The sequence below is a fragment of the Dipteris shenzhenensis genome, chromosome 10 (assembly GCF_047967505.1).
Source record: "Dipteris shenzhenensis isolate YYH24624 ecotype China chromosome 10, Dip_SZ_1.0, whole genome shotgun sequence".
Lineage (NCBI taxonomy): Eukaryota > Viridiplantae > Streptophyta > Polypodiopsida > Gleicheniales > Dipteridaceae > Dipteris > Dipteris shenzhenensis.
In genome coordinates, this window is record NC_141605.1 from 26,204,169 (window position 1) to 26,338,105 (window position 133,937).

The 133,937-nt window shown below is 44.6% G+C and overlaps 1 protein-coding gene and 2 pseudogenes across 3 annotated transcripts; 2 read left to right on the forward strand and 1 right to left on the reverse strand.

The window, feature by feature from the left end:
• Positions 1 to 6,583: 6,583 nt before the first annotated feature.
• On the forward strand, positions 6,584 to 117,070 carry LOC147897615 (uncharacterized). 3 transcript variants are annotated; one of them, XM_087380237.1, is made up of 15 exons: positions 6,584 to 6,761; positions 31,090 to 31,280; positions 31,358 to 31,424; positions 31,515 to 33,042; positions 33,183 to 33,214; positions 50,252 to 50,384; positions 50,627 to 50,724; positions 56,672 to 56,716; positions 56,861 to 56,966; positions 81,581 to 81,707; positions 81,914 to 82,029; positions 82,210 to 82,286; positions 98,423 to 98,557; positions 116,222 to 116,290; positions 116,404 to 117,070. In XM_087380237.1, exons 1-15 carry the CDS (start codon positions 6,759 to 6,761, stop codon positions 116,674 to 116,676), a joined length of 3,000 nt encoding a protein of 999 aa, XP_087236363.1. In that variant the 5' UTR covers positions 6,584 to 6,758; the 3' UTR covers positions 116,677 to 117,070. The 3 variants fall into 3 exon arrangements, with proteins under 3 accessions (XP_087236363.1, XP_087236365.1, XP_087236364.1); XM_087380239.1 differs by lacking the exons at positions 116,222 to 116,290; positions 116,404 to 117,070 and adding an exon at positions 111,843 to 112,111; XM_087380238.1 differs by lacking the exons at positions 116,222 to 116,290; positions 116,404 to 117,070 and adding an exon at positions 111,319 to 111,518.
• Positions 71,241 to 81,367, reverse strand: LOC147897616 (uncharacterized; annotated as a pseudogene).
• Positions 78,020 to 80,680, forward strand: LOC147897617 (uncharacterized; annotated as a pseudogene).
• Positions 117,071 to 133,937: the final 16,867 nt, after the last annotated feature.

Below are 133,937 nucleotides of genomic sequence, written 5' to 3' on the forward strand. Positions count from 1 at the left end.
GCAATAGGACATTAATCTAAGAATAAGTGCAACAGCTAGTAAAAGCAACAAGGTAGAAGGAGAGTGTGAGGACCCATGCATCACCTTGAACACAAACCAATGTCCTACAAGTTGTGGAGGCCAAAGTTAGCTTGCAACTTACATTATGAGCTAGGAAAGGCAAGTGAAGATGATGTTACTTTGAGAGTCAAGGGGAGTTCCATGATTTTCAAGAACTTGAGGTCGATTGGGTATCAATGCATGCAACGTCAAGGAGGACTAACTTGCCTTGTACTTTGGTGGTTCAACTAGTTCTAGATTAGAGCATAGGAACAGATACAGGGAGCCTTTTTGAGATGAAGAGGATGTTTCTATAATTTGAAACAAAAAAAGAACGAGTTAGTCCAAAATTTTGTGCACCAAATGAGAGCACTTATCAATTAGTTGGGCATTACAAACACGGTTGTTAAGTTGCTCCCTAATGGATGTATGGTCAAAGGAGATCCTCAACCAAATCCAAACGTACAATGAACTACTGAATTGAGTTGTAGAGGCTGAAGCTTCCTTGAAGTTAGAAAAGAACTTATTGACATATCATATTGGAAAAGGTCTTAAATTAGGGGTAATCCAAATGCAACAAAAAGTAGTGCAACAAATGCAATAGGCCTAGTCATATGGCAACTAAAAGTCACACAAGATATTGTGTTCTCTATGTGAAAGTAAAGCAGGCTAGTATAATATGGAGAGAACAAGTGAAGCTAATCAAGAGACTTTAACCTAACATATAATGATTGGATATACCAAGGCTGAGATCATAGTTATGATCAGTCTTATGATTGAGCACCATGATGCAATTATCTAGACCAAGGTAAAGGAAAGGTAAAGTGCCTCTTTTATGAAGAGGAGGTCCATATTGAAATTGAATGCAAATTATGGAAAGATCATGTCAAGAACAACAATGAAAAACCAGAGGTGGATCTTGATATAGAGTGTAGAACCCCATCTTGGATCTTGTAGCTCACCTAATATGAACAGAAAACTAGGAATGGAATGGCTATGAAAGCCTAGAAAGAGATCAAATGTTTAAGTAGCCTAAGTATCGAATAGCTAAAGGAAGAGCTTAATGGCTCAAAGGCTAGCCTACGTATCGAACAAGCATTGTAGCTAGCCTTGTACACTTCTTTGAATAATTTAAGGAGCTAGTGTAGCCAATGCCAACCAATAACATGGATAGTTTGGCAGCCATGCCTATCACTCAAACTCGGTTAATAGATGAGGCTATACAATTTTTCTTGGTAAATATTAAGAATACTACTATCTAAGGAGTTATCATAGATGGAGCTTTAGGAGTGAACATGTCTCCAAAGACATAACGAAGAAACTACAAGTAAAGAAGCTTAAGTATTTTGTGTTCCAAGTGAGGATTGAAGATTAACAGCCAATTGATATGAAGTAATGCCAAATCAATGTTGAAGGGTAGTATTACACACTTAATCTTATTGTCATGAAAAGAGTAGAAGTGCTGAGCCTACAACCTCCCCTCCATTAATATAGAGGGTAGCAAATGCATTCTCGAATAAGCTGGCCACCTTTTTGGAGAAACGTAGGCTAAACCTCAATTTGTCAAGCATGGCAAGGAGAAAATACCAGTGGACCATGTCCTAGGCTTTGTCAAGATTAAAGCTTAAAAGCATTATTTTTTAACCTATAACACATGCTAAATCCAGGGTAGAGGAGACATTGAGAATATTCTTGAAGATGTCCCGACCTTTCACAAATCCATCCTATTTACAATTGACTACCAACTCACAAATCCATCATGTTTGCAGCTATTTCACAAATCCACCTTGTTTGCAACTGTTTCACAAATCCATCCTATTTGCAACTGACTACCACCGAGCACACCTCCTTGATTTGCATGGCTAGTGCTTTGGGTATGGCTTTGTATGAGGTATTGAGCATGGAGATGGTCTCTATTCCCCTTCTCTCATTTGATTCCGGTGTTCGGGAAACAACTTTACTAATCATGTGTTTACGTATTTAGATAAGAACCCTCTGTCGAATGCCACATTGGCCATGTCTGTGAGGTCCTACCCCAGGGTTGACCAAAAGGGTCTATAAAACTCTGCAATGAAGCTGTATGGGCTTGGGGCCTTATTATCCTCCATCTCGTTAATGGCGTCTTCCAACTCATCAGTTGTAAAGGGCCTGCTGGCCAAGATCCTCCTTTGGAAATCTAACACCTGTGGCTCTAAACTTGCCAGTCAATCCTCATTTCTCCAAAAATATTGCTGAAATAAATGCAATGATTGCACTTTGGAATGATGTCAAAAAATTGTACTTGTGTTTTGAAAATGTTCTAAAATGTTATGTTTTTAATGATTGGAATGTGGTTTCATTATGGGTTTAATTTGGGCTTAAAATGGATAGATATGCTTCTTTAAGTTTTCGGAACAATTTTAGGTCTTTTTGGGCATTAAGGACATAGATATTGAGTGTAAATAAACTTAAGGATTTGAAGTCATGGTGTAAATAAGCTATGATTTTAGGGATGTCTTAGAACTAGGTAGGGCCTAGTTTGAATGGAGGCTAATTGATGTGTTGAGCCCAATCTGGTTAGAGTTGTTGACCACTCTTTTGGAACTATTGCAAATGCATTGTTGGGAGGATTAGTTTGGAGCTTGCTTGGTTTCATTAACATGAAAGGATCACTAAATGCAAAGCTTGCATGGCCTCCTCATGAAGTTTAACTAGATTGAATCTTGATGAGCACTGAATATATTTTCTCATATCATGCTTTGCTTCCTTCTTTGTTGACAAATAATTACCTTCATGGGTTTGCAATATCAATACAAGAAAAACTCTGACAAAGAGATCTAATTTGAAAGAAAAAAACATGAATAATGAGAAACACATAGTTTTAAGCATAGAAGGCAACGGAAATACTATAATATTGCCAAACCGAATGGCACCAAAACAATGAAATCTCCTTCATAATATGTCAATTACAAGAAACATTTACAACAACTACAACCATAAATGTGATCTTTTGGGGTTGGATTAGGATACACCATGCACACAAAATTAATCTTCGAGATACGGATTTGCATGTAGTTGCATGCTGATCTAATCTCTCGCTTCTTTTTTTCTTTTTTGATTTGGGTTGCTTTTCCCTTCAACATTTTCATCATCATGTAATGACCATAAATATGAAATTGATTAAGAGGCATTTGTTAAGACAATAAGGGCCTTCACTATGGACGGACTACATGTTTATCAATAGTGAAAGGTATAATGACCTTGTAAATAGCTGATAATAGTTGAAAGGTATAATGATCTTGTATACAGCTGATATTAAATTGAAAGGAAAGTTGTCTTTCAAACTTCTTCATGAAACCTTGGAAAGATTTATTGAAAATTTTAAAATGGGAGCGATGATGTAAATGGGAAACAAGGAATGCTAGATCTGCTATTAGCAACTTGGAATTGTTTCATATGTGCACTTCTTTCTTTTCCCTCATAAGTCTTTCCTTTTTCCCCCACCACTCATTTGCATGGTTACTCCTACCCACAGAAACCCCTTTGCGTATATCACCTCCAAGATGGCACAAGGCAATCTTGCTTGAAAGCTTGAGAGGGTATATTCCCCCCGTCCTTCCCAATGCAGGCTGTAAAGGTAAGTAAAAGAATCATGACTTTAAGGTGCCCTTGGGAATCTAACATTGTGATATTTGCAAGATTTTTACATATGTTCATATCACTATACAATCAAACTTAGTTTTATTTTAGAACGAGGACCATGCACGATGGTTGATTTGAAGAAAGACATGCCTTTAGTCGACAATGTCTCTACTAAACTTGTTTTTCATATCCAACATATTCCTTGGATGCCAATGCTTGATTTTGAGGCTCTGTGACAAGAAGATATTGACAATGTACACCTATTTGGAACGTTCATGAAAGAAAGCACTAACACATAAATTATGGGCTACAAGAAAAGGGTATGCATTGATTTATGACCACAGAAATGAGTTGGGTGCCATCTCAACCTTTCTTTCTCTCACAATTGAATGGATATAAAAATTATGTACAAGCATGCAGACATGCACGTTGGTGTAGATGATTGGCTATATGCATGCAATGTAGGGGTGTTGACATGTACAAAAGAGGCCAGAATACACACACATGCAAGAGGATGATGCAAGTATCACAATGAATATCTATGGGAAAAAATATCGATGGGCTTTTTCAACAATGAATATCTATGGGAAAAAATATCTATTAAAAAAGACCCAACCTTTATTCATATTAGCCCTCATAAAGGTATCCCTAGGCACCTTTCATTTTTGAACATAGTTTTGTTACTTCATTGGCTTCGACGAATTTTCACCATAGTAATTTAACATGTTAAATTTTTTTTTAACATTGGTTTTGACAATTTCACCATAGTTGATATATTTTTTGAACTTTTTTGACTTCATTGGTTTCCACAATTTCACCATACTTATTTAACATGGAGAATAAAATATAAAACAAACCAACATCCATCATGTTTGAGACTACATGTTCAAACTAGGTGAAGGGCTTCCACTTGTAGGTGATTCTATGATGCATTCTTCAATTGAATTCCCCACAATGGTTGAGAAGGTACATATTAGGCTTCAAACTACAAGTTATAGTTTAGACTAGAGCTTTATATGTGGATTGTGCGATTAAATTTGTATTATCATTTGATGATGGAAGTGTATGAATAAGCTTCCAATTTAAGCTCTTACTGATGTGACATTAATGAAAGTATTGAATCTATCACACATAGAAGATGACATTCTTGAGGACGAGCCGTGGACACATTATTTTGAATCAAAGATTAATTTCCCACAATAAATATACATTCGTTTGCTTGTTCACATTACACTCGGTGTCCAACTAGAGTATCAGTATCTGACACACACTTGAATATTGTTGATAGAGTGGAACACCTCACCAAGGCCACACCATTCACATGCATTATAGAAAGCTAATTGAACATTAATGTACTTTATATGGAGTCTTTTTTCCCCCTTTCTTCAAACACAATCCCCACATACACATGGGCAACTACAAGGGGCCAACCGCCGGTGGCCTATGTTGACAGGCAGTAGGTGATCTTCTTGAGGGAACTAAAAGTGGGGCAAAACTCGCTCATGTGGGCAAAACCCCAAACTGCCTACTAATTTGCTGCTTCTCTGCAACCCAAAGTCGATAACTTCCAACCATGCCTCACTATATAGTTGAATTGTGTGGAGTACTAAGCTATAGTGTGGTGGTAATGCTTGCTCTGGTGGAAGGGCAACCCCATGATGTTGGAGGTGCCTCATGGGAGCCCCATTGTGCTAGCATGCACGTGATGGCGATGAAGTCATATTGTATCGAGCCAGAAATGGAGGAGAGAGCATTTGTGTTGAGGGCTCAATAGGGTGATGAGAGTTGTTGCTCACGCTTGTTGCATGTAACGTGTAGCTCAAGCCACACCTTGGAGTGAAACACTACCACATGAGAACTATGATAAGATCAAGCTTATGAAATCCTTTAAAAAAAAAGTGAAATCCATGTATGCTTATATGACAAGAAGCAGTCCCCAAAGAGGGGAAAAGAGGGGACATGCAATTACAATGTTAGAAGATTTCAGTATAAGACAAGCAAACAGAGTTATCTATTTGATGAACATAAATGCAATCATAGAAAGATTGCATGAGTGACTAGTGAAACTTGGAAAAAGTAGAATCTCCAAAGACTCTGTGAATTCTGTCTTTCCAGAGAGAACCCAAGTGAAAAAAAGATCAAACTTTTGCCTTTGGTGTCGGTAAATCCCGAAGAGGGAAAAAACGCTTGCCAGAGCACGTAGCAGGGAAACCGGGCTTGGAGACATTGGTGAATTTCCAAGACATGAAAGTCAGCACCAGGTGGTGAGATCAAGATCAAAAAGAGGAGCAGATCTCTTTTATTAGCACTGTCTCCTTAGAGGTGGAGGATTGAAACTTTTTTTTTGAGAATTTCACCAAGTTATTAGGAGTGCCTCCTTAGACGAAACTCTTTTGTGTCAATTTCCACATGTAATTTTAAAAGATTCTGCTAAGAAAACTGTCTATTAATAACTAGAAAACAATTTGCTTTCATTTTTACATCCAAAAGCGCTTGTTGTACCACTATACGGGAGGCAGTGTGCAAGTGCGGGTGTGCACTCATTATTAGCACTGCCATGCAGGCAGTGCTATCGTTACACTTTTCTTAAAAAAGTGTCCCACACCATTTTTCGCCACGTGGCCCCTTCTATTTTGGTTATTTCTCTCTCACTCACACACACTTTCTTTTTCGAAGAACTCTCTCTCTCTCTCTCTCTCTCTCTCTCTCTCTCACGGAGTTTGGAAATCATTCGAACTTTCCTACACGTGGGCTTCCTGCAAATTTATCATTCATTCATCTTGACAATTGTTTTTCTTTGACAGAACCAATTGAAGGCAGGAAGGCAGTGCTCACGAGTACAGCTTGTACTCACTTGTATGATTATAAAATTTTCGTGAATTTTTTGTTGGGTTTATGTTTTTTATGAAATTGATTGGTTTTTGTGGACGGCCTGTTTTTTCACTTTGATCATCTTCTTCATGTTGCATTTCATGGGCAAGAAGAAGAAGAAGCTCAAAAGAGAGGCAGCTATGGCGGGGCTCAAGCTCCCCTGCTCTCCCCTGCCCTAGCACCTCTCCTTTCTCTGCAATCTCATCTCTTCCGCTTCCTCCTCCGCAATGGTGAGTCCCTTCCTCCCTGCATTGCTTCGCTCGCTCTTCCTTTCGATGCATTGCTTGCTCTTTTTCCGCTCCGTTTCTTCCCTCCCATTGATCTTTCCCTGGAGAGACTTGCATATGGAGACCAACCTCCATTTGCACGCCTCCATATGCAAGTCTCTCCAGGAATTTCGCCTTTCTTCGCTCGATTGTACTTTGATTGGGGTCGCACCTTTGTAAACTTAGCTGAATCAATGCAAATTTCCGCTTTGACCTTGTCTATGATATTCGATTTTCACCAACCGTGATATTTATCCCACCGTGCCCAATTTAAAGCATGCCATGAATTCAAGACTCTACTTTTCCGAAAACTTGATGTCCAAAACATGTGATTGTTCTCTGTGGTCGATCCGCAAGCTTTTACATTTGCGACGCAATGCGCTACTTTCGATCTCAATCGGAACGTATAAATTCCGACACGATCAAAGCCTTCAGTATCCTATTGAAATAAGTTGTAGAAGCAGTTTCCGAGGCTTTTGAACTGGGAACGGCAAGTGGCGACTTAATTGGAGACTTTAGCGCAGTTTGACGATCATTGGCACGGATCCACCATTTCCCTTGGGCCTACTGGTCCATGCTGTCTGACTGGAAAACTCAGTGATCATGCATCAAGTGGAGTCTGGCTGTACACCATGATCTTGCCTATGTGTCCTGAGCAAATGCTCTTCTATGTTGGGTGGCCTCATATTTCTGATATGGGGAGGACAAACTAGATAGGCATCCGAAACCATCCCTGAAGAGACAGTGATAGTGACCTCAGATTTCATAGTATATCGAGCATCTGAAACAAAGTGCTTCTCTCACTCAAATCTCCTACTGATATCGAGCATCTGAAACATAGTAAATCGAGCATCTCAAACAAAGTGCTTCTCTCACTCAATCTCCTACTAATCACTTTAGTGCGGATGCGACTTGTCTGGGTATGCCGTCAGCCTGTCCACTCTGTGTGATGAGGCATGAAACTTTGAACGATCGATATCCTCAAGGAGTGGGGGAGATGGATCTGTGTATATCCTTGTGGATCACATGAATCCCTTCTAGGTGCAAGTAGGAGTCTCTAGAGAAATTGAGCTTCACAGGAAGCTCACTAGGTGCCAACAAGGTCCTGAATTGATGTAGCTCTAAGAGATCCTCTCGGATAACCTGATTCACCTCAGCGGGACGGAGGGGGCCTCAATACGATATTGAAAGGGGGTAATCTGTCTATGTGGAGCCCCAAAATCTCAAACCATCTACATGTATGGGGATACCAACACCTCCGAATGCCTCAGCTGCCAAAGGCATGGATGAAGATAGGGCCAGCCATTGTAGCCTACGTCGGCCTATAATGCAAGAGCCATAATCCAGAGGGAGAGAAAAAGAAAGAAAGACGAAAGAAAGTCTATTAATGTCCATGGGAGACCAACAGGTCTATGGGACAGCAAAAAACCATCTAGTACAACTGCTTTAGAGAGGGCACATGGCAGCTCCCAGGGAGTGCAAAAGCAACCCCAATTATTTGGAGTACCTACATAATAGTCTGAAAGAGTAATCAGCCGTACATCAGTTTGAGACTGAGAGTCTTTTGGTTTGGATATAAACTCTTTGATTAGTGCTATGCCTTCACGATAAACTGTCCAGTTTCAATTCTTTAGCTAATTCCGTTGCCTTATTCTTCAATTGAGCTTGTGCAAGTTCCTCAGCTATCCATATCTTGGTCCCTTTCAACTTGTAAGATCGTCGAAGAAGCTTGATCCGTAAATCTCGCGACTTACGTGTAAGAATAGCATGTCCTTTGGAGTGCCGGATATTAGTTGCTCTGTCGTCATCATCATCATCATCATCATCATCATCAACCTTCCATCCAATATTAGGCATGGCTGCTTTGACATGTCCTAAAGTCTCATTGAAAGAGTCATCATCTTTGAACTATCCTTCAGGGAGGTCCCCCCACTCTAATCTTCAATGCATGATCATGTCTGGCTTCGTGTTCTTTTATCTCTTCTTAGATATCAGTCTTAGATATCACTTCTTTCTTGATTGATTGTACTTCAGTATGAACCATATCTTTGATTGTAGAGACTAGTTGAGAAGGAGGCTTCTGCCAGCTCAAGCCTTAACTCTCTTACTGCTTGCTGCAAATAATAAATCTGTTCATGTTGTCCAATGGTAGGTCGTTTGGACCCTTCTTGTTGGTAATTGCGTGCATATGGAGAGGGTGTCGTGGCTGCAACTCTAGAGTACCGAGTCCTGATAGTTGAGGTTGATGAAGTTGAGGGGGATTTGGAGGAGAGGGTAGGCCATTCTATATTGGCTATTTCTTTAGAACTCCCTAGCTGAACCTAACCCCCGAGTTGGGCTGGGGGTTTAGCCCAACTTGGGGTTGGAGACCCTAGGAGCTTGCTGAGGGAAAGTATGGGGCTGTACGGAGAATGTACGACGGGCTGTATGAAGCTGTACAACGGGCTGTACGGTGAATGTACAGCGTGGTGCTGCGGGTGAGAGAGACTCGAGAGAGCTGTACGGGCGATGGGTGGCGGGCTGTGATATGGAGGTACATATGACGCTTGTGTTGTGGTTGTGGTATGGATGACGGAGGTACGGAGAGAGAGAGAGAGAGAGAGAGAGAGAGAGAGAGAGGTGTATTAATGTCTTCAGGAGACCTCGCGGGTCTATGAGACAAGATACAAGATATATGTAACCCATACAAGCCACTTTGGGCTGAAGCAAAGGGCTCACTAAGGCCCTTGCTGAGTACTAAGTGCTAAAAAAGCAAAAAGCTAGTACAAAATATAGTAGGGGAAAAAAAGGAGCAATCAATTGCTAAGAACCAGAGCTCAAGTACATGTGGAGGCTCTATATAACCCGGCTCCCTGATGGTCCTCTGATGTAATGCAAAGAGCTCATGTATTCGTGTCCGTCGGGCTGTCTCCCGTGGTGGCAAGGGGCGCGCCCAAAGAGAGAGAGAGAGAGAGAAAGAAAGAAAGAAAGAAATTTTATTAAAGGTCCACGGAAGGCCATACATGGCCTATGGGACACAAAATCATCCGAAAGGAAAATACATCATCAACGATGCGCCAACTAGGTGGCCTCATCGTAATACAGCTAAGATGCCAAAAATGGCTACAAAAATCCTAGATACAAAATGAAATGAAATAGAGTACCAAAAATGCCTAGATACAAAATGTAAAATATGAAATATGAGGAATATCGTCTTTCCTAAGGGGTCTGTGATCCAAAGAAATGATGGAAGTCATGGCCATCGACCATGCCTCCTGCCATGAGTGTGAAGATCTAGGCAAGTGTCAAGTGGGCTGCTGGCGGTGCCAAGTCTCCATGGAGCAATCTCCTCCGAAAATTTGCCATCATTCTCCGTCGTCTAGAAATAAAGCGACGGGTACGGCCTCTGTGTAAGATCATCCTGCGGTGCTGCCGGATCATGTCATATGTACATCCTCGGGGTGGAACCATCGGTGCTCTCTGGCAAGATGGGCTATCTCTGTGCTCATGGTCCTGCGCCTCGTCCTGCTCCTCATGAATAACCAGGTCTCTGGCAGGGATGCGACAGTGCTCTTTGAGGAATCTCTCTCTGTATCTTGTGATCTCCCTGATGAACAACGCTAAGCAATACTGATCCTCATACTCCATAATCCGAGAGAGAGGTCCAAATCCGTGCCCAAATAAACAATGAAATCTGCCACGGAGAGAGAGAGAGAGAGTTAAAAGTTCTCAAAAGACCGAAGGGTCTATGGGACTGAAAGTGTGGAGCCTCAAAGCGGGCATCAACATCCAAGACGAATACAACTTGGCCATAATCATAGAAACACTAACATAGAAGAAGAAATCTCTGAGCCAATGTAGAGGATGAAAGTTGCAATGTGGCAGTGCTGATTATCATCCAAAAGTTGGGAGAGGGGTCAAGCTTAAGAGGAGCCCGGTTGTGTATGGGAATAAAGTGCTAGCAACGCTTGGTATGTGTGGTCCACTGTGGTCTCCTAGCTTCGACCCATTAGGAAAGAAGGGAACTCATTTTGGGGCCCTCTAAGAAATTCACTATTTACCTAATTTTGTTGCACTCAAAATATGAAAAATGCCATAAAATACAGATACTTACTGCAAAAATGTCAGTCTAGTACTCAGGCTTCACATCTTGATTTTCTGTGCAGTATTTGATGATTCTGACATCGCCAGCGCGTTCGGAGCGGGCCAAAACCCCCAAATTGACCCTAGAGACACCGAAAACCGACGTCCGGAGGCCCTAAAAATGGCAGAAATGCCTGGAATGGGTGATTTGCACAAAAACGCGATTTGGCCAGCTAGACGATTTGCACAAAAACGCGATTTGGCCAGCTAGACGATTTGCACAAAAACGCGATTTGGCCAGCTAGACAATTCTAGTTGGCCAAATCGCGTTTTTGTACAAGTCACCCATTCCGGGCATTTCTGCCATTTTTAGGGCCTTCGGACGTCGGTTTTCGGTGTCTCTAGGGTCGATTTGAGGGTTTTGGCCCGCTCCGGACGCGCTGGCGATGTCAGAATCATCAAATACTGCACAAAACATCATCTTTTGAAGTTACGTTGGCCCTCTTCTGATTGGTCGAGAGCCTATTTTTCTAAACCCTAAAAGGCCCCAAAATGAGCTCCCTTTTTTCCTAATGCTACATCGGATAAGTGTCACTGTCACCCCTATCGGGTGTGCCTCCGATTTGGTGAGCATGGAGGAAAGGTTCTGAAGTTTGATCTGTGCCTCAACTCACTGGTGAGTTTGCCGTGTCTCTTGCTCTGGTCCCTGGATCTGCCGTCTCCCTTGGTCCTACCGGTCCATGCTGTCTGACATGAAGAAACTCAGTGATCATGCATTGAGTGGAATCTGGCTGTGCACTTTGATCTCGCCTATGTGTCCTGAGCAAATGCTCCTTGTGTTGGGATGGCCTCATGAATGAAATTCGCCAAACATGTCTAATTTGGGTAGGACAAACTAGATAGGGTTTTGAAACCATTGCTAAAGAGACAGTGATAGCAACCTCAGATCTCATAGTATACCAGGTATCCGAAAGCAAAGTGCTCCTCCAACTCAATCTCCTGTTGATCACTTAAAGTGCAGATGTGATCCTCTCCGGGTATGCCCTCAGCGCATCCACCCTCAATGCAAAGTCGGTGTGAAAGAGACATAGAACTGTGCCCGATCTATATCCTCAAGGAGTTGGGGAGATGGAACCGTGTATATCCTGGTGGATCAATGAAGCCCTTCTTTGAAATCCGCAAGCAGTGGTCCCTATAGAAACTGAGCTTCACAGGTAGCTCATTGGTTGCCAACTATGTCCTGAATGTGTACCTGTAAGAGATCCTCTCTGTCTATGAGAGCCCGAAACTCTCAAACCACCTGCATTTACGTGGAACCAAACTCTCAAACCATTTGCATGTATGCCCTCACCTACCCAAGCCATGAATGAAGATATGGCCAGCCATGGTAGCCTACGTCGGCCTATAATGCAATAGCCATAATCCAGAGAGAGAGAGAGAGAGAGAGAGAGAGAGAGAGTCTATTAACGTTCATGGGAGACCAAAAGGTCTATGTGACAATAAAAACTCCATCTAATACAACAGCTTATGGAGCGCGTAGTTCAGCTCAGAAGGAGTGCATAGACCAACTCTAGTTATTTAGATTACCTAAATTAGGAGAGAGAGAAGAAAGAAAGAATGAAAGTTTATTGATGGGTCTATGAGATTGTGAGAAACTAGATACAAACAAGCTGAAAGGGTGGAGCTACTAGTGAGCATCAACACCCATACCACATGCTACATAGGCATAAGAACCTCAACACAAAGCCAAAGCATAACGTCCATGTGAGTGTGGCCCTCATCATCGCCACTATCATCATAGATCATCAAAATACATAGGAGAATCCAATGCAAGATCATGAGGGACTTAGTGTCTGATGGGATAGTGGTAGCATAAAGTAAGAGATAGACTGCTGTCGGCTATCTACGGGCACCACACACGTGGTCTCCTTGCATAAGCTCTACGTCGGACCAGGGCTACGGTGACCCCAATAGGTTGTACCCTTACCCTGAACATGGAAGGAATGTCTCCAAGTGTAATTTGCATGTCCATCTTCTATCGGGTACGATGTGTCTCTGGATTCGAGGCCCGTCCGTGTTGAGGTCCATGGGATGATAACTTCTGCGGTCTGGCTGAAAAAACTCTGTGATCAAGCTCTGAGAGGAGTTCGCCAGTGCATCTCATCCCAGTCTTTGTGATTTGAGTAGGCGCTCTCGATGTCTAGCTGCCTCATGGATGAAGATGCTAAAAAATCTCTAGTCTAAGAAGGCGAGAAATTGGGAAACATAGTTGCAATGAAACACATTTTTGATTTTTTGAAATGTTTTCAAACGTTGCCAAACGTTTGGAAATAAAAAGCGCGTTTTTTTAGCAATGGTTTTTGGGGCAAAAGGCCCTAAGGTTAAAATTTTGCCCTATTTTTTATCAAAACAGTCGAAGGAGCTGTTGCCATCACGCTTTGTTGGAAAATGCCTTCCTGGGCTCAATTCTGAGTGTATGAACATATTACATTGCTGAAATGTTTTCCTCTATGTTCCTTAGTGTTCTGGGTACCATTACTGCATGAAATCATGCATTTTAGGTCCCAAGAATGTGTACCTATATAGTAGGCATATAATTTTTGGTAAAACAGGCACTTGGGGAAATTTGTGAATCGAAACATGTTTGTGAACATTTGGCAACTATGGCAGGAAAGTAACTCGCAACTGTCTCTGAAGAGGCAATAAAAGTGACCCTGGATCTCGTAGTATACTGGACACTTGAAGATGAAATGCTCCTCTGACTCAATCTCCAGTAGCTCACATAGAGTGCATATGCGTCGTTCCCTAGGTACTCCCTAGGCTCGCCCACTCTCAATGTGAAGCCGGTGTGAAGAAACCTGACACTGTCCAATAGAGATCCTCAATGAATGGGGGAGGTGGACCCGGGTATATCCAGGAGGATCAATTAAACCCTTGTCAGAGATACATAGGCAGTGATCTTAGAAGCTAAGCTTCACCAGGAGTTCCTGCGGTTCGAACCAGGTTCTGAATGTGTGTAGTTACAGGAGGTCCTCGCATATGGCTTGGCTAACCTCGTGGTGCCTGAGTGGGAGGAACGGTGCATCACTGTTGTACTGGAAGGGGGGAAGTCTATCCATGTGGAGCCCAAATCTCTTGAACCACTTGCATGTGTGTGCATCCAGCATCTCTGGTCACCCTCAGCAGCTAAAGAAATAGAGGAGGACAATGCCAGCCATGGAAATTTGTGTCGTTTTAAGGTGCAGTCTCCATACCCCCTGACTCGATGATAGATACGCGATGACCTGGAATGCTGCATCAAGTTGTAGCGAGGGTGATCCAAAGTCGGCCTGAATAATTTGATGAGGAACCAGCGGCTTATGGCGAATCATGCGTGACAACATGAGGACTTGGAGACGCTCCACCCGAGCCCACTCTGCATCTGAAAGATTTGGCACCCAACTAGGGCTGCCATTCATCCCAGCTAGTCGGACCAAGAAGTCAAACAAGAGAGCCTTGGTCCTAGGATCCTGAAAGTGTGAGTGAAAGCACTATCTCTTCAATCTGGCTAGAGAAGCGTATCCTCTGCTAAGATGGGCCTGCATAGCTGGTCTCATCGTGAAAATAGGACCAGAGAAGAGAACCCCTAGGTATGTGTAAGACCAGACAATCTCAACCGGGTATCCATCAAATGTGAACTGTGTGAGAAGTGCAGCGGAAATGCCCGGAAGAGAGATAGAGATAGCACGCCTCACACACACTGAGAAGGAGAGAAAGGAGAGAGGCACAGGAGAACTGCAAGTGATCTCTGGAGAAAACCCCGCTACAACTGGGGGAAAACCTCAGAAACAATGGGCTGCTCGAGAGCTCGGAACACACAGCTTAACAACTAATTGAAGGGAGCACTAGGGAGTGGATGAACTGCTCGACTACCTTGCTCCTCAGGTGCACAACAGGGCTGGCTCTACTCCTCTGCCAGGCCCTCCAAGAGATGATGATCTGTTGCTCTAGAAGATGAGAAATGAGGGGAGGGGGGAGGCACATATAAAGCGCCCGGGCCCCCCCAATCGGTCAGCCTGCTAGGGCACTGACCTGCTGCACATAGGGGGCCGACCCCACTGCTGTAAGTGGGCTGACCAGGTCTGATGGGCTGACCCACCTCTAGGACTGCCCACAGGCCTATAAGAGGGCCTGGCAGCAGCCCTACTGCTCCTTGACACAGGGCCGACCAGGCTGCCTCTGCCCCCATATAAGGGGCTCACCCCTACTTGCATATGATGGCTGGGCAACAGCCCTCTTGACACGTCCCTAGCACTCCTAAAACCTCTGATCTACAAGCAAACACAAGAACACACCAAACGTGAGGAAACTGAGCAGGCTGCTCAGCACCCAACCATGACATCTATGGGATGTGATCCTGAATTAGGAGATGTAACCTCTAAGCCATGAGCTGAGCTACTGGCACGAACTCCCAACCAGATCCTAACCAGCCTGGTGTCCCATACCACCAGGTGGCACCGTGAAGCCTGGGTTCTCCTGCTGGGCCTTGGGCTACGCTATGATGCAGGCGCACATCCGTGACTCAATCTAGGATTAGACCTAGCACCTGGGAACGAGACTTGCTCCCATCGGCTTCCTGAGAATTGAACCTCTAGGCCCCTTATATAGACTCGGGCCCAATGCGCCAAAAATAGCGAAGACCTCTAACTGGTTCGTACCCTTGCCACTCAACCCGAGAATCAAGCCTGCCTAGCCCTAAGCCTCCCAGGCTACCTGAGCTAGTCTTGTGTACCCAACACACGTCAGATACCAATCCGTGCACATGACATACTTCCCCTCCTCTAAGAACTCACTCCTGAGTTCGCTAAAAAACCCGGGAATGTCCTCTGGAGGTTCTGTAATGTCTCCCATGTTGCATCCTCCTCAACACGATCCTTCCACTTGATCTTGTATTCCATGATAGTTCGATTACGAATCTGTCTTTCACGAAATTCAAGAATACTCTCAGGTTCGTGTGGAATAAAAGTCAAATCTGTAACTTCTATTATTTCTTGAGGAGAGACAAGTTGATCATCCACACCCAGTAACTCTTTCAGTCTTCTGACATGAAACATTGGATGTACTTTAACATCAGGAGGCAATTGTAGTTTATATGCAACTGGCCCAATTCTTTTAATAATCTTGAAAGGACCACAGTATCTGGGGGAAAACTTTGGAACCAAACCTGTACTTAGGCTCTTGGATTCCTTGGGAATACACAAATATACCATCGCTCCTTCCGAGAACTCTCTAGGTGAACGATGTCTATTAGCATAAAATCTGTCCCGATCTTGGGCACTTCTAATAGACTCCTTGGCAAACTGCAACATTTCTTGCATGTCTTGAAAGAATGTCTTTGCAGCATCACAAACTTGGGCACTTCTAATAGACTCCTTGGCAAACTGCAACATTTCTTGCCTGTCTTGAAAGAATGTCTTTGCAGCATCATTTGTGATTCCCTTTAACCCAACCATAACTGGTGACTTAGGTTGAAACCCGTACATAAGCATAAACGGACTGTAACCAGTACTCGAATGCTTTGCACTGTTATAAGCAAATTCTATCATAGGGAGATAATCTTCCCATGAAGATTGTCTTTAGAAACATATGCCCGAAGCATATCTTCAACTAATTAGTTGACCTTCTCTGTACTGCCATCAGATTGTGCATGATTTAATGAACTCATACTTAGAGCAGTTTCTAACTTCTCAAAAACAAGTGTCCAGAAGTTACTTGTAAACTTCGAGTCCTTGTCACTGACTATGTTAGACAACAAACCATTCAACTTAATCAATTGGTCCACAAACTCGTGAGCCAGCTGAACAATTTCGAGTAGGTAAGAATCTAGCCGTTTTTGTCAGACGGTGCACTATGACCCAAATGGAGTCATGACCCTTGCGCGTTCTAGGCAAAACGGTAATAAAATCCATGGAAATACTTTCCCATTTATTACCCGGGATTTGCACCGGCTGTAATAACCCCACGCTTCTAAGGCGTTCTGCCTTAGTAACTTGACAAACCCGGCAACCTACCTCATAGTTTTCAATAAATGCACGCATCTTAGGCCAATAAAAGGTATGTTTCACAAGAGACAGAGTCCGATGTATACGTGGATGTCCAGCACTAGGAGCATGACGACACTCCGAGAGAATCTTGGATCGAAGATTGAAACATTTGGCACACATATCTTTCCATTCCGGAATAGCAAGCCGTTCCTAATCACCCATTGACCTCCTGCGGCCTGTACCGCAGGCGGCACAATCCCTGAGTCCTGGTCAACCATGGAGCTCCCATCCTGGACTTTCTGCCAATTAGAACTGAAATGACTATTAGTTGCGCAAAGCCCTCCCAAGGGTTGAAATAGGTTTGAGGAGATTTTCGTAAATGACATAGCATTTACAAACTTGACTCGACTGAAGGCATCCGCCACACTATTCATCGAACCCTTTCGATAACATATTTCAAAATCAAAATCTTGCATTAGCTCTGTCTAGCCGTCCTTCCCCTCAATTCAGACCCGTCACACATACTTGATTGACTAATGATCTTCAATACAAGAAACTTCGAACCATATGAGTAGTGTCTCCAAACCTTTAGAGCATACACAACTGCATAGAGTTCTTTTTCTAGTGTGGGCCAACGATATTGGGTGTCGTCTAGCTTCTTACTCTCAAAAGTTACAGGTCTGCCCTCTTGGAATAAAGCTGCCCCAATCGCAAAATCACTCGCACCGGCCTCTAAAACATAAGGCTGGGTAGGATCGGGTAATGCAAGAATGGGTACTTCCTTGATAGTGAACTTCAAGGTTTCAAAAGCCTTATTCAATGCATCATTTCAAGAGATCGGCTACGTAGACCTGCGTCCGCGACCTTTCAATATGTTCGTCAGGGGTGTCGTGATATTCGAACAATCACGCACAGACTTCCGTAGAAAAACCGTGAACCCTAGGAAAGAATGAAGTTGTTTCACAGTTTGAGGGATAGGCCATTCCAAAACCTTGTGGATACGATCCAGATCAATGCTAATAGCTTCAGAAGAAATCTTGTGTCCTAAGTAAATGATCTCCTTTATAAAGAAGTCACATTTACTCATCTTGGCATAGTGATGGGATATCTCAAGGTGTATGCCCCAGGCACACCTTGGGTTCTATGTGTGTGTGCTAGAGGCACAATTAGGTGCCCATAAGCACTGTTAGGTGGTGGTAGATGCCACATAGGATGATTGAGAGATTCTAGGAGCTGATTGAGGAGATGATTGTGGAGCTTGCTGGCTCTTGTAGAGGTGCCTACATATGGACCTCACCCTTCTTCTTTAAGAGCATTCTCTTGTTTTGTGTTCAGCTTTATGCCTTCCTTTCACTTCTTCAACATGGTATCAAAGCACTGTGATCCTCCTTGAGCCCATTTATGCCATGTCATCATCATCATCACCATCTTCTTCTTATGCCATTTTCCTCTTTCCTTCCAAAATTTTGTGTGAGCTTGTTCTCTACCTACAAGCAACCATTCCCAGAGGAGTCCTGGCTGGAGAGACCCTTCGTATGGGCGACCTTCCACGTCAGAGGAATTAGGGAATGGTGCCCACAGACCCGCGCAACAGCCGCCTTCTTCCTGATGCCATTTCGTGCAATACAACTCGCTGGAGCAACCATTTCGAAATTCCTCTGAGCCACGCTTGCACAACATCATGAGCTAGTCCCTGTCCAGATTTGGAGTGAAATGGTCCACCAGGGAGGGAGAAACGCGAAAAAACCAGTCGACAATCAAGCTCCTGGCTATGGCGACGTGACGTGGCATTTCACCTTTCCTCTTCAGTGGCTCTTCTCTGGTATACCAGCTTTATTTCTACCTATAAAGCCCTCTTTTCTTTGCCTTGAAGAGTGAGATACAAGCCCTCCAAGATTAGGCCTCTGTTTTGGACAGTTTTGACAATGTTGTGAATTTGGTGCTACATTAGATGCTACTTTGGCATTTCTGATACTTTAAAGTGTTGAATAGCATCAGTACAATTGTGGCTACAACTTTCCTTTAGGTTGCTATACCTGGATTTGCTTGGAATACTTTCATTTAGCCACCTCTATGAAGCATGCAAGTTGAAGCATTATTTCCATTATAATTTTTATTATGGAATTTGGTTACAAGTCTTTGCTACACCAAATGCTTGTATTTTGAAGCCTTTCAGCTTTTTCTAGCCTTGTAAGAGAGTAGACACTGCCCATTTTGGGTTAGACCCTCTCATGGCTACCTTCTTGAATATTGATAAGTTTAATGGTAAAGGCTTTTACATGGCAGATGAAAGTTAAGTTTGCATTGATGAGGGAAAACCTCTGGGGGCTTGTCAAACCTACTTCAACTTCTTCTTCAACAGCCTCTAATGCTGGAGAATCCTCAGCTCCTACACGCCCGGCACGAGATCTTGCTAGAGAGGAGAAAGCCTATATTGCTCTTGGCTTAAAAGATGACTATATTCATCACATTTCTGATTTGGAGTCTCCTTCTGAAGCTTGGCAAAAGCTTGATATTCTTTTTGGTGCTAGCTCTCACATCTCAAAATTGTCACTTAAGATTGCCTTCTTTGAATTGAAGATGGCTAGTGGCACTCCCTTGGCTGCCCATGTCAATCACATGCGGAGTCTCATGACTCAACTTGCTTCTATCAACTCTCCAATCACTACAGATGATGCAATGGCAGTATTGCTTAAAAGTATGCCTGAAGATTATGATCATGTTGTTACCACATTGAAAAATCTTTCTAATCCTACTCTTGAAGGTCTTATTACTGCCCTTCAAGAAGAAGAAAGGCACAAGGAACTCTGGAGAGGCAATGACACAGCCTATGCCATAAAAACTCAAATGGGCAAGTTTCAATCTTGCAAACATTGTGGGAAGACTAATCACCTCTCAAAAGATTGCTTCAAGATCAATCCTTACAAATATTGTGGCAAAAACAGTCACCATGAAAAGTTTTTTAAAGTAAAAAAGGAAGCAACTACAAAATCAGAAACTGCCAATTTACTTTCAGTTGATGTGCCTCCACAAGATGAGGCCTCCTATGATGATTATGCTTTTTGAACCAACTCCACATATGCTCTAGATCTCTCTTTTATGTTGAGTCAAGGTACTCTGCCTGGATAGTCCTCCAAAATGAATGGAATAAACTATTGTGTTCTTTGTAAACACCTCTGGTCACCATATGATGTAGGCCATGTGTATGTGTTTTGCTTCATGGTACCTCCTGCAGACATTGTGTGCATGTACATGCAGGGGAGATAACCATTGGAGGGTCTTATGTATCCCTTTGTTTGACTTCACACCCTTGGGAACCCTTGCAAGCATGAGATCCTAGCCATAGATTTATCCTTGACCACCATGAGATGGCTTGAGACAATATGTGACTAGATGTATCCTTGACATAGCCTGAGGCATTCCCTTGAGGGGGAGTTTGATGGGATATCTCAAGGTGTATGCCCCAGGCACACCTTGGGTTCTATGTGTGTGTGCTAGAGGCACAGTTAGGTGCCTATAAGCATTGTTAGGTGGTGGTAGATGCCACATAGGATGATTGAGAGATTCTAGGAGCTGATTGAGGAGATGATTGTGGAGCTTGGTGGCTCTTGTAGAGGTGCCTACATATGGACCTCACCCTTCTTCATTCTAAGAGCATTCGCTTGTTTTGTGTTCAGCTTCATGCTTTTCTTTCACTTCTTCAACACATAGAGCTTATGCTGTCTTAGTATAACTAAGACAATCCGGAGGTGTCCAATGTGATCCTCTAGTATTCGGCTATATACCAAGATGTCATCTAAGAACACGACAACGAATTTTGCCCAAAAAATCTTGGAACAAATCATTCATCATTTGCTGGAAGGTAGCAGGAGCATTGGTCAAACCAGAAGGTGATACGAGAAACTCGTAGTGGCCATACCTAGTTCGGAATGCGGTTCTATCTATGTGTTTAGCATAGATATGGATTTGGTGATAACTCGTACACAAATCAATCTTAGTGAAATACTTTGCTCCGGCCAAACGGTATATCAAATAATCGGAACGAGGAAGAGGGTATCAATTCTTAATTGTCACTTTATTCAATCGTTTAAAATCTATACACATTCTCCATGAATTATCTTTCTTCTTTCTTAAGAGGACAGGTGCTCCCCAAGGTGATTTACTTGGGTGTATATAGCCCATATTGAGATAATCTTGTAGATGTGAAGCTAACTCATCCTCCTCAAGCTGGCTCATCCTATAAGTTGGAATACTAATAGGTTGAGCCCTAGGTACTAAATCTATGTGATGATTGACTGCCCATTTTGGAGGTAAACTTTCTGGCAATTGAGCAGGGAATATATCCATGAAATCATCCAATAACTTTCTGAATTCACGGTGATCAAACACGCTTAAATTATTTTTATTATTAACAGAGACAACAAATGAAGAAAGCAAAACACACTGATACACATCATAATGAGAAGTGTTTATTATATTCCGAAGGTGATCGCAGTTACAACAGGTTCTTGAGAAGAGGGAATATTATGACACTGAATACAAAATTGGGTGTTCTTATAAAAGAAAGTGTATGCTCTTTTCATCCAATCCGAATATCGTGGGTTTTAAACCACTCTATTCCGATTAACAAGTCCACATGTTCCAAGTGCATGACATAGCATGTAAGAGCAGCTGTGTAGTCTTGAATCCGGATAGAAAGTGCTTCAATCTTGCGATCCCAAAACTGCTTCCCAACTGGAAGCTGCACCTCGCAGGTGTGATCGCTAGGTATCGTGGACAGCCCCATCCTCTACTCAAGTTTGTAATTAACAAAATCGTGAAAGCTGTCCGGGTCAAAGAGAATGTGAACTCTTTGGTCCCTTACTTCTCCATAAACTCGAAAAAGATCATGGGAACCCAATAACAAATTATTAAAAGTGCAACTACAAAAAGTGGGCAGGTAATGACATTTACAGAAATACATGTCATTGAAACTTGATTAGCTCCCTTAGCTTTGGTACCTTGACCTGCATGGAGCTTCAGTCCCGGCGCTTGCATTTGGTTCTTGCGCTTAGGACAATCATTCCTAGTGTCGCCCCGCTCCTCGCATATGAAGCAACGTCCTTCTTTCTTTAACTTCAATGTGCAGAGGAAACGGGCACCACCATTCTTTGTCTGAGTCGAGTTCTTCTTGGAGGCATTGTCCATAGACTTCGACTCCTCGATACTAGTGGTAGACTGGAAGAACTTCCATGTCTCCTCCAAGCCACGAGCTGAGCTACTAGCACGAACTCCTAACCAGATCCTAACCAACCTAGTGCCCCATACCACCAAGTGGTGCCGTGAAGCTTGGGTTTTGTTGTTGGGCCTTGGGCTACGCTATGATGCAGGCGCGCGTCCGCGGCTCAATCCAGGATCAGACCTAGCACCTGGGAACGAGACTGGCTCCCATCGGCTCCCTGAGAACTGAACTTGTGGGCCCCTTATATAGACTCGGGCCCAATGCGCCAAAAATAGCAAAGACCTCTAACTGGTTCGTACCCTTGCCACTCAACCCGAGAATCAAGCCTGCCTACCCCTAAGCCTCCCAAGGCTACGTGAGCTAGTCTTGTGTACCCAATATACGTCAGATACCAATTCGTGCACATGATATTTCTAGGGCCGACCTGTCCCTCCTCTACATAGAGGCTGCTACGCAGCTCTATAAGGGGGCTGCCCCCCCCGCCTAATGGCCGACCAGGCCAGGTGATAGGGCCGACCCAACACCCTATACGAGGGGCTGTTGGGGCCTAATCGCCTGCCCCAAAGGCACCTGCCAACACAAGTAGATCTACCCTCACGGGGGCGGGCGTACCCACAACAAAAGCCATCTCTTTGCCTATACTAGCCTCACTCACTGGGCGGGCACACCACAAGCAAGTCCCTCTCTCTCTACGGTGACATTAGGAGATGTTGCCTCCAACAAACTACTATCTATGCATGGCTGCTCGGGAGGTACTAAAGATCATAACCTTAGTTTTGCCAAGGTTGACCTTCAAATCGTTTTACTCACAAAAGGACTGTAATGTTTCTGAAGGCCGCTATTCACAAGGGAGGAGATCGCATGGGCGTGAGGAATTACAAGACTATCATGATTGGACATGTCATGTCCAAGATCTATGCATCAATACTTGATACCGAGGTCAACCGCTTTGCAGGGATGTAGGAGCTCAGAGCAGAGGCAGGCTGGATTTTGCCCTGACCACGGGACCATGGACAACATACTCACACAGATGTATCATCGAGGAGGCCAGGGCACGGAAGCAAAAGGTTTATTGTTGCTTTGTGAATTTTGGCAAAGCCTTTGATACGGTATTGAGGGCTTGCCTTAATCTGGGCTATGATAGGTGGATCATTTGGGCTGTCGTGGCACATTACGTACGAGTCTCCAGAAGAGTTAAGACAGAGTCTGGTTACTATTGGGGTCAAACAAGGGTGTCCTCATTCACCCACCCTGTTTGGCCTCTATATAGATGAGCTCGAGACCTTTATGCAAACGCTCAGTGGTGCTCTCTCGTTGGTACTCTGATTCAAATCTTGATGTATGCAGACGATGTAGTGCTTTTATCTGAGTTAAGGGTCCAGGTGCGCAGGAAGCCAAGGCAAACAGCTTCATTAAATTGCTTTGCTAGGATTGAGGCTAGGATGTTAATTCCATATGCAATGAATTTAGTGCATAAACTCTCATAATTCCATTGTCAAAGGAGATCAACATAACCCTGCCTTCATCACCGATTGGGGTACCTACTCATCTTGTGTCAGTTTTCTCTCTTTGTAGAAGTTATTTTCGTGTGTAATTAAAGACCAAACATTCGTTTCAATGTTATATACCATAGAGCCCTTGGTCTCTACCAGATGTCAAGTCAATGTTCTGTTTCTTCAATGCTCCCACTATGCTGCCCAATTCCCCCCCACTGCATGCTCCCAATTTTCTCAAACCCGCTCCCACCACTATCTACATGCAAACACGCAAGCAGGGCTACTTAACAGGACCTACAAAATTGCCATACTGTTTGGTCTATGCCACTATTAGCTCTCGGGTCAGGCTAACATGGAGGTTTGCCATATGAAGGTTTTGACGAGGCTTAGATTCCCTCCTACCATTCTTAATGTGCTAGCGATTTCTTGCCCTCAGATCAAGCTAACACCACGGGGTTGAAGTGTAGTCACCGGTGCCGACTTACTCGGAAGCAGTGGAGCGCACTGGACCGAGCACTGTTTTGCAACAGAGGTGCAGAAGATTGTGGTAGATTCACCAATCAACAGTAGCGGCATTACGCACCGAGCGCTACTACTATTAGAAGGCGGTTTTGCTTAGCTAGGTGTGATGCAGTTGTAACAGGGAGTAGAGAAGAAAACAAGAGAGCAGTGTGCCGAGTTCTCTTTCTCTCACCTGAGCTTGCTAGTATAGGAAGCTCTTGAGTGTTCATTGCCGAGGCGGATTGGTTGTAAGTAGATCTGATATTTGGCTGAGGCGTCCCAGAAGATTGGTAGGTAAAGGTTTGTTAGGGCAAGTGGAGTATGAGCATTTATCCACGGAGAGCTTGGATTTCGAGCAGATGGCCATTTTTTCTGTGGAACATCAAAATGAATGTGAAGACCAACATCGTGAACGAAGAGAATGATGTCGACAATGTCATGACAAGAGACAATCCGGTTCTTCACATTTGGTTTTGGAAACTCAGTAGAAAAATAGTCTAACGACTATTCTTTGACTTTTTGAGGTCCGACAAGACCCTGTCCCGCACCATTTCAACTGGGAAAACTTTTGTCTGTACGGACCTGTACGGACCTGTACGGAGAGGTGCGCAATGCTGCCAGGAATTCGTATGACTTGTTTGAAGTTGATTTCGAGCATTTTTGAATAGTTTTTGGAGGTTTTTTGCTTAGAATTGGACTCCTTTCAATCATTCAGGCCTTCCTCCTCCAACCTGCTCTAGCACCAGTGGTACAGTTGGATTTGAAACTTTTCACCCTCATTTATGTCACGTTTGCACACATTGCAGAGACATTGAGGTGATTTTGCTCTAGAGATTGGGGCCTTTGTGTCACATTTGCAGATTTTGCAGTGACATTTGCTCCTTTTGGTCACATTTTGGGGCTTTTGCAGTATTTGCCCTATTTTGACTTCATTTCCACTCCGACACTGGGGATTTTGGATCTACTGCTGACAGATTGTGGGATATTTTTAGATTGGCACGTTATTTTGTCACATTTGCTTTATTTCCGCAAAATTTGGCGCTTTTGGTCATTTGCCCCAAATTTGACAGTTTTGCCCTTCTAGAAATTGGGGGTTTTGTCAATTTTGTTGAAATTTGCAGTGACATTGGCTTGGTACAGCCAATTTTGGGCATTTGGTAGACATTGACATGCAGGAACATTGACTTTGTCTTGGAATTGCAACACATTGAATCACATTTGCAAATTGGAGCACAATTTGGGGCTTTTTCCAATTTGCCCTCTTTTTGGCATATTTGCCCTCTCAGATTTTGGGGCTTTTGCCAGATTTGCTGTCTATTGCAATGACATTTGCTTTATTCACCTCAATTTGGGTATATTATGCGTTCGCTTCTTGATTTGGGCTTGTTGTCTTGTTAGATTTGATGCATGCTGCCTCCATCTGGGACATTTACAGCTCAATTGATCATTGGATACATTTGCAGACATTTGCCCCTTGTATTGGGCTGATATTTTTGCAAGACAGCTATCTTTGGCAGGGGGGTCCTTTGACCGGACAGATATTGTTTTGCAGGTCATATATTTGGGGACAGCACGTGCATTTAGCTCATTGTTTGAGCAGTCAATTTTTGGTTTGTTGCTGCTTGACATTTGCTGTTTTTTTGGGACAGCCAGCTGATTTTGCAGTAAAAACCTTTAGGCTACTCTTGAGCGCACATATTTTCTTCAGGGATTTATTTTTGCCATGGGAAGCAATGATTGGATGGGTATGTTCACAGCTGAGGACAAGCTCGATGGACCCAATTATCCCATATGGTCATACATGGTGAAACATTTGCTGGTTGCCAAAATTTTTTGGGGTATTGTCTCAGGATCAGATCTTCGACCTTCCTCTGTGGCATCCACTTCTGCTACTTCCACTTCTAGATCTACTGCCACCATTAGTGCAGTTGTTACAGCCACCTTTGGATCTACTACTACTCAAGCCACACCTCCTACACCGGAACAAGCCAGATGGGATGGTAGAGATGCCCAAGCACATTCTATCATTGCTTTTTCAGTCGAGACATATCATTCCTCACATTCGGTCTTGCAACACATCAAAGGCTGTGTGGGACATCTTGGCTCACCTTTACTAGGTTCGCAATGAACCACGTGTTGCTTTCTTATGCATGCAATTGGAGAATGTCAAAATGGAAAAGGGGGACAGCATGGATGCATACATCACAAAAATCAAGGATTTTCAAGAGCAGCTCACCAATGTGGATGAAATTATTTCAGATGCTCAGGTAGTGTCCACGACACTCAATGGACTTCCTGAGTCCTACTAGGGGTTTGCTACTACATTGAGGTTGGTTGCCATGGGCAATCCCAACACTTATACTTTCGACCAGCTTGTTTCCCTTCTCCTGCAGGAAGAGCAGAGTCGCAAAAATCGTGTTGCTTCTCAAATTGCAAATTAGGGTTTTGTCGCTAATCACAAAAATAAGGAAAAGAACGGGCGAAATTACAGCAAACCCAAGAGTTCTGGAGGCTCATCTACTTCTGGACACTCATGTAATTCTGCCTTGTTTTATGCAAAGAAGAAAAACAACAAACGTTGTAATTATTGCCGGTAGCCAAGACATGACATTTCTGAATGTCGCAAGCGCATCGCTTTTGAAAAGAAAAAGCAGCAAGAGTTTGGTGGCCTAATCTGTAATTTCAGATTCCCACTTATGGCATGTGAGGTTGGGTCACCTCAACTACAGAAGCTTGGTTAAAATGCATTCACAAAACATGGTGGTTGCTCTCCCACTCATGCATGCACTGGCTAAACATGTTTGTGAGGGATGCTTGTTGGGCAAAATGCACCGTTTCTCATTTCCAAAGGATGGGACAGTTGGTGCATCCAGGAAGCTTCACCTTGTGCATAGTGATGTGTGCGGGCCAATGCGGACATCTCTTGGGGGCTTCCTTTACTTTTCTACTTTGTGGATGACTACACCCGATTTGCTTGGATATATGGCATGAAGGCCAAATCTGATGTGTTCACATGTTTCATACATTGGCTTGGCATGGCTGAAAATGAATCAGGGAACAAGCTCCTTACTCTACGCACTAACAGGGGGGCAGAGTACATGTCCCATGAATTCTTTGATTTTTTGGCAGCTCGGGGTATTATTCATTAATGTACAGTGCCTTATACTCCACAGCAGAACGGGCTGGCAAAGAGGAAAAATTGGTCAGAGATGGAAATGGGCAGGTGCATGCTCAAAGGAAAGTCTTTGCCAAATAAGTTTTGGTTGGATGCTGTCATGTGCTCCAACTATGTGCTGGATGGCCATATGGTAGTACGACGACCGTACAAGGCAGTGTATAGACGAGCAGGCAACCAGTCCGTACAGTGTACGGACCGTATGGATTCCGTAAGGTGGATGGCAAAGCTGAAGTTGAGCTCGACGAAGAGGGTATCTGGGCTGATGGCGAGGCCAATGGGAGCTGGTCCTAGAGCAGGTGCGGGATGCAGGAGCTAACCTTGCTCTGATACCAAATGAAGGAAATGTAAGAAGCAAGAGAGCTGGAGTAAACCGTTAAGTTAAATAGAGTGAGAGTGTACAACTTACAAAGGAGAGAAGGTTTTGTCTAAGTGACAAAACCTTATCCTAACCACTAACTGTGGCTAGGGGGAAAAACCTCTAAAGAGGGAAAAGTGTCCCTAACCCAGTTATTACATTACATTGGTCACTGCCTAGAATATGGCAATACTTCTAACAGGGAATAGCGACAAGGGCACCTCTGAGGAGCTAGGGCAAGAAAATACGGAGGGAAACTACATGAAGGGCACCTTCGAGGGACAAGTGGCGCAAGAGTTTGCCAAAGGGGCAGAAGGTAGTCTAACTCCCAAGGAGCAGAGGGAAGAGGAGGTTGCGCACAAGGAACAAAGGGACAAAGCTGTCGAGGGAGCGGACAAAGAAAACACCGAGTAGCCCTCACAGACACTTGTCGAGTGGCAACCCGAGCACCAAAATGGTGGTACAAGCACTGGGGCCACCACCATGGCCTTGCCTTTGCCTCCCTCTTCTCTACGGAGTAGAGCCCTTTTCCCTTGATCCGTTGCTAACTAAGAATAATCATCAGGATCGGGCTGCCACCAAGTCTCAGTGGCAAGTCTTAAGGGAGAATATGGTGCATGTGGCACATGCCCTTGATTTCTTAGCCAACCAGTGGCTCCCTCCCTAGGTAGTGGAACACAATCTTTTTTTGCAAACCCTGTATCGGGAGGAGATGACTCAATTCTTCCCAAAGCCGACAGCTAGCTTGAGACGGGCCGAGGTAGATTTAATAGCGGAATGCTGGATTCTCCAAGAGCAAGTGGACAACAGGAGGGCAGTATATGACGAGCTACTCCAAAGCCACTCCCAGCTGAGCCAAATGCATACCGAGCTGCAAACGGACTTTGGCAATCTCGAATGCAAGATCGACATGCTTAAAACGATCGTTGCCAAGGCCCAGAGTGAGCTCCTGGCTATTGCGGGAAAAAACATTCAGTTGCAGCATGCAGTGAAGAATCCGCAACAAAGGGTCAACCCAAAGCAATACCAGGTAGCCCAAGCAAAAATATAGATGCTCGAGAAGGAGAACGCCTGGCCACATGAAGTTGCTGCCGACAATGAAGATATAAAGGAGGAGAATGCGCGGCTCGAGAAGCAGTTGGAGCAGTACGCCCAATTCCGATCACTCATCCGTCTCCTCCAAGCTCCGGATGAACATACCAACAAAGCTGCCCCAAACACAGCCACGAGACCAGGACGGTTCAGATGGTCGGGCTGGTGTGTGTGAGCTGTCACAGCTAAACAACCAGGTGGGTACCTCGGAACGAAAGTCGGTTGAAGTTGGAGGTATGCCAGAGACTAAGGCAATCGAGGGAATAATGGCCCAGGCTCTATTACTGCTCAATCCAGCAAGCCGAGCAGAGTGCAGAAGCATGGCTATAGAGACTTGCTGCAATTTTGAAGATGCCACAGTGCAAGTCAAAATTTTGCCAAACACATGCGATGGGGGAATTCAGACCGAGCAGGTTTTGGATGCTGAACCAATTTTGTCGAGGCAAGATCTCCCTAAGGCTGTCCCAGTTCCCGAAGTTTTGCACCAAGTTCTAGGTTGGGAGGAGATACATGTTTGATATCGGGTCTGGCGGCAGATGGAGGAAGTTGATTTGGCTGCTCCCCCACAATCGATGCATCAGGGTGTATTCGGGCCAGTGCAGCCTGTTACATCAGTTCACGATGAGGCCATAAAAGCCTTAACTGTTTTGACGAAGAGCATGCCTTATGCAGCACACCATTTTCAAGGCAGAGTGCTGGTTGATTGCTGATTGGATCCGTCAATTACCCAAGCCTACAATGCCCGAGCTCCCTTCCTATTACTTCAAAATTTTGTGGGAGCTCGAGAAGCTCATTAGTAGCCATGTTACAGAAGTAGTGGCAATGCGGAATAATGTTCGTGACTTATGTAAAGATCCTCTCACTAAGTGGCAAGAGAGGGTGACCCCGGTCCAACGATATACTGCAAATTTTGAGACGCCATTGGGCATCACTGAGCCACATGAAGATTCAGTGGCTGAAGTGTGGACAATTGATTGGCTCACCAACCCCGGGCAATCCGCCGTTGACATCAACTCGTTTTATCCGTGGCCTCCCCGGGGACAACGGAGGTTTGAAGCCGAGCATCCAACCTCTCCTCCCCGAGCCTCAACAGGTGAAGTTGGCCCTTCCAGTCAGCCAGGTTGCCCCAATCCACCACTCCGATGAAGATGCCATCATTCGCGGCGCCCGCGTGGTTTTAACCTAGGAGCCTCAACATTCAAGCATCGGCTGGTTCCTGCTAGTCTATGAGGACACAGCTAAGGGTAGCTGAGGCGAGATGTTAGCCCTCAGGTCAGGCTAACATGGAGGTTTGCCATGTGGAGGTTTTGATGAGGCTCAAATTCCCTCCTAATCTACTGGGGACTGTTAGCCCTTGGTTTCGGCTAACATAGCGGGGTTGAAGTGCAGCCATCGAGTGCTGACTTACTCGGAAGCAGTGGAGTCCCTTGGACCGAGCACCGTTTTGCAGCAGAGGTGCAAAAGATTGTGGCATATCCATCAATCAACAGTAGCGGCATGATGCACCGAGCGCAACTACTCTTAGAAGGCAGTTTTGCTTAGGTAGGTGTGATGCGGTTGTAACAGGGAGTAGAGAAGAGAACAAGAGAGCAGTGTGCCGAGTTATCTTCCTCTCACTTGAGCTTGTGAGGATAGGAAGCTACTGAGCATTCATTGCAAGCCGAGGCGGCTTGGTCGTAAGAAAATCAATACAAGTTGATTAAGTTGGTCTATATGCTTGTCTTTGATAGTGAATTGCACTCAGTATTCTCTTTAAGTGTGTTTAACTTGGTATTCTTTCATCACCATATGGTTCTCCTGTAGACAGCTAACCCCGAACTCCGAGTGTTAATGTTGTCATCTGTTCTATCACCCAAGCACGTTATACTTAGGATTGCAAGAGAGAGCATCTTCACCGAGCACTGCATGGGGTCAGGTTAACACCGCGTACCTTTCTGAAGTTAGTCACGGGTGAGTGAACCGAAGCATCAACAACCACTTTTGTCATCCCTGCTCTTACTCCAAGCTAACTGTTTACTCTAGGCTAGTTTCATCTGCCCTGCTCTCACTCTAAGCTACCAATCCTCCCCTCCAGCTTCTCTCCCCTCCCTCTTTGCATTTCCATCCCCTCTTCTCTCAGCCTATCTCATCCCTGTTTGCCTCCACTGTTTCTCCCTAGTTTGCTTTCCCATTTCCCTTCTTCCTACCCCCACAAGCTAACTTCACCTCTAAGCCCACAATTTTTGAGGAAAGACATTTTTGCAAGTAAACTTGCAATGGATAGGGTCCAACATTGAATAACCTCCCCCTGTTTAAGACACTCGTATGGAGGATTTTTGTATGGAGTGCTAGTTTTGCATCAGAAATTTCTTTTTCCTTTTGCAGGATTTTATGGTTGGAAGACAGCAGCTTACTGTTTCAGGGCAGTTCTATACCTTTTCAACAAATAGATCAGACTTCATGATCCAGTTCTACAATCCATCTGGTGGCTTCCTGAATTGCTGCGTTCCCATTTCAAGCTCCAGATCGTATGCTGCCTTACCTCTGCATGCGGACAGCGTGACTAAAGGAAAAAGGTGATCTGCATTCCGAAGCTTTTTAATCTAAGAATGTATAAAAGTAAATGCTCAAGTGTGCTTGTTTTTTTTGGCAGGCATTTGGAATGGGGTGTATCAAGGGGAAGTCGATATTGTGGTCTCTTTACAGCTGCTGCAGTAAAGGTATGACTGCCTTAATATATTTTAATCAGTGATTTGAAAATGCAGAGACGACTTTATACACTATATATTCTTACCTTAGTGTCTCATTAGGAAGGGGATCAGACTGTTCCAGAAGCAGAACTCGCTGGTAAGGAAGCATCTCTGACCTTGGAAGGTCGAGGTGCACTAGATGTTGATTTCAATGATATAGAAGAATTGAGAGCAGCTTTGATGGCAGCACAGGCTAGGACAGCTGTGGCAGAGAGTGAAAAGGCTGAAGCACTGAAAGCTTTAGCACAAGCAGAAGCAAGACAGCAAGAGTATGCTGCTAGCCTGGCTGAAGCTACAGAATCGGCTATGCAAGAGATCCAAGCTGCAAAGGCATCCTTCAATACGGAGCTGCAGACTATCATTGAGAAGAAGCTTGCTGTGGAATCAAAATTAGTGCTTGCTAAGCAGGATGCAATAGAACTAGCCCTCAGTGTTGAAAAGGTTGCTGATTCGATTGTTAAAGAGACCACTGCTCATCTGGCTGAAGAAGCACAATTGAAGATAGCTGCTGCTAAAACTTCTGCTGCAGAAGCTGCTGCCACTGTGGAAGAAAGGATCAAAACTGCTGCTCTTGATACTGCAAATGCAATGATCAGAGAGACAAGGGATGCCATTGAAGAATCATTTGCAGCGTTGGAGGCAGCTAAAGATAAGGCACAGAAGTCAGAAATTGCTCTCTTTCAGAGGGTGCAGATTTTGGATGATATGGTTCTGAAAGAAGCTTCAGCTTTGGGCTTGCAGCGAGCAGTTTCCAGCTTACAACGACAACTGCAGGCAGCTAATGCTGAAATAAGCCGGCTGACTGCAGAAGTAAAGGCTGTTTTGGCACGAGCTGAAGCTGCTGAATCTCGTGCCACTGTAGCTGACAAGACACTGATACGTGTTCAAGAAGCAGCAGATAAAAGTGCACAAGAACATGAGGAGAGTGCAAGAAAAGCCCTAGAGGCCCTCAAGGCTGCTGGTGCAGCCCGACTGGAGGCTGCTAGAGCTGCTTTTAAAGCTGATTTAGAAGCCCTACAAGCTGCCCTAAACACAGTACACAAAGCAGAGAAGTCCCAGGAGCAAGCATATACACGAAGATACCAGGCATTGGAGAAGTCTCTAGCTGCAGCTGAAACGTTGGCAAAGGCCTGGAAGGAACGAGCCTTAGCAGTCGAGGAGTTATTACGCAAATCCAGAGATGAAGGTGGTGATGCCATTGAAGTAAGTGGGGGAATTGAAGGTAGATTGACTGGTGGTCGGATGGAAACGTTGCTAGGGAATGACTCTAGGAAATGGGATTTGCTAGGTAATGGGCCCAGACGAGAAACTCCAGAGTGGATGATACGGAGGATTGAGGTGGCTCTGCAAGGTTTACCTCCAAGAAATCTAGGCCAAGGTCAGGAAGACGATGATGTACATTTACAACTGCCTACGCCTGTGGACGTGTGGAGCATAGCAACTGCAGAGGTGAAAGAAGATTTATATACAAAGCAAGCTGCAGAAAAGAAAGAGATCAATGAGCAGAGAAGGGCTTTGGAGAACACTTTGAAAAAGAAGACTGTTCGGAGGCCACAACAGGTTGCAGATGGGAAGGCACCCACACCAGGTTGAAGTTTTTTACACGCATGACAGGAGATGCTTTTATTTTCATTCAGCATCATTCTACCAGCATAGCTACACTATATGTTTGTTTCTTTGTTTTTATGCCTGAATTCCTATGTAAGTAATTGAAGACTCTTATTGCAGAATCTGGGACTGGGTCAGGGCGGGAGATAGTGGTATGTCTCTTTAATTCTTTTCTTGTAATACTACCCTTTTTTCTTTACTGCTATTCTTGGTCGGTTTACGACATTGCTTTTTCTTCTGAGCTCCCAGCATTTGGAGCTTTTTTTACATCTTGCAAACAATAATAATAAATCATTGACTCAACTGGCAATTCACGTGGTCCCACTTTCAATTGGCGGGCCTAGATTGGAAGCTGAAACTAAAGTCTAACACAGAGCTGAACAACTGGCTCACCAGTTTTGAGTCTCCCCTTTTCTTGTCACAATATGGAAAAATTCAGCACAAAACAATTTTTTGGGAGTGATGTATCTCCAATACTAGGTGTAACTGATCTCAAAGCTAGACTTCTGATCTATCTCAAGCTTCATGCACCATGCCTTGTTCACCAAAAACTCATAGCTGTCGTTACTGAAAACTTTCTAAAGTGAGAGTTTTTTGCAAAGTCTCTTGTTAACATTCGAACTTGGGTTTGAAGCTACCTTGTCTATGTTTGCTCAAATATGAGTGAGGAGAGAGATATCATCTGCTTTGAATTTCTTCAGATCTATTTTGTGTACATCCTGTGATCGGTCTTCATTTTATAAACTCGGAATTTTATTTCCTCAAACATATTCAATGCTTCAATGCTAATAAACCTAAATTGCAGGCATCCCTGCCCCTCCTTGAAATATCTCTATACAAACTTGAGCCCATTTTTAAACTTCTATACAACTTCCAAAACATATATTAAATCATAGCAACATAACCACGCATATGTACAACAAGTTTGGTGTAGAATGAAGGTGGCTTCTTGTATCCTTTGTATCCTGACTACACTCCCTCTGAGGTGGCCAACTGCTATAAGTCTCTGATCCTCTGGAAGTCTCATAAAGGCCTGCAAGGCGCCTACTGTAGAAGCAGGTCCCCTCTCCCATCTAGACCATTGCATATAATGTGACACTCCAAGTGGCTTGCCATGGTCATCCAAGATCGAGTCATTCCACATGATTGGCTGCATGTGAATTTCTGCGAAGAGTGTTTCTGTAGCAGCCCCAAGCTTTCAGAATAGCAGCCATGAGAGGGGAAGGGGGAGATTTGAGATGGGCTGAAGTAAAGATCCATCTGATGCTGTCCATCCAATCTCCCCCATGAGATGGGATACAAGAATGAATGCTGTGTGAGAAAAATCTTTCTAGGGCTCTTATCTAGGCATCAATCCATGTACGAACTTGCAGAGCAAGGCTATACACTGCAAGTTCGGGTCAATAATATTGACACCTCCTCCTGTGGGGAGAATGAGGGTCTCCCAAGCCACCTTGGTTACAACATCTGAGGTACCATCTAAACCGCTCCATAGGAAGTTCCTGATAGGTCTCATGAGCTAAGCGATATAACCTCTAGATCTGCACCGACATGAGCAAATGAACCAGGCAGTGGCCAATAATACCTGGTTCACAACCACAACTGTGGATGCAAGGTCAAGTCTGGCAGAATTCCAAAAGATGAGTTTCCTCGTGATACTCTCCAACATGGGAGCAAACTGCTGTGCCAGAGATGCCCCTCCCAACCTGACAGATATGTGACAGAAGTTCCCCTCTGAATCCAAGTGAACCCTATGTCATTCCCCTAGTCTGGAGTGTCCTCATCATTGATCCAAAAGCCATTGGATTTGTTCCAATTAATGTGTGCACTTGCCGCAATGCAAAACAAACCTAACGCGTCCTGAATGAAGTCAGTGTCTGTGGAGTGGCATCCAAAAAAACAGCCTTATCATTTGCCAACTCACTATCTAAGAGCTCATCCTCTTGCCTCAAAGGAAGCCTGAGCCTTACAATACCAGCTTGAGCTCTAATGTAATAGCTCATAGCTTTAGCCACAAATAGGAACAGAAAGGGGACTAAGGGGCATCCTTGGCGGACTGATCAGGTAATCTCAAACCTACTGTCCCCCCTGACTTCACCAATAAGAACCTGGCTGTGGGCTGATCCGTAGAGGGCTGACACCCCTCTGATCCATGCATCTGAGAAACCAAAGCGAGTAAGTGTGCCCTCCAGAAAGCCCCAGTCTACCTTCTCATAAGCTTTCTCAAAGTCCAAGAGTAGAATGGCCAGCCTGTGGCCATTATGCATGGCCCAATTCGAAGCCTCCCAAAATGAGAAGATGTTGTCAAAGATGCTCCTGCCATGCACAAATCCTATTTGCATATCATGGATAAGATTTGGGAGAAAGAGGTGCAGACGAAGGCTGATAGCTTTAGCTAGGATTTTATACAAGGTACCTAGCAAGGTAATCGATCTCCACTGAGACACTAAATTCCTACAACCCCCTTTCGGAATCAAATGAATGAGGCCCTCTGTAAGTGAGTTTGGCATCTCACCTGAGTCCCATACACCTTGTACCAATCTGATCTCAAAAAGTAATGAAAAATAAGGAATTCAGTCCATCTGAACCAGGACACTTGCCCTTGTGAAGGACAGAGATAGCAAGCTTGAACTCTACGTTGGTAAAGGGTACATCAAGTGAGACAGTCATATCCCCTGTCACCAACCCAGGTAAGTGCTGCCAAATAATTACTCTAGCATCATGTGTGGCCTGAGTGTCAAGATCTGCTGTAAGAAGGGAGGCATAGAAATCGGTAGCAACCTGCAAGACAGCATCTGGATGTGTCTGAGAAATCCGCCCGAGTCAACTAGTTGTGAGACACTCTCCTTGCTATGTCTGGGGCCAAGAGTAGAGAAGAGCTGCTTGTTGGCCCTACCTCCCGTCTGAGTCCAACATGATCTTTGGCATGAAAGGCATACTTTGCTCTCTGATGTAAAAGTGACTGCTGCTGGGCCCTTGTTGCAGCAAGGGCGCCTGAATCCAAGCATCTGTAGGACTCTTCTGCTCCTTCCTCTGGAGGGCAGCCAACTACTGGCGGAGACCTATCTCACGCCTGAGGATCTCACCCCTCCTGATACGAGCAATTGAAAGATAAAAGTCGCTAATATTAGATAAGGCTGCGGCTAAGTTTGACGGAGAAAGCTGCCCATATTGCATATGAGATACTTAGGTCCTCAACACTGTCTCTGTAAGGCCCTCCTCTGCATAAAAGGCATCTGGAACCCTAACATTGGCAGAGCGGCCCCTCACATGAGGATCTGAAACCATCAGAATCATTGGAAAATGATCCAAAGTGGACACCTTAGCTGCAGTACTAACAGTATCACCTCTGTCAAGAGCCCAATCATCCACATAAAATCTGTCAATCCGTGTATGGACAGGCATCTGCAATCTCCTGTTCGACCAAGAAAACATGAGAGAATGTGACCGAGTGTGAAAAGCATCATCGTGCCAAGCATCCCTGCCACCGTACTGAAAAGGGAAGGCATCCCAAGCTGCTCTCTCTAGGGAGTGAATACCACCTTCCCTTCCTCTGCCTCAAACTCAGCCAAGTCTACCAGAACAGAAAATGAGTTCCTTTGAAGTACCTCTGGCGGCACAGTAGTGTGAAGGAGCGCTGCGGAAGGAGGAGTGGACCCAATAACCCCCTTACCTCTATCAGATGTAGATAGAAGTGCAAGAGAGGGACGTGCTGTAAGAACTCGGCATGCTGCATGACCTCAGCCTAAATTTGCATGACCTCGGCGACGACTTTGGCATTGTTCTCAAGTAAGGCATGGGTTTTTGCTGAAAGGTTCTCCTCAGGTGAGCGCTCCTGCACATGAACACTTGAAGGGGCAGGAGCAGTCTCATCTACACAAGGAACCAAGACAGGAATGTCTCTTGCTTGAAGAGACGGGTTTGTGGCGCCATCAGTGGTAGCCTGAAGTGGAACTGGCTCCTCAACTATGACAGGCACCCAAGGGGGGACGATCAAAATAGGACGTGCTGGTTGTCCTGTCCGCGCTAAAGAAGTACCAAGACGAGAGGCTGAAGGTCCTGGCTGTGTTGAAGAAGTACTAGGACGAGAGGCTGACGGTCCTAGTTGTGAGGTCGAAGGTCTAGCAGCGCGTGAAGCGGTAGGAATTGGTCGTGAGGAAGGTCCAGGTTGGGTGAAGCTATGAGGCGCACATGTGGATATTTTAGGTCTTTTCTTCTTTCTTTTCCTTGGGCAATCTCTGGCAAAGTGTCCAAGGGTCCTACAAATCCTACACTGATCTTGTCTCCCTCCAATCTCGACTCTCTGTCTGAAGAAGGAGCTGTTTGGACACTGCAGCATAATGTGGTCATCCGAGATGTTAGGGTCAGAGACAATGATCCTAACACGCGGTATCCCATTGGACCTGACTGTCTCCGCTGCTGAAGAGGGCATCTCAGAGAGACGGGGGATCTCGGTAACCACCCCAAAGGCAGCTCCAATGGAATGTAAAAGTCGATGGTACACCTGAGGAAGGTCGAGAAATTTGATGAAGAGTGATGTCGTCTAGCTATCCTCTTGACAGGATCAAACTCCAATGAAAAAGGGGTCAAAAAAATCCCCCTGGAGCTCAGTGCTAACGGGCTAGCCTGAAGCATTGTACCTGCTACCTCCGAGGAGTAAAAAACAATCTGGAAGAAACCTCGCCCAAGCAGACGAACAGTGCCCTGCGAGGTCTCTAGGTAGAGTGGCGAGCATCCAGTCCTTGGCCTGTAACCTGGAAGGGTGGGATCCATGGATGCGAGCAAAGAGCGATGTCGAGCTCTCCTGCTTTGTATCTTTTTTGAGTTGCTGCAACTCGTCTTTTGAGAAAATGATGGTTTTTGTCTTTTGAGAAAATGATGGTTTTTGTGGCCGGTGGAAGCGTGCGAGGATTGGCTGAAGGCTGAGCCATCGTCATCTGAGGTGGGAAGGCCGACTCGAACACTGTTGAGCTCCGTCTGACTAAAAATGCTGCTAGTAGAGAGAAAGAGGAGGAGAGGGTGAAGGCTGAGGGGAGAGAGGATGAAGGGGGAGAGAGGATAGGACTAGGGGTAGGAGTAGAGAGGTGGAGGGGGGAAGAGGCTAGGATGGAGGGTAAGAGTAGAGAGGCTAGGAGGGGGTAGGAATAGAGAGGAGGGGGGGAGGGGCTAGGCAAGGAGGTAGGAGTAGAGAGGAGGAGGAGACAGCTCGTGGGGGGTGGAAAAGAGGCCCTTGGGGGGGGGGCAGAAGTGCTGCGGGGGGGTGAGGAGTTGCCGTAGGGGAGGAGAAGGCCTGCGGGGGAGCAAGGAGCTGGCTGGTGGGGAGGAGAAGGCCAGCAGGGGAGGGAGGAGCAGGCCGGCGAGGGGGAGCAGGCTGGCGGTGGGAGAGGGAGGAGCAGGCCGGCGAGGGGGAGCAAGCTGGCGGAGAGAGAGGTTGACAGAGGGGGAAGGGCTGAGGGTGGAGGTTAGAGGAAGGGGAGAGCTAGGGAGAAGCAGTAGATGGAGCAGTCGGGGAGGAGTAGCAACTCACCTTAGTACTGTTGATTATGGAGTCACAGGAGCATCTGAGGGGACAGGAGCAACCTCATCCGCACAAGGAAATAGGACAGGAATATCTCTTGCCTATAAGGGAGGGTCCGTGGTGCCGTGAGAAGCCTCCTGAGGTGGGACTGGCTCAGCAACTCTGACTGGCACCCAACGGGGGGTAGAACGAGAAAGGTGTCGAGAAAATCCTCCTGGAGCTCAGTGCCAAAGGATTGGCTTGAAGCACTGTACCTGCTGCATCCGGGGAATAAAAAACAATCTGAAAGAAATCTCAACCAAGCAGACGAACATCTTTGAGCTGCCCTGCTCGGTCTACAGGTAAAGCGGCGAGCATCCAGTCCCTGGCCTGTAACTTGGAAGGGTGGGACCCATGTATGCGAGCAAAGAGCGATCTTGAGCTCTTCTGCTTTGTATCCTTTTTGAGCTGTTGCAACTTGTATTTTGAGAATGTGATGGTTTTCACGGCTGGTGGAAGCAGACGAGGATCGGCTGTGAGCCATCGTCAATCGAGGTGGAAAGGCCGACACGAACACAGTTGAACTCGTCCGACTAATATGCTGCTAGGAAGGAGAGGGAGAAGGTTGAGGGGAGGGAGACTAGGATGGAGAAAGAGAGGAGGGGGGGAGAGGCTAAGAGAGGGAGGAGAAGGGAAGAGGAGGAGAGAGCCTAGAGAGGGGCGGGGGAAGGGAGGTAGGGAGAAGAGCTGATATAGGCGAGGAGGGAGGCTGAGGGAGATGAGGAGAGGGGCTGAAGGAGGCGTGGAGGGGTGAGGATAGGGGCGAGGGTAGGGAGGCGGAAGAGGGGCTGAAGGAGGCAGGGGTAGGGGAGAGGAGAAGGTGGCTGAGGGAGGCGGCTGTAGAGGCAGGAGTAGAGGAGAGGGTAGGCGGGGGTAGGGGCTCAGAGAGGGGGATGAGGCGGGGGTAGGGGCAAAGGTAGAGTTGGGGGTAGGGCCGGGGATAGGCGTGGGTAGAGGCGGGGATAGGGGCAGGGATAGAGAGGCGGGAAGGGGGCTGAGGGAGGCTGAGGAGGGAAAGTAGGGAGGGGGCTGAGGGGAGGGAGGAGAGGGGTGGGGAAGGGAGGCAGCGGGCAGAACCGTAGGAGGGGAGCAGCAGCAGCCCGAGGAGAGCCTTGGGATCTTCACAAAGATTTTAGGTACAAAGATCCAAACTTTTTTGGTGGAGGAATTTATCCTCAAGAGGTTTGTGAACTTAATTGTACAGCTAATGGAAGCTATTGTAGTTTCTTGGATCTTAGCATTACCGAATCTTCCTTATGTTTAGAAGTTGATATCTATAATAAACGACAACAACCTGAGTATGCTATGTTGAATATCATATGAATGCCTCACATTGATCAAAGATTTCTGATATGGCTAAATATGGAGTGATTACATCCCAGTTCTTTAGGTTCTCTCGTCTTTGCACAAGTAAGAAAAATCATGAAGAAACAATGCTCTATTTTTTGTTGTAGTTATTATATCTTTGGAATTTCAGCCTTGGATATGTTTAGGATCCTTGAATGTAGAATCAAAATCCAAAGTGGGGAGCATCATTGTCACGAGCATCCACACGCCCTTGGCCATGCTAGCTAGCGCTAGCGTAGGTAGCCCCAAGTCAACGGCCATGTAGGCGTCCGTACAACCATTCAGGCAGCCCTGCGCAATCAGCAATCAGTACACAGTATATGGGCAGTCAACGCCATGTCATCACAGGTAAAAAAATGCAGAGTTGACTTTTTTGTTGTTGTTGTCAAGATTGACCTTTTTGACTGACCTGGCCAACGGTCGGTGTCGACCAGCCGACCAGGTCAACGACCGGCGTTGACCAAGTTGGCCAGGCTGACCTGTCAGCCTATAAAAGGGCAGCCTTTGGCCCTCACTCTTCATCCACTCCTCAGCCCTTCAAGCCGTCAGAGCAGCAGAGTTAGGCCTCCCCGCGGCAAACCAGCAGGGTAGACTTAGCCTCTTCAGGGATCTAGTGAGGATTCACCTCCTTTAGGTAGTCTAGTCTTCCAGTTTTGCAGTGAGGGTTTGAGCCCCTTCATACAGTTGTATTCAGGCCCTTGGGCATTCATTATTCAGTTGTATCTATTTCCTCTTTGGAGGTCCACTACATTCTCTTCCTCTGATTCTCTCACTCACATCCATAGCTCACTTTGTGTATTGAGTGCATCATCTTGCAGTTGTAGTTAGTATTGAGCAAGAGAGAGAGTCAAGATAGTCTATCTCCCGCTACATTGGTATCAGAGCTTCGGTTTTCTTTCCTAAGATAGGAAGGGTCAATTTAGGGGAAGCTCTATTGGTTATTGGTCCAGACTAGATCCTGCAAGGATACCATGAGCACTAGTGAGCAGTCCAACACCGCGCCCCGGGGGGGGGGGGGGGTGAGGGTTTAGTGCCTCAACCGCCACCACCACCCCCACCACAGAATCCTATAGACACTTCCATGTCTGCCATGACAACCATGTTGCAGGCTGTGATGCAGATGCAGCAACAACAGTCCGAGGCTCTCTTTATTTGCATGACCCAGCTTCAAGAGACGCGGGAAGATCGTGAGCAGGCTGCCAGAGAGCGTGAAAGGCTAGCTCGGGAGGCCAAAGAAGAACGCGATCGGGAGGCTTGAGAAGCAAAAGAAGAACGCGATCGGGAAGCTCGAGAAGCCAAAAGGGCGGCTCGGGAAGCAAAAGACGAATGCGATCGAGAGGCTCGAGAAGCCAAGGAACTCCGGGACCGCGAGGCTCAGGAGGCCAAGGAGCTCTGCAAACGTACTGCTCGAGAAGAGAAGGAAGAATGGGATAGGCAGCTTCTCATTTCTCTACTTCGACCAGAGGGGGGAGAAAAGGAGAGACTTCCACCTCTAGCCAAGCCTTCTTTTCTAGGGAAGCTCAACTTCACACGCTACAATGGTAAGCAAGAACCCTTAGTGTTGACTTCATGGCTCAATCAGTTCGAAAGTTATTTTTCAGTGATGCCTCTACGAAGGACAACGAGTGGTGCATCCTAGCATCCATGCACCTCATAGGCAAGGCGGTCACCTGGTGGCTCAAGTGGTAGAAGAACCACTATGATGTAGACGAGGAGACACCTCTCTACAACTGGACGGAATTCGTGAAAGATCTTTGATCACGGTTCCTGCCACCGCAGAACCTGGACAGGCTCCAAAGTCAGTTCTATAAGCTGCACCAGGGAGACGGTGAATCATTATGCCAATAAGTTCACTTAGATGTTTATATACTTGTAGTTGAAGAACAGTCAGAAGCTGAGCGAATTTCTCCATGGGTTGCATACATACATCTAGTGGTATGTCAGAATTTTCAGGCCACGGGATTATGAGTGTGCATATGAGCTTGCTCAGAATTTTGAGCTCATGCACAAGGGTCAAGGATCCAAGTAGGTCAACAATAAGAAGTCCCATGATTCCACACTAGGTGATGGTGGGAATGGGCAGCAGAAGAAGAGCTGGATGGTGAAGGATAGCAATGGCTATGGTGGGTACTTGGATACCGCAACACGAGCACTCTATGCCAAGGAGAACCGATGCTTCCATCGTCATGTGCCGGGCCATAATAAGAAAGATTGCCCGCATTACCGGTTCGGCAATAGCTTCAACAACCTCAGTAGTCATTGAGGAGCTTGAATGAACAAGAGACTATAGGGACAACCTCAGTAGTCATCCAGGAGCTTGAAGCTCAGCAGAAGGGGGAGCCTCGTCAGTTTTTCAATATGTTTCAGTTTTATGGACAGGTCGGTGGTCAGAAGGTCCTTATCCTGGCAGACTCAGGCAGTTCCGAGGACATCATTTCTACCGTAACAGCTCAATAGGCTTAGTTGCCTCTTACGCCAACAGAACCAATGACCTTGAATGGTGCATTTCCAGGGCAGCAGATAGAGAGCAACATGCAGGTAGGTTCAGCCACTCTGAAGATCTCAGGGTGGGTACACAGTCGGCCACTCAGGGTCGCACCTACTCAAGCAATGGACGTCATCTTGAGACCACGATGGTGGCACCAGCAGTTCAAAGTCCGACCAGATTATCAACAATCCCCCCAACATTGATATCCCCTCTCTCTGCTCACCTCACCCGTTCACCATCCACCATCCAGCCCCACCTCTCTACCTTTGCACCAGCCCCTACTGGTCCGAGATCCTAAGAGGTCTGGCTGACCCACCAGATCTATGGGAGTCTCTCCTCATAGAGGTACCTAGCATTCGGGCACCTGAGGCAGAGTTGATCCGGTTTGCACAGGATCAGGCCCGTTTCACTCAGGAACAGGGGATTGTTCAGCAGGCCAATCTCATCCAGGAGCTCAAACAAGACATTGTAGAGCTCAAGAAGGAGTTTTCTTCCTTGAGCATGGCCTCGGGGGTACACCTGCAGCAGCTATGGAGGCTCAGATAGCCACCATGCAGTCGACCATAGCAGAGACTTCCAAATGGGTAGATGTGGTGAAGCAGAAACCTGCAAAGGCAACTGTTTCGGCTACCCTTTTGGAGCAGCACAGAGGGCCACCAAGGCTCTCAATATCAACACCTGATCCCTCGCACATACCACGACCGACCTCTTGCACTCTTTTCACTAAGGGGGGATCAAAGACACAATCATGAAGGTTCATAATGGCCGAGCGAAGGATCATGAGGGTTTATGCACCGAGTTTGTTGCATACGGGATTGATATCTTAGCCCCTATCCTTGCAAAGCTATTTAATGAAGCAGTTTGTCTCGGTTTCGCATGCACTTGGACCCTTAACACTATCACATCTATCCACAAGGCAAGGATCCCATGGATCCAAGTAACTATAGGACCGTTATGATGGGGCATGTCATGTCCAAGATATATGCTTCAGTGCTAGATATGGAGGTCAGTTGCTATGCAGAGACGCAGGGACTCAGAGCAGATGGATATGTAGGCTTTCGACGTGACCACGGGACGATGAATCACATCCTGACAATTAGGAGTGTGACGTGTCATAGAGGAGGCCAGGACACGGAGATAGAGGATATATTGCTGCTTTGTGGATTTCCACAAAGCCTTTGATAAAGTACCTCGAGCACGACTCATGAGGCGATTACAAGAGTTGGGATATCGGCCGGAGATAGTTTGGGCTGTTATGGCACTTTATGAGAGGGTTTCTGGCAGGTTTCGGACGGGGACGAATGGACAGATGAGATCATGAGCACCATTGGGTCAAACAAGGTTGTCCACTCTCACCGACCTTGTTTGGCCTCTACATAGACAAGCTTGAGTCTTGTATGAGGACACTAGGAGGAGCTGGTTGTTTTCTAGCGAGTTACTTGCTCCAGATTCTTTTGTACGCTGATGATGTGGTGCTCTTATCCTTGTCTGCTGAGGGGCTCTAGAGACATCTAGATCCACTACTGGCTTTTTGTGAGTCCCATGACTTGAAGGTCAACTTGGGTAAAACCAAGGTTATGATCTTCAACACCTCCTAAGCAGCTGCACACAAAGAGCAGTTTACTTTTGACAGAACACTAGCTGAGATCGTTTCATCGTACACATACCTGGGAGTTCTGTTATTTGGACCTATCTTCACGATGAGACCGGCGATGCAGGCCCACCTAAGTAGAGGTTACGCCTCCGTGGCCCATCTGGAGAGACTGTCCTTCCACTCGCACTTTCAGGACCCGCGAACCAAGGTTCTCCTTTTCGATTCCTTGGTCTGACCTACAGGCATGTATGGTAGCAGTTGTTGGGGACCAGACCTCTTCGACACAGAGTGGATTCGAGTGGAGAGATTACAGGTTCTTCTACTATCACCGATGATGCATAGCAAGCCATCTGTCCCTCATCAGATCATGCAAATTGAGTTTGGGGCATCCCCACTGCAGTTAGATGTTGCATTTTAGACTATCACTTACCTCTATCGTGTACGTGCTTATGGCTCATGTACCACAAGGCGATGCAGGCTACCTTGGTTGGCACTAGCATCTTCTATGGCATTAGCAGGTGAGGGTGATCAGAGATGTTGGTATGCATGCACATGCGGGTGGTTTGAGAGATTGGGTTTTCATATAGACAGGTTGCCATCCTTCCAGTACAGCATTAACGCTCCATTTGTCCCATTTCGGGGCAACGAATTCAAGCCCATCATCTGGGAGCATCTCTTACAGCTACACACATTCAGGACCTGACTAGCACTGGCAGAGCTCCGTGTGAAGCTCTGTTTCTATTAGGACCATTGCTTGCACATTTCAACGGAGGGTCCACCAAGGTACACCCAGATCCACCTATTACATTCACTCAGGATTATCCTTGGACAGTTACGTGTGACATTGCACCGACTCCGTATTGAGAGCGGGTGAGTAGAGGGGATACCGAGGGAGAGTCGTATCTGCACATTGTGTGAGTGCGATGAGGTGGAGTCAGAGGAGCACTTTTTCTTCCATTGCTCAGTCTACTATGAGATTCGTGGACGATACCATTTCCTTTTCAGAGACGGATTCGAGGCCCTCTCTAGACTCCTATATCCAAATCAGAGATGCCTGGCAGTTTTTATTCACAAGGCAGTCCGGCATAGAGATCTTCTCATCACTTTGAGGAGACAGGAGCAGGGGACCGTGCCTGGCCCATCCCAGAGTACGATATAGAGTTCTTCTAGGCAGAGCAGGTTGCTCTCCCAATCAGAGATAGCAGGAGAGGCAGAGACCCTAAGACCGAGACGTGGCACACGTGACAGAGGACAGATGCATTGATCACTCACTGACATCTCCTCTATTTTCAAACCTGGGGTGCGGCCGATCGGGGTTACTGTGGCACTCGTCAGGTGTCGGGTAGCGACCAGGAGGGCACGACGGATTACTCATCCAGATACAGACAACGATCCATTACGGGCTTCTTGCCTACTCTGCCTAGTCTGGCATTGGGTGTATCTTGACGTTTTGTATGCCTATTGTATTGTATTGGATCAAACTGCGTCTCCACATGAGGATGATGACGCCATGATGGTTGTAGATGATTATGGTGGACATGTACGATGATACCACTAACTATGTCTACACAGTGTTCTAGCATGGGTTAGGATGCTCGCTGAGTAGCTCCACCCTATTTCTCATTGTATCAGGTTTTTCTTCAATCTCATAGACCCATCGGTCTTTAGCAGACTTTAATAAACTTTCTTTCTTCCTTAGTGGGGGACTTCAACGCGAGGACAAGGGCCCGTCAGGTACCACTTCTTGACTTCAGAGATGATTCCACTCTATTGGCAGATGTTGACCTTGAGTAGGTAGGTATGCTATGGGTTTCGGCTGGCAGGTGAGGTTCATTCTCATCTTATGGGTAGGCCCTATTAGACCTAGGCAGGATACACGATCTCATTATCTATAATGGTCTTGACAGATGGCTTGCTTCAAGTGGTTTCACATGCTTTCCACATGGGGGGGGCTCCAGTGTTTTTGATTACATCATGGGATTCCCTGTCTTCACATCTTGCATTACTGACTTCACTGTAGCACCTCTCCCCCCAGGGGCTGATCATACATAGCTTTTCTTTCACATCTCCATCTCCCTTTGTAGATCACCTTCCACCCCACTCAGTGCTTACTCCACCTACCACGATATATGCTTTGATTGGGATCACTCACCTTCTTACTCTGGCCTTCTGTACATACTTCTCGCTTATATTGACTTCATACCCCTTTTAGAGGATCGTGCTGCCCTTGTCACCCGCTCACTACACGAGGCTGTCATTCACGTTTTTTTCCACACCACCCGCTCCACCCGCCCACCACCCCCTGGAACCGTATCGTGTAATAGTTGGTACGATGATGAGTGTAAGGCCTTACGCCGTCAACTCAGATTAGAAACCAAAAACAGTCTTCCAAGTGCACCAGATACGCTACGTGAATACCGTAGACTGGTACGAAGGAAGAAACTAGACTTCGTTCGTCGAAATGAGGAGGAGCTTCTGAACATTTTGTTTAGTAACAACTCTAAGGACTTTTGGCGGAGATTTCTAGAAGGACAGTCCCCTCCGCCACTTACTGACACCCAAATTTGGTTTGATTATGCACGCACACTTTATGACATCCGAAATCAGCCAGTCCCTAACCTCTCACACATGCCTCGTCCCACATCCTGCACCCTCTACTAGAGGAGGGGTAAAGGATGCTGTAATGAAACTTCATAATGGCCGAGCGAAGGATCATGAGGGGCTATGCATTGAGTTCATTGCATATGGGATTAACCTCCTAGTCCCGATCTTAGCAAAGCTTTTTAATGAAGCGGTTTGTTTAGGATTTCCACACACTTAGTGCCAGCTTGATCTAGTTTAATGGCCCAAGCTCTGAAATGGACCAAGGATGAGAAATGTTCTATGAGATGAAGGTGAGCTGTACAATGGATGAGTCGTTGCAACTTGTTCCTTATTGCCAAGAAGTCCTCCTTTAATATTTCAGGACCATTAACACTATCTCACCCATCCACAAGGCAGGGGATCCCATGAGCCCGGAGAACTACAAGACCATTATGATTGGACATGTCATGTCCAAGATTTATGCATTGGTACTTGACTCCGAGGTTAGCAGGCTTGCAGAGTGTCGAGGACTTAGAGCAGCAGGACAGGCCGGATTCCGGCGTGATCATGGAACCATGGACCACATTCTCACGCTCAGATGTATCATCAAGGAGGCGAGGTCACGGAAGTAGAGGGTTTATTGTTGCTTTGTGGATTTCTACAAAGCATTTGACACGGTCCCGACAGCCCGCCTGATACGATGCCTATAGGACTTGGGTTATGACCAAGAGATCATTTCGCCTGTCATGGCACTTTACGAGAGTGTTTTTGGCAGAGTTCGGGCAGGATCCGAGTGGACAGATGAGATCATGAGTACCATCGGGATCAAACAAGGGTGTCCTTTGTCGCCTACCTTGTTTGGCCTCTACATTGACGAGTGATGCAGACATAGGGGGGTGTAGGTTGCTCTCTTGCGGGCACGCTAATCCAGATTTTGCTCTATGCAGATGACGTGGCTCTCTTGTCTTCCTCAGCAGAGGGGCTTTAGAGACACCTAGACGCACTATAGTCCTTTTGTGAGTCTCATGATTTGAAGGTCAACCTGGGTAAAACCAAGGTCATGATCTTCAATACATCTCGAGCCATCATGCGTCTGGAGCAGTTCACATTTGCGGGGTCATCTGTTGAGATAGTTTCATCATACACTTGTCTTGGGGTTATCTTCTCCGGACCGAGCTTCACTATGAGACCCGCGATGCAGGCACGCTTGAGTAGAGGGTATGCCTCATTGGCCAAGCTAGAGAGGCAGTGCTTCCGCTTGCACTTTCAGGATCCACATACCAAGGGGTTGCTTTTTGACTCCTTGGCTGGCCCAGTAGGGATGTATGGCAGCCCTTGTTCGGGGCTAGACTTGTCGGATACAGAGTGGGCCCGTGTGGAGCGGCTACAGGTCCTCATGTTATCACGGATGATTCGTGGTAAGTCATCCGTTCCTCACCAGATCATCCAGGCTGAGTTTGGGTCACCCCCTTTACAGCTAGATGCTGCATTTCAGGTCATCACATATCTGTACCGAGTTGGGGAACATGGGGATTATACCTCGGGACATAGCAGGCTACCATGGACAGCTCTATCCTCTTCTATGGCACTTGCAGCAGGAGGAGATTAGAGGTGCTGGTATGCACGTACAGAGAGATGGTTTGAGCGACTGGGGCTCCGCATGGATAGACTACCTCCCTTCCAGTATAGCATGGATGCTTCGTTCTCTCCCCTCTTATCACACGAGGTCAACCAGGTTATCCGTGAGGATCTACTACAGCTACACACTTTTCGGACTTGGTTGGAACCGAGTGAACTCCCAGTGAAGCTTAGCTTCTACAGAGATCACTTCTTACATATCACAGCAGAGGGTTTCATTGACCCACTAGGATACACACAGATTCACCTACCCCACTCGCTGATAGACCCATCGGTCTTCCGAAGACTTTAGTAAAACTTTCTCTCTCTCTCTCTCTCTCTCTGATTATTATTTTTGTAGATGACTATTATTTTTTATATGACTATGTGACATGTAGTTTTTTGCTTTTTGTATGGGTGTTGATGCTCGGTTAGTAGCTCCACCCTTTCAGCTGGCTTGTATCAGGTTTCTCACAATCTCATAGACCCATCGGTCTTCCGAAGACTTTAATAAACTTTCTTTCTTTCTTTCTTTGTCTTTTCGCTTTTCTTCTAATTTTCTGCTTTGTTCTTCCTTTTTGCTACCAAAGTTTTTGTTGTTTGGTTGCGATTTCATCCAAGAGATTTTGGAATCTTTCGAAACCCAGATGGCAGCTTATGCTTGGGTATTGATGAGACCATAAGTGTAGCTTTGCTTACTAGGTTCTTTTTCGTCTTGTTTATTTTTCTCATTTACTCATTTCAATATTTATTATTATTATTATTATTTTCCTTTATTTTTTTGCTTGCTCCATAAAAAAAATTAATTTGTAAGATTGAATATATTCTAGTCTTATGGAGGGGTATACATATAGTGGATGTTTAAAAAAAGAGTCTCTTGAACATAGGCAGTAGGTGGTCTTGGGGTACTGATCATACTATAAACTTTTGCGTTGCTTGTTCAATTACAATCACTTGTTTTCCTTTCGCTTAAAGTTTCTCCTTTCTTTTCTTGATGATTATTTTCAATTGTAGATTTCTTCCTGCTACAGGATCCTCTAATTCAATTTTGTAAGTTTGGCACTAACGTATTCTCACTGAGACATTACTCATTAGGCAAGATCAGAAGTCAATATTGAAAATTTGAAGGGCCCTTCTTCATTGACTTGTTTGTGTTGGGAAACATTCTCTTGGTGCTGGGGGCTTGCTGAAGTTCAAGCTTATTACCAACAGGCTGTGAGGTTTTTTACAATAGAGCTGTCATTGTCTCCTCTTACACATGAGGTCTTGTCTTTTTATTCTTATTATTCTTTCTCTGCTCATTGGTTGTGGAGTGTTCTATCATTGGCATTGGAATTAGGCTTTTTGTAATGTACCTTTCATCCTCAAGGCTGTTTGCAAAGAGTTATTCATCCTTTTTCACTGCTCCAATGTGAAACTTTAGTGTCTGATGGAGTGGGCCTGAGCACTGTGAGTGATTGTATTTTGGCAGAAGAGGGCATGCTATGATTAGTTTCTTTTGTTTGAAAAACTTCCTTGTTTTAATTTCCTGCCATTTCTTCTTTTTGAAAAGGGTTACTCTGCCTTATCCTTATCCTAAAAGACTCCAAAATGAATATTTGTAGCTGAGCATGCTGGCCCTGTGTTGTCTGGCCTTAGGTTTAGATTTATGTTTCCCCCCCCATGCTTTCGAGCATTTTGGTGATTGTCTAATAATTGTCTATTGCTTTGCACAGTATTTTTCTGAAGACGAGAACCCCACCATCCATTTTTTATTATATTGGGATAAAGCTAGCCATCTCTTTTGTCTTTTTAATATTTGATTTATGCTCAGCTCTCCGCACATCCTCTGCAAAGAAAGAGAAATGGGGACAAAGAAAAGACAATACAGGAAACTCATATCCTTAAAGGATGAGAATAAGTTCTCAACTTCCAAAAAACAAATAGGCTGTAGTTGGATTTAAGAGCTTTTCTATATCATCTTTGTGACTGCTTTTGACCCTTTATTTTACCTGATGTCGTAGTTACAAGGTTTCAATTGGGAAAGCTGGAGAAAAAAATGGTACTTGGATTTGGAGCCCAAGGCAGCAGACTTGTCCAGCTGTGGAATCACTACGATTTGGTTTCCTCCACCTACCGATTCTGTCTCACCTCAAGGTGATGCTCCTTTCATAATGGTTGGTGAAAATTGTGATTGCATATATTCAGTGAACTAAAGTGCTTCTGCTACCTTTCAGGTAGAGTAGACGCATCCACTGCCATCCGATTTATCTATCACTGTGAACATAAGACCATAGCCTTTCTAAAATGATTTCTATATGTTCCCATCTAGTTAACTGTTCAGGACACATGGATTCTGATAAGTACTTTTGGTTAACTTCACTTTAAGGTTTTGGCAGGTTATATGCCAGGTGACTTGTACAACCTAAATTCAGCGTATGGTACTGAAGAAGAGCTTAAGCATTGCATCGAGGAGATGCATAACCGTGATCTATTGGTATGCATTGGTTATCCTCGTCTTGTAATGTCCATTTAATATAAATGCCTGAATCGTATGATTTTCTTTATAGAGCTATGACATTGTGAATTGTGTTTGTTTGTAATGAGTGAATTTTGCTTGCTCGTACAGGAAAATAATTCAAGCACTGATCTTACATTTCTGAAGAGTTTTTTGACACAAGATACTTTAATTTATGAGAGGATATGACACTTAGCATTCACCTTTCACTGACGTTTGTCCAATAATTATTTTTTAGAGTTTTGCATATTCTTATAATGACCAATCTATTGACCCACATCACCCCATATGTCTGCATGAATTCTGTCCCCTCCTTTTCATGCGTTGCATAACATGTAATTTTAATGCTCTGGAGATGTTCTATTTCTCAGTGTACACATGATGGAACATAGTTAGGTGAGGATGACTTATTTGTTTGAAATGCTCCAAACTTAAAAGATTTTATGTACAAAGATCCAAATTCTTTTGGTGGAGGAATTCATCTTCATGAATTTTGTGAACTTAATTATATAGCAAGTAGAAGCTTTTGTAATTTCTTAGATCTTAGCATTATTCAACCTTCTTTAGGTTTAGAAGTCGACATCTATTATAATGGCAACAACTTGAGTATGCAATGTTGAATATCATAAAAATGACATACATTAAGTTCAACATTTCTAATTTGGCTAAATATGGAGTGATTACTTCTCAATTCTACAGGTTCTCTTGTAGGGGCCTGTGGCAGGCCAAGTCGGCCCAACCATGGCCACCGAACCCTAGTCGGTTTTCTAGGGCCCATGTGGTTGGCCACCAGACAGGGTACTGACCCTGCTGGTCGGTCAACTCAAGGGGCCTGGGCAGTGCCTATAAAAGGCCTACTCCTCCATTCATTCCAGCATCCAGTGCAAGACTTAAAGCCCCTCTCGAAGGCTGTGTTCAGCACTAAGATCTGGAGCAGTTGCTGAGAGAGAGAGTCCATCAATATTCTCCAGCACTTTGTACTGCTCCCTTGGAGCTATTTTTCTGCCCACCATCTGGTGGATCAATATACTCTCTTTCTCTCTCCATCCATATTTATTTCTGAGAGAGTGTTTGTTGCATTTGTGATCATCTATCTGAGTTGAGTGTGTGTAAGAGTTGGAGAGATCTTGGGTGGAGGTTTGAGTGATTCATTCCCTCTTGATTTCTAACACGAACCCACGCCGATGACGATTGACCCAAACAATCTCCTGAAAATGTTTGTGACATTAAATGACAGCCTGCTAAAAAAAATTTGACTGTTGGATCGTGTGAACCAGCACACCTAATCGGCGACGGCCATCCCATGGCCGTCGGGTTGTGTGAACCCAGCCACACACAACTTGAAGTTCCAACTTCCAATGACATTGGAGCGAGTCCATGCAAGAATCTAGCCACCGGCTTAGTTTCTAGGCTAGGGTAAAGGAGCTAGTGTTGTGCATTGCTAACTTTTTTAGCAGAGATGGGAGGCACCACCTTGCTTGTCCTCTCCAAACTTCAGGCTGATGAAGTCTCGTCCAACGATCGAGGAGTCAACATCTGGAAGACACTATGTCAGCCTCCTCCAAAAGGCTGGACAGTGCTATCTGCACGTTGGGGCATACACATTCAAGATCCGAATCCTAGGCTCCCATTTTGACTCCCATCCAAACTGCCCTCCTTGGGATAAGTTTACCTTGATCATAGACCTTTGCGGCCACCGCCTGGGAGACCAAGATGCAAACCCCTCTGCTCCGTCCTATGGCAAGGGACCACACCTTTGGGCCTCTCCCTAGAAGAAGGTGGTGGCGCCGTCTGATGTCTGTGATGCTGAGAACATGTGCTCCTGTATCAAAAGGAAGTCCACTGCTTGCCCTACCACTGCCCTCTGCAACTCATGCCGAAGGATCAGGTGGTACGGCTGACTTCGAGCACGGTCGTGGAGCTCGTGCACGTTCCAGCTCACTATGGTCCAACTCACGAGGACAGGGAAGCAGGAAACAAGGCTCTCTTGTGAGTGGGTGCTTGTTCCAAGAGAATGACTATAACAGGAGGGGTGAGGGGGGGAAAAGGGGGTGGGGAGAGCTCAGGAGGAGGGAGTGGGAGTGGAGAGGGAGAGGGGTCCGGGGAGGGAGGGGGGCGGGGAGGAATAGGGGCGATCACATGCCCATCCTGCTGATCAGGCACGCCAAGGCTCTGGATCCCCTCCTCCTTAGTCGTTGTCGGGCTACCCTCTGTAGATTCCGCTTCCTGAGGCTCGTTGCTGACACATGGGTGACTGCAGTTGCTGGACCTCCACTAAGGGATTACCACCTTGGTTGAACAGTGGTCCATGCCACTAGGGGGGGAGGGGTCTCCAACCAAGGGGCTGCAGCTGCACCTCCGCGGGTGCCTCTCGACTTGCTCTCTCAATCTCTCTCTCCGTCTAGCCCGTTGCCTGCGGCGCTTTAGAGCCAATTTGCTTCGTTTCTTTTTCTTTTTTCCCACCTGGGTCCCTGTGGAAGTGTCACTCAGGGTCTGAGAATCCTGTCGTTGGGCGTGCTGGGCCCTGGCTTGCTGACTCTGCCTGCCCTGCGGGGGTCCGGGGAGAGGAGCCCGGTCCTGACCACGAGGGCAATTTCGGGCTAAATGGCCCATCTTCATGCAACGAAGACACTGGCCTGGTAAACCAAAAATCTCCATTTGACGAAGTGTACCCCCCTCAAGGGTGTTGAGGATGATCAACTGTGGGAGGGACTCTGGGCTCTCAACCACCAATCTGATCGTGGGGACCCCATTGTTTGGTATCACTGATGCTGCCGAATCTGGAGGGAACTCCAACACCGTGTCAAATGCTCTACTAATGGAGGGGAGGATGGTTTTGTATTCCTTTGGGAGCCCTGGGAAGCAGAGCATCACCAGGAATTGGGGAACATGGTGTATCGTGTCCATATCCTGCACTATAAAGCCATAGTACCAAGGGAAAAGGTACACCAAATGCAGGCCAAGGAGGATGGGGCTCTGCTCCACAAGTGTCATGGCGGTAGCGGGAGAGCTAAGCTGGATGAGGAAGATGCCTCTTTCGTAGATGATGTCCTCCTAGATGTGGTCGCCCACTAGTGCCAAGCTCGCCTGGATCCACTCTCTCACCTCTCTCCTTATGGGAGTGAGGCCCACAATTCTGCCCACGATTGCCTTGTCCTGAAGTGACTGGACTGCATGTTGCACCTGTTGCTTGTCAGCTGGAGAAAGGAGAACCTTAATGGCTGTGGGATTCGAGGGTGCTGCCACAGAGCCCCTCTGGCCAGACCAAGGGTCTTCACCAAGATTTTCTTTCTTTGAACAAGCACAAAAACTCATGTTGCGAAGAAGGGGAAAAGAAAAATGGAAGCCGCAAGTTGAAATCCCACAACGGGCCTCTGGAGCTACCTGATGTTTCCAATGGTGCCCACTTTTAGGGCTGCAAGATCAATACTAAGATCTCTAGGGTAATCTTTCGGTACCTTCATTTTGTTCTAGGGCCCCAAATGCAAGAACTCACACGTGAGTGGTTGGCCTAGGCGAGGCTTGCGCCCTGGAAGATGAAATAGTGGGGTTGAGTTTGCTGGCTGAAGACCTAGTGAGGAAGGAGAAGCAGCTTGGGCAAGGCTCTAAGAGGGAGGTGGGGAGGATGAAGGGATGGCAAAAGAACCTAAGTCTTGGGGTGAGCTTAGAGAGGTGGAGGGGCAAGGGGGTGGAGGAGCTAAGGGTGATGGGTGGGGGTGAGAGGATGGAGAGGCGGGCAAATTTGTTGATGAAGAAGGGAGGGAGGAAGCGGGGGCAATCAACGGGAGTAGGTGGAAGGTTGTGCAGGGAGTGGTGGGGGTGGTGAAGAAGAAAATGAAGGCTGGGGCAGTGGCAAGGGGCAATGAGTAAGAGGGTAGGATGGAAGATCTTTGGTGTTGGCTGCCTAACCGTGTGCTCGTGGAATTTGCCTTGTGTTCTCAAGCACCACCTTTGTTGGAAGATTTAAGAACTCCCTTCTAGGGAAACTGGCTGCTTAAGGGGGAGGCACCCTCTGTATGGAGAGGACTTTGGATGAGGTCCCGTCATGCTGTCGCTTACAAGCCAGTCTTCTTTGATTCTTCGCTATGTGCTTGCCGATCTTCTTGCCCTCTACACTAGTCCAAATCCCTTTCGAAAGGTCGATCCAAGGGGTTTGCAATTGAGGAGGCTGTTGCTCTTGACTGGGTGGGGCACAAGTCTTGTACTAATGGCCTGTGGGGTCTTGGGGATGAGAGGAGGGACGATGTATGAAGCTTGGGCAAGCCTTGGCCAGGTGACCCACTTATTTGCAGTATAGGCACTGTCCTAGTAGACCTTGAAACTCGATCTATTGTTTGCCACTAGGGTCTCTAGAAGTACCTTCTCTGATATCGAGTAGAATACCAAAATAGGCCGTGTTAGAAGACAAAATGGATCTGTACGCCTTGGAAGGCTTGGGAAGCGCAGCATAATGGGATACCTTGGTACGTGATGCGTTGTTTGCATATTACCCACTATGAAACAGTGGTACCAAGGGTTGACAAATAGCAGATGAGGTCCAAAGTAAAATGGTTTTTTCTACACAAGGGCCTGAGTCCAAGGAGCTAAGATGGAATAGGAAAACCCCCTTCCCATAAATGGTGATGTACAGGATATAGTCTCCTTCTAGGCTAAACTCGCCTAGACCCAATCTCGAACTTGTTGTTGCATATGGGTAAGGCCAACAATGCGTTCCACCATTGCTCGATCTGGGAGGGAGAGTAGAGCTTTTTGTACCTATTGTTTGTCCTTTGGGGAGAGGGAGATCTGGATGGCTAAGGGTGTCATGGGTGCTGTCATGTGAGCCCTTCTTGGGGAGTCTAAAAGGTCACCTTCTAAGTTCCTACCCCTTTGTCAAGCAAAACTACTGCCTACTAGCAAGAGAAAGAAGAAGGAAAAGGGAAAGGAAGGAAGGGGCCGGGGGGATGGGCCCAAAAACAAGGAAAAAGGAAAAAAAGAAAGAAAAGAAAAGAAGAAGAATATATTTTTTGGTCGCCATCTTGTGGAAGCAGGCCTGCACCCCTAAAACGGGCATCGAATGGCCTTGTTTGGTTGCCAAAAAACTCTTCAGAGGGGCTGGGGGCAGCAAGACCAGGGATAGACGGAGTGGAAGGGAGCAAGAGCCCCTTGTGAGAAGGAAGGGGACAGAATAGGATGAAGACCAGCCCAAAAACGGGCTGGTGCTGGTCCAAAAATGGCCTGAGATCCAGTCCAAAGCAGGCTGGGAGGCGAGGGGACAGAAGATGAAACAGGGCAAGAAGGTAGAGAGGGGAGGGGGAGGGGAAGAGAGGTTGGAAGGGGGAGGACGGGCTATAGGGAGGAGTCGGAGCGTAAAAAAGCATGTGATCCTAAGCTTGATTACACACATCAAAGCAAGCAAGGGCTTTGTTTGAGGTACTTCTCTTGAGCTCAACCAGGATTGGTGCAATCTTTACTTCTTGTTTAAAAAGTTTGTGCTTCCTTGTTCTCTTCATGTTTGGAGCTGCTTGGATTTAGGGCAGCTTAGCCTATTGAGTGTGTCTTTGATTTGCATCTTCAAGTGTAGCTCATAGTTGATTTTTTGTAGTGAAATTAAGCTATTGTTTTTTGGCACTATTCAAATCTTATGTTTTCCCAATGCATGCTTTACATTCATTACTTGTGACTCTTCTGGTTATATGTCTTCGATCTTGGCATTTCAGGATTCCAATAAGTTGTCTAGACTCTTTTGTAGGTGGTTATTCTCTGAAGAAGTTAGAACATGAATAATAGAATACTATATTCTCATAGTATGTCAATAGTCTTTGGCCTTCTATACAATGGTTTAAGTAAAAAAATTCCAAGGACTAACTTTGATGTCTCATATCATGTATGCAGTAGCTATACCGAAGTTTTCTAATGCATGAAAATGAATATGGTACAATTGCAGGTTCTTGGAGACGTAGTTTTGAACCATCGATGTGCTCAACATAAGGTTGATACAACATTTCGATCATGTGTTTGTTGCCACAAATGACACCGTTTTAAAAGTGGAAGTATGGCTTTCTTTAGGAAATTCAGGAAATTCATTAGTGCACGATAAAGTCCTATTTATTTGATTGGTGTCGCGTGGTTTCAGGGTCCAAATGGAGTTTGGAATGTTTTTGGAGGTAAACTTGCTTGGGGCCCAGAAGCTATTGTAAGGGACGACCCCAACTTTCAAGGCCGTGGAAACCCCTCTAATGGTAATTCTTTTGTTCTTGGGGCGAGCTCATTAAAAGTGCATAGTTCATGATGCCTCACTTAAAACTATGTCTTGAGTGAATTTGTGATTGAGCTAGTTTGTGTTGTGATTTGCATGCCATTCAATAGATAATGAGAGAAGTACAGAAAGCGATATGGTAATGTAGAGTGATAATTAGATATATTCATAATGCTCTTTTTTCTCTCCTTTTTATAGTAGGGAGGGAGGGAAAAATATCAAAAGGAGGGCTATATTGTAGGAAAGTAAGAGAAGAAGCCTAGGCTGATTTCCCCCCCATTGCTAAGATGCTGAAACGTGATTCAAGGCTGGGAAGAAAAGTTCATGCGTTAATTGATGACTTCTATAGCTAAAAGAACCTTCCTTCTACCTAGTAAGGATTTGTAAAACGTGTTGCCCTAGATAGGTGAAAGTAGTTGGTGACTACAAAATTTAGGAATTGCTATTAGTGTGGCTTTGGGAGGCTTCTAAACATTGGGGCTTGTGGTGAGTTTAGTGCTATCCAAATATTCAACAAAGTGGATGTGTGCAATTGGTTGGTGGAAGTTACAGGTCTACCATGGTATGAACATTTTTGGAATTGTAGTGTTTGCACTATCTTTACAAAGTATTTAGGGTTTCTGTTTGTTTTGCTTCTAGTATGTGTTTATTTGAGGGGAAGGGAGCGGGGGTGAAACACACACTCGCCCATGCACACATGCATGCACGCACACGCTCACACATCCACGCGTGCCCCGTGCACGCGCCCACACACACACACACACAAAAGTGCACATTTCAGAGTTGTACTTTTGTAATAGCACTTCAGCTCTCTTGTCCTCTCTACATTTGCTTTGTACTACTTCAGTCTCGATCTTCCTCCCTCCCAAAACCTTACAAGTTGGTATCAGAGCCTTGGTCCTCTAGAAGCTCATGCTAGGTCTTCTTCAAGAGACGGTCCTCCAGCAAAACATCGTCCTTTCAAAGAAAAGCTTAATGGGTGGAGACGGCAGCTGGCCCAATGGATGTTGGAGTAAGGTTGGAGTGGCTTAAGGCTGTTGAGACACCCATTTTTTTGGAGGTGGTACAACATACACAACCACTTTAGGGCGGTACAACATACAATCACCATTTATTAGAGGGCGGTACACACACAAACTATTGTCTCGAGTTGGTACAACATACACAAACTAGACCCGCTTCATATGATGATACAACATAGAAAACAATTGCTTGGGATCGGTACGACATATACAAACTAGACCAGCCACGACATTGTTCAATGCACTGCCTCAGAGAATTGCTCTGTCGCCTTCACCTCACAGTCCTGCCAACTTCGGTACAAAGTACACAAACAAGTGCAGGACCTGTCCAAGCTCTTGGGGCCCTCTTTTTTGGGCCACCAAGACATTGCTAAGTGCTCTGCCTCAGAGACTTGCTTCATCACCACGTTCAGTTCACAATTCATCCAACATCAACCTACATCGTCGAGGTTGGTACAACATATGCAAACTAAATCTGCCATGGCATTGCTCAATGTGGCACCTCATAGCCCTACTTCATTGCCGCCTCCCAGCTCACAGTCCTCAATGTGTCGGTACAAAATACTTAAACTAGAGCTGCAACAACACTGCTCAATGGGCTGCCTCAGGGACGGACTTCGTCATTGTCTTCAACTCACATTGCTCTCAGCATCAACTTGCATCATTCCTCACCTGCTCATCGAGGACAAGACCTACACATCGTCACTCACCTGCTGGTGGAGGCGGGTTCATCAGCTATATGACTCGCCTTATACGTAGCTCATCATTTGCTACAATTTGTGTGCCATTCCTCATCTGTAGAAATCCATTTGTTGACCAGCCTGGTGCCGTTAGTGCCAGTACATCTTTACTCCTTTCATCGCTTGCTTTAGGAGGCCGTATGAGATGATGTTGTACATCTTCTCAACGATGTATGTCTACTTCAAATCTGCTCAGCAAGTTTTAACTTGCGGCTAGCACACTACTTCGTCCCATGTGGATGGTACCAACTATTCTCTATGGAGCTATAAGGTAAAAAACATGCTTGTGGCTAAAAGCTTGTGGTCAAAGACGGATGACACTTCCCAAGGTGACAGACTCCACAATCCACCTCAAGGAGGTGCTGGACAAGGTGGTGGGCAGCAAAGCAAGCCCATCATCCAGGCACAACCAAGATCACCTATTATGCCCACTCTAGATCAAGAAATATGGGATGCCAGAGATGTTGAGGCTGTTTCCGTAATTGCTTTGTCGGTGATGAGGCTCATTATTTCTCATATCCAGTCAGCTAAAACATCAGCAGTATGGAACAGTTTAGAGAGCATGTTCTAGGCAAAAAATGAGTCAAGGGTTTGTCATTCGAAGAGACAACTTGATGGCTTTAAGGTGCATGAACATGAACTTACAAAGATCCAAGGTCTCTGCGAGCAGTTGCTCAATTTTGATGAAGTGTTCCAAACAATCAGTTCTTTCCACCACTTTGCTAGAGTCAGAAAGATATGATAGCTCGATTTTGATGTAGTGTTCCAGACAATCAGTTCTTTCCACCACTTTGCTAGAGTCATAAAGATATAGTAGCTCACTCACCTGGAGTGGATTAGGCCCTTATTGCCAAGGGCAAGGAACTTCATGTGGGCCATTACCGAGATTCAGCAGTCATCAAATAAAAAATGAAAAAATGCAGGCAAGCCCATGAAGAAGGGCAAATGCTAGTGTTGCAAAAAGCCGGGGCACTTCGTTAGTGAATAGAAGTCAAGAATTACAAAGGAGGAGGGAGAGTGTGGCACTTTGGTTATAGATTCTAGCCAAATAAGGATAATGATTCAGACAACTTTGTCATTGACGAATGGGCTTTACTTGTGTGCAATCATGATGATAGACAGGAAGTTGCATCACATAGTGTGGCTGAAACTTCAGATGCTGTTCGGTACTTTGGCAGTGGCGCATCCAGGCACAATACCTCCTAAGGGGAGTTGTTTGCAGATTTGCAGCTTGCTCTGGTTGTGACACACTCAAGTCCACAAGCTCAACGATAACCTGCCAAGGTCTGAGACCAAGTCTCCACCCAGCCACTTTGCAATCTATGCACACTTGATCTGCAACATACCCAGCTTGGGTACACGACAACATACATCTCTTTTTTATTCTTACTTTAACGTGATCTAGTTTGCACCCAAAGGTTCAATGCTAATCCTAGCCACTTGCTAGGTACTAACCCACGTGTATTAATAACCTTAGGTCCTCTTAGGTGCTCACATAAATTGTTAGCCACACCTTTGCCCCTAGGCACATGCCGTAGGCATATGGCTAAAAAATTAACCCAAACCAATGTACATGGAGGTCTATTGACCCTTCTAGCCATCTTAGGAACCCTCATCAGAGACCTTCACAAACAAATCCTTGATTCAACACAACATAACATCCACATATTTACATTTATATATATTCTAATCGATAGGCGACCTTGCCTATTGTCTTTAGAATTAACCACCCCCCACAATATCGCGGGGATAGATTAATGCATTGTCTTGTAGGTAAGGACTTACCATGTGAAGGAACTTGAGAAAAACTCTCTCCTTGTTCGAATTCTCTAAAAATCCTATTCTCATATGCACAAGTCTTAGCTAACAATAACATTGTGCGTTGATGCCGAGTCAAAGAGCACAACAACATTATGCTCGACAAATTGTCCCGTCATTTTTATCAATTCCATTCCAGCCAAATCCCGAATATGCTGTTGTTGTGGGTTAATATGTTATCAGGTGCATTCTTAAGCTTGTTAGGAGCAAAAACACATAATAAAGTAGTTTCTAACTTGAGAGAAGGCCCCACTAGTTTAATGTAAGGTCCTCAGCCCCTAGGATTGTCCTCCATTTCTGCATAAGATTCTGAGATTACCATTTTAGCCATGGAGGAGTCTTATTCTTTGGACAGTCCTTCCACAAATGCGGTTGAAGGCATAAAAAATATAAACCTTATTTTCTTGCTTTCTCCTTCTACTCAGGAGTCAAGGACAATTTCAACCACGCCCAGGCTGCCATAGGGGACAGTTTTCTTTTGACCCCTATGGTGGTACTCGGTTGTGACGTAAAACCAGTTATCCTAGCTTGCTTCGCTTGATTACTGATTTGTTGCTATGCACCATTCCTAACAAGTGTTTTTTGAAAAGTTTGTGTCATCAAATGTATTGGCATCTTTACCCTTGACTTCGATTTTGATTCTATCATACTAATACCACTGCCTCTTCAGAGACGGCTCCGGGCTCCTTTCCAGATTCCTTGCCTACCCAGATCAGAGATGCCTCGCGGCCTTCATTCACGAGGGAGTCCGACATAGAGAGTACTTACTCAGGCGACGGGGCTTGGCAACATCATCAGACACCTCTCAGAGCAGGATTGCAGAGTTCTTCCCTTCAAGTGACATTAATCGTTTAGTCTCTAGCCACCGACGTGACAGAGTCCCGACCCGACAATCACAGCACGACACACGATGATGTGAAAAAAAAAAGAAACACAGGACTGTCCTCAGACAAACACAAAATGACTCAGTACTTTACTGCTGACCCCATACAATCATATCCACTTCTTCAGAATCCATCTCTAGAGACAAAATCGTATCTTCAGGACTTCCCCGGGATCAGTACTGTAATGTGGTAGCTCTCAAGGTAGAGCTTATGCACCGACTTTCAGAGCGGGTATCCAGAGCACACAAGTAACAAGTCAACCTCCCACACAATCTGACTAGAACACACCCAGACTCTTTAAAAGAGGGGAAAGCCTACACAGCCCGAAACAGACTGAACTCAGAACTGAACTTCCCCCAAAAAAAAACTCAGAAAACAGTCAGCCTCAGAATACCACATATCCACAGCCCCGTGCTCATTGGCCAGCTAGACCCCCAAGCTCACAAGCTGTTCACAAGAGGAACTGGCGCGTACCATCATCTATAAATCTGTAAGTACATTCACCGCACAAGCAGCCGTACAATTATACGTACAACAGCAGGCCCGTACAACCACACAGTAATCCGTACAGTCTGCATTTAATGACGAATGTCCTTTGTACAGCTCGTAGAAGACATCTTTAATAACTCGTACGTGCCCGTTCAGCCTGCAATCAAGGCACCGTACTACCAGCCCGTACCAATCAACAATTACACCGTACAATCTCGTACTGCAGACCGTACAAAGCCCACGCTTCAGATTCCGTACCAGCCCATACTGCTCATAGGCGCTCACCCTTCGCTTATGCACACGCTCACAGTCTCTTTCATCTACGGAATCCCTCTCCTACAGTGTAGCCCTTCAATCAACACCGCTGCGATCCTTGCACTGCTCTCTCCTCTTCACCCTAGGAGCCTCCCACCATCGCACCAGCTCTTCGTATAGCTCGTCCGCCCTTCACCGACTCCTCCTCTTCTCCTTTATCTGCAAGCCCCAGACTCCACGTACCATTCTCGCTCATCAACCAGAAGCTTCCCTCTTCCATTACGTAGCTACATGTATGAGCACGATGCCTTCTCAATCAGTCGAGCCACCTCAGCCTAATCTGTGACCTCACTAGTGACATTTTACCACTCTCAAGACATTTCTCCCAAATCACATTAAATGCACATTTTGGACCTTTAGTCACACAATTCCCACACACATTAGCATGCACGTTAAAGCTTGCATGCTCCCCCATATACACACATGAAAAGCCCCTTGACATGGGCACCGGAACACATCAAATTCCCATAACATATAAGACCACAGTGACTCAGGAAAATATAAAAAAACCCTTCATGACTTGACTTAACATGACCCCAAAAACATTTCATTTGACCACACACCGGACACCCTTGCTCTAGAGGTTTGGTACAACCACATTGCATTTCACCATTTCCCTAATAAGTCCCTGCAAAAAAACTTTTAGTCTTTCAAGTTCAAAATAAAAAGGTCTTTTACATGTGCAGCCAGTTACATTGGCTTATTCACACACAACCCGCAAATTGGTGTGCAAACTTCCATCCAAATCACTCAACTGATAAGATCCATTTGAATACTTCTTAAACACACTGAAAGGACCCACCCACTTTGTCACAAATTTAGTCTTGAAAGTACTATCCCGTTTATTGTCATATCTTAATACAAAGTCTCCTTCTTTGATGTTCTTATCCTTATACTTCAAATTAGCTTTCATTTGATTCTTTTCCCGAGTCTGAGCATAGTGTTCAACTGGTTTCATTCTATCAAGCTGAGCTTCCTGTAGTTCAACCAACCTTCTTTCATACTCGGTGTTAGGTTCTTCATCCATTTTCATGAGCAACTTCAGAGCTGGAATTTCTACTTCCAATGGCAACATAGCTTCTTTTCCATATACAAGATGAAAAGGAGAAAACTGTGTACCTTCCTTGACTGCTATTCGGTAGGCCCACAATGCTTGTGGCACAACTTGATCCCAGCTTTTCCCATGCATCTTCACGATCTTACTTATCATATTAATCAACTCTCCGTTGAAATATTCATTCTTACTGTTACACTGAGGATAATAAGGAGTAGCATATCTATGCTTAATTTTGAGCTTATGACACAACAAGTCAACCAACTCACTCCTAAATCTAGGCCCTTTATCACTTACCAATTCCAGAGGCATTCCAAATCTACAACATATATCTTCATATATGAACTTGCTCACTTGTTTAGCATTGACTGAAGCAACTGCCCGTGCTTCTGCCCATCTCGAAAGATACTCTACTGCAGTGAGAATGTAACACTTACTTCCTGAAGTCATGGGAAGTGGACCGATTGCATCAATCCCCCACTTCTCGAATATGTTGTATGCTATGATGAGATTTCTCAACTCTGGATGTAATACTCTTCTTCCCATCTGTTGGCATTGTAAACAGGATCTACACCAATGCTTTATATCTCTCTGTAGAGAGGGCCAGATATACCCTTCCATTAGTATCTTTCTTAGCATTGTCTTGAATGCGAAATGTCCGCCACAAATCCCCTCATGATTTGCCTCAAGCACATGCATGATCTCAGCTTGCCATGGGATTCTTCTCAAGACTAAATCTGCACCCTTCATATACCAAAAATCGTCAATTAGACAATAAGGCTCACAAGTCTTAACAAATCTATACCTCTTTTCTTTCGGAACCTCTTCTAGCACTTTTCCTGTGAGCAAGAAAGCCTCCACATTCGAAAGATACTCTCTCCCTCTGTACAAAGGTTCTTGAACTTTTACTACACACACCTGAACATTTTCCTCTCCACAAGCAGCATCATGTGCCTCATGATTCAAGTTTCTGTCCACATGCTGTAACAACCATGCATCAAAATGTTTGAGTAACTTTTTAACAATGCTAGCCCAATTCTTTAAATGTTCATGCTTTATCTTCCACACCCCCAGAATCTGTTTTACAACTAGCATTGAATCACCTTTTATAATCAGTCTTTTTATTCCCATCTTCAAACATGATTGCAAGCCTTCAGCTAAAGCAGCATATTCAGCTTCATTATTACTGCTTACCTTCAAGGGAAAACCTGATTTCCGAATTACCTTACCATCAAGATCATAGACAACCATTCCACCGGTTGCTTTGTCAATACTCTTCCTGTAAGAACCATCAAAGAACAAGGTATAGCTGTCTTCTAAACTTTTTCCTGCACTCTCTCAGTATGATCTTCCACTTCCTTGACTAAAATAGGGGTATCTTTGTAAGTAAGCGAATCGGCTAGCGTTGTTCTGGTTGAGTTCTCTACCGAAAGTAAAAATATACTCCTACAATTCTGTTACCCATCTCACCATACTTCGTGAGAAATTAATACCATTCACAAGTTGTGGCAATAGAGTATAACTAGTAAGTAGTACAAAAGAATGAGGCAATAAATAATTCCGAAATCTTCTACATGCAAATACAAAGCTGGCTAATACCAATTCAGCAGCTGAATACTTCTTCTCTGCTTCACTTTTTACCCTACTAGCAAAAAACACAGGCCTCATATACCTTGATTGCTCTCCCTACTGCAATAAAATGGCTCCCAATGCATTTGGCCCTACTGAAGGATTGACATAGAAAGTCTTATCGAAATCAGGAGCTTTAACACTTGACACTCTTCCAACAATCTCTTTGACTACTTCAAAAACCTCTCCACATTCACTTGTCCATTGCAAAGGCACCTTCTTCACTGCTTGTTGTAATGGATTCAAAACTTGAGAAAGCATAGAAATGAATCTGGAAAGATACTTAACCTTTTGCAAGAAAGTATGCAACTGCCTTGTCTTTGTTGGAGGTGCTAGAGTAACCAATGCTTTAATCTTCTCAGGGTCTGGCTCTATTCCATTCTCAGAAACAACATGACCCAATACTTTAATACTTGGCCGTGCCAACTTACATTTTTTGGGATTAAGTTGTCTTCCACTATCATCAATTCTCCCAAGTACTTGATCTAGTTTGGAACAATGATCCTTCCGATCACTAAAAATACAAATATCATCAATAAAAGCCTTGCAAAGTTTATCAAGAAAAGGGGCAAGTACCTCATTTGTGTTCTCCTGATAATGCGAGGGAGCATTCTTCAAACCAAAAGGCATCTTCTTATAAGAAAAGCAGCCCCAGGGAGTAATGAAAGTTGTCTTTGTCTGGTCTTCAGGAGCAATTGCAATCTGAAAATAGCCCGAATACCCATCACATAAACTATACATCTCATGACCGGCTATCTTATCCAGTATGTCATCCACATGTGGGAGAGGATAGTGATTACTCTTCGTCATAGCATTCAACGGTTTGTAATTAACACATACTCTCCATTGTCCATCTTTCTTTGGTACGATAACCACAGGGCTGGCCCAGTTAGAGTGAACAATGGGAAAAATTATATCAGCCTTAAGCAACTTGACCACCTCCTCTCGTAGTACCCTCACTTGCTCAGGACTAAATCTTTTCATTTTCTGAAATACCGGCCTTGCATCTTCTTTTAATTCAATCTTCAAAGGCTTCCCTTTAAACCCTCTAATCTCTTCATACGATGTGATAAATAAATAGGGATACCTGCGCAACATGGCTGAATACTCTTCCTTTTCTTTCAGAGTAAGATCTGGATTAATCATTTGCTGTATTAATTCCTGTGTTGAGATAGGTGCCTCTTTAGATTGCATAAACTCCTCCATTGCTTCAAATCTGTCCTCTTCTAACTGATGTACAGTTTCAGCCTGCTCCTTTGTACCCAAAAAGTTCACTCCCTCAATGAAAGCAACCTGAGCTTCATCATTGTCAATAGTAGTACTACTTTCTTCTTCACTCGTGGTCTCACTCTGCTTTTCTTCTTCTTCGATTGGGCTTGATATCTCAGCATGACTCACCATATCAAAACTGAACTTTTTACTATTAGATGTATATATTGAGATTATTCCCTTCCCCCAATTTTGAATAGCTCCCACTTTTCTCAACCAAGGTCTGCCTAAAATGAGAGGGTAAGCACCCATACCTGCCGGCATAGCATGACAATCTATTCTGCAATGCACATTGAAGACTTCCACATCCAAATCCTTCATCACTACCCGCAAACTCTTCACTCTGGCGTGGTTGGCCATTCTTATTCGGAAGTGAGAAGGATCAGTAACCTCCAAACCCAACCTCTCAACACAAGATTGAGTCATCACACATATCTGGGCACCTCCATCAATGTATGCTTCTCCAAGCTCATATCCTTTATGCCATGCCTCCACCGAAGGGCAATTATCAGGAAGCTCCGAAATAGACATAATATTTTTTGCTACTTTATGCACAACTCTCTTCTTACCTGGATTTACAGCTTTTCTCCATTCTCTCTTCAGCCTTGGACAGAGCCCAACCATCTGTGCAAAAGTAATATCCACCTTTCTGTTAGACAAATCAGCAATCAAATCATATTCAGCCTGCTCCTTTTCCAAGGGATAATCAGCTGTTCTGTACTTCTGTCTGGCCTTCCTTACCTTTTTCCTCTGGTAAGTAACAACATCTTCAGCCTGCTTACTCTTTTTTACACTTGCCTCTCCTTCTTCATCCCTGTCTCTCTTCCCAAGAGGCAAAACATCCAAATCACTCTCTTCCAATCCAAGCACGCTGACAAACTTACCTTTCCCCTTATCTTCAAAAGAAACCTTCTTTACTCCGTTACTACTTGAAGGTCCAGGCTCTTTTATCTGCACTCCATGATCAGTTGACCTATCTTTTAAATTTGAAGGAAGTGGGTACATATCACCGCCAACTCTGGGGGGCTTATCACATTGTGTACTATAATGTCCCCAATCTAGACAATTGAAGCATTGCACATACGGAGCATACACTCCCCGTCCTCTCCCGTCTTGCAAAGGTGCTTGAACACTTGAATTGGATGCATTACCTGCTCCTCTACCACCTGGAGTCCGACCTCGTCCTCTTCCTGCCATAAGGTTTAAACTGAGATTCTTGATTAATTCAGCCATTTCATGAATTTCATCCTTCATTGATCCCTCTTTCTTTTCTTCTGGCCTCACTGGCTCAATTACATTGTGCACAGGCATCTCCATAACAGAAGGAACAACGGGCACGCCATACTCTAGCTGAATTATCCTTCTTTGCTTCCTCTCTTTCTCCTTAGCCACTCTCAGGGCTTCCTCAAAAGTTGGCAGGTCCTTCACCTCAACCTTCACCCGTATCTCAGGCTTTAATCCTGCAATAAATCTATCCTTCTTTATGACACGAGGTGGTACTTCTGGCAAAAGAATTGACTGCCATTTATTCCACATGACCATAAATCTACTCACATAATCATCCACAGTTTGGTCTTTCCTTTGATACAAAGCACATAACTCCCTCCATACTCCATCTGCATCCTTGGTACATGCAAACCGTGCTAAAAAACTACTTCTTACCTCTCCATAAGTGAGATTCCTGCGTTCTCCTTGCTCATTTTGAAAACTGGCCTGAAATTCCTGCAACCATGTATGGGCTTCTCCCATCAAGTAAAAAAATAAAATTTGCAGTAACACTTCGGGTGCATTTCTGTCTTTTACAAGAGCTGTGAACTCCATACTCTCAATAAACTTTTCGGGGTCTTCATTGGGTAAACCATAAAATCTTGCAAAATCTTGAGCCATTTTCCAAGATCACTGAGTACTCCTTGACTTGGGTGGACTTTCACTCACCAAAACAAAGACTCTGTCCCTAGCAGGATCGCCAACACAATGATGTGAAAAAAAAAAAGAAACACAGGACTGTCCTCAGACAAACACAAAATGACTCAGTACTTTACTGCTGACCCCATACAATCATATCTTCTTCAGAATCCATCTCTAGAGACAAAATCGTATCTTCAAGACTTCCCTGGGATCAGTACTGTAATGTGGTAGCTCTCAAGGTAGAGCTTATGCACCGACTTTCAGAGCGGGTATCCAGAGCACACAAGTAACAAGTCAACCTCCCACACAATCTGACTAGAACACACCCAGACTCTTTAAAAGAGGGGAAAGCCTACACAGCCCGAAACAGACTGAACTCAGAACTGAACTTCCCCCAAAAAAAAAACTCAGAAAACAGTCAGCCTCAGAATACCACAGATACACAGCCGAGTGCTCATTGGCCAGCTAGACCCCCAAGCTCACAAGCTGTTCACAAGAGGAACTGGCGCGTACCATCATCTATAAATCTGTAAGTACATTCACCGCACAAGCAGCCGTACAATTATACGTACAACAGCAGGCCCGTACAACCACACAGTAATCCGTACAGTCTGCATTTAATGACGAACGTCCTCCGTACAGCTCGTAGAAGACATCTTTAATAACTCGTACGTGCCCGTTCAGCCTGCAATCAAGGCACCGTACTACCAGCCCGTACCAATCAACAATTACACCGTACAATCTCGTACTGCAGACCGTACAAAGCCCACGCTTCAGATTCCGTACCAGCCCATATTGCTCATAGGCGCTCACCCTTCGCTTATGCACACGCTCACAGTCTCTTTCATCTACGGAATCCCTCTCCTACAGTGTAGCCCTTCAATCAACACCGCTGCGATCCTTGCGCTGCTCTCTCCTCTTCACCCTAGGAGCCTCTCACCATCGCACGAGCTCTTCGTACAGCTCGTCCGCCCTTCACCGACTCCTCCTCTTCTCCTTTATCTGCAAGCCCTAGACTCCACGTACCATGCTCGCTCATCAACCAGAAGCTTCCCTCTTCCATTACGTAGCCACATGTATGAGCACGATGCCTTCTCAATCAGTCCAGCCACCTCAGCCTAATCTGCCACCTCACTAGTGACATTTTACCACTCTCAAGACATTTCTCCCAAATCACATGAAATGCACATTTTGGACCTTTAGTCACACAATTCCCACACACATTAGCATGCACATTAAAGCTTGCATGCTCCCCCATATACACACATGAAAAGCCCCTTGACATGGGCACCGGAACACATCAAATTCCCATAACATATAAGACGACAGTGACTCAGGAAAATATAAAAAAACCCTTCATGACTTGACTTAACATGACCCCAAAAACATTTCATTTGACCACGCACCGGACACCCTTGCTCTGGAGGTCTGGTACAACCACATTGCATTTCATCATTTCCCTAAAAAGTCCTTGCAAAAAAACTTTTAGTCTTTCAAGTTCAAAATAAAAAGGTCTTTTACATGTGCAGCCAGTTACATTGGCTTATTCACACACAACCCGCAATTTAACACTATCATGTGTTCAATGTCTACCCTCATGCACAATCTATGTGGAGAAAAATATATACAGATTTTATCCTATCAACGAGACATCGAGGGGACACACATATCACTCTTTGGGACCTCCCGTCATTGTTTAGACCCGGGATACGTCCCACGGGAGTCACGGTGGCTTTGGTCTTGCGTTGAGCCTCGTCCAGGAGACCGAGACGCACGGCACCCCTTGACGGGCACCGGCGTCCCATCACCGGCTATGCACCAGCCAGGGGGACATGACATATGGAGGATTCCGCTCCGCTCCAGTCCTTTTCTTTTCATTGTTACATCGAGATGTATTTGATTATGTATGATCAGACTTAGGATTCAGCACGGGTGATGATGCTCGTTTCAGTAGCGCCACCCTGACTGTGATTTGTATCAGGTTTTCTTTCAGTCTCATCGACCCATCGGTCTTCCGAAGACTCTAATAAAATTTCTTTCTTTCTTTCTTTCTCCTTGCGTGTCTGTATTCTCTTCTTCTAGGTTTGTCCATACTCTCAGCTCTTTGGAGTTAGAGACCAGCTTTGAATACCTCCCGTTGACCTCATTTGCCCCTTTGTTCGTGCTCACAATGCAAGTGTCTTTATATCAAACTTTAAAAGGTTCAATGGTAGCAACTCCATTTGTGAATGCAATCAACATAAGCATTAGATAATAGATGATACATAGGCTGCATTCCGTACCTTTTCTTGTACTTTGTCTCCTCCCTCTTCAGTCTCTTCATCCTCAGAGTTTGAGTCGTAAGCAAGACTTGGTTGGATGGCTTTTCCTTCCATCAGTTCAGCATGCCATAATGAGGCACTTTGTAGACAATACCAGCAACAACCAAATCACCAAGGACATCCTCAAACATAGCATCTCTTGAAGACTCCATATGCACCCGCAAAATTTAGCACAATCGTATTCACGAGAGTGGACACATGCATTGGTGACAAAATTGCAATCAAACCATAACTGGCGTTTCAAGGGTTATGTCATTGAGCACTTTGAAGAAGCTTTCAAATGCATATCCCACCGAGAGTCAAGGGGTTGTCGAAGGTGCATCTCAAGAACAGTTAACCCCGATCCTTCATATCTCATCTTGTTAGTATGTTAGTGACCATGGTTGACACGTCTGATGACGTTCGATACGTACCGTTCGATATCAGTACGGTACTAAAATAACTAAAAAATATTGAGCATACGTTCGATACAAAAAAAGAGAGCGATATTTTAGAGTTTTAGAGTAAGTATAAGCTTTTCTTGAATGGACATTCAATGCTTAGAAGATGTCCATGACTTGATTCTTGAAAGTTGAAACACAAACATTCTACATGTTGCATAGGTGCAATTTGCAAAACTTAAGAGGACCGAAGATATATTGTGATTCATGATTCATGTCACAAGGACTGAAGATATATCATTACAAATAGTAGCGAGTCGTGACTCGCGATATAAAGTAGTAAGCACAAAAAGGGGGACCGAGGTCTATTATAGATGCAAAAAGTTTTACAAAAAGCTTTACTACTACTACAGGCAAGAGCCTAGGGCCTAGGTTTGTCTGTAGGTATTCCCATAACTGTCAAATCCAAGAGTATGATGACTCTCACTAGAGGATGATGAGGATCCATGAGACCCCTCACCATAGTTACCCTCACTAAGAACATTGCCCTCCTCATCATACTCCGGCTCTCTAGCCACAGGGGTGTCCTCAACAACGGATGTGGTTGATATGCTCCTGGAGCCGCGCCTCACATAGGTTTGGGGAGTCGATGGCACGGATGTCCTTTTACGGGCTATGGATGCTCTGCCACCACAAGTGCCACCAACTGGAACGGTGACCCTTCTCCCAATGGGAGTGCGTGACACTTGTCGATCTATCTCCTCCAGCTCCAAGTAGAGGTCCTTGAAAATCTGGTCCTGCTTTGGATCGCGCTCTCTGGTAACACATCCAAGCTTATTTGCCGATAGCTTGCACTCATCCACATTTACCTGGAAATTTGACATGTGGACTATAGTTAGAACTTAAGACCTACAACTTACGAGTGTCAAGTGACAAGTACCATTGTGTATAACTTACAAGTATGGAGAGCAAATATGAGTTTACAATATAGGAAGTTGAAAAGTCTACCTGTCTAGCCATAGGCATCTCATGCATATTGCGCAACATATGTAAGTTAGAGCGATAATAAGTAAGCCGCTCCAATTGTTTTGTGCTAAGCTTGTTGCATATCTTTGTGTGAATGAGAGAGTAGGCGGACCGATTCCTGTCACACGCACCCAATGAGTAATCCTTTCAATCCTAGGTTGCAGGAAACGTTTAAAAATGTATAGAAATGCCGTTTCCATACGTTTGCCATTACCTGGCGTTTTCGAAACGTGGAAATGTTTGGGAAACGCTTGCATGCAACGAGCGTTGGGAAAATTCGGATTTGTCGGCCATTCAACGTAGGTGGTTGGTTGTTGCGACGAATTGAGATATCCAAATCTATCTGACGGATTGGCATCCACGAGCTTCCACAAATCTTCTGATTGCAATAGTTCCATAAATCTCCTGACGAGATTGCTTGGCGCAATCCCCTTCCTCACAGTCCTTGTGACTTGCATGCACCCACATATGACAAAGAAAGGGGCGCAACTTGCATGCAGGCTCTTATTATCCCAATCTTGTGTTGAAGGCGACGTGTTGTGTATTGCGTTGAGCACTGGCCAAGCCTTCAACTACCGTTCGTCTCCATGGACACCCGTTATGGTGATGCAAGATAGTCGATGTTGTGCTCATGGTCAGCGATTACTTTGAAGTCCTTCACTTTTTGTGACAGTTTAACGATTTCACGTTTTGGCGATGGCTTATGGTTGGTGTGTTGTGCAGGTGCAGGGTCGTTGTAGTGCATGTCTCTTTCTGTCTCAAGATCCTTCCGCTCCCTCTCGCTACCCCCCGCTACCCCCTATCTACTCAAGGGACTTTTGATGTGACATCTAATCCTATCTACTCCCTTCTCCTCCCTCCGATGAGATAGATACACATTTTTTGTACCAGGACTAGACACACCGTCCTTCATAACTTTTTTTGAAGAAACGGTTGGCCGGCCTGTTTTGAGACTGCCACCGTTATGCTCATTGTACTAGCTATCTTTAGTCTCATAGACCTTCACGGTCTCCCGAAGACTTTAATAAAATTTCTTTCTTTCTTTCTTTCTCTCTCCCAACCTCTCTCTATCCCTCTCTTCCCCTCACCCTTCTCTCTCTCTCTCTCTCTCTCTCTCTCTCTCTCTCTCTCTCTCTCTCCCCCACCCTCTCCGTTACCCCCTCTGCTAGCCCCTTCGCTACCCCCTCCGCTAGCCCCTCGCTGCTACCCCTCTGCTACCCCCCCCGCTACCCCTCTGCTATCCCCCCCGCTACCCCCTCGCTACCCCTCCGCTACCCCCTTCGCTGCTACCCCCTCCGCTAGCCCCCTCGTTGCTACCCCCTCACTACCCCCTCCGTTACCCCCTCGCTACCCCTCTACTACCCCCTCATTGCCACCCCCTCTGCTACCCTCCGCTACCCCCCGTTACCCCCTCGCTACCCCCCGCTACCCCCTCGCCCCCCCCGGCGAACCCCTCGCTCAGCCCTCCCTAACCCCCCCTCGCTCAGTTTAAAAAAAAAAAAACCCGCTTGCAGCTTCTACCTTTTTTTTTTTCCCAACAGCTCCGACCTCCTGCAATCCCTTCTTTGCCTGCTGCTGCCCCCCCCCCCCCATAATGAAGGGAACAGGGGAATGAGGACAGGAGACTAGGCGGGAGGCCCTTCGGTCCAAATTTGCATACGCATGGAGATGGGGAAGGGGAACGGTGACAAGGGGAAAACACAAAAGTAACTCACTCTGGAGGAATTCAACAAACGTAGCAACCGGAGCGGTTTGACAGTGGACAGCACTGCGGCCCAGAAGAAAGGGGCCTACCCAAAGCCCATGCCGGTCACCACATCCTCGACCTCTATGGTTACCACCACTATTTCACCACCATCATCCGCCTCATCATCTACGCCACGTCTCTCCTCCCCCTCTATTGCATCATCATCATAGGTCTCCTCTCCAGTAGCCTCACCACTGGCCCCACTGACCACGGGTTCACAGTATTTTCCTCTCGTATCACCTCTACCTCTCAGTCAGCCACCCTTCATCACCTCATCCAGCCTCGCTACTCCTACATACCACTCCCCCGTCCATATCACGCTGTCCCCACCCTTAGTACAACCTCAGTAGCCCACCTTCATTCCAACCCCTCTCGAGATCCAGTTCCCACCACCTGAACCAGGACATCTTAGGCCCCCACCAGATGCTTGGGACTCCCTATTAGGGCTGAGATACGCAGCATCCAGGCCCATCAGGCAGAGTTGACACATTACACCCAGGAGCAGGCCCGATACACCCAGGAGCAGGCCCGATACACCCAGGAGCAGGCCCGCATTATACACGAGCAGGGCACCCTTATCCAGGGACTGAGACACGACATCACACAGCTTCGAGAGGAGCTCGGGACCCTCAGAGCAACGCCCGGAGGGACCCCAGTCACAGAGATGGAGGCATAGATAGCCACGATACAGTCGGCTATAGCAGAGACGACTAGATGGGTGGACGTGGCGAAATGGGAGCCTGCAAAGGCAACCGTTTCATCCGCCATATAGGAGTAGCAGCAGAGGGCTTCAAAGGCCCTCAACATTGGGATACGAGAGATCACGCGAGACAGCACCAGCACCACTACGACGCCCATGGAGGAGGCGATCACCTTTATGACCACCACCATGGGGGTCCCCAACCATGGCATAGAGGGAGCATGGCGTGTTGGGAGAGATCCCAACTAAGAGCAGCCCCTACTCATTCGCTTCAGAGATTCACATGCTCGACTAGCGGCACTCCGACGTTGAGCCGCTCTACGAGAGCATCCCACCCTGTCCATGGACAAGGATTTAACACCACTACAGATCGAGGAGCGACGAGTTCTTCTGCGACAGCGGGATGTTGCCCACAAGGAGGGGAAATGGGCCGTGGTATGAGATGGTAGGTTGTTGACCGGCACCCGTCGGGCTCCCATGTGTACCCCCTAAGGGGACGGGGCCTATGAGACTCAAGCTTCCAATACCCTAGCCTGCACCATTTGGAACTGTAATGGTACCTTATGGTCAGACTCAGGGAACTTCTCGGAGTCTTATACAGGACGAGACATAATCTTTTACACGGAGACACACCAGAGCCCAGAGCGTTCACTACCGATAGTCAGTGGCTACACATGGGAGTACATGGGAGTTAGCCTTCAGGGATGAGACGAGGGATACAGGAGGAGTTCGAGGATCAGGCGGGGTCGTAGTATTGTGCAGGTCTTCCCTTGTTGGAGCCATCTCCATTGAGAGGAAGGACGCACACTCCCGATTCATGTGGATCCGGATCCGATGCACAGACACTCGTGACCTTTTCATAGGAATATGCTACTTCTCGCCAGACACATCCCAGTTCGCCAAAGTGGCACGAGAGGAGGGTGAGACATTGCCATATGCACCCTTACATCAGGATATCCCAGATCTTTCAGCCAGCGGGGAAGTTCTCCTTGTTGGGGACTTCAACGCCAGGACGAGCACGCGCCAAGCACCACTCCTGGACTTCCGAGACGACTCTATCATGCTACCAGACACGGACCTAGACGGAGCAGGTATGACTAGGACCTTATTGGACCGACACAAGCCTGTTACACCATATAGACACACGCTCCTTGATCTAGGCAGGATGCATGATCTCATCATCTACAATGGGCTTGACCTATGGCCCTCCTTAGGTGGTTTTACTTGCTTCCCACACGGGGGGGTAACTAGTGTAGTAGATTACATCATGGGATCCCCTACCTTCACTTCATGTATCACCAACTTCACTGTAGCACCACTCCCTCCAGGAGCTGATCACACATACCTATTCTTCACTATCGCCACCCCACGCTTAGCCACACCACACACACCACATAGGAAGCACGACACCTACCACGATTTACACTTTGATCACAGCCTCTCACCGGCCTACTCTGGACGCCTAAAGAGACTCCTAACCTACATCGATCACATACCACTCATAGAGGACTGTGCTGTCCTCATTAGTCGCACACTCCACGAGGCTGCCCTCCAAATCTTTCCCCACACCACACGGTCCACTAGACCACCACCTCTTGGTTCTGTACGTTGCAACGGCTGGTACGATGCGGAGTGCAAGGCTTATCACCAAGAGCTCCAACTTGAAACCAGATGTCACCTTCCGAACACACCAGACACGTACCGACATCTCGTACGTCGGAAGAAGCAGGCATTTCTTTGTCGAAATGAGAAGGAGCTAGTGCACATCTTGTACAGCAACAATTCTAAGAATTTTTGGCGGAGATTCCTTGAGCATAGGTCCATCACTCCTCACCGACACGAGAGTCTGGCACACGTATGCACACCATCTTTATGATGTCCCTTACCAGCCCACTCCAGATCTCATACAACCACTTGCACGTTGTTCACGAGAGGGGGAGTCAAGGACGCGACATTGAAATTGCACAACGGCCGAGCTAAGGATCACGAGGGGCTATGCATTGAGTTTATCGCATATGGGATCGACACGTTAGCCCCGATCCTAGCAAAGCTATTCAATGACACTGTTTGCCTTGGCTTCCCCCGCACTTGGATACTCAACACCATCACCCCGATCCACAAGGCAGGGGATCCCATGGACCCGAGTAACTACAGGACTATCATGATTGGACATGTGATGTCCAAGATCTATGCAAGTGTATTGGATGCGTCGGTCAGCCTATTCGTAGAGATGAGAGGGCTCGGAGCAGAGGGTTTGCTGCTTTGTGGATGTCCGCAAAGCCTTTGACACAGTACCTCGAGCTCGTCTCATCACACGCCTACAGACACTGGGATTTGATCAGGAGATCATCTGGGCAGTCATGGCACTTTATGAGAGAGTCTTAGGCCGAGTTCGGACAGCTGCAGGTTGGACAGACGAGATCTTGAGTACCATAGGGGTCAAACAACATCGATGAGCTTGAGACTCTCATGGGGCCCTGGTTGCTCACTTGCCGGGATCATCATCAGGATTCGTCTTTATGCAGATGACGTGACACTCTTGTCATCCACACCCGAGGGGCTCCAGCGACACCTGGATGCACTGCAGGCTTTTTGTTTATCCCATGATTTGGAGGTCAACCTTGGCAAGACCAAGGTCATGATCTTTAACACCTTGAGCAAACATGCAACGGAAGCAGTTCACTTTCGGTGGGTCACCAGTTGAGTCATATCCTCATACACTTACTTGGGGGTCATCTTCTTCGGCCCGATCTTCACGATGAGACCAGCGATGCAGGCCAGACTGAGTAGGGGATACGCCTCACTGGCTCGGCTAGAGAGACAATGCTTCCACTCCCACTTTCAGGACCCTCGGACCAAGGCTCTTCTCTTCGTCTCCTTGGTCCGACCAGCTGATATGTATGGCAGCCCTTGTTGGGGGCCTGACATGTCAGAGATAGAGTGGACACGGGTGGAGCGCCTACAGATCCTCATGCTCTTACGGATGATCCGAGGGAAACCGTCTGTACCACATCATATCATTCAGGCCGTGCTTCTCCACTCCAGCTAGATGCAGCCTTTTAGACCATCACATATCTACACCAGGTTAGATCATATGGGGATTGCACATCAGGGAGACAGAGGTTGCCATGGTTGGCTCTCAATTCCTCCATGACGCTCAACCAGGGGTAAACAGGAGATATGGCCAGCAAAACATGGCCCAACCTACCTTCCTCCCCTTCAAAAACCCCTTCCACTCCAGCAGCCTCCAGTAACAAAGCCAGATACTCCAGAGTGGCAACCAAGACGCCTTCCCCGTATGCACATATATATGAACGAGGTGGTCTTTTTGACCGACCAATTCTTGGATATCATGAACAAATTTAATTCCTACAAGATCAAGTGAGAGAGCTGAGGATGCAGCTAATGGAGCCATAGCTAGAATTCAAGTCTTGGAAGGACCTGGTAAGAAGGAAGTCATTGACGAGGTTATAAAGTCATGCAATGCTTCCCCCCCTACCCCCCAACTAGTCTCTGCAGTCAAGAATCTAGTTCATACTGAAATGCAGACAGCCAAGCAAGAAGTGACTGTGGAGTTTGATGCAAAGGTCAACAAAGCTGATATTTAGGAAGAGATTAAAGAACATGCAGCTGGAAAGGATAATGCTTTGAAAATCAGAATCGGGGGGCTTCCAGATGGATGGTATAAAGAAGATGAATCTTTTAGTGATACCTTAGCACATGTCCAAACAACCATGCCTACTGTTGACTGGACAGCAGATGCCGATGACAATCGTGACAACCCAGATGATGATGGTGAAGCTCGAGTAGTTCATATCGGTCAACGTAATGGCCATGCTATCATTACGTTCAACTCACGAGACATACGTATAAAAGTTCTACGACAATCTCACAAGCTGAAAGGGACGAAGATATGGATAGCCGAGGAACTCACCAAGGCTCAACTGAAGGATAAGGCAAAGGAATTAGCAAAGGTTTGGGCTGCGAGGAAGGATGGTAAATGGGCAGTCTACCGGGATGGGATAGCATTCATTAGAGAGTTTAAATCAAAACTAAAAGACTCTCAGTCTTAAACTGATGTAAGGCCAACTATATATATGTGTGTATGTTTTATCTAGGCTACAATATAGGTACTCTCTAAATAAATGGAGCTGCTTTTGCACTCCTTGGGAGCTGCCCTGCGCCCTCCCTAAGCTGATGTACTAGATGGCTTTCATGTTGTCCCATAGACCTCTTGGTCTCCCGTGGACGTTAATAGACTTTTTTTCTTTCTTTCTTTCTTTCTACTAGTTTGCTCAAGCCATTATTTCCTCCTGCTCCATGAATGACGGCACCAACGACGATCAATGATAGTGCTTTTGTATGCATTGCGTCCCAAGAGAAGTCATCTTTTCTCGATGCACTTGCCCGCTCAATATCTCTTCGGCTTTCTCCCTTGCGATGCAATCCGTCGAAGGGCACTGAAGTGCAAGTGCATAGACTTCATTTGCACACTTGAGTGGTATTGTCCCTTTTACCAACGACTAGAAGATGCCTGCCAGGGGAACAATAGAAGGAGAAGAAGGAGTTTACCAGATCTGTCACAGTAAGGTCGTCTCACTTTGTTCAAGATGCCACACTCTACACAATATCCTGAGCTGCTTTGGAAGCATGTTGAAGAAAAGGGTACCTTTGCGAAAGGAGGTAGCAAGAAGTGGTCATACTCTTTTTGTGGACTGGAATGTTGTGGACCATACTCTTGTGTGCATGCCCATCTTCTAGGAATAAAGAACGTTGGTGTTCAAGTTTGAAAGAAGGTGCCAGCAGATGAGAAGGCTTCAAAGATTTTATCTCAGTCAACCGTGCCGACTGTATACAACAATGCTTCAAGGGAGGAGGTTGATGAGGCTGTGGCACGTTGCTTCTATTCCAATGGAATACCATTTTCTCTTGCACGGTCTCCATATTTTACAAACATGGTAAGTGCAGTTGCTTCATTTAGAAGGGGATATAAACCTCCAAACTACGAGAAGCTCCATATCTCTCTTTTGGAGAAGGAGAGAGCAAGAGTGTCAAGAAACCTATCCACTAATGAATCTACTTGGCCGTACTAAGGATGCTCCATTGTTTCTGATGGCTGGACAGACATTGCAAAGAGGCCTCTTCTCAACATTGTGGTTTGCAGTGCACGAGGAATTGTATTCAAGAAATCCAAAGATACTAGTGGAGAGGCAAAGACTGGAGAATACATTGCAGCAGCATTAAAAGAGACTATATTGGAGGTGGGCCCTGAACATGTAGTTCAGGTTGTTACTGATAATGCCTCAAATTGCAAGAGAGCAAGAGTTCAAACATATCTTTTGGACCCCGTGTGCTGCCCGTTGTTTGAACTTGTTGCTGGAGTATCTTTCAGCCCTGGCGTGGATGGAGTTGGCAATTAGTCATGGCAAGGAGGTGCAGCAATTATTCTCCAATCATAGGCACCAAGAGCCATGCTGTCCAAATTTTCAAAACTGAAGTTGCTGAAGCCAGGCGATACAAGATTTGCAACAAACTTCATCATGCTCCAGCGGTTGGTAAAGGTAAAAGCGTCCTTGAAGCAAATGGTTGTCAGCCAAGATTGGGATGATTGGAGAGGTCGCAATGATGAAGCCCTTCGGATTAAAAACACCATACTGTCAACCTCATTTTGGGACGAAGTGGAGAAGTATGTAAGAGTGTGCTGGCCTATCATGCTCATGTTACGATTGGTGGACAAGGATGATGCATGTCTTGGTGTGATTTATGAAGGTATTGATCAAATGCTTGAGAATATAAAAGAGGTCTAGCTAGAGAAAGCAATGGGGAGACATTATGTATGAAGAGATAAGAGAGATTGCAGAAAGTGAGATGGGATATGCTTCATTCTCCTCTCCATGCAGCAGCCTTTCTTCTAAATCTAAAATGGTTCTGCAGATCCACAACAAGATGCTGAATTGATGAGAGGTTGGAGGCAGACTTTGGATAGAGTGGAGAAGGATGCTGCAGAAAAAACTTTGATGAAGGATCAATTGTCGATGTATCTTGGCCAAGTGGGTGCATTTGGTGAGCTGTCCGCTTCTTCAGATAGAGAGTGTCTTTCTCCCGTTGCTTGGTGGGAAAACTATGGTTTAGATACCCCTCAATTGCAAAAGTTGGCGATCAGGCTCCTCTCACAAGTATCAAGTTCCTATGTAGCAGAGCGGAATGGGTCCACCTATGGATTCATCCATTCCGTGAAACGCAATCGGCTTGCTCATAAAGTGGCTGAGGATCTTGTGTATGTGCACTGCAACCTTAGGCTTCTTTCTAGAAGTGATCCATCATATAAGTCCAGCCCTTCTCAGAAGTGGGATGTTCACGAGGGGGAAGAGGATGATGGCACACTTTCCATGTAATCTTTCAACTTGTAATGTCTATGTGTAATGAGCACATTTTGTTTATATGCTGAAATTAATGACATCTAGCTTGTGTACGTGCATGTGTTGTTTGTAAACTTAAAGTACTTGCATGTGTTGGCTGTAAATTAGTAATTACTTGTCATGTACTTGTTGTAGCAATTAATGTGTTAATGGATGGAACAAGTCATCTAGCTTTGCTCAGCCTACCCCTGCCCCTTCATCACTTAGTTTTCATTTGTCTTTACTCACCCTACCCCTAACGTTTCCTATTGATTCAATCAACGTTTCAAGCACATGACGTTTCCTGCATGGAAACATTTCGTGCAACCTTGCATCAAACATTAATGTTAAACGAGTACAAGAGCCTAGAGGTATGAATTTAAATATTAGAGTGTAGTGTTCTAGCTTTAGATTTTTAATTACCTGTGCAAGAACCCTCATAGCTACTTTTTGTAGATGGGACAATTGGTGCCCAAAAGACTCCCACTAAAAAAGAGGTTTGACCAAGGAGTCCCTCTTCTAACACACGGTGGAAGCAAATGTGGTTCCCCTTTGGTCATTGTAGTTTTTGAGTTCTTGAAGAAATGCGCCATGCTTGTCCTCATGCAATGCTTTAAGAAGATACGCGTCTCTATCTGAGGCCAAGTCCTTGTTCATAAAGAGAGAGGGGGCCTTGTAAGCGGTTTATAGAGATTGTGTATTTACCACCTGCATTGTGGGTGCCTATTTAAACACACGTCATTACTTCCTTTGCTAATTCGTGCCTCACTAGACAAACTCCATCACTGGGTTTATTTTTTATTAGTCAGATGTATTTGAGAATTCAAAGAATTCAAAGCAATGGTTGAGAGCTTATCAGTCCCTTTTATCGTTCTTAGTTTTGCAACATTATTGCAGGAGACTTTTTTCATGCTGCACCAAACATAGATCACTCCCAGGACTTTGTTCGACGGGATATTGTAGAATGGATGAAATGGCTTCGAACAGAGATTGGATATGATGGTTGGCGCTTGGATTTTGTCAGGTGTGTGCCTTTGACTTGATAATTGTTCAGCAAAGCATCAAACCTCTGGTGTCACATTCTCTGCACCACCTTTCTTGTTCTCACACTTATATAGAAGAATCAATTTATTGTGGTAGGATTCGGTTATAGGCTCAACCTTTTATGGTTTTCAATTTATATATTTTTGGTTTAGAAAAACCTTAATGACGCTCCCATTCTTCATGCAGGGGATTTTGGGGTGGCTATGTGAAAGAATACATCGAAGCAACTGGCCCAGCTTTTGCAATTGGAGAGTATTGGGATAGTTTAGCATATGTGGGTGGAAACGTTTGCTACAATCAGGGTACTAATTTTTCCGATGAAGTGATAGCATCAATATATTGTTAGCATGGTGTTGGGTAGATTCAGCAGTCAAGTGCTGTAACTTCTGTCAAGGCCGTATTTGAAATATGTACTCCATTCTAATTACTTGAAACAAATTGACAATTCAACCAGAATGAATTTGAAGTTGTTTGAGTCGCAGATGCTCACAGGCAGAGGATAGTCAATTGGGTCAATGCCACAGGTGGCACCTCTTCAGCGTTTGATGTCACAACCAAGGTATGATTAGAGATTCAAATTCTTATTGTATTTTTGTATGACACAAATCTTACTGGCTTTTGTATGCCACAAACAATTACAGAGTAATTTTCTGACCTCAACTTGGATTTTATACGTTTTATTTTCTACTGAGAGTAACTCGAATTCATCATTTACATTTAAAAAAAAAAGAGTTTCCACCAATGAGCATACATAATGCTCAAGTTGTCTCCACAAGCATGATGGGCACTTGATGCTTACAAACCTTATTTTATTATTTTTGTGTCAGAAGGTCAGGAAGTCGATTGACATGTTGTGTGCATTTAAACAATTAGATTTTTGAGAAACCGTGCTTGTTTCTGAAAAGTCTTAGAGGGTTGAAGCTTGCTTGCGAACTTAAGTAAGTCTTGACTGTATGCTCAATGTTCATTTTAGAATTAAAAGATCATAATTTTTCCTTTCAGGCAGGGAGAGGGAAAAGAGAGGGAGGGGCGTTGTGGCGGCGGGAGGGGGGCGGGTTGGTCTCATGCGAGAGGGGTTCTTTCTATTAAGAAAAAGAAACACCTTGGGTGCACAAAGCTTAGGCTCTGGCTCGAGGCAACCTTAAGGGAGCAGAAGCTCTGATCTCAACCATGATGCTTACAGAAACTTCTGGAAATTTCACAGCAAATTATTTTAGAAAGAATATAACCCAGGTATGCTAGATAGAGCTATGAGGGGAGAGTAATGCGAAGTCATGTCACATGTGCTGCTGGTAGACATATTAGAACATTGAAGCTGGCTTCTGAACTAAGGTGAGCCTTGAGCAATGCTATATTCTTACTATTTTGTTAAGAGTATGATTAGACTTGAATAGGGTATGTGATGTGGAGTGAATAGTTTCAATTCCTGCCTAGAAAGCTTTTTAAAGCTGTAACGTCCTTCAATGTGGGAGATAGCTGTTGGCTCTTAGATATATATTCCCCTTAAATGAAGGAATTAGGCATGTGAGAGAGGAAGTATCATAGATGGTTATGGACTGAATTCTGTGTAGCTTTTTTACATTTGTGTCCGGCCAGCTAGCTTTGCTTTGAATGATAGAGTTGAAGGTTGTATGTGACTATCATGAGGTTGCAACTTTCATTTTTGTTTCCTTTTTACGTGATGAGTCGGGATATGTCAGCATCACTAGAGATATCTAGGACAAACGCTTTGAAACATGTTGCAACTTGCCAGCATTTCAAATAAAAATGTTTCGTGAATTTTCAAGGCATTTTTGTATTGTAATGTATACATCTACCCCCCCCCCGCCCCCCCCCCCCCCCTCTCTCTCTCTCTCTCTCTCTCTCTCTCTCACATTGGCTTCATTGGCTAGACTAGAGAGACAGTGCTTCCGCTCGCACTTTCAAGATCCACGGACCAAGGGGCTGCTTTTTGACTTCTTGGTCCGCCCAGCAGGGATGTATGGGAGCCCTTGTTGGGGGCCAAACTTGTTGGATACAGAGTGGGCTCATGTGGAGCGGCTACAAGTTCTCATGCTATCGCAGATGATTCGTGGTAAGCCATCTGTTCCTCACCAGATCATTCAGGCTGAGTTTGGGTCATCCCCATTACAGGTAGATGCTGCATTTCAGGTCATCACGTATCTTCTGGGCGCAACAGACTACCTTGGCTAGCTTTGTCCTCCTCTATGGCACTTTCAGCAGGGGGGACCAGAGATGTCAGTATGCACCACTGAGAGATGGTTTGAGCAACTAGGCCTCCACATGGATAGACTCCCTCCCTTCCAGTACATTATGGATGCTCTGTTTTCTCCCCTCCTATCACACGAGGTAAACTGGGTAATCCGTGAGGATCTCTTGCAGTAGCTACACACATTCCGGAGACGGAGGAGCACTTCATCTTCAGGTGCCTTGTTTACTATGAGATCCGAGGGCATTTCTACTGCCTCTTTAGAGATAGTTTTGGGGTTTTGTCTCGATTCCTCCCCTATCCAGACCGGATACTTCGATCGCGGAGACAGGAGCAGACTTCTTTCTTAGCAAACCCTTCTTAGAGCTCTATCACGGAGTTCTTCCTACCAAATCACATGGACACCCACAAGACGAGGCTTTGACATGATCATGATCTAGAGCTAGTGACCCGATATCTCAGACAGAGGGTTGAATTGCGGATTACACTTGGAGACATCCTCTCTCTGTTCAGAGTTGAAACCCGACCGATAGGGGTTACTGTGGCCCTTGTTAGACGCAGAGCTATGACTAGGAGACGTTACAGAGCCGCACCCATGAGCAACCGACAGCACTCTATCACCAATTTCATGCCTCCATTGCCTCACTGATGTCTTGATGGCGATGATGATGATCATGATGATTTATAGTCGACCACTGGCATGACTATGTTGTACTTAGTACTATCATTTTGCATTTTTGCATTCTGCATTCTACATTGGTGTGGATGCTCGTTAAGTAGCTCCACCCCCACAGCTTGTTTGTACCAGGTTTCTCACAGTCTCATAGACCCATCGGTCTTTCGAAGACTTTAATAAACTTTCTTTCTCTCTCTCTCTCTTACTCTCTCTCTCTCTCTCTTTCTCTCTCTCTCTCTCTCCCCCTTGGGAGATGCCATGTGCCTTGCCTAAGGAGATGTACCAAATGGCTTTTCCTTGTCCCATAGACCTGTTGGTCTCCCGCGGACATTGATAGACTTTCTTTCCTTTTTTATTTCTCTCTCTATACCATCCCACCGGCGAGATTGATTAGGAGACTACAAGATAAAGGAGTACCAGTAGGGATGCTTTGGGGAATCCTCACACTTTATGAGTCTTGTCTTTGGTAAATTATAGGCCCCAGGAGGCAATTCAAAGGTTATACATAACACTATCGGGGTGAAGCAGGGCTCCCCCTGTCTCCTACTCTACTCGGGCTATAAATTGACAAGGTGTCTGACTACATAGACAGGCAGAGAGGACCAAGAGCACAATTGGCAGAGGCTTGATACCGATCCTTTGTATGCAGATGACATTGTCCTTATCTCTAACTTGCCGGAGGGTTGCAGAAGCACTTGGATGCACTATGGACCTTTTGTGAGGACCACGACCTAGGAAGAACAAGGTCATGGTCCTTAATACTTCCCCACAATATACAAAGATCTCCACTGCAGTTCACATCATACAGTGGGGAGCCCGTGGAGCATGTTACATCATATGTATATCTTGGGATCACTTTTGTTGGACCCAAGTGTTAGAATTATAGATATAATTCAGCAGTGACCAATGTAATATAATAAGCTAGTTAGGGGCACTTTTTCCTCTTTTAGAGGTTTTTCCCCCTAACTGCAGTTAGTTCACTAACTATGGTTAGTGACTACTAAGGTTTGTCACTAGGACAAAACCTTATCCTTCTCACTTTGTGTTGAATTCTTCTCACTCTATTCTATTGCAACTACGTCTTCAGCTTCCAAGCTTCCTACTCTCTCACTCCCTCTTGCTCTCACTCACTCCCTCTCCTTCATTTGGTATCAGAGCAGGTCCAAGAGCTTTGAGCTCCTTGCTCCCTTCAGTTCCAACGCTCAGCCTCGAGTTTTAGTCTGCTCCAATCTGTCCGTACAGTCCGTACGACTGTACGGAATCCTGACGCAAAGTGTCGCCATCTGCCACCGTACATCGCCGTACAAGTGTCGCCATCTGCCGCCGTACATCACCGTACCAGCTCCGTACGTTTCGCCATCTGCCACCGTACAGCGCTCTGCTTCCGTACCTGCGCGCCGTACAACATCCGTACCTGTTTGTCGTACAGCTCCCGTATCTGCTCGACGTACCTGCGCAGGAAGCCGTACAAGGTTACCGTACAGCTCCGCACTTCAGAGCTGTACATCGTCACCAGTCCTGTACCGCTCTTGCTTCCCGTACTGTACGGTCAGTTCCACAATTACCGTACAGTTCGTACAGTCTGTACGTGCAGATCTACACCGGTTGCTGTTAGCCTCGGGTGTTCTTTGACGGGCTTCTCTTGCAGAAAACTACAGTTTGGTGCAGTTGTTTTGGAGTACATTTGGGGCATTTTGCATATTGCAGCCATTGCAATCATTGTGCAATTTTGGAGCTACATCTGGAGCAAAATTGGAGATATAGTCTGAAATTTGGGGCTTTTGTTTTAAAATTGCAGATTTGGGGCTTTTAGCATTTTTACCCCTTTCTGGCTGCAATTTCTAGCCACAAATTGGGGCTTTTGTGTTGGGAGAGCATTTTTTGGAGTATTCAGTACATACTGCCTTTCTTGGAGTGTTTGGAACACTTTTGGCAGATTTTGGAGAGTGTTTGATGCTTGGACAGATTTCTGACAGCTCAAGTACAGAAATCTAAGTTGCATATACAGCCCGTGCTTGGCTGTGTTTTTGGGAGTTGTGCATTTTATTCCCAGTAAGGGAATTCAGTTTAGTATCTGCTTCAATCTCTTTCTCAGATATGGCCCATCAAAATCAGAATGAGTTCCAGTTCGGTGGTCTTTCACAGGAAGACAAGTTGGATGGTACCAACTACTCCCTCTGGAGTTTCATGGTACGTAATATTCTGATTTCTCGCAATTTATGGGATTATGTCAATGGGGATGAAATCCGACCAGCAGATATTGCACCTGCTACCCCTCCTCAGCAAGGAGGTGGAAGAGGTCGTGCACAGGGTGCAGCTGCAGGACAAGTTGTTGGTGCAGCTACAGTCAATACTCCAGAACAGAAGAGATGGGATTCACGAGATGCCTTAGCCTTGTCATGCATCTCTCTTTCAGTGAAAAGATCAATCATTCCGCATATCCGGTCGTGTAAGACCTCCAGGGCAGCGTGGGATATTTTGGAAAGCATGTATGCAGCACGGAATGATGCCAGAGTATCTTTCTTAAAAAGAGAGTTGAGCAATACACATATGGAGGAGGGTGACTCCATGTCAGTCCACCTCACAAAGCTACAGGATCTCAGAGAGCAGTTGTTAAACATAGATGAAATTATTCCTGATTCAGAGATGATTACAACCACTCTGAATTCTCTTCCTGAGTCTTATCTCAGCTTTCACACTTCGCTGAATTTATCATTGAGGGGGGGTGCAAATCCTCTCTCTTTTCATGAGTTGATAGGACTTCTGCTTCAGGAAGAGCAGACCAGGAAAAATTTGGCTTCACGTGCAGGTGAACAAGCCATGCTCTCAAAATTTAAATAAAAAACAAAGGGACAGGCAAAGACAACAGCAAATCAGCCTTCCAGTGGGTCAGGACAGCCTTCACAAAAGGCTAAAAGTGATGCAAGTAAGCCCAAAAAGAAGGGTTTTTGTCACTACTGCAAAAAGCCAGGTCATCACATAGCAGAATGCAGGAAAAGGATTGCAAAAGAAAAGAAAAACAGCTCAGGAATGGCTGTTTCAGATTCAGCCCCTTGTGCATCTGACAGTGGGGATGCTGCAGCCAACTTTGTTGGTCAAGATTATGCCTTTTTATCTTGCATTTCTGATTCTAGGTTGGCTGTTCCAGATGCTCGGGATAGTACAGCCTCTTGCAGTGATGATACATATGCATTTTTGACTTGCAGCTTTGACTCTTCTACAGATGCATCTGCTTTCAGTGTTAATGAAACACTGAACACATGGTATTTTGACAGCGGTGCATCCAAGCACATCACTTCGAGGAAGTGTCTTTTTACTTCCTTGCATCCACCTCCTGTTGGTAAGAAAGTCACTTGTGCCAACAACTCCTCATATTCAGTACGTGGCACGGAGAAGTTGAGCTCACTGCAATTGATGGCTCAATTTTCAGACTTTCTGATGTCTTATATGTGCCTGGCATAACCAAAAATCTCCTTTCAGTGTCCACTCTTAACAGAGGGGGATTTCAGGTCATCTTTGAGGATGACAAATGTGCTGTCCGAGACAGGGAAGCTAACTATGCCTTAATGTTATCTGGTACTCTGCTGTGTGGGCTTTTTCAGCTTGATATTTTTGAGAAAAGAGCAGCTCATGCTTTGGCAATTTCTACCCCTACAGTTGCCATGCAAAATGCAGAATTATGGCATGCCAGATATGGCCACATGCATTACAACAGCTTAATGACACTTCATAAATTTTCAATGGTTGATGCATTGCCACCTCTTGAGATACCTCCTCCACATGCCTGTGAAGGGTGCATTTTAGGTAAAATGCATAGATTTCCCTTCAAGAAGGATGGTTCAGTTAAAGCTGTTCGCAAATTGCAGCTTATACACAATGATGTCTGTGGTCCCATGAGGACTCCGTCATTGGGTGGTCATCTCTACTTTGTCACATTTATTGATGACTACTCCAATTTTACTTGGGTTTATGGGCTGAAAAAGAAATCTGAAGTGTTCACAGTGTTTAAACACTTTTCAGCCATGGTTGAAAATGAAACCGGGCTCAAGATACAGACATTACGCACGGATAGAGGTGGGGAATACCTATCTGCAGAATTTGATGCTTTCCTCAAACAAAAGGGTATTGTGCATCAGCTCACAGTCAGGCTGACCCCTCAGCAAAATGGCAAAGCTGAGAGGAAAAATAGAACCCTCATGGAGATGGACAGATGTATGCTGAAAAGCAAACACATGCCTCATAAATTCTGGTTAGAGGGTTTGATGTGTGCCAATTACATTTTGAACAGGACTCCCACTAAGGCTTTAAAAACAAAAACTCCTTTTGAGGTCTGGAATGACAGGAAGCCTTCAGTGGATCGCTTCCGAGTCTTTGGATGCCTTGCCTATGCACATGTGCCAGTTGAATTTAGGCACAAATTGTCAGATAAAGCCATTAAATGCATATTTGTTGGATACAGTGCAGAAAGCAAGGGGTATCGTCTCTACAATCCTGCTACACGCAAAATCATTGTAAGTAGAGATGTGATATTTTCTGAAAATTCAGCTCACACTCAGGCTGATTTTCAAATGCCTTCATCTTCAGAAGATGTCTTTCAAGGGTTGCTACCCATTGCTTTGGGTTCCCCTGCTGATTTTTCTGATCCAAATCAGCATTTACAGCAACCTTCAAATGCTTCAGTTCCGCCACAGGATGTCATGCCTCCTCCACAGGCAGTGGAACAAGTGGTGCAGCAAGAAATTGCAGACATACATGCAGCAAAAACAGTCCCAAACTGGCTGTTACAGACTCTCCGGGAGAGTAAACTTGATGCTCCGTTACCTGGCAGGACTCGCAGTGCAGCAAGGCACATGGAAGGTGCTAATTCAGTGGAATCAGCATATGCAGGTACTCTCCTTGATGAAGAGGAGCCTGCCACATTTGAAGAAGCAAAAGGTAATGTGCATTGGATGAATGCCATGCACGATGAATTGCAGTCCATTGCTAAAAATCAGACTTGGGATGTTGTGGACTTGCCACAAGGTAAACATGCTATTGGCACACGATGGGTATTTAAAGTCAAACGGAAGCCCGATGGCTCCATTGACAGATATAAAGCCAGGCTGGTTGCTAAGGGCTATGCTCAGAAAAAGGGCATAGATTATGAGGAGACTTTTGCTCCTACATCCCGGATGACCACCATCCGATCAGTAATTGCAATGGCTGCCCATTTTGAGTGGAATGTTCATCAGTTGGACATAAAAACAGCCTTCTTGAATGGGGACTTGTTGGAAGAGGTGTATGTCAAACCACCTCCGGGCTTTGAAATTACAGCAAATGCACTTCAAGTATGCAAGCTTAATAAAGCTTTATATGGGCTGAAACAGGCCCCTCGTGCATGGTATGCCAAAATACATGCCTTTTTGACCAGCAAGGGGCTGCACAATAGTCCTACTGACAGCACCCTCTACATCAAGATGGATGGGGGGGAAATCTTAGTCATCCTTCTTTATGTTGATGACTTACTGCTCACAGGGTCCAATGAAGAAAAAATTGCAGATTTCAAAGCTGATTTGCAGACCAACTTTGACATGTCAGATTTGGGTCTGCTTCACTTTTATTTGGGGATCCAGTTCTCTCATGAGAGACGTGGCACTGTTATGTCTCAGTCCAAGTATGTTCAGAAACTCTTGGACAGATTTAACATGCAAGAGTGTAAGCCCATATCTACTCCTATGGAACCGGGGCTGAAACTCACAATGCATGATGCAGGAGAATCAGTTGATGCCACACTTTACAGTCAAGCTGTTGGATGCCTCATATATCTCTGCAATACTAGGCCTGATATTCAGTTTGCAGTATCTCAGGTGAGCAGGTACATGCACAGCCCCAAAACTATGCATTGGCAGGCAGTTAAGCGCATCTTCCGTTATTTGCAGGGCACCAAGTCTTTTGGCTTACTATTTCCCAGGGGGGGTGACTTGCAGATGCATGCCTACAGTGATTCAGATTGGGCTGGTGATTATGACACTAGGCAGTCCACTAGTGGCAATTGTTTCTTTTTCTTGCATTTCATGGCTGAGCAAGAAACAATCTACAGTGGCTACCTCATCATGTGAAGCTGAGTACAAGGCAGCTTTCACAGCAACAGTTGAATGTGTCTGGCTGAGACGTTTATTTGCTGATCTTCATCTGTCTTTGGAGGGTCCTTCTCCAATTCTCACTGATAGTCAGAGTGCCATTGCAGTGGCAAAGAATCCAGTGTTTCATGCTCGCACGAAGCACATTGAGGTTCACTATCACTACGTCAGAGAGAAGTTGCATGCAGGAGAGATCAGTATGATCTTTGTGTCCACACATGACAACGTTGCAGATATTTTCACCAAAGCGCTACCATGTGAGAAGTTTGAGGCATTTCGCAGTGCCCTGAACTTATATCCGTTTGGTGATTGATCAGCCTTGTACATGACATTGGCACTGCAGGGGGGTGTTAGAATTATAGATATAATTCAGCAGTGACCAATGTAATATAATAAGCTAGTTAGGGGCACTTTTTCCTCTTTTAGAGGTTTTTCCCCCTAACTGCAGTTAGTTCACTAACTATGGTTAGTGACTACTAAGGTTTTGTCACTAGGACAAAACCTTATCCTTCTCACTTTGTGTTGAATTCTTCTCACTCTATTCTATTGCAACTACGTCTTCAGCTTCCAAGCTTCCTACTCTCTCACTCCCTCTTGCTCTCACTTACTCCCTCTCCTTCACCAAGTTCCTATGCGGCAGCCAGCCAGAACTAGATTGATGTGTGGCTATTTGATATGTTAGTCTTACGTGCACTATTTTTTGAATGTCCCATTTGGGGGCCCTATTTATACCACAGGGAGAGAGGGAGGGGGGATCCAAGGGTGGAAGCCAATGGAGAGGCCCCTAGTAATGATGATCTCAGGCACGATTAGGAGTAAGCCATCAATGCCACACGAGATTGTTCGGGTGGAGATAAGGGTTGCACGGATAGTGACAGAGACTCCGCAGACATAGAGAGTCCCTATTGCGGCCCAACCCAAAAGTACGTACCTGAGAACCAGTGTAGAGAGCTCTCACTGATTTTTTCTAAACTAGAGTTCCAAGGGCAGATCCACCCTCGACCAAGAGGAACGAGACTTGATAGAGCCATCGAGCTATGCAAAGCTTGATTGCCCTAACCCGCCCATGCCCAACTCACCATAGGAGGATCAGGGCCATCATCTCCCAAAGTCACAAGACTTTCTCAACCGACTCAGCTTTACCACATTGAGTTTGTATGTGAGGTATGTGAGGGGTAGTGCTCAGTCTCTTCAGCTTGTGGAGCTTGTGGGTCTTTGTAGGAGGAATAGACAAGGAAGAGTAAATCGTCCTCTTTCCATAGTATTGATAAAGCACTTGTTGTAGGTGGTATACAATCTAAGGCTGCTTCAAGACAACCATCTAACAAGGCAAAGGATGATGTAGGCAAAGCCAAAAGAAGGGAAGATGCGGTAAAAGGCAACTCGTCATATCATTGAATGCGACAAAAGATTGGAAAAAAGAAGGAAGCTAGAGCCTAGAATTCAATCTCAGTTTCTAATGCTTCAAATACAAACAAATTATGTGGTTGAAGAGTGGTCCTTTCTAGTGGATAGCATTGTATGGTAGATATATAGGATATTTTAGATGACGAGCACATAGACAATCAAAGAACGACTGCCACAAAGATGTCTGGAAGAAATGATACTTGGCTAGAGGTGGATCACCAAATACTCTATGGTTTCTATCTTTCCATAGAGTCCAAAGTGTTGAAAAGCGAACCCAAGTGAAAAAAAGATCACATCCCTGCCTAACAAGATGGTCCCAAATAGAAAAAAATGCTTGCCAAAGCAAGCAATGGCAAAACGTGCATGTAGAAGTTGCTGTAGAAAATATAAGAATCATGAGTCTCATGGCAATGCCAAAAGAGGTGTGCTATGGACTCCCTCAGGGCGAGACATCTATGACAAGTAGCGGGAGCAATGTGTTGGCGTGCCAAGATTGGTCCATCCAACCATAACCCTAAGAAAATTTATCAGCAAAGAGGGAGTTTGCAACTCCAAAGTTGCTGCAATCTTTTCCACCACCACCTTCCTTTATGAGTCATAGACCAAATGTGATTCGCATGATCTAAAATCCAAGGGAGAGGCCATAAAACCTTATACAACTTAGCAACCATGACATCAGCTGACAATAACCCGGAATGTGTGAGTAAAGGACCCAGTATTTGAGGCGATACGTGAGCTTAAGATTAGGCATTTACAAAAAGCCTTGGAGCATGTGAGAAAATATATGCCACAGAGATTTGTAGTGCAGTGCTAATCTAAATTGTCCGACTCTTGTTGGAAAAGACAATATTGTACCATCATCATCGAGCACATTTCTCACAGTGTGGATCCCTTTAGACAAATAAAATAGGAGCGTCTGGGCTTCTACAAAGTTAACGGATGTGCAACCAACTTGGACCAATGCAAACTCTCAACACGCAACGAGTTTCCATCAAGAGAGTCCCAACCATTCCATTTGAGATGAGAAAGCATTTCTTTCTAGTCCTAAAGCATGTATGTCACAAAAGGGCATCCCTTAACCTCTGTCATCAAGATGTCGAAGAAGAAAATCCCAATGAGTAGGCTAGTGGCCAAAGGCGTCAATGGTTATGTGCAAAAGCAAGTGATGCATCAAGACAACCCAGAGCCCTAAGGCCCTTCACTGAGTAGTATACTAAGCAAGCCAAAAAACTCAAAGCTCAAATCTATTATTCAATCTCAGAATGAAGACACATATCCAAGTGCCATGGTGGCTCTCCTATGAGCTGCGAAAATATCTCGTATCTGCGTCTGGCAGGTCGTCTACCGATGTGGCAGGGGGCACGGTCTCCGTTATCTCTGTATCCGGTGGGCCATATACATATTAGAGACTAACGCCTCTACTTGGGCGATCCCCTGGGAGTAGAACTGTGATGTGTAGAACCTGATTGTGTGTGCTATGGTCCATCTCTGCATCGTGGGTGGCGCGTGAATCTCCATCGAGCCTACCCTGGTCTGTCTCTATATTGTGTGTGATCCTTGTCTCGGGTACGGACCACATATATGTATATAGACACACGCGCTTGCCCACACACATGTATATACATACGTACATACATACATAGATATTATGTGTGCGCACGTGTGCACGTGTGTGTGAGACACTTTTTTTTTGTGAGTCTCACACCCACTTTTTTTTATTTGGTGATTTTTTTTGCATTATATTGTACAGTGAGGCACTGGTTCCCGCGGAGCCAACCATCTGCGGCAAACAGTCAAAGCTATATGTCTGCGTGCTAAAAGCTGCCCAGATGGAAGAACCCCTAGCAAGACCCTCCATAAGAAAACATGTTGTCAAAGAGGAATCTTAGAATTCCAAATCCCTCTTAGTCTCTTTCGCCACCACTTTGAAGGATGATTCATTTGCCAAAGGTTATTTTCCCTCTACAAAACCCAAGGCAAGGGCATAAGAACTTTGTACAAAGAAGATATTGTAATGTGAGACAGCTGCAAAGGACGGCATGTCCACCCTCGCAAATGAAGAATTCAGTCCTGAAGCCGGTCCTCAATCTCTACTAAGGGGTACTGGCAGAAAAGACTGAAGCATAGATGTAATATTGTGCCATATAGGACGATAGTGCATGCAAAGGAAAGAAAGCAGGGTTCCATCATCATGAACAACATCTGCAACCGATTGAATTCCTTTGAGACTTACAAAATATGAGCGTTGAGGCTCCTGCAAAGCCAGCGGAGGGGATAGGCCCTCGACCAATGTATGCTCTCAGCTCATAGAGGATTTCCCTATAAAGAATCGCTGCCATGCCATTTTAAACGGGAAAGGATATGTTCCTAGTCGATCAACATATGTGATACCAGTGGACAGCCTTTGATTTTACCATCAATAGATCCCAAAATAAAATCCGAGGGAGTGGGCTGCCAATATCCAAAGGTAGGGGTGGTAAGGTGTGAGAGCAAATGATGCATCATGGCAGCCCAAGGCTGAGAACCCTGCATAAATTGCAACATCATTTTGCCCTTGTGAGCGAGAATATGCACATGAAGGTCCAGAATATTAAGACCCCCATGCATCTTTGGTGAACAGAGATGCTGCACTGAAAGCAACCTCAAACTTTTTTTGCTATGTTTGGAGCGCCAGAAGGTCTCCATAACCATAGACATGAAAGATGTAAGATCCCCTTTGCTGAACATGATCAAAGGCAAATAAAATTGTATGTAGGCCATCAAAATGGATTGAGCAATCCGTAGCCTGACATGCAATGGCCAAGTAGCTAGTTTCCAGTATTCAAGCTTTTTCTTTAGCTTTGAGGTAGGTAGGTGGTGTGTGTGTGTGCGCACTCGCATGCGCGTGTGTAGACCTTGGAGATCTTCCTTTGGCCTGGTTGGAAGTTTTTAATTACTGTTTTGAGTTACGAGAAATAGTTGTCCCACTTTGGGACGGCTATGAATGCAAATGCTTTCTTAATGCAAATTTTCTTATTACAAAAAAAAAAGTGTGTGTGTGTGTAGATATACATATTCATACATACAGAGCTTCGTGAGTATGTTTGTCCTATTGTATCCCCTGCACAAGCTATGCAGCTTAAGACACCTTTCGAAGGAAGGAATAGTCAGATGCAATAAAGTCATGTGGCAAATGGAAGTCTCCCGTTTGGGATGGTCTCACTATAGAGTTCTTTTTTGCATACTAGGATGCCCTTTCCCCTGTGTTATTACATGTGATCAATCATGCTTGGCAAATGCAGCAAATGCTAGCTGCTTGGAAAAAAGGGTTGATTAAACTAAAGGGTTGATCAAACTGTTCCCTAAGAAAAACTTGTGTGAATCATTTGCTGATTGGTGGTCCATTATTTATGCCAGTCATTTATAAGCTAGTATTTTCATTCCCCATAGACATATTATGGATAATATTGCCAATGCTTATGTTGGGATAGTACATGCAAAGTACACTCAGCAAGACGTACTCTTCCTACAAATGGACATTTCCAAGACATTTGACCTTGTACAATGGGATTTCATCTTGTAGACTATGCAATTATTGGGGATTGGGAAAAAATGCAGCACACATCATTTATTGGCTATACTGTGACATAAAGTTGCTTGTATTATCTCTAGGATCTTTCTAATGAATAGGCTCTTCATCATTTGGTACATCAAGGATGCCCATTGAGTGCGTTTTTATATGCAATAGCCACACTCATCCGATGCTTTAATACATGATGACATCATGGCTACATGTAGCTTGCATGGATTAGAGATACGTTGAAGAAAGTCAATGATTGTGCAAGCATATGCTCATGACTCCTTGTTTATTCTCAAGAATACTGAGAAGGATCTTTCGCACCTCATGTGTGCTTTATCATTGTATGGTATGGCTACTGGCATGCCGGTGAATTTTCAAAAATCAAAGCTTTTACCTTTGCATACAAAGACTTTTATGGCCTAGGAAAATTTTCCCACCTTTGTAAATTGTCTGTCATCTTGGTTATCCTCTGGGGTGGATGGTCTCTCGCCACCAGCAGAGGGATTGGGTGCTCGCCAAGCTGAAAGAATACTAAAAGTTACCCACTTGGCCCCTGCATGTTTGATTTCACAGATTTTGGTGGTATATATACAATTCTTTTTGCCTTTGATGATGTTTGGCAAGCAGAATATTGCATGCTTTATGTCCAATATTATGGAGACCTTCTGGCGGTCGAAGCATGGCCATAAGGGCCTTAGGCTACTTTCTATAGAGCGCCTCTATTCACCAAAGATGCATGGGGGATTAACTATCCTTAATATTCACATACACATCTTGCTCATAAAGAAAAAATGATGCACAAGATTATGCAAGGTGATCAGCTCTAGACTGTTATGATGTGTCACTTGCTTTCACATTTGATCGATGATGCCTTTGACCATTGGTGGTTGACTCAATGGGATTTTCCTCTTGGATATATTGATGGCAGAGTTAAGGGTTGCCCTTTTGTGAGCTGAATGTTTTCGGACTGGAAAGAAATTCTCTCGCATCTCAAATGGCATGGTCGGGACTATGGAAACTCGTTGCGTATTGAGAGTTTACATTGGTCTAGGTATTTGCTCAGACGCTCATATTTTATTTGGTCCAAAGGGGTTCACATTGTGGGAGATGTGCTTGATGATGTTGGTACTATGCTGCCTTTTCCTACGGCAATTAGAAATTTTGGATTGGGACTGCACTATCGATCTCTTTGGCATACACTCTCTCAGATGCTCCAAGGCTTTCTGCAAGTCCCCAATCTTGAGCTCACGTATCGCCTCAAAGACTGGGCCCTTCAATTATAGGTTTTGAGCTGTTATCTGTTACAATTGGTTGATATCATTGTTTCCAAGTTGTATAAGGTCTTGCTGCCTCCCCCTTGGATTTCAGATCATGCAAATCATATTTGGTCTATGACTCGAAATGCAAAGTGGTGGCGGAAAAGATTTCAACAACTTTGGACTTGCAAACTCCCTCTTCGCCAACAACTTTTCTTATGACGGGTTATGCTTGGAGTTATTCCATTTGGGCAAATTTTGGCACGTTGACATATTGCTCTTGCTATTTGTGACAAATATGGCTCCAAGGGAGTCCATAGCCCACCTCTTTTAACATACTACTGAAAAGAAAAAGGACGAAGGCTTGTCTCCCTCATCAAGCCATCTAAGTCCAATCAAAACCCTCACTACATCACCTTGAGACTCGTGACTTCGATAGCTACTTCTACGGGCACAGTTTCCTAGTGCTTGCTTTGGCAAGCATGTCTGGCTATTTGGGATTCACCTTGTTAGATAGGGGTATGATCTTCTTTTTGCTTGGGTTTGCTATTGGGCTCTCTGGACTCTATGGAAAGGTAGAAACGAGAGAGTATTTGGTGATCTGTCTATTGCCAAGTATTATTTCTTCCAGACGTCTTTGTGACAATCATTCTTTGAGTGTCTGCGTGCTCGTCATCTAGATTACCCTTCATACTTGTCATATAATGCTATCTTTTGATGTTGTAGCATGTTTCCTATCTAGAGATTGTTGCTCCCTATCTAGAGACTATTGTTTGTAATATAATACAATAGATTTCACCCAAATACAAAAAGAGCATGTACACCCATGCGCGTGCCCCGACATACACACATTGCTTGAATTGCATTTGATGAAATGTTTCTAGTGAATTGGGTGGAATGCTCAGTATTGTACAATGCCTCAATTGTAGTTTTGATGGCCCTCAATAGACATAAAGAGTGGGGTAGCTCAATTTCAGGGGTTACATGGTTACTCCTTCGTTGTGGTACCTCCCATTGGTCAAGTTAAACAGTAGAAGTTGGATGTATTGTCCATTTGTTCGTGTGTTTCATGAAGTGTTTACAAGGTTGCCTTGGCAGTCGAGTTTTGTTGTGCTAGCCTTTGGAAGTTTGCCTCCTTTACTTTGCCTTTTGCCATAGGTTGTCTATTTTCTTCACGCGAATTCGTCTTTGGTCCAGGTGTGACCGATTCAGTGCCCAATATATCCATGTTGTGGCTTTTGGCACCACTTTCCCTTTAGCTAGTGACTTTGGGAGGATTAAAGAAACAATGTAGGTGTAGTTAACCCTTGGTTTTATGACAATATTTAAAAAATCATTAGTGTCAATTGTGCTAGTGACCAAGTTAAGTTTTATGGCTTTACTTTTCTTGTTGGAAAATTGTTTCGTTTGGTTGTAAGGATTTCTACATATTGGACAATATTTTCTGGATCTGAACTCTTTTTTTGCAGGGAATTCTACATTCGGCTCTTCATAAAGAGTACTGGAGATTGATTGATCCCCAAGGAAAGCCTCCAGGTGTAATGGGATGGTGGCCTTCACGGGCAGTCACGTTTTTGGAGAACCATGATACTGGTTCTACACAGGTTTTTCCATCCTTTCTTTGTGTTTTAGATTTCTTTGATTTAAGTGCAAGCTCTCTCTTTCTGTCACATGTACCCTTTGAATACATTGGGACAATGGAATAACATGCCCCCTTTGTGACTAGTTTGGGAAGTCTTCAAAGTCTCTTCTAAGAATTTTGATTTGAGACTATTGGTGATGCCGCTGTCTTAGGCAGTACATGTGTGAATATTTCGTATTGTCATTCTTGTTCTCTGTTTAGTTGTAAGAGTGATGATAGCTATTGAATCTTAGCAAATCAGCTTGTCACATTGTGTGGGTCTGGGCTCCAAGGTATGGAGCCTTTTATATGCCCACTTGGTGGTATGCTAAGAGCAACTACCGGTCAACGAGTTATTGTATTGCTACTCGTGTTTTGTGTTTAGTTGTAAGAGTGATGATAGCTATTGAATTGAAGCAAATCAGCCAAGGCATGGAACCTTTTATAGGCACACTTGGTGGTATGCTAAGAGCAACTACTGGTCAATAAAGTTAGGGTTGGATCAGCCAGTTCAAATCAAACACTTAGGCTGAGGCAGACAGATAATTGCTTGGTCAGATCTGGTGGGATGTCTTTAGGGACAGATTGCCTCTATATATATAAGGTCCTCTGATGGCCTGATGGCCTGATGACCACTGAAGCCTACAAAGCCATGAGGCAACTTGTAGGTGCACAGTCTTCAATTTTGCAGCCTTTGATGCTATAGATAGGAGCAGCACTTAGATGCCTACTTTACTTACACTCTTCTACATGAACAACCCATGCTTGTGGACTTCAGTATAACATTTTCTACACTAATTTGCTGTGTATTTCCAGATCTAAGTGTTTACTGATTCACCCACTGTGCAATTATGACTTTGGTAGATGAAAGGGTAGTGAGATCTTTGACCTTTCAATTTCCATTGTGAGCTATGCTTGTTGGCCTATTCTTGACGTAAATAGTTAATGACAAATCTGAAAGCTGAGCTGAAGGCAAATATCTGACAACATTAGATGGTGTGGTACAATGGAGTTGGGAAATCCATTCATGTGCAAGCTCTTGCGAGTTGTGGAGCAATGGCACAAAAATAGAAAACCAATTGGCAAAGCTTCAGAAGAGAAGCAGTCCTCGAATGCTTTAGAAAAGTTGGGAAATTGATGGATGCCATGCAATAAGTGGTACAAAAGGCCTGGAAAACAGCAACAGAGGCATAAGACCAGAGAAGGAAAAAGTGTACAAGAAAGAAGAAGACATTCACTATGACACAACTTTAAGTGTTCACCAGCCGGTGGATGTCAAGGGGGATCAGCAGTTGCATTTTGCCAATTACGGATGAGGGGGTCATTATGCCAATCAGGGATGAGCTCTGATTTAAACAATCTGACCTCTGCAAGTGGGGAAGAAGGGCCTGGTTGAATGGGTGAGGAGACAATAGGGGTGAATGTGGAAGTGAAAAAGTGTGCGTGTGTGTGTATGTGTGCGTGGTGGCGGAAATATTGTGGCAGCTTTGGAGCTGCAAAATTGCCTCTTTGTCAACAGATATTTTTGTGAGTGAGTGATGCTTGGTGTTTTTCCTTTCGGTCAACTCCTGGTACAAAGGCATATTGATCCTGCTGTCTGTCGCAAATGTCTGGCTCCGAGGGAATCCTTGCCTCACCTTTTTTGGCACTACTCTGAAACTCGTGACTGTTTACTCTTTCTTGAACAGCTTCTCAGGCACAATTTCCTACTGCTTGCTTTGACAAGCATTTTTGGCTATTTGGGATCTATCCATGTCGACATGGTTTTGACCTTTTCTTCACATGGGTTCATTATTGGGGACTCTGGACTCTATGGAAGGACAGAAATTGTAGAGTCTTTGGTGATTCCAACTCTCCAAGTTTCACTTTTTCCGGATGTCACTACGAGAATCGCTTTATGATTCTCCTGCTTGCTTGTCTTATAATGCCATTTTCTGATGTAATTGCATGTTCCTTTCCTGGGAACTACTTATATAAAGCTACATGGATTTCACCCAAAAGAAAAAAAGCATGTATGCGCACGCTCATGTGTGTGTGTGTGTGTGTGTGTGTTTCCCGAGTCACATATTTGGGAAACTTTTTTGGTTATTTGGCAGATTTAGGACGTCTTTATCTCAATACTCACTCTTTTTCTCATGGGTGAGATATTGGGCTCTTTGGACAATCTGGGAAGAACATAATTTGGCATATTTGGGCCGTCAGTTTCAAAAGTCATATGAATCTTTTAGAGCCTCATTGCGGCAATCTTTATATGATGCGTGCTATGAGGGTGATATACATGCATCTTGCATTGAGCTTTTCTTTTTATGCTTCTGATCTGTGGAATACTCTCCATCTTGGAGACTTTCCCTCTTGTAAAGTTATGACATTATAAATACACTGCACTGGATTTTACCCCAAAAAAAAAAAAAAAAAGTGTGTGTGTGTTGTTCGAGAGAGGGGGGGGGGGGGTGTGTGTGTGTGTGTAGGGGTGTGTGTGTGTGTGTGGCGACTGTGAGCGACGGTGAGTGCAGGCGCCCGATACCCTCCCAGGTTATCTCCCCCTCCATCTGTACGTCCGTACGATCGCCGTACGGACTCTCTCGGCATGCAGGACCATACAGCTCGCTGTCTTTCCGTACATCTGTACTTTTCTTGTCAGCCCTTCTGTACGACGCGACACCGTCAGTGTACTCAGCTTCCCCATACCACCCTGCTTCTTCCCTTACAATTTCGTACATTTTCGTCAGCACTCCTTTGTCCGTACAGAATCCCCGTATAGCTTTCATGCTGCTCCGTACAGTTCATCCCGTGTATGATCCTCCATAGAGGTTTTTTCGTACAGCACCCCTTCGTCCGTACAGTACTTTCCGTACAGTTTCTTCCTGCTGTTCCGTATAGCCTATCCCGTACAAGGCCTTCCGTACAGCTTTTCCATACAGCCTCTGCCGTACTGTTCTGCACCTTCTCCCTGTGCCTTTCCGTACATTTTCTCTGTCTGCTTTGTCTTTCACTCTATTTCTTCCTTGCTTTGCCATATCTCAATCATGGCTTCAGGTTCCGATGTTTGTACATATGCTAGAAAAGAAAGATTTGCAGATGCCAAGCGTCGTCCTTCTCAGCTTGCATCACAGGATGATGAGCTTACTATGGAAGCTCAATATGTGTTTGATACACTTAAGGATGACTTTCAGCAGTCACGACAAGAATGGGGCAAACCAGTTCCGGAGGTCACATACAAATTGAAATTGCCCTCCCTTGTGAATCCTCTTAGGAAGCTATCTCAAACCGCGGTAATTATTTTCTTTCCAGGAAGAATCCCAGCCGCCAGTGATGTTGCGCAATGGATCAAGTCTATCCTTGGCGGATGTTTTGTAGAGGGTGTCTATTTTGCCTCCAGAGGCTTTTATGAGGTGCATTTATCAGATGCTTTGTGCAAGCAGAGGCGCCTTGAGCTTTCTCCCCTCTTCTATGGGAAGCAGATGGTACATGCCATGCCTTGGTCCCCAAACAAGGATTACCAAAGTCTTATACGCCATCATTGTCCTGTATGGGTTGAGGTTGTTAACTTCCCGGATTATATGCACGAAGAATTGCCTGGCCTGGCCGCTTCATTGGGACAGGTCATTTGTCCTCCATGCCCCATGGGAAATCGTAACAGATTTTGCATCCTATGGGACACTGACATACCTATCCCTCCTTCTATTGCAGTGGAAGTTGAGGGTGTGCATTTGGGAAAAAAGTTTTTTGACTTGAAATGGGGTGTATTTGCAGGCGCTTGCTTTGCCTGCCACAAGTTTGGGCATCTAGCCTCTGAATGCCCAATGGTTCTGCATCAACCCCCTCCTAATGCCTTGTCGCCTCAGACAAGGGAAAAGAATGAGAATTTGCAAGCCAAGGCAGCAAATCGAAATGGAGCAAAGAATGCTAAACCAGTTAATCAGGTGCAATCACTTGTTGGAAAAGGGAAAGAAAAAGAAAAAGAGAAGATGAAGGAATCTGTGGCGACAGATCGAGATGGTTTTCAACAGCCTAAGAAGGTGGTTGTATTGAAGCAGCGCCCCTTTCAATCTCGGCAATGGGATGCTTGAGTGCAAAAAGTTTGGACACATGGCTTCACAGTGTCCAATGAATCAGCAAAAAATGCCTCGTATCACTTTGCCGGTTCAAATGCCTACCAAAGATGCTCCTACTCCAGTTGCCAATAAAAATAAAAGCAGTAGACAGCCTTCTGGGAGTCAGGATAAAGGCAAAGCTCCAGTGGCTCCCAATGGGAATCTCACTTCACATTCACCCCCTGCTATTCAATCCATGACCAAAGGACAGCAACCTCCAACTGATGGCTGGCAAAGTCCAAGAAAAGTTATTTATGCTCGAAGAATTCCACCCCCCCGCACTTGGAATGGTGCATCTTCTAGCAGAAATACCCTAGAGATAAATACAGGCATTGGGATTACATGGGCTGCAGTAACAGCCAGCAGAACACTCTTCCCTGAAGAAGAGGTTGCTGCTTTGCTGTCTACTTCTCAAGTGGCTACTTCTTCTCAGGGGCAAGGCCTTGACCCTGAGATAGAAATGCAAGGCTGACCCCATAAATTTTGCTGCTGTACATAGTTGTTATATTACTATAAATACCTGTACATATGACTGCTCACATCAAATGCTTTACACTCGATGTCCAGGGCATGTGTGACAGTAGGAAATGGAAATCTGTGTGGCTGTACATCAACAGATTTCAGCCTGACATAGTGGCATTACAAGAACACAATCAACATATCTATGCAGGCAAGATAGGACACTACTGTGGATATGATATTTTCTATGCTGGGGAGCACTCTTTCTCAGGGGTAGTCTTTCTGATCAAACATGAGTTTCAACCAGTCATTGCTTTAAATGACAACAAAGGTAGATGGCTCGTTCTCCAATGCATTATTAGAGGAGAGGTGTTTGATATTGCTTCTGTTTATGCACCTCAGTCCTCTAGAGAAAGAACTGCAATTTGCGATGCCATCCAACAATATCCATGGAGATATCATGCCTACATATGTGGGGATTTCAATAATGCTCCACAACAGGGAGACAACACTTCCAAACATGACCATATGTTATCTCCTGAAAGGCATGCATGGTCTCAACTACTATTGCATCTGGATTTGGTTGACCTTTGGAAGGAATTGCAGCCTTTGTCACCGGGCTACACTTTTCAACATAATGCTTTTTCTGCTTATCAAGCAAGTCTGGATCGATGGTATAGTGTAGCTCCCCAACAAAATGGGGATTTTACATGCAAAATGTGGATTGACTATGCCTTAGTGCATTCAGACCATGCACCTCTATGGTTGAGGTTATCTTTTCATAATATGCTTGATGATAGATTGCCACAAAGGAGACATCTAATCATAAACAATAGCTATTTGAAACATGCTGATTTCAAGGCAATGGTTACTGAAGCATCTCATTGTCTATCCTCTAGCAGCCATATTCATGTTGATGGTGCCTGGGATTCTTTTATTTCCAAAATGCAAGTTGTGATTAGAGCTTATGGCAAGTCTTACATGAAGACTCTGAGGGAAACCATTGCTCAGGCCAAATCCACTTGTCAAGATCTCACTGAACTTAGCCATCATCGTTCGTTGTCCATGCATGAGCAAACAACACTATGCCAGGCCAGACATTGTCTTAAACTAAATGATCACAGGAAACTGGCCAAATGGGAGACTAGAGCAAGACAAAGAGCCTTTACAGATAAAGGTTGCTCTTCCAAAGAATTTTTCAAAAGTTCACATCAGAGGAGAATCAAAACAGAAATTTGCAGAGTGCTCTTGCTTGATGGATCATGGACTACTTCACGGTCACAGCTTGCTTCTGTTTGTGCGCATCATTTCTGTCAGCAATTTGGCTCTGCAGCTCCTCCCTCGCAACAGATTTTGCTTGCACGAAATTTACTGTTGCAACATGTTTCTCCTATCATTTCCCATACTCAAGCTTTGGAATTGGAAAAACCCTTTACCGAGAGGGAACTGTCAGATGCGATTAAATCCTGTGGCAGATGAAAATCTCCAGGATGGGATGGTTTAACAATCGAGTTTTTTCTAGAATATTGGCCCATTTTGAAGCATAAATTGCTATATATGGTGAATGTTGCGTGGCAAAATCAGCAAATGCCGGACACATGGAAGAGAGGTCTTGTTAAACTCCTTCCCAAAAAACAAATTTGTGAGTCTTTGGCAGACTGGAGACCTATCACTCTTATGCGCGTAATTTACAAAGTCACTACCAAAATGATTGTTGATCGGCTAAAGGGGTTTTTACATGATGGGTTGCATCCTGCTCAATATGGCTTTGTCCCGCGCAGGCATATCAGAGATAACATTGCTAATGCCTACATTGGAATTGAATATGCCAAATACACACAGCAGGATGTTTTGTTATTGCAAGTTGATATTGCCAAAGCCTTTGATACTGTTCAGTGGGATTTTATTTCATCGACTATGGAGGCATTGGATTTTGGCACAAAAATGCAGCAACTCATCACTTGGCTATATCAAGATAGTAAAGTTGCCTGCATACTTTCAGGGGATATTTCTCCATCCTGGACTCTTGGTTGTTCTGTCAGGCAAGGATGTCCCCTGAGTGCTTTACTTTTTGCCATAGCCACTCATCCACTGCTTCAATATCTGGATCACCTCTTGGACACTGACCAGCTGCACGGTTTGGAGATTCTTGGCAGTCATAGCATGATTGCTCAGGCATATGCTGATGATTCATTCTTTACTCCAAAAAATACTCGGGCTGATCTGTCCATGATTATGCACGCTCTTTCTACATATGGATTGGCTGCTGGCCTCGGGTAAATTTTCAGAAATCAAAATTGCTACCGTTACATGCACAGGAATGGCACAACCTTCTGTGGCCTGGGGAAATTGTCCCCGCTTCTCAATTCATTCAACATCTCGGTTATCCTCTAGGCTGGGGACTCACCCGTTCACAACAAACTGATTGGGTGCTAGTAAAGTTAAGGGCAAAACTTGAATATTGGAAGCTTGCAACTTGGCCATTACATGTTTGTTTGCGAATCACACAATCCATTTTGATAGCCTACATACAATTTTATCTGCCTCTCACTATGTTCACTAAGGCAGATCTGGTTTCATTTATGTCAGCTATCATGGAAATTTTCTGGCGTTCAAAACATGGCAAGAAAAGTCTCAGATTACTCTCTATGCATCGTCTCTGTTCTCCAAAGATGCACGGGGGTCTGAATATTCTCAATATTCAAATGCATTTACTTGCTCACAGAGGGAAAATGATGATACAGTTTATGTAAGGAGATCAGCCCTGGGCTTTCATGATCCGCTCTCTCTTATTACATCTTCATACATCTGCCTTTGGGAATTGGCAGCCTACTCAGTGGGATTTTTTATTTGGCTCTATCCAAGGCAAGATCAGAGGCTGCCCTTTTGTCTCTCGTCTGCTTCTTGATTGGAAACACATCTTATCCCACTTGGAATGGCATGGCAGGGACTCTCTGTCGGGCAACTCTTTGAGGGCAGAGAATATTTTTTGGTCTAAAGTATTCCACCAACCTTTGGCCATAAAAGAACCCAGACGTTCTTATTTTCTCTCCTTCAAAGGCATTCTATCTGTGGCGGATGTACTTCAGGATGATGGCACAATTTTATCTTTTTCTATGGCTGCTCGCAAGTATGGTTTGGGAGCTCACTATCGTCCTTTATGGCATAAAATTTCAGCAATGCTCCAACCGTACTTGCTGGTACCTCATTTGGAACTTCAGAATCAGCTTGAGGATTGGATTTTACGCTCTCCTTCCTTATACGTCCGTCCTTTGAAGCTCTCACATATCACAGTGTCATCTCTGTATAAAGTGTTATTACCTCCACCTTGGATTTCTCACCGAGCAAATACTGTTTGGCATATGGATCGTTCAATGAAGTGGTGGAGAAAAAGGTTGCGTCTCCTTTGGCATTACAAAGTCCCTCTTCGACAACAGCTTTTCCTATGGCGAGTTCTCCTTGGCATTTTTCCATCCGGACAATTACTCGCACACAGACATATTGCTTCAGCTGTTTGTCATAGATGCCAGCTCTACTGAATCGGTGCTTCACATTTTTTGGTTCTGTCCACATACTTCTGATCTCATTGCTCTCATCCGACAGAGGCTTCGAGCGTGAGTTCCTACTGTTATTTTTGGCAGATTTTTCTGGTTGTTTGGTTTTCATCCATAGAGACAGGGTTTTGATTTATTTTTTGTTTGGGTGCGCTATTGGACCCTATGGACTTTATGGATGGACAGAAATCATAGAGTCTTTGGTGATCCACTATTTTCATCCTTTCTTTTTTTCAAACGCTCTCTACAACAATCATTCCATGATTGTTTTCAGACTCGTTTGATTGATCAGGATGTGTATACAGCTTATACTGAGATCTTCAGTTGAGTAGTAGCTACTTCGCTTTTGAAGTAACTATGAATGTAATTATTTTCCAACAATAAAAGATTTCTTCCCACAAAAAAAAAAAGTGTGTGTGTGTGTGTGAGGGGGGGGGGTGTGTGTGTGTGTGTCCTATGTTCAGTTCTTTTTGCCTTTGTTACATTGGTCCCCCAGAGATATTTAAGCCTTTATGTCTCAAGCTATGGAGCTGTTATGGAGGACAAAAACTGCTGTGAAAGCATTGAGACTGATGAAGATGGAATTAGTGTGCTCTCCTAGGATGCATGGTGGACTTAATGTTCTCAATATAAGATATCATGTACTTGCAAGGAAGGCGACTATGCTCCATACTTTTTTCCGTCAAAAACAGCCATGGACTTGTATGATAGCATCCATGTGTGTCAACATGAGGACATCGGCATATGGCCATTGGACTACTGATCATTGGGAGGTTGTCATTGGGAGATTTGTAGGGAAGATACCTGGCTGTCCTTTCTCTACTGCTCTGATACTACTGGAAACAAGTACTTTCTAAGGTCAAATGGGCTCCCGGTCGGCGGGGACAAACTCGATGAGGAAAGAAAGTATTCATTGGAGTGCCATCTTTGACATTCCACTTGCTTTACAGGAACCTGTTCGGGCATATAATCTCATGAAATTGGGAATTAGATACATAAATGATGTGGTAGATGATCAGGGCTATGTCTTATCTTTTCCTCAGGCCACTGCTTCCTATGCATTGGGAATGCATCATAGGTCCATATGGAAGAAAATTGCTGTTTTGTTACATCCTCTTCTCCCTGTTCCTCCTGTGGCTGGCACAGACATGCTTATGGATTGGCAATTGCAACCCTCTGCTACATGCTCTCATCCTGTTCCTCTGCCTGTCTTGACCTCCATCAAAGCCTACAGGCTTCTTCAGCTTGCTCCATGGATTCAGCAATATGCTAATACTCTGTGGCATATCAGGAAGCCCCTTTCATGGTGGCGGAAGAATCTCCGGATAATATGGAAGTGTAAAATGCCTTTGAAACAAAGACTTTTTTTTTAGAGATGCATGACCGGCACTTTGTCAGTGGGAATCACACTTGCAAACGTCATATTGCACCATCCACATGTTTACGATGTCGAGCTCCTTCAGAGACTGTCCCTCATTTGCTTTGGCACTGCCCGTGTTCCAGGAACCTCCTTGGAAGAATTTCAGATCATCTTCGACTCCGTTTCCCGAGCCACAGATTTGGGAAACATTTTTGGTTATTTGGAAGATATATGAGGTCCTTGTCTCACTATTCACTATTTCTCTCAGGGGTCAGATTTTGGGCTCTTTGGACAATCTGGAATGAGCATAATTTGGCATATTTGGGTCGCCAGATTCTTAGGTCATATGAATCTTTCCGAGCCTCATTGCGGTAATCCTTATATGATGCCTGCCATGAGGGTGATATCCATGCTTCTTGCATAGAGCTTTTCTTTTTTATGTTTCTGATCTTTGGGATACTCTCCATTTTGGAGACTTCCCATCTTGTAAATTTATGAGAATATAAATACACTGGTTTTTACAAAAAAAAAAGTGTGTGTGTGTGAGAGCTCGTTGCCCCTGCTGTTCAGCCTTGTCAGGGATCGTGTGGCGCCTGTCTCCCTGTCCGCACAATCTGTACGGCCGTTGTACGGTTCCCGTACGGCACGTCAGACCTTCCCGTACACCCGTCTGGCTTACCTCTGAACTGAGCTTCGTCCATGCCTGCATAGCCGTACCTTTCTTGCAGACTACCTTCCCTGCATCCGTACAGCCCGTCAGACCTTCAGTGCAACCGTCACCGTCAGTCTTCCCGTACACCCGTCACCTTTTCCGTACATCCTATCTTTCATTTCGTACAGCCTGTCAGTCCCGTACAACCTGTCAGTCCTTCCATACAACCTGTCAGCTTTTCCATACGTCCATACAGCCTATCAGTCCATAAGTCTGTACAGCCTGTCAGTCCTTCTCGTGTCCCATCTGCCTCTCTCCGTTTGGTATCTGCTGAATCCCTTAGCCTCCATGGCAGAAACAAGCAAGTATTATGTCAAGAGAGCACTCTCTCCTGAACCTAAAAGACAATCAAGGGAAACTTCGCCCCCCATAGCTCCTTCATCTGAAGGTGCTTCCTATGTGTTTGACATGTTGAATGATGATTTTTAACAAAGTAGAAGAGAATGGATTCTACCTGCTCCGGAACTCACTTACAAGATGAAGTTCCCTTCTCTTGTGCATCCTTTGAAGAAGCTCTCTCAAACTGCAGTTATCATCTTTTTCCCAGGCAAAATATTCGAATTGTCCAGTCCATTGTTCTAGCTTATGTCCAGTTCTACCTTCCTCTATTACATTTCCTTTATGTCTCAAGCCATGGAGATTTTTTGGAAAACTAAGCTTCATAAAAAAGCTTTAAGGTTGCTCAAAATGGAATTGCTTTGCTCACCAAGAATGCATGGTGGTTTGAATATAATAAACATCAAATTTCATGTGTTGGCAAGAAAGATCACTATGCTCAAGACATTTTTTCAACAAGAGCAGCCTTGGTCTATCATGTTGGCAATTTTGTGTGGTCAGATGCGCACAAATGCTTATGGACATTGGCTAGTTGATCCATCGAAAGTAGTACTTGGCAAATTTCAAGGTAAAATCCCTGGTTGTCCATTTTCTACTTCCTTGATTCAGGATTGGAAGCAAGTACTCTCTCACATCAAATGGTCTCCCCATCCTGCTTCTATAGCTTTCTCACTCAGAATGGAAAGCATTCATTGGAGTGCTGTGTTTTCCTCTCCCCTTGCTGTACAACAACCAATCAGAGCTTACAATCTTATGAAATTGGGCATCCGGTTCATTAATGACGTGGTAGATACGCAAGGACATATTCTCTCTTTTCCAGCAGCATGTCGACAATACAATCTTGGGATGCATCACAGACCTATTTGAAAAGCTATTGCTGATCTCTTACTCCCTTTGGTCCCGATTCCAACATTGAATGTAAGAGACAGGCTTCAAGATTGGCACCTTCGGTCTTCAAGTCCAAGAATATCCTCTCGGCCTTTGCATTTATTGACTTCTATACAGGCTTATCGATTGATATTACCTCCTCCTTGGATTGCTCATCATGCTAATTCTCTATGGCATTTGAATAAGTCTTTAGCCCGGTGGAAAGGAAAATTGCAATTGATATGGAAGTTGAAAATGCCATTGAAGCAGATACTCTTTCTATGGAGATGCATTATTGGTATTCTTCCAGTGGGAGAGAAATTGGCTCAAAGAAGGATTGCTTCACCTCTTTGTCCAAGATGTCATCATACTCCTGAGAGTATTCCGCATCTATTGTGGTTTTGTTCATATTCCAAAGACCTTCTAGACAAGATCTCCTATTTCTTATGTCTCAGATTTCGTGCACACAGGTTCTACAGGTTTTTCTGGATGTATGGCAAACTATCAGCTTCTTTGTCACAATATTCTCTTTTCTTCCAATGGATCAAATACTGGGCCTTATGGACCCTCTGGCTGCAACGAAATCAAGCATATCTGAATTCTCCCCTTCAGCATCCTTATGAGTTCTTCCGCGCCTTATTGTGGTAGTCTTTATATGATGCCTTACATGAGGAAGATTTGGATGTTTCTTGTATTCAGCTTTTCTTTTACTGCTTTTGATGGATAGGGCTTTGGCTCTTTTCTTGAGCACTGCCCTGATGTAAATGAATGTTTCATAATATAATTTTCTTGGTTTCACAAAAAAAAAAAGTGTGTGTGTGTGTGTGCGCATTCGGAGGAAACATGCTGGTCCGTTTGCTTCACCTTTATTCAAATCACTGAAGCTAGATGCTGCGGATGGTCCTTCTTCCCCACTTCAGTTGGATCTTCTCCGACAGATGTGTTCTGCTTCTGTTACAGAAGTTCTCACCTCGGGTTCCCCTCTTGTTTGTTCCTTGGATTTTGCCCTCTTGGTTACCGGTCTTCGGCAGGCTCAATAGTTTGGGGTTTGTCTCTACTTTATGGGCAGGGTTCTCTCAGCAACTCACCTCCGTTGTTGGGCTGAGGCTGCGGTGGGCCCAGATCTTCTTTCTTCCTTTCTTTTTCTAGGCAAAGGGTTTTATTATGCTCGGTGTTCTTCGATTGAGGTGGTGGAGAGTCTTGTTAGCCGTGCTGGTGTTCTTGGGGCTGGGTTTTTTGCTTATGTGATGCCCTGGGATCCTCTTTTTGATCCGGCTGCTTCTCTTCTCACCCACTGTCCGGTATGTTTTACCCTCAAAGCGCTGCCTGTTCCTCTTCTTCAACATCTTCCTATTCTTGCAGTGCTCTTGGGGAGGCCTCTACATGTTCCGAGAGAAGAGTTTATGCAAGCTACTCGGGATGTTCACAATTGTAATTTATGGGATATGCTACAGCCGGTGCCTTCTTCTTTGGATCTTAATTTGGGATTTGCCCATCCCTTGCGCATCCGGCTGCATTTTACATCTTTTCCTATAGCTTGTTATCGGTGCCGACAGGTTGGACATTATGCTCGTGCTTGCCCTTCTGTTTCCAGATCCATGCTTCCTGTTACTCTTTCACCTGTTCCTCACCTTTCTCCTTCTATTTCTGTTCCGGCTTCTTTGCCAAAGCCTGCTCAGAAGCAACAATGGAGGAAGGTGGATAAACCTCAGGTTACTTTCTTGCTCAGGAAGCTCAGGATCACTCTTTTGTTGAGCATATTCAGCCTACTTCTCTTCAGACTATAGAGTTGCCTATTGTAGAGGAGATTATACGGGATGATGCACATGTTCTATCTCAAGATGATGCTCAAGGTGCCGCTGACATGATGACTCATGATTTGCTAGTTGCAGCTCCTCTATCAGAGTGTCTTGCTATTGATCCAGTTCCTTTGCGTATGGTGCATGTGCCAGAGTCTTCTTCTGTTCAGGATGCAGATGTGCCTTTTTCACTGGATTCTTTTCATCCCATGTTAAAATAGGTTTTTGATCCTGTGATTCAAAAATTCCGGGTGCCAACTTATATTAAGAAGAATCACAAGTGCAAAAAACAGCTTGTTTTTATTGATGGTGTTGTTTCTACACTGCACCAGTTTTTACAAAGCAATAATTTGAAACTGGAGGATGTTGTTTGTTATCCTCCTCCAGTTGATATGTAACTTGTTACATGGTTGCCTCATGAGTTTTCCTCTGAGGCCTTACTTGTAAATTTATCTCTTGTACTTATTGGTGGGTTTTTACCTCTTTTTGGGTTTCCCACACATAAATAAAAGATTTCACTAAAAAAAAAATGTGTGTGTGTGTGTGTGTGTGTGAGAGAGAGAGAGAGAGAGGTGTATTAATGTGCATTTGTGTGTGAGCAAGAGAGTGTGTGAGTTTGTAATTGCCAATGTTTGAATGTGAGTGTGAAGTGGAAGATGAGTATTCACAAGTGGAGTGACAAGTAACATGTTGCCAGTTCATGGAGGACTATGGTGATAGAACTGCCACATGTAAAAATTGGTGTTATCCGGGAAGTGCCAAGGACAGAAGAGGGGGTTGAAAAGAGGCAGAAAGTAAGTGCGAGTGTGTGTAAGAGATTGTGAAACTGAGTGTGTGAGAAAATTGTGTGTGTGTATTTGAGTGAAAGTGTTACGTGTACATGTGTATGTGAGACTGTGAATGTGAGAGAGGGCTGATTTGGAGCAGGCAGAAGATGTGGGCAGACAAGGAATGTGCAAGACATGAGGAGGGGGCAGGGCAAAAAGAGGCTGTACAACAGGGTGAAATGGCGGAAGGATTGAGTTCTGTACAGAGGATATACCGACAGCCAATGATCAGGAAGTGTGGGGAAAGAAGGGCTGGGTGGGGTTTGGATGAAGTTTGAGGGAGGAAGCTAGGGAATCTCAGTTCTCTACTACGGAATTGATTTATACTCTTGGAAGTTTAATAGTCCTAAACTTTAAGTTATCCCTAAGATAAACCAATGAACTAATCCATAGTTCATCACTCACATTTTTAACACTCCTTCATGAACAATTTATTTGGCTTAACACCACCATGTTGGAAAAGTTCTCTTGCTTAATGCTTGCACGAGGCTTGATTAGTTACCTAATCCTCTCTTGGATAATAGACTTAATCCATTTATTGTGTACGAAGTGATGTTGAACTTCTATGTGTTTAGTACAAGCATGAAATACTGGATCCTTGGCTAGCGTGATGGAGCTCTGGTTATTAATTAATAAAGGAGTTTGTTCTTTTTGTCCAACTTTCTTCTTAACTAGATAGTTTCAAAAGTTGCATTTTTGCTTCTATACTCGGCTCTTATAGATCATAGAGCAATTGTACTTTGTTCATGCTACGTCAAAAATCCAACGTTGAAAACGAGTTCATCTGGACATCCATCGCAATAGTGTATCATGACAATCCCAGATTATAGCTTCTTCAATTTTAATGTCTTGAGTCAATGTGCCTCAACATATATACCAATCCTTTAAGGTACTTTTAATAACATTTATCAGGGTTTTCCATGTATTGGGGCATTGCTAATTGAAAAGCTATGTTTGGTCTTGTGGTGGTCAAAGATATCAGGCATCCAACTAGTTGCATGTATAAGGTTCCCATCTACTCCAATACTGTTCATTTTTCATTATTGGCTTATAATCCTCCATTCTAATATATCAGGAATTTTCTTGCATACTTAGTTTGGTATATAGTTATTTATTCAAGCTCTATGCCCAAACAATATCTATATGTCCAAGGCCCTTCTTCTTGATTAGGTCATCTTTGGCCTGATTCCTTAGTTCCTCATTGTTTCCGTTGGCAACCATATCATGAATATACAACATAATAACAATGGTCTGGCCTTTCTCATCATGCTTTTGATATATGTGGACTTTTTGTTAAAACTTTTCTTTGGAGAATATTCATCTATTGTTGAATACTAAGACGAGTGCTTGAAGTCTTTTTCAACATACAGACCCTATTCTCAATGCCTTTGTTAGGGTGGTCCATATAGACTTCCTCTTTTAATTCATTGTTTAAGGAAACTGGTTTTGAAATTCATCTAATAAAGAGGCCAATCATGATGAGCCATAAGGGCTACAATCATTCTGGCTATATCATGTTTGGCTATAGGTGCAAGACTTCCTTGCGGACATAACCCTTGGCAACGAATCTAGCTTAGCTGGTATACTTTCAATGCTTCCATCATCCTTGAGTTTACTTCAGTAAACACATTTATTGCCCATGGGAGTGTGCATGGTGTTGAGTCTGTCAGTTCCAAAGTCACATATTTAATATGATAGTGTCGTACTCCTTTTTTATGGCCTGCCGCTACTGGGGATTGTCTTTAGCTTCTTCATATTTCTGAGCGCCAAGTATATTTTCATGGTTGACATTAAAGCACAACTCACATTGGAGCTCTTCTTACCTTACTAGATCTCCTGGGCATCCTTATTTTTATATCCTGACAAATCCGAGAATAGGTGCTCAAAGGCTCAATGACAGATTTTTTAGCTTCATGCGTTGATGTCATTGCACATAAATTTAAGATACAAATGAGGTACAATCCCAATACCGAACACATAAACCTTATAGACTCTACTAACTCTATCGCGCAGTAGGCCCACCTGTCCTTGTAGGGAATCTGTCACACTCAAAGACAGCGTCATTCTGATAATCCTAGTAGACTTCAAATCATGATTGATCTCCCCTTGCCCCACATCCTGTGAGTTGCTTGTGCTATGGTTGTAGATTCAGTTTCCTTTGCTGCGTGCATGCTTGAGTGCAAGGACCCTATGCATCATCTCCTCGTAGAGCATAGAATAAAGGTCCCACTAATCTTGGAGAATTTGTGGTATGGTTTGCATCTTCTTGAGTTTGTCTCTTGAGGGTTCACTGGATGGGCTGTTTTCAGCCCTTGCACTGAAGGAATTAAAGGTTAAAATGTGCAAATAATAATCTTTTCAATTGTTGAGTGGAGATTTGTAATTCTTATGTGAAAATGAAACCACATCTTGCAATTGTTCTTACAAACTTTTGGAGTGCATTCTTATGATCCTCATCTTGATGTGTTTCAATTTGAAGCTCCAATTCTAAATTCTCCCACAGGGAGACGAATGCCACTTGAGTCTTGCACAATGTAGCCATGAATCTTCAAACATAATGAGAGATTTCTAAAACATAAGAAGCTCCTGTCTAGCTTTCCCATCAGTGCTTTGTTGCTGTTGTCTATGTATGATCCAAACTTGTGTTACAAGTACATGTTACCCCATCAGTCAGCTCACATCTAAGCATTGCTCCTACAACGCATGAGGATGTTGGCAGTTGCATGATTGTCTTGTAAAACCAATTCCATCACTTCTCCTGTATGCCTTCGATCTGTGGCAATGTGTAGATTTTGAGCTTGAATTAGAATCTATGGATTAATATAAAAACTGTGCATTACGTTTGTATGTAGTAACCTTATAGGAAATGATGGCATGCCCTTCTCAAGACAAATTCAATCAACCACCTCAAGGGTTATGAGTTGGAGTAAGGCTGTTAAGCAAGAAGTGGCAGATAGTGCTGGGACAAGCCAAAGCGAAAAACATGGGTCAGGCTTACTTTGTTTGCTTTGTTTTCAAGAAAGATTAAGTATGACCAAATTATAAAATCCTGTAAGAGCCTTATACAAAATTGTGCAGAAAAGAAATGAGGCTGTTGTGACCAATCCGGAAAGTGAAAGTGTCAAGAAGGCCTTGTGGCTATATCTGTGAAGAATAGACCATGGTCTCACCCTCTCATGAAACCTCCTCTCCTGATCACTCTAACACAGAAAGTGGCCATGAGCTTGTGAACAATATCATGCTAGTTGAAAGTTCATAAGTGGCATAAGTCTGAGTCTCATCTAAAGCCTCTACGCATTTGGATCTCAAATCTGGCATGCATTAAGACTAGCAATGATCTCCCAAGCCAAGCCTACAAAAGGAGGAGGAGATTTGTGCAGAGGTTACTGCTACTGCATTCAAGGGTGATAAGATGAGGGACTCCTCTGTGCATCTAAGTATCCTTGTCCGAATCTGCTCCCTTGTGAAAAAACTGCAGACGTGACTCTGTCAGTCAGGCTACAATCCCCAAGTGATGTCCTCGTCTTGCGAAGCAAAGCAAGTTGTACAATGCCTATGTGCAATCTCATATGCAATGTTGAATGTTGTGAAGATTGTAGTATGAGTTTGACTTTGCTTTGAACTCTTTTCTTATATCAGGGTCACTGGCCTTTTCCTCGTGACAAGCTCATGCAAGGATACGCGTACATACTCACACACCCTGGAACGGTACAGAGTTGATTAATGATACTGGGTTTCATCTATTTTGTTTTGTTGTCTAGTGTATCTGAATGATTTTTCCAAATGAAAAAATGCAAGTAACATTTGTGGTTATTTTGCAGCCTGTTATCTTCTATGATCACTTCTACGATTTTGGGTTGCGTGACCCAATAGCAGAATTAATTGCTGTTCGGACACGCACAGGTGTGCATTGCCGTAGTCTTGTTAAAATTTATCAAGCAACTACTGAAGGATATGCTGCACAAATAGGGGATAATCTGGTCATGAAGTTGGGCTACATAGACTGGAATCCTTCCAAGCAGAACAATCTCATTGGTAGTTGGCAGCGGTGTTTGGATAAGGGTGCAGATTACCAGATATGGGAGAGAACATAGTTCCAAACTGGTAATGCATGTATCATTTGCAAACGAATCTCTAAATCATGATAGGCTGTATAAGGCAGCTAGTGCCATTGATCTTGGAACTAAATAGTCGTTTACATAGGGTATGCAGGCCCTCCAAATGTGATGATTCTGCAACCACAATCCCATATGTAAAGATTTGTGATTTAGGGGGGAATATGGGAAGACTGAATGGGGGATAAATCTTGTATATTTACAGTTCAAAATTTGTTCCCCTTATATTTTTTGGTGCTCATCTCTTACGTATTGAAGCACAGAGATCTTGGGAAGCAGGGATTTCACTGCTCCTCATGGGCAGCTGCTCAATTTTAGCCTTGTGGCATGGGGAATAATTAATCATTTTTCGATGTGCATTCAATTAGCATTTTTTAAGGAACACATTATTGGAGATTCAAAGATCAGATGTGTGTCTGCCCAATGATTGGTGTGTCATGGTAGGAACAACAGAGATTGACATATAACATCAAGTTGATTGAAATGTGGCTTTATTGACATTGTTTTTGCCTAGTCCAGGGTTCTTGCAGACAGGTGTGAAGGGATTAGCAAGGAGAGAATGGGGGAGGAAGGAGATGCATCAGAATGGGAAGAGAGAACCAACAAGAGGAAGAAAGAAAAAGTCCCACTTCGTTTCTTGTTGAAGAAGACTCCTCTCTCTATTCCATGATAAAAACCTTAAAAAAGAGGAGACAACATGAGAACATTCCAAGACCCAAGCAAACATGGCTCCCATCCACATCCATGGGCATCAATATCCATCTACTGATCCCATGGTCCCATATCATATCCTATCCCAATCACTTCAGGGAAAAATTCGGGGACGAATATCTATCCTTCCCTCAATACCTGTGTCCGTGTTCTCACAGATAGGCTGTACGTCAGTTTGGGTAAACCCAGGGCTGAGGACCCATGTAGTACCCCCCCCATTCAAATAAAACAATCTGATAGAGCCATGCCTCAAGCAGGCTCCACCTCTGTGAGTCCATATGCATCATCTGGGCACAGGTGCCTATTCCAGTGTTATAACAAGAACGTCTGTCAGCCAATGTGTCAAGTATGACTCAATATCCAGCTGCATCATAGCACTGTGACAGGCTGGTCATAGGCATGCGTCTATCCAAAGCAGGACAGCACCATTAAATATGGAAGTAGCATGCACATTTTAATATCCACACCAAAATGTCTGGTAAACCAAGTGGCGTCATCAGTGCAGTGGCATCACATGGAGCATCATGTGCCAGGGATACCGGGTCCTCCTCATAAGCATACATCTCATGGGTGCTGTTGTCATGTGGGATTTCATATGTGATGGCATCTTGGATCTCATCCACACATACATCCAACTGTGCATTTGGAAACATGAATGTAGGTGGCAGGTCTTTTTTTCTTGGCTGCCTATCCTGTCTAGCTTAAGTGGGTGTGTATTTTCCTCAATAGCTGCAGCTGTTGTGTTTTGGCTCTCAATATCAGTGTTAAAAGGAGACCCAATATTGCAAGCTCTCCCCCCATACCTCCTTGTTATTGTTCAATGTTGGACTTGCCAATGCTATAGTTGAATATCAAGCTTCCAACAAATATGGGGAGTGGCCTATGCTATTGATATTGGACAACTCTAAGCACTTGCTGTCAATTTCCTTATTAGTTTTTGCACCGATGTAATATATGAAGCTTCCTTAAATTTGTAATTTTCTCCTTATTGATAGTTGGGAACCCTTTGTGACAAGACTTTGATGGCAATTCAACCCAATAGAACTTCACTTCATCTCCAATATTGTTGTAAGAAAAATTGAGCTGGCTTTTGCTCTCCATCCTTTATGGAAGTTAGAATAGACAATTTGAATCCCTAAGGCTCATCCAATGAAATTTTGCCAATAGAAGAATGGCTATACATGCTTTTTTTTTTGTGAATTTTTTTTTTGCAATATATTACAGAGTCACTATCCCAAAATGGGATATGCTGAAATACATCAAGAGAAGATCTCAATTTATGACAAGTATACATTGTGGTCTATGGATTGTGTTTGCAAGCAGTCATAAAAGGATTTGGTTTCTGTCCTTCCATAGGGTGTAGAGTGCCCAATATCTAACCCAAGTGAAAAATAATCAAACTCCTTTCTAGGTGGGTGAATTCTAAACAACCAGAAAAACTTTCCAAAAGTAGCACTCGGAAATCTAGTTCGCAAACGTTGTCCAAGAAATCCAAACAAATCACGTGTGTGGAGCAATGCCAAAGGAGATGAGGCACTGATTTCTGTCGATCTAGCCATTTGCAGCAAACAATCGAGCTATATGTCTGCGTGCTAAAAGTTGCCCAACCCTTAGCAAGACCCTCCACAAGAAAACCTATTGTTGAAGAGGAATCTTAGAATTCCAAATCCCTCTCAATCTCTTTCGCCACCACTTTGCAGGATGATTCATTTGCCAAAGGTTATTTGTCCTCTGCGAAACCCAAGGCAAGGGTAGAAGAGCTTTGTACAAAGAAGATATTGTAATGTGAGACAGCCACAAAGGATAGTATGTCGACCTTGGCAAATGAAGGGTCCAGATGTGAAGCCGAATCCTCAATCTCTAATTGGGGTACTAATAGAAAAGATTGAAAAATGTAAGCAATATTGTGCCATATAGGACAATAGTGCAAGCGAAGATTGTATTTTGCGGCAGCCAAAGGAAATGAAAGCAGGATCCCATCATCATGAAAAACATCTGCAACCGAATGAATCCCTTTGAGACTTAGAAAATATGAGCGTCGAGGCTCTTGTAGAGCCAGCGGAGGGTAAAAGGCCCTCGACCAATTGATTTTACCATCAATAGATCCCAAAATGAAATCCAAGGGAGTGGGTTGCTAATATCCAAAGGCAGGGGTGGTAAGTTGTGAGAGCAAATGACGCATCATGGCAGCCCAAGGTTGAGAACCCTGCATAAATTGTAGCATCATTTTGCCCTTGTGAGCAAGAATATATGCATCAAGGTTCAAAATATTAAGACCCCCATGCATTTTTGGTGAACAGAGATGCTGCACTGAAAGCAACCTCAAACTTTTTTTGCCATGTTTGGAGCGCCAGAAGGTTTCCATAACCATAGACATGAAAGATGTAAGATCCCCTTTGCTGAACATGATAAAAGGCAAATAAAATTGTATGTAGGCCATCAAAATGGATTGAAAGATTCGTAGCTAGTTTCCACTATTAAAGCTTTTTCTTTAGCTTTGCAAGTACCCAGTTAGATTGTTGTCGACGAGTAATTGCCCAACCTAAAGGATAACCAAGGTGGTGGACTAGCTGCGTAGATTAGGCAATTTCGCCTGGCCATACAATAGAATATGCAAGTCTTTGGAATGCAAAGGCAGCAACTTGGATTTCTGAAAATTGACATGAAGGCCAGAAACCAAACCACAACGAGATAGTATACAAGAGGTTACTAATTCTTGCATGTGGCTTGTACGTTGCAATTATTGTCAGTGCTCACAACCTTCATGAGTAATGAACATATGTTACCTTGCTTTACATAAGAAGCTCTATCTAGTAATTAAGAAACTCCTCCGATGTGATTATTGTCTCAATTGCTATGTCTGTTGTCATTCCGTAGTATTCTACCTCAGCTAGAACTCCACTACTTCATCCATTAGGCATGCTCATGTATAAAGTTTCTTTTTGACGCTATTAACACAAAAGTGCAATATAGAGTTGTCAAATAGCTCAAGTAAACAAGTGCATGCATTGGTTGATTTCTAGCACCATCAAATTTGGGCATAGACTTGCATTGTCTTCCAAGACTTCAGACAATCAAACTTGGAACCGGCCTAGACCTTGTAAGCCACTTGTGGATCCTACTCTTTTGCTCTCTCAAAACCTAACTTGGTCTTGGTCGATGTGGCCAATTGGACTACTTGAGTCAACTCTTGTTGAATTGTTTTTTATGCACATCCATTGACTCCCCTCTTCCTAGTCTAGGGTTCTTTTAGACGAGTTCAAAGGGATTAGCAAGGAGAGAATTAGGGGGAGGAGAAAAGGATGCATTAGCACAGGAAGAAAGAACCAACCCGAGGAAGAGAAAAAAAGCTCTACTCCATTTACTGCTCAAGAAGACTCCTTTCTCTGTTTCCATGCTCAAACCCCATAAGAGCAGACAATACTTGTGTGTGTGTGTGTGTATTGAGTGTGTGAAGGTTGGAGCAACCAGGCTATGGCGGATGTTGGCTACAGTGGTTTCTAGGGTTGTGCCCCCTCTATTCTTCCCCTAGGCCTTCAAATTGCTGTCATTGACCCTTTGCTACAAGTGTCAGCACTTCCAGGGCTGTTTCTTGCTACACTGATGTTCGTGGGCTTCCGTTTTCGTTGCGATCTTCTTCTGCTCATCTACTCCCTGCTGCGTGTTCTCAAAACCTCTCCACGTTGTGTATATCTTGTTCTGCTGTCTTCTTTATTCTCTCGGGGTGTGTGTCTTAGTGGGTTGTTTGTTTGAATGGATGCACAAATCATCCAAAAACACATGTAAAAACTTATTCAGAAGTGACTTAAAAGCTGTGAATATGACTCACTGGAATGTGGCCGTATGCAAAAATACCTCATTCTGTAGCAAATACTGTTTTTGATTGGTCTTTAGGAGTAATTTGCACTTGGTTATAGCCACTAAAGTCATCCAAGAAGCTATATATTTCAGAGCCTGCTGCCTTTTCCAACACTGTTTCTGTTAAGGGTAGGGGATAGTGATTCCTAATTGTGGCGACATTCACATTTTTTAAGTTTACGCATATTCTGAGCTTCTTATTGCATTTAGGCACAAAGATGATGGGTGAAACCCAATCAGTGTGTTCTATCTCGTAGATGAATTTGGCATCTAGGAGTTTTCTAGCTCATCATAAACCCTAGTGCCATACTTAGGATTTGTGTGATAAGTCCACATACCTTAGGGTGAGCACCTTCCCTTATAGGTATCGTGTGTACTGCCACTTTTCGTGAAATTCCTTTCATCTCTTTATATGACCATGCTAGGCAGTCACGGTATTCCATTAGGAGTGCTTTGAGTTTGGTTTCATCTTCTTGTCGAAGCTGTTTCCCAATGAAAACCAGTTTTTCTTCCTCCCCTTCAAGGGGGAGGTTTATTGTGCATGTTTTTGCCAGTCCCTCATAGATTGGAGTTTCTCCAATGCTATCAGTATCTTGAACTTCATATTCTCTTAGTGGTCTTGGCATTGCTATTGGTGCATTGCCACTTGTGTAATTCTTGAAGTATTCTGGCACTTCTCGAAGATGGGCCTCTGATGGTATTGAACTAGCCTGACATGTGTCATGTGTATTGGGTGGCATAGTTTCATTTACCAATTTGTTAGGCTCTTTTTGACTTTCTTTTTCTGAAGTCTCTTGATCGAGCTTCATCCGCACATGTGGCTTATATTTTCAAAACTTCTTACGTTGGGAACTGTGGAGTAACTTTTCTACTGGTAAGGTGTTTCCAAGTAAGGGTTCATTTGTTGCGCATACTCCTTCCAGTCCCCCAGGGGACCATTCAAGAGGCGGTGGTTCTGATTTTGAGGGAGCTGGCTTTGCAAGGTACAATTCGATGATCCTTGTTTAGACTCGTTCGAATTCATTGAAGTGCTCGGCCTTGGCTTTTCTGCGATTTCCTCCTTCAGCTTTCTTGCGGGATCTTCTACTGTTATTCAACTGTGGAGGTTCAACTTTTGGGAGCTCGACTGCCATTAGGGCATGCAGAATGGCTAAGTCATTATCAAAGACTTGATCTTCAATTTCAGCATTCTCAACCTTTGTTTCAAGGTCCCAAGGAAAATCTGAGTCATCATTGGTATGGGTATCTTCTTTAGGTTCAGTATCCCACTCGAGGTCAGCCATAAAGAATGCAATCTCTAGATTGATTGGTTCTGCATGTGTCAGTGGAGGATCTACCTGTAGCGCCTTAGCATCCATTTGTGAGAAGATGGGGTCTAATGAATGGCAGTTGTCGATGGTTGCCAATGTTTGTATCCAGTTATTGACATTGCTTTGTGAGTCACCCGCTATGGCATGCTGTTGTAGGGGAGCTGATTTGCTTGAGATTGTCGTGGAAGATGTCTCATCCAATGCTCTAAGCACAATTGGTTTTATAGCTCCTGTTTCCACATTCACCCTAACTGCGGTGTCGTGCTTCTAGATTGTCAGTCTATCAGTTCCCCAGTCATGGAGGACTGATGCTTCTCATAACCAAGGACATCCCAGTAAGATTTGATAGGATTTTTTGGGAAGATCCAAGATTGTAAATTGAAGGGAAAAGTGGACTCCTGCGATCTTTGTGGACACGCCATTCACTATTCCCAAGGGTTTAGACCGTGAATCATCGGCAAGGCATATGTTAAAATTAGCCTTTTGCATTGGTGGGAGACCCCATTCTTTGTAGAGCTCCTTTGATAGGACATTTACACCTGCTCCACCATCCACTATGGCTTGGACTTCAATATATGCCTTGTGGATCAAAGGCACAGTAATGTTGTGTATGTCATCTCTCTCACCCATCCGCACAGGGATATCTTCAATGTCGTTCATAGTTGGAGGGGGATTTGCGAGTTTAATCCATCCTTTGAAACTCTCCCAGAGATTGGGACAATTCCGTAGGAGGATTCTGATGGAAATTGACATAGGGCAACTCAGGATGCTAGAGAGTGCAGCTCCTTTAAGTTGACGTGGCGGTACATTATGTTGTGGAGTCTGTTGTTGGAACAAAGGCTCGAGTACAGTATCAATACTTTGTGGAGCCAAGTCATGGATTGGGTCTTGAGCTTGTTTCTCAGCTTCAAATTGAGCTTGTTCCTTTTGTACCCATTGTTGAAGTGTCTGAAAACGAGCCTTCTCCACCTCTGCATTTGGGTATAGAGCTTCCTTTATTTGAGGCTCAGGAGTTGATGTGGATGAGCTTGGCTACTCATTGCTTGGCAGAGGTGGAGGCACTTGTGCTTTCTTTTTCAGAAGTCGCTTTGGTTGGATTGGAATGTTAGGGTCCTTGGTGGCCTCTTTCTGTTGGCGTGTAATTACATTTATAGTTTGTGATATTATACTTGTCGGGAGCCAGACTTTGATAGTCCACCCCAATGATGTCGATTGGGACGTCATGCTTAACCTCTGTTTCTTCTGGGTCTTTATTTTTCATGGGACAATCCATACAGGCATGTCCTATGCCACAAGCCCTACAGAGGGGTTGGAAAGTAGCTGGGCTACCACAATGAGGGCACTCTGCGATCCAATGATTTTCGCCACAATCATGGCACTTGATTGGTGCTCGATATGTGTTGGGACGTACTTGATTTGCATAAACTGGTATTAGGCCCTTTGCACCTTCTACATAGTACACTGGGTACTCTGTTTCATACTCAAATGATGAGTCTACTTCCTCGGCTTGTAATTGATGTATTGGAACTACCTGGGGAGCTGGATTTGGTGCTCTTGGATATGGTCATGGATTCGGATTCTTGAGTAGTTGTCGGACTTATGTTCAAATGGGAATAGGATTTAGCCTCGGAGCTGGGGCGCTTGTGCAAGTGCCGGTTGCCTATATACTGGCATGGGTGCCGCTTGCTATTATTGAGGTCAAGGCGGGTTGTTGCGCATGTTGAAGATGCAACTATTATCATCATGGCCGCCCATGACGTAGATATGGCACCACAATCTTGGCAGTGGATTTGTTTGTGCAATGATTCTGGCTCTTAGGACCGAACACTCATTTGCTGTATGATTAGCCATGCAGTGTGGACACCAGACTTTTTCTCGCCGTGGATATGTCTGAGTGCGATTGAGACAAGTGAAGTTTTTGTTCCATGGCGTGCATCATGTCTTCTTTCAGCTTCATGGTCATGACCTCCAGGCGATCTTCATTTGATGTTTTGGCAGTGGCCTTTGATTTGCCCTTTTTCGAGTGCTTATCGCGTGTACTAGATCTGCCATCATCACTGCTAGTGTCTGAGTCGGTCATGCCATCCTCGATGTCAATGGTTGTCGCATGAGTAGCACTGAATGTTTCATAGCTGCTAATCTTTTTCATATCCTTTCGGATTTTCTTTCTCAGTCCTGCAATGAACCATGCCGTGAGGTACTTTGCATCTGGGCGTGGATCACATTTGGCGATTAATCTTTTTATCACCCAGGTCTGTGCGTACATCTTCTCACCGGCCTTGTTCGATCTTGCTGAGTTGGAGAGCGGGATCATCTTGTAGCCTCTCCGTTTGAAAGCGTCTTTTAAATTTCGTTTGAAGTAGGTCCCATGTGGTGCACTCTTCCACTAGAAGGTTTAGATACCATTCAGACGCTTCATCACTTAAGGCCATGGGAAACCAAGCCACCTTGGTTTCATGGAATGGATCTCCACCTGCTCGACATGCGGCATCAAAATGCTGGAGGAATCGGGCTTGATCTCCCCTACCATTATATTTGGGAAGTTCCAGTTTTCCCAAGGGGCATCTACCTTGATTGTTATTATTTCTTCGATTAAAGAAGTTGTTAGCCTCTGCATCGAGGTCGATATCCCCATCATTGTCGCAACGGCGTCCAGCCATGTTGGGGCGTGGAGGAGTTAAAGGGAGTGATTGAATCTCAGGGGGGGATTCGGGGTAGAGGATTGTTGGGGGTGGTGGTTGCAACAGAGTTGTATGCAGATTTGGCGAGTGGTGGAGTCAGAGGCATTGGCCGGAATGTAGCTACATGCGGATTGGGCGAGATTTGTCATGGGTGTCTCTACCACAAGTGCGGGTGTAGATGAAGTTTTGTTGGGAGGAGTAGAGTGGTGTTAGTAGAGAGGGGAGGGGCGGGGGGCTAAGGAGAGGGGGAGAGCAGAGAGAAGGAGGGGGGTGGGAGAGAGAGAGAGAGGGGGGGAAGGAGAGAGAGAGGGGAAGAGAGAGAGAGAGAGAGAGAGAGAGAGAGGGGGGGGAAGAGAGAGGGGGAGGGATAGAGAGAGAAAGAAAGGAGAGGGGGAGGGAAAGAGAGAGAGAAAGAAAGAGAGAGGGGGAGGGAGAGAGAGAGAGAGAGAGAGAGAGGGGGGGAGGGAAAGAGAGATAAAGAGAGAGAAAGAAAGAGAAAGAGAGAGAGAGAGAGAGAAAGAGGGGGGGAGAGAGAGAGAGAGAGAGAGAGAGAGAGAGAGAGAGAGAGGGAGGGAAAGAGAGAGATAAAGAAAGAGAAAGGGGGAGGAAAAGAGAGAGAGAGAAGGGGAAAAGAGAGAGAAGGAGAGAGAGAGACAGGGGGGAAGGGCGAGATATGTGGATGACATGTTGATTGCCAGTAAATCTCAGCAGGAGATTAGTGCTTTGAAGAAACAACTGCATAAGTCTTTTGACATGAAAGACTTGGGTGGTGCAAACCATATTCTTGACATGCGCATTACTCGTGACAGGTCCAAGGGACTTTTGTTTCTGTCACAGAAGGAGTACATTGACAAAGTACTGCAGAGGTTTAAAATGGAGGGGGGGAAGTCTATTAGTACCCCGTTGCCTCCACATTTAAAACTCAGCAGTAAGGACAGCCCCAGATCAGATGATGATAAGGCTGAAATGGCCAAGGTTCCATATGCATCTGCAGTTGGTTCTTTGATGTATGCCATGGTTGCCACTCGTCTGGATATTGCTTTTACGGTGGGAGTCATCAGCAGGTATATGCCAAATCCAAGCAAGCGGCACTGGGAAGCAGTGAAAGGTGTCTTGAGGTATCTCAAGGGTACCAAAGACTTGTGCATATGCTATGGTAGGCAGGATGCATTGATGCATGGTTTTACAGATTCAGACTATGCAGGGAATGCAGATAACCGGAAATCTACTACCGGTTATATTTTCACATTTGCAGGAGGTGCTATATCATGGGTGTCTTGGTTGCAGAAATGCGTTGCACTGTCAACCACTGAAGCTGAATATGTTGCAGCCACTGAGGCTTGCAAGGAAGCAATATGGCTTACTCGGCTGGTTAGAGATTTGGGCATTACAGGAGATATGTCAGTTTTGCATTGTGATAGTCAGAGTGCTATCATGTTGGCAAAGAATCCGGTCTTTCATCAAAAGACCAAGCACATTGATGTGAAATACCATTTCATCAGGGAGGTACTGGAAGGCAAGCGACTTGAGCTTGTGAAGGTGCATACTGATGATAATACTGTAGATTTGCTCACTAAGAGCTTGCCTATAGAGCGGTTTGCACATTGCCGCCACATCATGGGATTAGGATGAGACCATTCTTATTTTATGGTCTTGTATATAGTAACTGTATATTGCTGTAATTTTTATTCTTTTCTCCCCTTTAGGCACATTGGCCTTTAGGTGGGAGGTTGTTGGGGTAAAGGCACATTGCCACCCTTTTATTAAAGATATGACACCTATGACTGTCTTAAGATAGTCATAGGGTGAAAAAAACCTAATCCTAATAAAACCTATGAGTTTGTGGTGTGGCTCAACAGTTCACACCCACATCTTTTGTGTCTCCCCTTCTCTCACTCTCTCCTCGTTGTTCTTCTCCCTCATTCTTTCTCTCTCATGAACTTTCTAAGTTTTTTGCTTACTGAGACCAGTGATGGATTTTCAATAGGAGTTGCACTCCCAAGGAGTGGTTCTTTGGCCATACAAAGACCTTTAAGCCCTTCAGGATCCCATTTATATGGGCTTAGAAAAGTACAATTCTACCACTCTTGTCTGCATTCTTTCAAATTCATTGAATTGCTCTATCTTGGCCTTGTGGTGTTGTACACCCTCTTTCTTTTTCCTAGCTTGGTTGCCTTTGGATTGTGATGGAGGGTCAATCTTGGGGAATTCAATGGCCATGAGTGCCTGTAGGATTGCCAAGTCATTGTCAAATACTTGGCCTTCCAAGGATGCATTATCAACTTCTGTTTCCAGATCCCACTCTATGTCGGCACCGTAGCCTTCTATTATGGACTCTTCAGGGTCACTGTCCCATTTGACGCCTGTCGTGAAGATTGGCATTTCCACTACTTCTGATTCATCGTCCCAGATTAGTGCTTCTAGTTGTATCATTTGGGCATCCACATCTGGCAACATTAGATGTGTTGTTTTACAATTATCTATTGTAGCCAATGTTTGTATCCAATTGTTGATGTCACTTTGTGTATAACCTTCTATGGGCTTTTGTGCACTGCCAGATTTATCTTTACAGCGGTTTCTCTATTTTGGATAATGATCCTATCGGTGCCCCAATCATGGAGTATCGATGCTTCTCGAAGCCATGGTCTTCCCAACAATATCTAGTATGCTGTGGCGCCCTTGGGAAGATCCAAGATAGTAAACTGGAGTGCGAATCTTACTCCAGCAATTTTTCTTGACACATTGTCAATGATACCTAATGGCTTCATTTTTGTGTGGTCAGCTAGGCGGATGCTAAATGTGGCCTTTTGCATTGGAGGTAGACCCCATTCTTCATATAGCTCTCTTGCCATAATGTTTACTCCGGCTCCGCTATCCACTATTGCTGGGTATTGACCAAAGGCTTTATGCTCCAGCAGGATGGTTACATTTTTTATGTCATCTCGAGCACTGAATTTTACCGAAATTGTCTTTTCCTCTTCTCGAGGTGGAGGGAAGGATTGTGAAGATTCGATGCACCCCTTGAAACTTTCCCACATTGTAGGAAAATTTCTTAGTAAGGTCCCAATTGGCATCATGGCTGGGTAGCTTATCAAGCTTGCTAGTGCGGTGCCATCCAATTTGGGATGTTTTGCATGTTGCTCTATTACCTCTTGGAAGTTGTTGGGATCAATCATTGTGTCAATGCCAGGTGTTGATGGTGCTCTGTCTTGTGCTACTGCCATCCTATCTGCCTCAAATTTTTCTTGTTCTTGTTGAACCCATTGCTTCAAGGCTTGGTAGCGCGTCTTTTTAGTTTCAGCATTGGGGTATGCTTCCTTGGCTCCTTGGGTGACACTTTCCGTGGATGTACTTGAGAGTGCTCTCAACGGAAGCAAGAACGGAAGAGGGAGAGAGAGCGAGAGAGAGAGACAGAGAGCCACACAAGTTTTGGTGGGTGCAGAACCACCCTAATCTTCTTTTTCATTCATTTATATATGTGTTTGAGTATTGTACATAACTGGGGTTAAGGCACAGTGACCTTTAACCCCCACAACCTCCCACTTAAAGGACAATGTGCCTTTAAGGGAGAACAACCAGTGAGCATACTATCCAATGCCCATCAATACACGACAATACTCAAACCGCTGACTAGGTAGACTCTTCGTCAGCATATCTGCAGGGTTATCATCTGTATGAACCTTGACAAGCTCTATGCGCTTGTCCTCAAGTACCTCCCTATTGAAATGGTACCTGACCTCAATGTGTTTGGTCTTTGCATGAAAGACCGGATTCCGTGCTAGCTGAATAGCACTCATGGAATCACTATGCAATGTCGGTACACCTGTATGAATCCCCAAATCTCCCACTAGCCGATCAAGCCATATAGCCTCCTTGCAACCCTCTGTGGCTGCAACATACTCAGCCTCTGTGGTAGACAAAGCAACGCACTTCTGTGCACGAGACATCCACGACACTGCACCACCTGCAAAGGTGAACACATAACCAGAAGTGGATCTCCTACTATCCACATGCCCTGCATAGTCTGAATCTGTGTACCCAAGTACACGCATGTCTCCTTTACCAAAGCAAATGCACATCTCCTTGGTACCCTTCATGTACCTCATGATGCACTTAACTGCCTCCCAATGCCTCTTTCCTGGATTAGCCATATACCGGCTAACAACTCCCACTGCAAATGCAATGTCTGGTCTAGTAGCTATCATAGCATACATAAGACTCCCAACTGCTGATGCATAAGGAACCTTGGCCATCATGGCCCTCTCCTCATCTGATTTGGGACTATCTGTATGACTCAGTTTTACATATGGAGGCAATGGAGTACTCACTGCCTTCCCCCCCTCCATATTGAAACGCTGCAATACTTTTGTAACATACTCTTTTTGTGAAAGCCAAAGGAGTTTCCTACTCCGATCACACGTGATGCGCATACCAAGAATATGACCTGCAAGTCCCAAATCCTTCATATCAAAGGCCTCATGCAACTTGGCCTTTAATGCATCTAGCTCATAAGTATTCTTGCTAGCCAATAGCATATCATCCACATATAGTGCCAGGATTATTAGGCTATTATCCTTAGCCCTTTTAGTGTAGAGGCAGTGATCAATTTCACTCCTAAAACCCTGGGACCGAATGAAAGCATCAAACTTCTGATACCATTCTCTAGGTGCTTGCTTAAGACCATAGAGACTCTTCTTCAGCTTGCAAACTAAATGCTCTTTGCCCTTTTCTTCAAAGCCTTCCGGCTGCACCATGTAAATTTCCTCATGCAAATCCCCATGCAAGAAAGCTATCTTGACATCCATTTGCATAAGCTCCATATCCTCTACTGCCACTAGTCCAAGGATGCATCTAATTGTGGTCATCTTCACCACCGGAGAGAATATCTCATCAAAGTCCACACCCTTCTCTTGCTTGAACCCTTTAGCAACCAAACGGGCCTTGTACCTAGGCACATCATCACCTGTGACCTTCATTTTGTAGACCCATTTACATGGCAATGCTTTCTTTCCATGTGGCAAAGAAACCAAGTCCCAAGTCTTATTCTTCATAAGTGAACTCATCTCTGATTGCATACTCTGATTGCATAGCATACTCCCACTTGCGTTGATCCTCACGCATCATAGCCTCTCTGTAGCAAGAAGGCTCCCCGCAATCAGTAAGCATCACATAATCTACCCCTGGAACAAACCTATCAGGCGGTCTAGACACTCTAGATGATCTTCTCAAGGGCATTTCAGCTTGCTGTCCCACTTGCATATCAGCCACATTTGGCTCATCATTTCCACCAATAGATGATCCATCATCTACCCTTGATTGTATACCTGTGGGAGTACTTGGTGGCACCATTTCTTGCACATTTGGTGCATGGACAGCTTGCTGTCTATCAACATATGCAGGTGGATTCACATCCTAGAAAGTGATTCTCCTCATTTCCACATCCCTCAGGGTGCCTTATGCATCTTCTTCTTATTGAAGACCACATCATGGCTGCGTATGATCTTCTTTGCTTCTGGATCCCAGAGACGATAGCCCATCTCTCCACTTTCACCATAACCCAGAAAGATGCATTTCCTAGACTTAGGATCTAGCTTCTTTCGAAGCTCTTTTGGCACATGTGCATATGCCTCACACCCAAAGATACGCAAATGAGAGTAAGAGGGCTTCTTGCCAGTGATCTGCATAAGGTATGCTCAAGAAATCATAGTCCCACGGTAATGAGCGCTACTGAAAATAGGACCTGAGATGCTTCAAAACATGGGCGCCATCGCATAATTGGACTCAGCAAGAAAATCTGCAAATATCTCTCTTCTGCCAGAACTCCAAAATCCCAACCGATGAGTGAGAAATGGGAGTCAACACTTATCCACTGCCATGTGGCATAAATCTAAGGTTTCAAAACCTTAGTATGAAAAATGCATAACAGAGAGACGAAATCGAATACACAGAGATTTATAACTCTGAAAATCCTCCACCGAATCGCGCAAGAACTGATAGGTAGGGGTTTTTGGGCGTCCGGATCGCAATGGGACAGACGGTTTTGGAAACCGTGGTCTCAATCACTGGGTCCAACACACGGACTGAAAAACGTTTTTGGAAACAGAGCTATCTGTAAACTCCACCGGAGTGCGAATGATGAGCAACATAGAAGTTTTAGGACCTCCTGAGTCCACCGGAACTGACAGATCTGCAAATGGTTGCTCCAAACTTGAGTTCCAACACCCGGGCAAAAAACGCAGAAACTGACACAATGAGTCAGAAATCCACTGAAATGATCCCAAATTCAAGAATGAAGGTGTTTCCAAGCTCCTGAAGTAATGTGGACACCAAAAGCAAGCAATAGTTGCCTCTACAAGTCAATACGGAGTCTCTGTCATCAAACGGAACAGGGAAAAGCTCAAAAAACGACTTTTTCTTTGAAAGCTCTTAACAGGCTCTCAAAACCACTTCGCAAAGCCAAAGTGACTTTTCCAAAGGTTCCTCCAAGGTCTCTGCACACTCGGATGCAAGTAAAGTCACCCACAAAGCTTCCCACAAAGCTTCTCCTTCCTCCCACAGAGCTGCTGAGCTTCAAGCATTCACGCACGCTCAGCTAGATCACCCGGGCTCTGATACCAGTTGAGAGTGCTCTCAACGGAAGCAAGAACGGAAGAGGGAGAGAGAGCGAGAGAGAGAGACAGAGAGCCACACAAGTTTTGGTGGTGCAGAACCACCCTAATCTTCTTTTTCATTCATTTATATATGTGTTTGAGTATTGTACATAACTGGGGTTAAGGCACAGTGACCTTTAACCCCCACAGTACTAGGCATGGTCTCACTGTGTTGTGGGATTGGCATGGCTTGTTTTGCCAGAAGGCTCTTTGCTTTTGGAGTGAAAAGGAGTTTTTGCCGTGCCGCTTCTTTCTATTGTCTTGTTATGATCAAGATCGGCTGTGATGCCACACTTGGTGTTGCCACACTATGATTTTCCACACTTATCATCCCCAGGGGTACTTCAGGTTTTACTTCCGTGGTTGGCTGAGGCTTTGTTCTTAGTGGGCAATCCATGCAAGCATGCCCAACTCTGCATTCCCTGCACACAGGTTGGAATGAAGTGGGGTTACCCTTGTGTGGGCATTTTGCTATGTGGTGGTATCTCCACAACCAAAACACTTGATGAGTGTTCGATATGTGGTGGGTCTTAGTTGATTTGCTACACTGGGATGAGTCCTTCAGCACCATCCATGTAGTATATAGGGTATTATGTTTCATACTCATAGTGAGGTTCTTGCACTATAGTTTGGAGTTGTTGCATCGGAACTACTGGAGCCCGTGGACATTGCGAGGGATTGGGATTTCTCATTAGTTGAGGCACTTGTGTTCTCACTGGGAGTGGGTTGAGACGTGGTACTTGTGCATTAGGTGCCAGTCCCGGTGGTCTGTACACTGGGATGATTTGCGACGACGACGGCTGTTGTTGGTATTGTTGGGGTCGGGGTTGTGCTACCCTTATATTATAGAAGCAAGTATTTACATCATGCCCTGCAGCATTGCAAATGGGGCACCATAGGCGTGGGGGTTGAGCCACTTCTGGTGGGTTGAGTCTATTCCTCAAGATCGGGCATTCATTGGCTGCATGGTTGGTGATACAATATGGGCACCAAATATTTTCTCTCCGTGGGTACTGTGGTGGATGAGAGACATGCAACTTTTGCTCGATGGCCTGCATCATTTCTTCTTTTACTCTTAGGGCCATGGGTTCCACTCTGTCTTCGATGGTGTGATCTTTGTGGGAAGTGCTTCCCTTCTTTGAAGATTTCTTGTCTCGATGACTTGATTTATAGCCATCACTGTCGTTGTCAGAATTGGTCATGCCACCCTGAATGTCAATTGTAGCTTCATGAACGTCGTTGAAATGTGCATAGCTGCTGACTTTTTTCATATCCTTGTGAATGCATTTTTTCAGGCCAAAGATGAGCCATGCTATGAGGTACTTGTCGTCCTGACAGGGATCATATTTTGCTATTAATCTTTTCATTCTTCCTAGGTATGTTCTGACCTTTTCTTTCTTACGCATGTCTGTATTGCCTAGTTGTGAAGCAGGGTCATCTTGCCTGTTTGGAATCTTCTTCTGAACTGGTCAGATAGCAATGCCCATGTGGCTCTCTCTTCTACAAGAAGGTCGAGGTACCATTCCGAAGCCTCATCGGTTAGGGCCATTGGGAACGAAGCGGCTTTAGTTTCATTTGACTGGCGCCTCCAACAGCACATGCTGCATCGAAGAGTTGAAGGAACCTCGCAGGGTCCCCTCATCCATTGTACTTTGGCATTTTCAATTTACCAAAGTGTCGTCTGCCATTGTTGTTGTTGTGGTTGCGTCGTTCTTTAAGGTGTTCTGAAGGACTTTGATCGTCGTACTTATTAATTTCCTCCATGCTGCTTGTCGATGGTGAGAGGTTGAATTGTTGAAGAGCGGCGAGGGTCGAAGAAAGCTCCCGAAAGTAGACAAGTTCTAGTCTTTTTCTTGATCTCAGGTGCATAAACAAGTCCTATTTGTGATTTTCAGGTGGGTGCATATGACTGCGAAGTCCGATTATGATTTCGACCTTCGTGGACCTGAAAATGGTAAAAAATAAGCAAGCGGCGGGTCGAAATCAGTGCCTACGTGAGGCACCTACCGAAGCCCAAAATTGATGGTTAA

Bases quoted from the DNA above. Each gene is read 5' to 3' on its own strand.
- LOC147897615 (XM_087380237.1), top strand. The intron at 31,425-31,514 runs GTATGACTGCCT...GTGTCTCATTAG, and splicing joins TTACAGCTGCTGCAGTAAAG to GAAGGGGATCAGACTGTTCC. The intron at 81,708-81,913 runs GTGTGTGCCTTT...TTCTTCATGCAG, and splicing joins TGGCGCTTGGATTTTGTCAG to GGGATTTTGGGGTGGCTATG.